This window comes from Carya illinoinensis, chromosome 2 (assembly GCF_018687715.1).
Source record: "Carya illinoinensis cultivar Pawnee chromosome 2, C.illinoinensisPawnee_v1, whole genome shotgun sequence".
In the NCBI taxonomy this organism is placed as follows: Eukaryota; Viridiplantae; Streptophyta; class Magnoliopsida; order Fagales; family Juglandaceae; genus Carya; species Carya illinoinensis.
In genome coordinates, this window is record NC_056753.1 from 12958638 (window position 1) to 13102816 (window position 144179).

Genomic DNA, 144179 nt, shown 5'->3' on the forward strand with positions numbered 1-144179 from the left:
CAATGCCTCATGACCCAAGGAAAAGCCGTGCTGCCATGCCTCGTCTCTAACCTACCACACCCACGATAATTTCAACTGTAGCTCCCTTCGTTCAGCCCTCACAGCCTTAAGGGATTTCCACCTCTTCGAAAAGGACTTTGAAAGTCACAGGAAAACCTCTCTACAGCAAATCGGTGGGATACGTCGATGAACTCATGCTTCCTGCTCAACTCCGAGTTGGTGGCCTGGAGACTCTTGAGTTTCTCTGACTGACGATCGAGCATATCCTAGAGGCTTTCCCTTACATCCACCTCGCATACATGGTCTTGGTAACACAAGGAGACCTCATCTTGGGACTTTTGCAAGTTAGAATCTAAGTTACATAGGTGTTGGCGCTAGTCGGCAAGGGAGCCCTCCAATGCCTCCTGAGCCCCCTATCGCCCTGAGGCCGCCCAAAGCTGCACAGACCATGGAACGGGACTCTTGGTTCTGAGACTCCCACCTCTCTTGACTCCCTAGGACCGCACAAGGAAATGGGCGATGCACCCAAGCTCGGTAGCATGTAAATCCCTCTTCCCTAGTAGAGGGTCGGGAAGGTCGTTGAGTAGATACCCCCACCGAAGATTGCCCGAAAGAGGGGAGGATGTTGTCATCAGAGTCTGACGCGACTAGCGAGCTCCATCGAGGTCCTTTTCCCTTCCCCTCCACTGGTGGACTATTAGAGCATCTGCGAGTTGGCACCTGATTGGCTTTAGCGGAATAGAGGTCCTCTAGCAGCGCAACACCGCATGGGCGGGAAGGTATCGCCATAGGCTATCGGTGCTCAACAGAGCATTCGACCAAGCTTTTTTAGAATGGCTGGTAACCCAGTCCTGTACAATCTCTATCCGACGGAGCTCTTCCGAGGTTGCTGGTGACCTTACGAACTCCCCCTAGTGCACAACCCCTCAATTTGCTCGAATCAGGAAGTTTTGCCCCGCAACTTGCCCCAAAGGATATTCTCACCCAATGCCAGAAACGAAGGAAAAAGTGTAGGGAACACCGGGCCCTGCTATCATATCTTTGTTCTAGGTGGGTGAACAGCTAAGAAGAACATAAATTGCAAGTATTTCCCCTCTTATTAAGGGCTCGGTGAGTAAGAAAGAACTCTCGATCAGTGAGATCAAGCCACACATCCCAAACCTCTTCCAACGCTCACCGCCAAATCACGCAGTACCCACAAGGGTTCTTTAGGCATTGGGGAGAAGTTAGGCCGGTGCCACGCCTCCCATGTCTAGCACATCTCAAACTGGGCAACAGAAAGGCAACCATAGACCGTTTGAAAACATGGAGGGAAACAGTATGACCTTGTAAGTAAACCCCTCAGGATCCATGGCCCCTTCGTCTGGTGGCAGGACCTTGAAAACAATGCGCTTAGTCACATTGTAGTCCTGCCTCAAGGTTTGCAGGTTCGAGGAAGTGACCAACGAATGCCACGAGGAACCTACGTACCCCTGGCCCTCGGGGGAACTTCTGAAGGTCCCCCCCGCGATAGGTGGGTTGGAAAGACTAGAAGACCCAATGGGCTCGGGGCCCTCCGAACCTTTCAAAGCAGCACAAAAGGATTTCTTAGGAGCCATTAGAGTGAAAGAAAATGGTAGTGAGCACCGGGAATAGGAAAAGCTTGGGTAACACATGAGGAGGCTAGATGTGGTGTAGCTGAACAAAGTATGTATCCCGTCCATCCTTACCCTCCTGTGTTTATATGCATGCCCGAGGGGTTCATTATTAACCAGATGACTAACACAAGAGGGGGTTGAATTGGATTGTATTTAAAAATTAAAAATTATAAATCAAATACACAATATAAAATATAAACAAAATACGAAGCATCAATAAATATAAAGAGTAAGGGTAAGAGAGAAGTAAACTTAGTATGTTAATGAGGTTCGGCCCCATTGCCTACGTCCTCGCTTCAAGCTACCCCTTGAGAATTTCCAAATTTACTATTCAACCTCCTTCTGGTGGAGATAGAAACCTATTACACTTTTAAGCAACACCACTACAAAGAATTCGTGTAGAACACCCTCTACACTTGCAATCACCTAACATGTGGTGATTCAACTATTTTCTTTATAGAATACCTTCTACACTCACAAGGGTTATACACACCCTTTTACTGATACAAGAGCTGATAGTGGGTAGGTTATCAAAGAACACTCCTCAATGAGTGAAATAAGAACAATATAGCACAAACTATATCTCTTAAAATGAACAAGGGTTGAGACTCAATGCTTATAGAAAAGAGAATGAAAGCTTTGAATAAATGTTGTATGCTCTTGTTGTTGTAAATTTGAAGCTTTCAATTGATCTATTTATAGTCATATGAGACTTCATATTCAAATTTAAAAAGATTCACATGTCAAAGATAACATCATTCACTTTTCAAAAAATTCAAATAAAAGTTTCACTCCTTTTACAATTGTCAAAGACAATGTCATCTCTTTTTCAAAATATTCAAACCTATTCTTTTACTTTTCGCATATGACAAAAGAAGCATGATTTTCTTTTCAAAATTTTCAAATAAAATCATCTACCTTTTGTATATGTCAAAAAGAGCATGAATCATTTTTCAAACTTTTCAAACCTACTCTTTTACTTTTCGCATATGACAATGAATATGATTTACTTTTCATATTTTTCAAACAAAATCATCTTCCTTTTGCATATGTCAAAAAGAGCATTAATTACTTTTAAAAATTTTCAAACAAAACATGCACATGTGAAATATGGCAGTCAATCATCTTTCAAATTTTTAAATTTAATTTTCAAAATATTCATACACGTGTGAAAATTGTATTTTAATGCTTTATGATAAAATATTAATTTTGAGCCTTAATCCTAATTTTGAATTTTTTAAGAGAAGTACAAAATTACTCTGTGAGCTTTAATGTGAACTTGTTCCCTTTCTTGCTCATGCTTAGTTCATTGATGTGCTTGGCTCCATTTGTGTAGAAAACTTGAAGTTGAGACTCCTTTATGCTTGAATTCATTTGTTATCATCAAAATCCATATGTAGACATATAATTACATGAAGCTTGAAACCTTGGGTTCAACATTCGTAATTAGGGATAATAGGAGCCCCCACGCCGCATTAACGCAGCGGGAGAAGGTGTGACAGGAACTACTCGAGGCTCTCAGCACAAGCTGAATAGAGTGGGCATCATTGAGTGAGCGAGAAAAAACCATCAAAATTTGCCATAACCAAAGGGAGGGGAACTGTCGAGCCACGTCCACAGAAACTCACTAGGGTAAAACACCATGAGTAACCACTACTTGGCACATTAACTGTAGTGAGAAGCAAGAGCAACTTCAATTGGTTCATCTATGGGACAGAGGAACAAGAATATGCAGAAATTTCCAAACCGTTTCGGTAGGAATTTGCAGGGTAACTGTTGGGGAGATTTTCTCGAGACCTTGGGCCCAGGAGCATAGGCCCAACTCAAGAGATAGAAACACTTCCTCCGAAACACAGACAGGCCCTGGAAGCCCAGCCCATCACTTTAAGGGTAGAACCTGTCTGACTTCCCAATGACCCACCTGAGAGCCCCTACCCCAGGCAGCACAGACATAGGTGTTGGGTCGGGGCGGACCACAAACAAGGGAGCATAGGGAACCTTTCAGACAGGGGAAAAAGAACATGCCCTCTCGATGGGACTCCCCACGTAGGCATCTCCAATAAGCCACGCCGCATTAATTGCTTCACTAGAGGACCATGCCACATTAAATGAGGTCTGCCAAGGGATGCTCCTCTGTAGAGCTGTAGGTCATGGGTCTCTGACCTCGGACGCAGGTATAAAAGAAGACATAAGGGATGAAAGAAGAAAAGAGCTCAGTAAGGCCCATGTAGAACTCGACTAACTAGGGATAGCAATGCCCAAAATGTTTTCAAAGGATAGGTGTAGGCGCCACATGGCAAGGAGGACCATTTGGTCTTTTCTAGAAAGAAACTTAGGGAAAAGGCAAGGTGTGGCACTTGTCCAGCATGCATGAGGTTTCAAAAGATATGAGTAGAGGATGATGTCACCCAAACTAGGCCTTACACGCCCACATGCAAAGGCCATTTCAAAAGATTAAGTTTTTCACGCATGTGAAGAGAAAGAGAATGAGACGTTTGGAGTTCCAAGGAGATCTTACTTGGGAAGGTATAAAGCTATGTTCTATACGAATGTTAAAAGACCAAGAGAGGAGAGAGGGGGTGACGGCAAGCATGGGGAAGGCTAAGGGATCATCTTAGGAAGATCAAGGATTACCAAGGGTAGAGCTAGGGTTTCCGGCCAACCCAAGAAACATCCACTTACTTGCTACATGGCAACCATGCACATGGGAAGGAGTCCCAAGAAGGATTTGAAATTGTGTTTTTACTTTTGAACCACCAAGTATATTCAATCTAGACTTGAAAGGAAGGGCATAAGGGGAAAGTGAGAAAAGAGAGGATTGGATGGAGAGGGCCACATGCCCCATGTAAGAAGCAACCTTTGGTTTTCCAAAGCAATCTCATCCTAGGGAAAAGAAAGAGACCCTTTTGTCTAACAAGCCAAGTGGCATCCATGCACAAGGCCCTTGGTGAGAAAGAAGAAAGGGGGGTGTATATAAGAAGGGGGAAACGGAATGTGAGGAGGCTTTTTGAATGAAATTCCAGATTTGTGTCTTAGCATCATTTGGCCATCACCATTACTCTCTCTATAGTTGTATTTTCTCAAACTTTCTCACTAACCAAACACCACCACTCTTACCTTCATTCTCAAAAATTATCAAAATTTCTTCTTCAATATTTCGAGTAAAAGCTTGGCATCCGAAGGTAAGAATCTCATCTCCATCTTTTGATAAACACGCACAACCAAGTGAAGAACCCATCTCTTCATTTTTTAGTTTTAGGGTTTTCTCACACGAACACAGTTGTCATGTTAGCAACTAAAGTTTTTTCTTTAAGGAATAAGAAACCTAAAATAATACCCTTCGTACTTCAAGCATAGAAACACAAGTTTTGGAAGGACATATGTTTCGGTTTCTACTCAAAAGAAAAACTAGGGTTCCAAAAGCTTCGGTTCTAGTGTTTTCAACATGAGAAAATGATTTCAAAAATCTTAAGACACTTACACTCACTCATATTTCAAAGAATAAGGTTTGTTGATGACTTCTAATTTGCTATGTTACATTTTCAGATTTCTTGTTAATATTATCGTGGATTTTTGTAAGTAAACTTCCAACTTTCTTTGGATAACTCTTGTATATGCCTTGTGAACTTTTGCTTGATATTTCATTGCTTGAATCTTGCTATATTATGGATTGTATATTTCGTTTTGATATGAATATGAGATGCCATGTTTGGATAATAGTTTGTTGAAGTGTATTTCGAACATGCCACGAATAGGGTTTCGGTTTTCACATGTAAATGTGCTATGTATGCTTCTTTTGATCTAAGAACATGTGAAGTCATGTGAATATAAGATGTGATGATGAAAATCCATGTTTGAGAGGCTTGGATGTTTTGGCCAAGGCCATATTGAGGGAATATGAATCTTTTTTGGATTGGAAAAAGTGTGATTTAAGTGTGTTTATATGTATTCATTATATGATTACATGTTCTAATATTCTCAAGCCATATTGTGAGATGTACATTGTGATTTGGATCATATATGTTTCGGGTTGCATATATTTGCATGCGTATGGTGAATTATTATGTCATCTTCCTTACATTGGATTCTATGTTTTATAAAATGAAGAGTTAAAGTATTTTTTATCACGACCCCAAATGCTAGGATGGGGAAATGCTCTAGTGGAACTCCATGTCCACTCTGGAGTGTCTAAAGTTGAGTGGAGACCCCTGGGTCGACAGGCCTCGAAAGGTTCCTTGAGAAAAGGATACCGAAGTGAGGTTGCACCAAAAGCTAGCCATACGGTGAAGGCGAAGTAAGCAAACTGCCATAGAAGAAAAGATTTATGATAAGATGTAGTCACCTTGATCCAGTGGATCAATGGTTGATGCGGTAACTAGCAGGGAACACACGGTACATAGGGGAGCCATGAGGTATCCATCCATGTGAATCATGAAATGAACAAGGAATTTGAGCTCTATGTTATGCTATGCTATGTGATGACATGCCATGAAATGATATGTTATGAAATGCCATGATAAGATATGTTATGTCATGATAAGTTATGATGTGATATGATCATGATATGAAAATGTTTATGAAAAGATAAGAATGGCATGTTATGTTATGACAAGTAAAGTACAAGGACCTGAGCTCAAATGATATGAACATGTGTTAAGAAATCTAAAAGATGAAAATATGTTTTATAAAAGGTCAGTGTTGCATATGTCAAAGTTTTTACGTCAAAATTCATGTCCATGCATTTATTTATGAATTGCGATTGTTTGTGGTTTGCTTATATATGCCTTTGTTATCTACTGTATGTTGACTGTTTATTTGCTGAGATTTCTTGAAATCTCACTGTGGTAGTTTCCACTACCATTCCCCAACCGGAATGGTAGAAGTTGTGATAGGCGTAGGTGACAAAGCTAAAGAGAACGACACTCCTTCCAAAGAGGATAGTGTCAAAAATGGAAGCTAGCTCTTTTGAGCCCTGAATCCAAGTGCAATTATAGACCATCAAAAAGACCATTACTGAAGTACTTCACCTTATTGATGAACTAAAGCGACTTAGGAACTGTGGCAAGGATCGGTTCCTTGGGAAGAGAGTTAAGCTGGAAAGGCCATAGTCTTTTGGAATCTTTTTTTTTTTAAATAGTATTTTGATGGTCCCTTTGTTTTTGGAAATGTTTCAAAACAATTAACTCTTTTGGAAAAACTTGGTCATGGAATTTTTCAACTTTTGGGATTTTACATTTAGTACCATGATTATTTATTGCCACTGTCCTTAAGTAGTTAAAGAATTTTCCACTGTGATTTACTACATACTACTAGATTATAGGTGCATTGCATCTTAACTGTCATGTACGAGGGGTATGTAACCTCATGTTGTATGTCCTGACGCTTCAGTCACCATCAAATCCCAAATGGGTGCTGGCGGCATCACATGGAGGCTCTATCAGGCCACCACCACAATCGCTGGATCTGGGAGTTGTCTCATGTTTGCAGGACCCAGGTCAAAAACCTGAGCTGCCGAGGGCCCGGCCCAAGAGTGTAGGAAACACACCATCAACAATGTGTTAAGAGTTTAAAAGATGAAAAGTCATTTTATGAAAGAGTCCATGTTGCACATGTCAAAGTTTTACATCAATATACATGCTCATGCATTCATTTGTGGTTTGCTTTTATATGCTTGTGATATCTGTGGCATGTTGACTGTTTACTTGCTGAGATTTCTCAAAATTTCACTGTGATAGTTTCCATTACCATTCCTCTCCCAAAATGATAGAAGTTGTGAAAGGTACAAGACACTAACGAATCAAGAATTTAGATGGCATAATGATAGAGGACAAGTTAATTATTTGAGGCAGTTAGAAGTGTCAAAATATGTTATAGTTTGCGCCACTAGACTCAGTTAAGTATTTAGGACTTTATGGCACAATAACCTATTTTAAATATTTTGTACGAAATGCCTATTTGAAACTATGAAATTATTTTTAGGGGCACTTCGGAGTTGAGCTTTGGTAAACAATTTTTACTGTCGGTTAATATGAATATTTAAGATTTTTCAGTACTAAGTTTATTACGCATTTTTTTGGAGTGAATAGTAACCTCGATAAGCGTACTAAGTGCAGTTTTTTCAAAATCACAGTGTGGAATGTCTAAATTAGGTTAGAGAAGTCTTATTTGGACACTTGGCAAGATCTTAGCTACACATAGTCAATAGTATTAGACATTTGGTACAAAGAGGAACCATTAGATGGATTTGTGAAGGAAATAAATGTGTGAGATCATAACACCTAAGCAAAACTTTTTTTTCATCTAATCAACCAAATTGAGCTAGATCAAAGAGGGTTTCAACCCTAGTGAAACCCTAAACGATTGGAATCCAATTGAAACCCCAAAGCTTGGTTGAAACCGAAACCCTAAACGGTTTCCCCAAACCCTAAAGTTGGCCTTCAAACCTAGCCTTGTTGATCTAATTTCTAGCATTGTGTTTAATAACTTGATTAAATCACTTCCACATGCTATTAATTTCTCAAATTCTTGTTATGAAATTATTATCCAACCTTTTAAACCTTGAAAATTTGATTGGGCAAAGAAAAATTGAATTTGGGCTTGATAGCATCTCAAAACCTAACCAAACCCCATTTAAACCCCAAATTGAAGTCCACTTGGTTGAGGCCCACGAATTTGGCAACCTTGGCAAAGCTTCTTGAAGAAGTTTCCTCGCCCACATGGCAGACCATCCACTGCCCTTGGCTGCACCCAATAGTGCCTTGATATGAAGGAGAATCCACTTCATCAACCACCATACCTCATAGCTTCTGCAGGCAGTCCTTTGCCCCTCACTATTCTCCACTTTATGTCACATAGCCACCTCTAATCAAGGGTCATTCAAGCCCTTATCTTCCCCCTCCAGAAGTCTAAAGTCGTGCAAGACACATTTCCTTCCCTTTCCAGTTAGTTTGGTGTTGATTATTAGCTTTTTCTAAATGGATGTTTTAAATATAGTTTTAAACTTAGGATAGGAAGATATTTGTTGCAAAATTTTGGTTTAAGCATGAGTTTTGAATCTGGAAGAAATTGCAACAAAAAACAAGAGAAATGGCCTACAGATGTTTCACTCATAGTGTGTTTTCCATAGTTGTGATTTGTTTTAAATTTTTTTGAGTTGATATTTGAGTTTAGGACAAAATTTTCATGAGGAATATAAATTTTGAAAATTTTTGGAGTTAGGATGTGAAATCTTCAAGTTAGGGGTAAAATTGTCATTTTCTCACATGTAGAGGGTAAAATGGTAATTTTATTCTAAGTTAACTTGTTTTCATGTTTCTAATTATTAGTAATTAAATTTATAACTTTTAGAATACCCTCTTACAATTTCTCGTGTTTCGCACTTTATTCTCGTAGAATGCTACGATCGAGATAAGTTAACTTCTAACTTACTATCAGTTTACTGCGTATGTATGATGGGTAAGGGTACTACAATTTATGTATGTATATTATCATATATGCCATGCCATGCCACGTCATTACATGTTTATCTGTTATGCATGATTTATTCTGTCACGAATGCTTATCTGTTACACAATCTATTCTGTCACGAATTGCTATATGTTACAAGTATGTTATATATGTTATGTCATCTATTACATGTATGCCATGTCACGTAATATTCACTATTACATGAATACCATATCACGTAATATTCACTGTTACATGTTATGCCATGTTATGAAATGTTGTATGTTATATGTTATGTCATACTACAAATTATTTCTATCTCAAGCAAGTCATGTCTCTCAAGTTATATTCAAGTCATGTTGATGGGAGTAGCCTTAAAGATCCTTTGCAAGTTATAGATGGGCCAATTACAAGATCAAGAGCTAAGAAGATCAAGGAAGCAATGCAAGGATTGGTGCAAACCACTTGGGATGAAACTAGGGAGAGCCCAACACTCAAGATGGGCTTGAAGGAAAGAGAACTAGTTTTGATCCACTTGATACAAGCTGTGGAAGACATGACTTAGAAATAGGGCCTATTGTTGTTAAGGCTTTCAATTTATTATTAGTTTAGAATAAGTGGGCTTGAGGATGCTTAGCCCACATACGTCATATTTCTAATGAGCTAGGGTTTTTGGGTAGGCCTTGTATTTTGGCCAATAGTATATTTAAAAAATTATTATTTTAAGTGAACTAGGGTTTGTTACTGGAGCGCAGTACTATTCACGCTACAGTACCTGCGGCACTATTCACTTAGAATTTTTGGGAATTGTTATTTAAACCACTTGTAGCCTCATTTGAGAAGGTGAGACAATATTTAATTTTCACTGTGAGATGAGTTTACTCCTCTTGTTCTTGATTGAACTTCTGAACTTATCAAAGGTAAATCACAACTTTTGTGGCGTTCTTCCTTGTAATCTGGGTTCTTGAAACGGTTTCTTCAACGGGTCTAGATTTTAACATAATCTAGGTTCTTGAAAGGAGATCTCAACGGGTCTAGATTCTCCATTCATAGACTTGAGTTTGGTTTTCTTGGGTTTGTTTTTTTCAATATTGTTGTTGGGTCTTAAAGCGAGTTGATTGGGGTTCACATCACATGTTATGTGACATCAGAACTTCTATTCTTTCATATTCTAGTCACGTTTTGTCTCGAATACAGTTGTGCATTTTAAGAACATTTAAGTTTCAGTTATCAATTAATTTGTGCTACGGTCAAGGATGATACGCGCTGCCTGGTATTGCAGTCAAGACTATGCGCTACCGAGTACTAAGGTGAAGGAGTATAATCTACGGTATTATAGATGGTTAAATCAGTTAAGTTATGTTACGATCAAGGTTAATACGCGCTGCCTGGTACTGCAGTCAAGGCTATGCACTGCCAAATACTACGATGAAAGAGTATAATCCACCATTATGTTAAATTATTCATGTCAATCACGACCCTAAGTGTTAGGATGGGGTAATATCCTAGTGGAACTCATTTGTTCATGCTGGAGTGTCTAAATAGGTGTAAAATTCCCTGGGTTAACGAAGTACAGTTAACAAGTTGCGAACCGGGCCTAACTAGCTGGTCACCAGAGTGCGCCAATCTCTAACCCCGATGGATCCATATTTTATTTTACGTGTGTTCACAGCAAGTGTGGCACAAACAGTTCATGGGGCCACAACAACTGTGGAGCATACACTACATGAGACACAGCAATTGTGACACGTAGAATATATGGGGCTATAACAACTGTGGAGTACGTATTAACGTTCTTACAGCTGGTGTAGATACCTATGTTGTGATGCGATAATTGGCAGAGACACACTGCTCAAGGGGACCTGTGTAGCACCCATATGGTCACTTTATTAATTAAGTCTATTGAAAAAAATTCCAAGTTCAATTCATGCTTCACGTTATATTATGTTCAAGTTTACGTTCATGTCAAGCTTCAAGTTCACGTCCATGTTATATTTCAAGTTTACGTCCATGTTATGTTTCAAGTTCACATCCATGTTATGTTCATGTTCACGTTAAGTTTCAAGTTCATATTCATATCATGTTATGTTCACATTTATGTTATGTTTAAGCTCACGCTCATGTTATGTTATGTTCATGTTCACGTTAAGTTTCAAGTTCATGTTCATATCATGTTATGTTCACGTTTATGTTATGTTCACGTTCACGTTCATGTTATGTTATGTTCATGGTCATGTTAAGTTTCAAGTTCATGTTCATATCATGTTATGTTCATGTTTATCTCACGTTCATGTTATGTTCATGTTCACATTAAGTTTCAAGTTCATGTTCATATCATGTTATGTTCACGTTTATGTTATGTTAAAGCTCACATTCATGTTGTGTTATGTTCATGTCCACGTTATGTTTCAAGTTCACATTCATGTCATGTTATGTTCAAGTTCATGTTAATGTTATGTTATGTTCACATTCACATTATGTCTCAAGTTCACGCTTATGTCATGTTATGTTCAAGTTTATGTTAAGTTCAAGTTCATGTTTATGTTATGTATGTTCACGTTCATGCTATGTTTCAATTCCATGTTATGTTTCAAGTTCACGTTCTTGTTATGTTGCTAGTCCATGTTATGTTTTAAGTTCAAGTTCATGTCATGTCAAGTCAAGTTCGGTTCACGTTTCAGTTCAGGTTATTTCAGTTATGACATGCTTTATGTCAAGTTATGTTATGCTTACTGACGACTTTAATTATGCATTCATGTTTTTACTGCCATGTATGCATCATTAACCTGTGTGAGAGTTTCTTGTTAACTTACTGAGATTTGTAATTAAATCTCACCGTGGTAGTCCCAACTACCATTCCCCCCGAATGGTAGGTGATGTGTCAGGATCAAAGCAAGGAGCAGACACTGGTAGACTGGAGGAGGTTGACTAGACGCTGTAGACACGATACGGAGCTTACAGCTTCCATAGTTAGTTTTTGGACAGTATTCTGACCTCGTTAGTCGAGTTACACGAGTTACTTGATGAACTTCCTCAATAGTGTATTTTAATAATGTAAATATGGAGTCTGGTCTCCCACGTTTTTGAGATTATAGTATTCTAAGACTCGTACTGAAATCGTGGATCTTTATTTTGTTTAGTATGGTTGGATTATGATTTAATTATTTGGGATAATATAAGTTTGGTGCATAGTATTGCTAAAAAAAAATTATCCGCTGAAAATATTGCATAATGCTAAATGCATGTTAGGAATATTGCATCTTATATGTCATGAACGGGGGTAGATAACCTTGTATTGTGTGGCCTGATGCTTCAAATGTCCGTTCGATCCCAAGCAAAATCTAGGGGTGTCACACACAATGAAAGGGAAACTCAAAAATTTCTCCTCGTGAGCCATTCTTACTCACAACTAGCTTTGTTCGTTTCAAGAGAACGACGAAGCCATGGTGCGGAATCGCCAAGATGATACTTCTCCAAGGTGTAGAGAGCAAGATGCTAGAAACCAACCATTGTGGTGGCTTTTCAAGTGAGGGAATGGTGCTTGGTTGGCTGCCAAGTGATCATGAAGTGGCAGCTCAAAGGGAAGAGGTGAAGGGAAGTGGGCTGCCGAGTGATAGTGGCTTGATGCCATATGCTTGGTGTCATTTTTTTGTGTGGGAAAAATTGGTCAAATGCTCATTATGACCATGAGAGTCTCTTAGGGATTGGCTGGTGATGGAGGTGGCATGTGGTGGTGGCTCAGCCATGGGCAAAAGTGGGGTTAAAATGCAACCAACCCATTTGCCATCCAACTAGTGCTTAGGGTGCAATCGGTTTGAGGTTTTGGTTTGGCTCTTGAAACCAAGTTCATCCAAGGATTGTTCTAGTTCTAAAGGGGTCATATGAGGTATTTAAAGACCATAGTGCCCTTGAGAAAAAGGCACAAAAAGAATGGGCTAGGGGTAATTCAGTCCATTGCATACAAGGACACACATGTGTGCCGATTGGTGTAGTTTTGGGGTTTTGATATGTCATTACTCTTAATTACATGTGTGGAGATTTATCTAAGGTTTTAATATGATCTAAGAATGATGCAATTGAATAATGAAACAAGAAAATTTTAGATCAAAAGGTCTAAAAATATTAAGAAAGAAAATTAAGCTCCAAAACATGGTTTAAAGATCATTAATTATGGGTAAGTTGATTAATGATCTTAACCCAATTTCAAAACCTAATTTGAGTTCAAAGAATCACTTAGGGTATAATATGGGCTTGAGGAAACCTATGGTATGGTGTATTGGGCTTAAAAAGGCCATGAGTGTGAGTTGATGGGACATGGGCTTTGGGTGTGGGTTGATGGGAGGCCTTAGTTCTAGATTTTGAGGAATTAAGAGAGGCCTCAAGATCCATAAAGATGGAGCTTGAAATGTTTGCCTTGACATATGTAACAGCCCGCTAGAAATTCAATGGTGAAATTTTTATAGGCTTTAGGAACCTTGTGAAAACTCTAAATGTTCTCACGAATCGACCAATCACATAGGTTTTCGTCTGTCAATATAGTCATTGTTATCACTAACTATGGTGTTAGAAATGCAATTTTTATTATTTGAGATAGTTAGAAGTGTTAGAATGCGTTATGATTTGTGGCATTACACTCGGTGGATTATTTAGGATTTTATACTGTAATAACCAATTTTCATATCTACAGATGAAACGCCTATTTGAAATAGTGAAATTATTTTTATGGGCACTTCGGTGTTGAGTTTCAGTAAACGATTTTCACTATAGGTTCATATGAGCATTTAGGATTTTTCAGTGCAATGAATAGTAACCTCGATAAGCGCACCAAGTGCAGTGTTTTCAAAATCACATTGTGGAATGTCTAAATTAGGTTAGAGAAGTTTTATTTAGACACTTGGAAAGTTCTTAGCGATAACTGATGAATAGTATTAGACACTTGGCACCATGAGGAATGTTTGATGGAATTGAAGGAATTAAGGTGTGAGATCATGCCACCTAAGCAAAAGAACCCTATTCCATCTAGCCATTTGAATTGTGCCAAACAAAAGAGGATTTACACTCTAGTAAAATCCTATGTGGTTAGAATCCAACTGAGAACCCAAAAGCATGGTTGAAAACGAAATCCTAAATAGTTTTATCCAAAATCCTAAAGTTGACCTCAAAATCCTAACTGAATTGGTTTCTAACATTGTGTTTAATCGCTTGATTAAATTACTTTCACATGAGATTAATTCTTAAAATTTATGTTAGTACATTATCATCTAACCTTTTTAACCTTGGATATTTGATTGGGCCAAGATAAATTGGATTTGGGCTTGATAGGAACCCAAATCCTCTTAAAACTTGAAATTGAGACCCATTCGGCTTAGGCCCATTAAGGCCCATGAACTTGGTCACCTTAGAATTGCTTCTTGACTAAACCATTTCATCCCCCACATGGCTGACCAGATTTGTTCAAGAAGGCCTAGAGAGTACTTGAAGTAAAAAGCTAAAGGGTCACCTCACTCTTTCAATTCTACACTCCACCATGAGGCAATATATTGGGTTGATTTTTGTGTATTGTATTGGGTAAGAAAGACTAACACTCAAGCTTCACTTCAGCATTATCCTCTTCCATAACTTGTGAAAAAATCCCTCCAGCCCACTTCCCATGAAAATCATCTCTCCTTTCCACTTTTCTTTGAAAGAACCCAAAAGACACTCTCGGGCAGTTTTTTGGAGCTCTTTTGCACGCCTTATTCGAAGCCTTTGTAAGTTTTCTCACAAAGTTTCCTCATGAAAGTTGTTCTTCATTGAGTCTAGTTTACACGGATATCTTATTTGTTCCATTTGAAGATTGTTGGTCGGTCAAATGTTGTTTAAACCTTAGAAAGATTATTTTGGGCAATAAACTGGAGAGTATGTTATATTTTGAAGTTTTTGACCAAATTAATGGATAGATCTTGGTCTGAAATTTTTATGGAGTATTATTAACATGTGTGTATGATTTTTGGTTTAGGATTTATTTCTTGACTAGATTGTGTTTGGGTAGTGAGGTGATATCAGATACTTTGTAAATAGTAGTGAAAAAGTAATGAAAAAGTATTGAATAGTAGTACAAAATAGTAAAAAGTAGGTAAAAAGTAATGATAAAATAATGAATAGTAATGAAGTACTATGAGAATACTTCACCACCCAAGCCAACCCTTTAAAGCTTTTGAGAAAAGATTTTATTAGATCTAAAAACTTAGAAACTGGAAGAGGAAAAATAGTTTTTGTTTTGAGAAAGTTTAAATCTTTTATGTTTTAATCTTATTCCAATGGCTTTGATATTTTTATTTGAGGATTCTAAGCCTCTTATATACATGTTAAGATATTATTTTGAAGATATTTAATGTTAGTTTCAAATATATGAATTTTTATGCAAGGAGATATTTAGATAGGCCAAAGTGTTGATGTTATTGGCTAAATTTATGTTTTGGTTGATTTTTAACCATGTGATCTTGAGTTTAAAGCTTAGATCCGGTTTAGAAAATCTTTTTAAACCATGTAATGTTTTGGTTTGAAGATCACATCTTTATAACTCATTGATCAAGAGGTTGATCAAAACAAGTTAGAAACAAAAATCTATTTTTGAACTTAGAAAGAAACCAAAAAGTTCACGTATGGTTTTAGTGATTTTGATGACTTTGGTTCATGATTCAAAACATGATTATTTTTAGGATTATGTTATGAATATTTCAGAACTAATATTTGGATTTTTTGAAGTTCTTGGAGATGTTTTGAAATAGATCAAACCATATGATTCATGGGTTTGCCCTTTTAGTTAAAAAGTTTGGATCCCTTTTTCTAAAATGCTTGATGTTGATGACTAGCATATTTTTAGCTTAGCGGATGTTTTAAGTATGTTTTTAAACTTAGGATTGGAAGATATTTATTGCAAAAATTTAGTTTGATCATGAGTTTTGAAATTGGAAGAATTGCACAAAAATCTAGGTAGAAAGCTTATGCATGTTTCGGCCCCTATGGAGTTTTCATAGTTGTGTTTAGTTTTAAATTTCTCTAATTTGATATTTGAATTTAGGACAAAATTTACATGAGGTATATAAATTTTGGTATTTTTGGAGTAAGAATGCAAAATACCTAAGTCAGGTAAAATGGTTATTTTTTCACATGTAGAGGGTAAAATGGTAATTTTACTCTAAGTTAGTATTTTTAATATTTCTAATTGTTAGTGATTCAGTTTTAACTTTTAGAAGTCTCTACTTTTAGTTCCTCGTGATCACACTTGAGGGTTTCATAAGAACAGGGAGAACGAGAGATAAGTTAGCTTTTTAACTTACTATCAATTTAATGTGTATGAGTGATAAGTGAAAGAACTATAGTGTATATATGTATGTTATCATATGTTCCATGCCAAGTCATTACATATCCATCTGTTATACAGAATTTATTCGCTCACAAATTATTCATCTATTACGCAAGATATTCTATCAAGTATTGTTATACATTGTAAGTATGTCATATTAAGTATGCCATCTATTACATGTGATGTGAACCCGTGGGATCGAAATTCCTTGAACCTACAATCAAATTGAAACTTATCCATGAAAGCCAAGAATCGAGTCAAGATGATTTAGACCGGCTGAAATCTTGTTTCAAGAACTTAGATTAGATGAGAATGTCCCCCTCTGTAGCTTATATCACATGGATTAAAGTTGGTTCTTCTTTTTTCAAACCCATCTTGAATGTTGTGGTCTTGCTCAATAGATTTACAAAGTCAGCTCAAGTGGATTGCACCAATTCTTATTACTTCCTTGATCTTCTTATCTCTTAATCTTATAATTGGCCCATCTAGAACATGCAAGGGATCTTTAAGACTCGGTCCACCGTGGTGCCCATCATTCTCGCTCTCCTTAAAAAGATTCGACCTCGAATCGTCACCTGCATCAAAGGTAGAAAGATCAGAAACATTGAAAGTAGTAGAGACATTATACTCACTAGGAAGATCCAGTTTATAAGCATTATCATTAATTTTCTTGATGATTTGGAAATATCCATCTCCTCGAGGATGCAATTTAGTCATTCTCTCGGCTGTGAATCTTTCGTTGTGCATTGAACCCAAACCCAATCTTCTGGTTCAAAGATGACACGCCTTCGCCCTTTATTGGCTTGAGAAGCCGTACCCTTTCATGAATTGACTTCACCAATTCGACCTTCCTGGCCCATCCAAACTACTCATTTCATCAATAGGCAAAGACATCAAATCTAAAGGAGTAAATGAATTAAAACTATAAACAATTTCAAAAAGAGAATAAGAAATAGTAGTATGCATGTTCTATTATATGCAAACTCTCTAAATGGCAAACAATACTCCCAAGTTTTTAAATTCCTTTGAATGACAGTGCGTAAGAGTTGAGTTAGAGTCCTTTTGACTCTTCAGTTTGTTCGTCAGTTTGTGGATGACAAGTAGTGGAAAATAAAAGTTTGGTACCTAATTTTCTCCACAAAACCTTCCAAAAGTAGCTTATCAAAAACAATACTCCTAAGTACACCATGGAATCGCACTATTTTCTTAAAAAACAAATCAACTATATTTTTGGCATCATCTGTTTATGGCATGGAATGAAATGTGCCATTTTACTAAAACTATCCACTACCACAAAAATAAAATCTCTACCCTTTTTTGTCCTAGGCAGCACTAAAACAAAGTCCATAGATATGTCTTCCCATGGCTCACTAGGAATGAGTAAGGGTGTATACAACCCATGTGGTAAAACCTTAGATTTGGCCTTTCTACATGTAATGCATCTACTACATATTCCAGTGATATCTCTTCTCATCCTAGGTGAAAAGAAATGTTCATGTAAAATTTTTAAGGTTTTCCTGACACCAAAGTGTCCTATTAATCCCTCACCATGTGCCTCACACACCAATAATTCACGCATTGAACAATTTGGCACACACAATTTTCTTTCTTTAAACAGATAACCATCATGCTTGTAAAACTTACCAAATGCCACTTTATCACATGCCATATGCACATAAGAAAAATCAGCATCATTGGCATACACGTCTTTCAGATATTCAAACCCAAGCATTTTAGCACTCATAGAAGTAAGAAATACATACCTCTGTGAAAAAGCATCAGCAACAATGTTCTCTTTACCTTGCTTGTAATAGATGACATAAGGAAAGGTCTCGATGTATTCTATCCATCTAGCATGTCTCTTATTTAATTTACCTTGTCCCTTGAGATGCTTCAATGATTCATAATTGGTGTGGATCAAAAATTCCTTAGGCCAAAAGTAGTGCTGCCACGTCTCTAGAGCACGAACAAGAGCATAAAGTTTTTTGTCACAAGTGGGGTAATTCAGGGCCACCCCACTTAGCTTCTCACTGAAGAAAGCTATGGGCCACCTATCCTGCATCAAAACAGCTCCAATTCCTATTTTTGAGGCATCACATTCAATCTCAAAATTTTTTTTAAAGTTAGGTAATATTAACACACGTGCAGAACAGAACCTTTCTTTAATGGTAGCAAATGCATTCACTTGACCAATCCCCCAATGAAATCCAACATTCTTTTTATTTATTTCAGTAAGTGATGTAGCAATGGTGCTAAAATCCTTAACAAAACAACTTTAAAAGCTAGCAAAACCATGAAAGCTTCTTACCTTTGTGATGCCTTTATGCATTGACCACTCCTTGATGGCCTTAACTTTCTCCTCATCCACCTCAATACCTTTTGTACTAACAATATACCCAAGAAAAATAACTTTTTCCATACAAAAGGTACATTTCTTAAAATTAGCATACACTTTCCACATCTCAACACATCTCAAATGCTCAATATGTTCATCTAAGCTCTTGTTGTACACTAGGATATCATCAAAGTACACGACTACAAATTTGTCTATGAACACACGTAATACATGGTTTATTAATCTCATGAAAGTGCTAGGTGCATTTGTAAGTCCAAATGGTATAACCAACCATTCATAAAGTCCATATTTAGTCTCAAAAAAAGTTTTCCATTCATCTCTCTCTTTCATTCTAATTTGTTAGTATCCACTTTTAAGATCTATTTTATTGAAAATACATGAGCCATGTAATTTATCAAGTATATCATATAATCTAGGAATGGAATGATGATACTTTACCGTAGTATTGTTGACCATTCTACAATCAACGCATATACTCCAAGTCCCATCCTTCTTTGGCACTAGTAGCACTGGTACTGCACATGGGCTCATGCTCTCTCTCACATGCCCTTTGCTCATCAAATCTTTAACTTACCTTTGAAGTTCCTTTGTCTCCTCCAGATTACTCCTATAGGCTGGTCGGTTTGGAATAATGGCTCCAGGTATGAAATCAATTTGATGCTCAATGCCTCTAATGGGCAGCAACCTACTTGGCATCTCTTCCGGAAATACATCCTCGAACTCTTGCAACAAAGAAACAACCAACCTAGGAAGAGATTGATTAGTTTTATCAAGATTAAGATAAGATTCTTTGTAAACATGAAAAATCATAGACTGATATATTAAGAATGCCCTCTTAACCTCACTCTCCTTTACATAAAAACTCATCTTTGTCTTTCATTTTCTCTTTCTTTTTTCTCTTGTGGCTCCACTCTCTTTCCTTTATTCTCAACCACCTCTCTATTTTTTTTTTCACTCTCTCTTTTTCTTGAGGTTTCGGCCTCACACTCATTTTTCTTTATTGTGTTTCGGCCTCACCCTTTCTTTTTTGCTCACTTTTCAATTTCAATTGTCCTCATACTGTTTTGGGCTTAAAGGAGCAAGCTTGATTATTTTTCCATCCTTTACAAAGTTGTACTTGTTCCTAAACCCGTCATGAATCACCCTCATATCATACTACCAAAGCACTTCATCACAAAGCACCTCATCACTATACCTCCCAACGGTAAAAGCCATAAAAACCTGCTTATTGACCTTGACCTCCCAACATTCATTCAACCATTGCAACTTATAAGGTCCATAAGGCTTCAGTAAAGGTAAACTCAACTTCTCAACTAGGGTGGTACTAGCTTCATTGGTGCAGCTTCCCCTGTCTATAATCATACTACACACCTTGTTGTTTACATAACATCTAGTATGAAATATGTTCTCTCTCTACTGCTCCATATCATCTACCTTAATTTACGTATTGAGAGTACGCCTGGAAAAAAGAGACTCACCTTCTATAGGGTATTCCACTCCATAATTATCACTAGTATCAACCAACTCAGGCATCTCATCACCATCATCCTCACTCTCAGTCATCACCTCCCCCATTGTCATGCATAACCATCACTCACTTGTTTGGACATTGAGATGTGATGTGCACTGAACCCAAACATTTAAAACATTTAATATCTCTATTCCTTGAAAGTTGGAAATCTACCTTGGGTTTGTTCTTGCTAGTTCCCTCATATTTTCCCTTAGGTGGTTTGGCCTCCCCTTTACTACAGCTTGATCATTTATATCCCACTTTGGTTTTCAAGGAGTGTTAGAAACTAAAGTATACCTTACTGCCCCATTTCTCTTTAACTGCCTCTTCACTTTCATAGCCATGTGCACCGTGTCTTTTACCTTCACATAATGCTGCAACTCAACTACATTGGCTATGTCCCTATTCAAACCACTTAAAAATCTGGCCATTGTGGCCTCTCGATCCTCCCCTACATTAGTCTAAATCATAGCCACCTCCATCTCCTTATGGTAATCCTCTACACTCCTCAATCCTTGTGTAAGGTTTTGTAATTTTTGGTAGAGGTCTCTATAGTAGTAGCTAGGTACAAATCTTCACCTCATGAGAGCTTTCAACTCACCCCATGTTTCTGTAGGTCTCTCATGATTTCTCCTCCTAATGGTTACTAATTAATCCCACCAAATAATTGCATAATCAATGAACTCAGCTTCACCTTCTTCTTCTCCTCTGAATAATTGTGACAAGCAAAAATCAACTCTAGTTTCTTCTTCCACTCTAAATAGACTTCAGGGTCATTTCTACCTTGGAAAGATGGTATTTTCATTTTGATGCTCCCAAGGTTCCTATCTATCCCATCTCGACCCCTTGGATTTCTCCTAGGTCCTCTTTCATGCCTACCTCCTCTAGGTCTGCCCATTCCACCCATTCCAACTTCAAATGCTATGTTTTTCTCATCTTCATCATATTCTTCTTTCTCATACTCGTTTTCAACGCTAGGCTCATGTCTCCTCCTATCTCACCCACATTGCAGATTTCTAATCACTCCCTCTTGCTGATCCATCCTATCCCTCACCTCCCCCAACACCAAATTCAACCGATCAAACTATTGTTGCATAGCCTGCAATATAAAGAATGAGTTATCCACCTCCTCCTTAGGTGTTGAGTCACTCTTATGAAATATTTTTAATGCGCTGCAAAAAAAGAATGTTAGTGGTAAAACCTCATACACTCCCTTAGGTGTTTACACTCAAATATTGTCACTGCCTCGTGTTTCACTCTTTTGGCCTTTTACAATATTATTCTCACCCGCTCTTACATTTTACCTCACCTGTCTTCCCTTTGGAGTTCTTTAAGAACTAGTTGAACTAAATCAAGACACAACCTTGTACTCTTCAAACCAGCAATAGATTCAAGAAATAAGAAAGGAATATAATGACACGGATCTCAAGGAATTTGTACGAGGAAAAGAGCAATTAGGAAACAAGATACTAAAGATGATATATTTGACCCCTTTGAAGATAAAGATCAATCAATACCAAATCACTTCAATCTTCAGATTGCAAAGTATATCAAACAGCCATTTCTAATTTTTTTTTTTTTTATATAACTATGCAGCAACCTTTGAATACATTGCCTTCTTTTTTTTATGTAACTATGCAGCAACCTTTGAATACGCTGCCTTCTTTTTTTCTTAATATAGATTCGGTCACAGCAGCAACAATAATTGCAATTTCTGAAAAAGATTGATCTAATTTGAACAACAAGAAATGGAAATAGACAACGGACAATCGAAAATGAAATGGAATCCAAATCTAGAAATTACAGATCTAGAAATTAAAGTAAAGATTTGTGTAATCAATTAAAGGATTCACAAATCTGAATTCTTGAATCAAGTACACGAGTAATCAATTGTGAAAATCACAGATCTGAATTCAAACACATGAAATTAACAAGAATGAAGAAGGAATCGCAGATCAAAATAGAGAACCCTAGAACACGCCTAAGACAAAACCCAAATGCAAGAATTAAAAATAAATAAATAAATAAAAGGAAAAAAAAAAGAAAGAAAAAAAAAAGGATAAATCAAACGTGATTTGGAACCTAAGTTCGAAATCCCTTGAACCCACAATCAAATTGAAACTTATCCAAGAAAGCCAAAAATCAAGTCAAGATGATCTAGACCCGTTGAAATCTTATTTCAAGAACCTAGATTCGGTGAGAACGCCCCCCTCTATAGCTTGTATCACATGGATTAAAACTGGTTCTTCTTCTTTCAAGCTCATCTTGAATGTTGGGGTCTTGCTCGATAGATTTGCAAACTCGGCCCAAGTGGATTGCACAAATCCTTACATTGTTTCCTTGATCTTCTTTGCTCTTGAGCTTGTTATTGGCTCATCTGAAACTTACAATGGATCTTTAAGACTTGGTCCACCATGGTGCCCATCAACATGTATTTTGTGTCATATAATATTCACTGTTGCAAATATTTCTTGTTAAGTATGTTGCATTATTAACCTGTGTGGAGGTTTTCTGTTAACTTGCTGAGATTTGTAATCAAATCTCACTGTAGTAGTCTCAACTTCAATTCCTCTTAAATGGTTGATCTTGTTATAGGACCCGAAGGAGAATTGGGATTCGACCAACTAGACATAGTCGACTGAGCAATGGTTCGACATCAATATTAATATAGAAGTTAATTTAAATTACTACTTATATTATGGAGTTGCATATCTAGTACTCTTTTGATCATAGTCATTTTGGACTTGTGTTGTGATCTTAGTTGTTTAATATGCCATTATATATGAAGTATGTTTTAAGTATTTTGGATATTTTCAATTTGTTGCACAATATTGCTAAAGGAAAAAAATTATCCATTGTGAATATTGCATAATACTAGATGCATGTTGATTACGCCCAAAGAATAACATAGTAGTTGTAGCACAGCTTTGGGGTGTCGATTCCACAGGGAGACAAATTAAAAGAATAGCAAAAGGAATAAAGAAACTAAAAAAAATATTAAATAAGTAATGGAGAACAAAGATTAATTTTAAATGTAAATTAAAGTGAAGCAAAGTGATTAACGGAAAAAGTATTCAAATTTGACGAACAGTAGAGCGTCGGGAATCCCTTGTACAAATCTGGTATTTTAATTATTCTTAATTCATTGGATAACTCAATTGGGAACTCAATTCTTGAAATTCTCAATCGGAAGGTATAGATTTATAAACCAAAATTAAATCAAATGTAACCATTTGAAAAATCATTCACCACTTTTAAAATATGTAAATTACTATCCCTATTGAAAAAATCCAACGACAACAACATACTCAGGGAGCAATATTGCAGCAAAAAACTAAATCAATACAAATAAATAATTAATCCAAATATAATCAAAGAACTAATTCATTCAATAGAAAAAACATGACTGAATCCATAAACAGAATAAATTCTATGATTATTCGGAGAAGAAAACATCAACGATAAATTGAGAATGATAAAACAAAAGAGTTTTAGTAATTGAAGATCAAATACATAAATTAAAAATACCATCTAATGTACAAGTTTATCCCTAGCCCTACTTGAGAATTTAGTTACCCATAAATATACTGGGCAACAAAAATTTCTAGAGAAAACTGAAGCGAACGTTGGTCATAGAAGTGATTTTCTCCTCTCCTAAAATATGCCTCTTGTGCCTCTCCTCCCTCCCTATTTCATGCTAATAATATGCTTATATAGGGTAGGAAAGAAACCCTAATGTCCTCTTAATTTTCGTATAAAAAAATCACTTAAATTTTATGACTCATCTTGACAGCCACATACGCCCTCCAGGAGTTCGAATTTGGAAATCCTTATTCGAGACAAAGTTATAGCCCTTTAAGATAGATTTCTAATTCATCAATAATCGCATCAATCTGATATGTGAGTAAAAAGTTACAATCAAAATACTAAAATATGTCCAGACTGTCTCTTAGCGAATTTCGGACTTGAACTTCTTGTGGTTTCATTTTGTGATTTTTTTTTCTTTTTCTTTTCTTCAAAATTGCTCTCAAACCCCATGAATGTCCTCCTTTGAATTTGACTATGCTTGACTTGCTCTTTTATCAACTCTGCAATTAAACATAAAAAACTGCTTAGGAGTATCACAACGTAAATAGAAACTCAATTTAAGAATACACATTAATTCCTATGATTTCTATTCACATTTTAGCATTTTAATCCAATAATAGGGTATTTAGAGTGCATTTTCGCACACTCATCACATGTTAGGAACATTGCTTAATAGAATCACTAATGGACTTGCTTCTTTGAACCTTCAAAGTTAATAATTAATGACACTGAGTGCCATAATCTAAATAAGTCTAACTATTTTCAAAACTAAAATATTATAATAATAAAAAAATATTTAAAGTAAAAAAGCATAAGCTTAAGCTAAGGGCATTTAAAGATTAATCCTGATGGTTAATGAAATGGGGTGTTACACTAAACCTTAAAGTGTAACGCCCGTCCCTGTGGTGAGTCATTTACAAAATGATTTTAATAAAAATCGACGGGAATTATAGTTTCTTTTAAAATTTCTTTTCCTTTCATGCCAGGATACAAAAGACTCCATGTTATAAATAAAATTCATTTTCTTAATTAAAAGATTACAGTGGAAAACATTAAATTTCATAATTAAAGTTACTCATACAAAATATCTTGCCTAGGCCTTCATGATCTTCCCCTTGGGCTGTGCTTATCCTGACCTGTCATGCTCATCTTGTCCCTGGGAGGGCACACATAAGAACTAAAATGAGTCGATGACTCGTAAGCATTACTTCATACAGTTAAAATATATTAACATAGATTTTCAATTATGCAATTATCATTCCATATATACATATCGTACTTATCATGCATACGTCTTTCAGTTCGTTTGAAAACGTTGCGAGGGGTTGGGTTTTTCTTTAAAAACATGCTTTCTTCTTTAAAATAGTTCCCCATGCATCGCTGCCTTCATTTCTTAAAGAATCTGTTCATGCATTTATCTTTTTACGTACATTTATGCATACATACAATCATGCATTCATCTTTCCTAACGTACATTCATGCATACAGTCCATACATACATACATGCATTCTTTCTTAACATACATACGTTCATTCTTATCACTTTCATTGGCTGTAGCACACTGTTACGCCCCATGTGCTGGGATTGGTGGTCTTTTGGACTTGATTCTGCCTGTGGCCACGAGTTGGGAATCCATTCTGTCAGGGTTCAGTACTGGGTGCACTACCAGTACTACTTACCTGGCATTGCAATCTACCCAGTCCAGTCCATTCATTTGGTACCATTTTCATTCCATTCATGTGGCCATTACGTATCTTCATACATCATCCATTCAGTCCATTCATTCCTTTTCAGTTCTTTTCTTTCCTTTACAGTCCATTCAGTCATTTACAGTTCGTACAGTCATTTCTTACAGTTCTTATGGTTCTTCAATTGATCAGTTCATAGAGCCATTTTAAAAGAAAATGGTTTTCTTTCCTTTTTGTAAAAGTCATTTTAAAAGAAGTTCCTTTAAAAGAAAATAGTTTTCTTTCTTTTCATAAAAGTTGTTTTAGAAAGAGTCATTTTCATAAAATTCTTTCTTTTCATTTTAAAAGTGTCTGTTCTTGCATCTTTTAAAGCTTCAGTTCATTTCCTTTCGTGAACATACATAAAATACGTACCACTTATAGCATCCATCCACATGCATACATATACATACTTTGGGTGCGTGAAAAGGGGCTACCAAGGAGGACCGCTACATACTTATACTTGAAAACTTAAGTTTCATTTTCTTTTTCGTAAAGTGTGTTTCCGTTGAGAAAAGTTTCATTTTCCTTTTTTTTGAGAAAAGCTTTTGTTTTCTTCTTCATTTATATAAGAAATACTCTAGAAGAGTATGAACCCAAATACTTACCTGGACTTCATGCCATACTCATTCCATGCAATCCATTTGTGCACGTGTCAAATGGAAACTTACATGCATACACGTAACTTTATGTCATTATCTATCTAATGCATAAGTAACTATTCTAAATAGAACTATGTCTCACTTGGAACACTCTCCATCCATCCCTGGGCCCTTATGTGCCATTTATTATGCTAAAACCTTCAGGGTTTTATTCCTTAAACTGAACCTCCGTGATTCACCTTAGGGTTAGGACACTAAGACCTCCGTCTCATTCTTCTATTTCCACATTCCTACGCATGATTCTTCTATTTCTTCATCATCATTTAAAACGATGAAGTATCATTAATTAATCAAAGATAATAAAATCATTTAAATTTAAGTTAGAGTTTTCAACGTAAAGTCAAATCTCTTAATATTCTAAAATAACTAAAATATTTAATTTTAAAATAATTATCCACAATTATAATATTTTTAGAGCTCATTAAAATATTATAAGTTTGTTACTTTAAAAACAAGTTTATCTAATAATACTGGAAATATCATCTAAAAATATTTCTAGAATATTTAAAATATCAGTAAGTTTTAAAATATCTATCTAACTTTGAAATCCGCTCGATAACTTTGAAAACACGCCATCGAGGTATGGCACGTAGAACGAGGCTCATAATTAAAGAATAAGAAAGAAGGAGCAGATATCACATAAAGACCTAGCTCGGACTAGGGTGTCACATTAATTTAGTGCCCATTGTCGCTTGTAGACTTTTTCATAAATGAGATGTGAATCTCGTATTCTGATTCCACACTATATAGGGGCTAAATCCCGAACTGCTTTAGCCAATACAAGGGTTGTCGTCAACCTTCGCTTTAGTTCCATAAACTCTGCTCACAAAACTCGGTCCAAATGAACTTGGCGTTCTTCGTTGTCAATGTTGTGGACTCAATAACTTGGAAAATCATTCCATGAATCTCCTATAAGAGCCAACTAGTCCCAAGAAACCCCCAACTTCCTGTAACGTTGTGGGACATTTCCAATCCAAGTTTGGCTCAATCTTTCTAGGATCCACTGCGACTCCTTCCCTAAATATCACTTGACTAAGGAACTTAATTGTGACACCCAAAGCCAAAGCGAGAACTTGGTAGTTACACTTATTAATCTTGGACTTCAATAGTTACATATGGAGGTGGAACTTAGGCCTAAGAAATCTAAGGTAACCTATTAAGTGGTCCAATTTTATCGAATGTTTCAAGGTACTTAGGAAAATGGTACTCCATCTGAGGTAGCCTATATCATTACTCTTTTATACAATATAGCATAAGAGTATTATTATTTTTAAAAAATATCCTATATTTAAATAAATTAAAAAAAGAATTACAGCTACACAACTCTTTCGTTGTTTTTAACATGAGAGGAAAAAAAAAAAAGTACTACAATTATAAAGAGATTCCACAAAAATAATTTCACAAATTGACATGACTTCATATGAATCTATGATACGTTATATCTACTTTACAATAAAATATCTTTATAATTTAACATATCAAATCAAATCCTGTCAACTTGTGAATCTACTTTTGTGAAATCTATTTATAATTAAAACATTTTAAAAACGAGTGCAACTAGGGATCGGACACTGTGGTTATCGCAAATTTATACCCTCCAATATATGTATGACACGTGTTTGTTAAGAAGTGTGTGTAGAAAATTAATTCCGTGTAGCTACTCCCTTCCCCATATCAATCTCTCTCTCCCCTCTTTGTCTCCATTGAACGTCAAATTTTCACGCCCGCGCCCTCTCTCTCTCTCTCCCCCTCCTCAAGCTGAAGGACAAAGCAGAGATCTCCATGTACCTTCCCTGATTTTAGCAGGATCTTGCAACTACTCTTTTTTTTTTCCATTACTTTTTTGTATAGTTCTGTAATGGCCAACTCACACACCAAGATGAATCTAAATCATGGCCTAGGCCCTCACCCATTACTTTTAGGAAGAGAAGATCTCATTTGGTTTCCTGTATCATGAAAGCATTTCCAGCATCAAGACCACAAAAAAAAAAAAAAAAAGACATAATGGGTGCATCAAGACCAGCCAAAAGGAGAGGCATGTGAATCAAGCGAATCTAGCTTTTTGAAAGGATTCCAAAGAAAGGGAGAGGTTTCAGAGAAAGGGAGGGAGTGTTCATCAGGAGGGGGAGAAAGGATAAGTGAGAGAGGAGCTTCAACAAAGAAATAATTCACTCAAACCTATACCTATAGTTGGTTTTATAAATTGCTTATGAAACAACGCTGTCGGAGAATTCATTTCCAAACGCACCTTTTTCTATATGAGTTTAGGAGTCCTTCTGTTGTGAGGTTTTTCTCTCTAGAAGAGAGTGAGTCCTACTAGTTGTTTTTGTCTAGTTTGAAGAGATGATCATGGACAAGGAACTAGCAAGGAAATGGGAAAGGCTTAGCCTTACCGAGAAGGAGAAGGAAAGAGTGGTCTTACCAACTTCTTCCATGCCTAACACGAGGCAACCAAGGTAGTTTTGCTTAATGGTGATGATAGTGGCAGAAAAGAGTGTTAATAAGGAAGCTTTTAAGAGAACTATGTCAAAGGTCTGGAGGTGCGAGAGCTGGATCTAGTTCTCTGAAGTTGGTTCCAATAAGTTCCTCATTGAGTTCAACAATGAAAAGGACATGATAAGGGTGGTGAAAGGTAGACCATGGTCTTTTGACCATTGGCTCTTGTGTCTTCAAACTTATGATGGTTCCATGTCCATTAATGAGGTGGCCTTTAACGAGGAGGAATTCTGGCTCCAAGCTTATGACCTTCCCTTCAACTGTATGAACCAAGAAATGGGATTTTAGATAGGCAGCAGCGTGGGGAAAGTTCTTAAGGTCCATGCAGATGAGAGGGGTATCAGCTGGGGGAGGTTTCTAAGAATCAGGGTTGAAGTGGACATCACTAAGGCCCTTAGAGGCACCTTCCTAACTGTGGAAGGGAAGAAGTTCTGGGTGCCCTTCAAGTATGAAAGACTGACTTCAGTTTGCTTCAAATGTGGAATAATCAAGCACAAGCAAGCTGGTTGCTTCAGTGCATCGAGTGGGGGTGGCAACTAACAATATGGTGTAACAGCCCACTAGAAATTTAATGGTGAAATTTCTATAGACTTTATGAACCTCGTGAAAACTCCGTAAGTTTTTACAAATAGACTAATCGCAAAAGTTTTAGTCTGTCAACATAGTCAGTGTTATCACTCATTATGGTTCCAGAAATGCATTTTTAATTGTTTGAGGTAGTTAGAAGTATCAGAATACGTTATGGTCTGTGCCACTAGACTCACTTGATTATTTAGGATTTTACAGTGCAATAACTCATTTTCATAATTTCGAATGAAATGCATATTCAAAACTATGAAATTATTTTTAGGGGCACTTCGGGGTTGAGTTTTGGTAAACGATTTTTACTGTTGGTTAATATGAATATTTAAAATTTTTCAGTACTAAATTTATTATGTAACATTTTTTGGAGTGAATAGTAACCTCGATAAGCGTACTAAGTGCAGTGTTTTCAAAATCACAGTGTGGAATGTCCAAATTAAGTTAGAGAAGTTTTATTTGGATACTTGGTAAGATCTTAACCACACATAGTGAATAGTATTAGACATTTGGCACAAAGAAGAACCATTAGGTGGATTTGTGAAGGAAATCAATGTGTGAGATCATGCCACCTAAGCAAAACTTTTTTTGCATCTGATCAACCAAATTTAGTCAGATCAAATAGGGTTTCAACCCTAGTGAAACCCTAAATAGTTGGAATCCAATTGAAACTCCAAAAGCTTGGTTGAAATCCAAACCCTAAACGGTTTCCCTAAACCCTAAAGTTGGCCTCCAAACTGCTTTTTATCCGATTTCTAGCATTGTGTTTAATCACTTGATTAAATCACTTTCACATGCTATTAATTCATCAAATCCTTGTTATGACATCATTATCCAACCTTTTAAATCTTGAAAATTTGATTGGGCCAAGAAAAATTGGATTTGGGCTTGATAGCATCTCAAACCCTAACCAAACCCCCTTTAAACCCCAAATTGAAGCCCACTTAGTTGAGGCACACCAAGGCCCACGAATTTGGCCACCTTGGCAAAGCTTCTTGAAGACGTTTCCTCCCCCACATGGTATACCATCCACTGCCCTTGGCTACACCCAATAGTGCCTTGATGTGAAGGAGAATCCACCTCATCAACCTTCATTCCTCACAACTTCTCACTATTCTCCACTATTCTCACTATCAAAGTAAAATAGATATTTTGAAGCTTATGAATATTTTAAATATTATGGAAACATCTATAGGAGATATTTCTAGTATTATTAGATAAGCTTGTTTTTAATGTAGCACAATTATAATATTTTAATGAGCTCTGAAAATATTATAATTGTGGATAAGTACTTAAATTAAATATTTTAGTTGTTTTAAAATATTAAGAGATTTAACTTACGTTAAAAACTCTTATTTAATTTAAATAGTTTTATCCTCTTTGAGTAATTAACGATATTTTATCAGGTCCAAAAGATCGCTAACCCCAACACACGAGGTGTAACAGTGTACAATGGCCAATGAAAGTGAAAAGAAAAAACGGATGCCTGTTAAGAATAAATGCATGTATGTATGGATGAACGGAATGCATGAATGTATGTAAGTAAGAAAAGATGAACGCATGAATGTATGTATGTATGCATGAATGTACGTAAAAAGATAAATGCATGAAAATACTCTTTAAGAAATGAAGGCAGCAATACGTGGGGAACCGTTTAAAAAGAAGAAAGCATGTTTTAAAGAAAAACCCCACCTCGCAAAGTTTTCAAACGAAAAGAAAGATGTATGCATGCTAAGTTCGATATGTATGTATGGAATGATAAATGCATGACTGAAAATCTATGTTATTATATTTTAATTGTATGAAGTAATGCTTACAAGTCATTGACTCATTTTAATTTTTTTGTGTGCCCTCCCAGGCACAAGATGAGCATGACAGGTCAGGACGGGCACAGCCTAAGGGGAAGAGCACGAAGGCCTAGGCAAGATCTTTTATACAAGAAACTTTAATTATGAAAGTTTAATGTTTTCCGATGTAATCTTTTAATTAAGAAAATGAATTTTATTTATAGCATGGAGTCTTTTGTAGCCTGGCATGAATGGAAAAGAAAATGAAAAGGAATTGTAATTCTCGTCGATTTTTATCAAAATCGATCTGAAAATGTCCCACCATAAGGACGGGTGTTACACAGGCGGGGAAGGGAATTTACATCAAGGTTGTGATTCAAGCTCTCCCTACCTACACCATGAGTGTTTTTAAGCTACCTCTTTCTGATTCGCCTTAAAAATTGTTTTAAGAGTTACCCCCAAGTATAAGAGTTGTCAAGTAATAGTAGGGAAGTTCCTAAGTCATTTCCTCAAGGAACGATTAGTTTAAAGTGCAAATTCATTCATATCGAAGATAAAATAAAATTATTAACTAAGGCTATCTACAAAGATATTCACAATGAGAATTGATTCTTGGATATTAGCAAAAATACCCTCATTTCCTTTTGCATAAGATAGTGAATGAGTGCTAAAAATATACAAGAAAAGTGAATAAAATGATGTGTTAAACACGAGTGGCGAATGAGAAATATTTAGCTAACATATAAGAAATTTCCGCTCTAATGCACCTTGACGCTACTTCAATCGCTTCCATACATTAAGTGGATTCGTGAACATGCATTGATTAAATTATGATTATCCTCACTTAAGAAGCTAAATCACATTCATCAATGTCATCTAATCCAATGTTTCCAAGCAATAAAAGGAAGTTCACGAAACTTACGTTCTAAGGGACATTTCATCAAACACTATGTGTGCAAATCAAAAAGCCACTATTTTCCATTCAATAAAGTTCAATCTAATCCCAAAAAAATTACACTACTTAGACTAATCATCACCAATGGAAATAATCCAATGCACATCCAAACAACCCCAAACAACCAACGTAAATCAAGCAAGAATATGCTTGAAGGTAACTGAAAATCACTGGAAGGAGAATTGCACACTATCGAAAATGACCCAAATACAATAACTGCTGAAAGTTTTCGGCTGAAACTGAAAGCAAACTAAGTGAAAACAATTTAAATGTAAGTGCAATGTAAACAAATGCTAGAATTAAACACAAGGCAAGGAACTGTAAAAGCTGAAAACGTAGAAAGGAAAATTGGGTCTTCGGAAGTCCTCGTGAACTCTCCAGCCAAAGCCAACTGATTTTCTCCCATCTCCTTCTATTTTCTCTCATCTTTGAGGTAACAAAAGAGTTTCCTTTCTATGCACACAAACCAAAAGCCCTCGAAATGGAGCAAGTGTATTTTTTTCTTCTGCTATGTAATCGTGAATTCCCTTTAGCAGCAACTATGTTTAGAGCCTTTTTACCTTCAGTAATCGTGTGTCCTGGAAAAGCAAAAATGTGCTCTGCTACAGCGTGGAGTGAAACACGTGAAGTGAAAAGCATGGCTGGATTGTGGAGTGCTTTCCGTAAACTTTGAAAGTGCAGCCTTAACCTAAATGAACTGTGAGGTGCAGCGTGATTTCTATTATTGCTCTTTACGCAGGCATGGAGTAGGAGTTTCCGAAATGAAGATGATGCAGGAGACTTCTGTTTGAGTTGAAGAGTCAAGGTCGTAGGGTCCACTTTAAGATAAGCCAGCTTGTAGAGTCAAAATGCATCCTCCCTTTTCTGTGTGATTTACAAGTTGTGCTTTAAGTTGAAGAAGAGTCAAGGCGGGTCCACTTTGAAGATAAGCATGCGTCCCTTTTCAAGCAAGAAGTTGTGTTGCGAGCCACATCCAAAGCTTTCCACGTAGAAAGCTTGTTGTCCGCATGTTTGAGAGAATTGGTGTTTGGTCAATGGCTCTTTACCCATTCAAAAAGCTTGTTGTCCTAAGCTGTCCACACCTCGTCCAGAATGAAGAGATATGCTGCGGGGTCCACGTTCAAAAAGTCGAATTCTCAATTAATGTTTTTTCTGTATCTACGTTGAAGAATGAGTTTTCCATAAATTGACTAAGGCGTGAGTGGTGTGATTAAATTCCGTATGGAGCAGATGGACATTTCGTAAGTGTGCTTTTTAGTAAATGCCTTTCCCTTTCCGTAAGTGCCTTCCATACATTGTTGTTCTATGAAATATCTCAAACCACGTGGTGTGAAATGGATGATTTTCAAGCAAGCAATCCTCTTCTCCGTAAGTTGACGCAGGGGTCGTATGGTGGGGTGCATGCCGGGTCCACCTTCATGAAGCTTTTGAAATTTGCAGTGTGAGCTTTGAAATTTTTGCATGGCCACCTACATATATGCACAACAATTAACTTCCTCAATTTCATGTAATAAATTAAAGATTAAGATCATAAAATTATATTGTTATTAGTTGAGTTAAAATTGATTTATCGAGGCCCACCTCAATCAATTACTAGTAAGAAAAGTGTGATTAACTCGAATTTAAGTGCAAAATAATCACAATATTATATAGCTCAATCACTTTCACACCTCAATGATATCAGCAAAGTTGCACACAACTTTTGGTGGGAGCAGCAAGACAAAGAGCATAGGATCCATTGGTTGTCTTGGAAATGGATGGGAAAATCTAAACTAGAATGGGGCATGGGGTTTAGGGACCTCGAGGCATTTAACAAGGCTATGCTAGCCAAACAATGCTAGAGACTTATTCAGTACCCCAATTCTCTTACAGCCAAAGTAATGAAAGTCAAATACTACTCAAGCTCCACTTTTCAGCAAACCAAATTGGGATCAAAGCCCTCCTTTATTTAGAGGAGCTTCTTATCAGTAAGACACCTAGTGGAGGCTAGCTCATATTGGCGGATAGGTGATACTGTTGATACCTCCATATGGAAGGACAAATGGATTGCTCACCCTACTCTAAGCAAACCCCTAAGCCTTGTCAGGGTCTTGGATAGTAATGCTTCTGTCTCGAACTTAATTGATCTTGCCTCTAAGCAGTGGATTATTGTCACAACCCCGCCCTATCATGGGTGAGGCCGTAACCCCGGACCTGCTCTTTCCCTATTATATCTGTATATTATTATTTTATGCATATTTTTTTTATAAAGTAAAATAATACGTGACGAGCTCAAACGCATCACGCATGTACTCTAAATTTCTAAGCTAATAAAAGAGGAACACTTGATAGGGATTCAATTTAACATTCATTCATCTAACATAACCAATTTTAAGTAAAAAGGGACTCAGTCCCTATAATTCATACAAAAAGGAAGTTAAGTTAAAGTATGAGGGGTTACCATCACCCTATCATAAAATTTACATTGTACCCGAAGGTACATTGTTTAAAGGTTAACTCAAATAAACGTCCCCACATGGGACCCATCCTCAAAACATATAAATCATAAGCCATCACCAAAAGAACCAAACCAACAAGGGACTACTAAGCATCGGCCCCTCCCTCCTAAGTAGTGCCCGGCTCCTCAACCTCTCCATCAATACCTAAACGTTTAAAAAATAAACAGAAAGTGAGTCTAATACTCAGTAAGCAGTACACCATGCTGTTAACTTACTAAGTGTCTAATATTTTCTTTTGAAAACATGCATACATAAACATTTATTGATTTTGACGATGCTTTTATGTATAAACAGTTTAATAAATAAGTCATACTTTCATGCATAAACTTTTAAGCAATATGCATAATATTTACTTTCATGTTTCATTTTCCTTTGGCCAGCATACTATTACATCCTGTGTGTTGGGATTAGCGGTCCTTTGGACCTGGACTCCACTCGTGGCCACAAGTTAGGAATTCCTTTCAGTCAAGGGGCAGCACTGGATGCACTACAAGTACTACTTACCCGGCATTGCAATCTGCCCAGTCCTTTAGTACCCGTTCCGTTCATATGACCGTTACGTATTTTCATACATTAACCTTCATTTCATTTCATTTCATTTCTTTCTTTGCAGTCAAACATTTTCATTATCTTTCTTAGTTCGATGCATAAGCATTTATTTTGGAAAAAGGGCATTTCATGTCATGCTTACATATAAGTAAGGCATTAGTTATATGAGAGAGCATGTATGAAATCTCATGACCTAGAATCTACGTGCATGCATTACCATATACACATACACACAATTATATAGGGTGCTTAACATGGGCTACCGAGAAAGGCTTGTACATAATATAAATTCATTTACCCTTCTTTAAAAGAACATTTGAGAGAGAGAGAGAGAGAGAGAGAGAGAGAGAGAGAGACATTCTTTCATGAGAGAACTTTGTGTAAAAGCATGGTCATAGTTACTTACTTCGATACGCCTCAGTACTTCCAACATCAATAGGTTCTATTCTAATAAATAATAAGCATGTTAATACTCATCCAATATCCTTTAGGCCTCCCTTTTAAAAGAGAAAGTCACGAAGTTATAACCTAATGCTCTTTCTACCCTTAGCGTTAACCCAATGACCACTCCTCACCTCAACTTACAAGAACAATAAATTAAACATTAAGACATGCTAGCTGTCTATGGAAGGCTATTTTAAAAAGCTTACATGAAGAATAGTGAAGAATTCATAGGCTTTCAGGCAAGGTCTCTTTGGTTCAAGCTCACTTGGGTTATGGACATTAAAAGATAAAAATCTGAAAATTTCTCAACAATGGCTAAAAATAGATTTAGGCATCTCAAGTAGGCTAAACAAACTTAGCAATCATGCCCCTTTTAAATCAACTCGTGGTCCCTCGTTATAAAAAAGTTAGCTTATCAATATTTTAGACTCTTGGGTCAGGTAGAATTTAACCAAAAACGGGGAACAATGTAAATGAGTTGTTTTTACATCAAAACCTGGCATGGCATGGACTTAGGGGCACTTGGACAGCTTTGCATATCATGATATATCATGCACAATTAACCTCCTAAACTCAAACCAGCCATGCTATAATTTAGTCACACAAGCCATATTTAAATAGCTTAGATACATAACCCATTAAACTTAGAGTAGCTTAAAGTATATCAAAATTATCCATTAAGCAACATTAAAACCTTTAAACACTCAAGCTTATGCTTTATAAACTCAAACCAGCCATGCTATAATTTAGTCACACAAGCCATATTTAAATAGCTTAGATACATAACCCATTAAACTTAGAGCAGCTTAAAGTATATCAAAATTATCCATTAAGCAACATTAAAACCTTTAAACGCTCAAGCTTATGCTTTACCCATTTAACACCTTTTAAAAGCAAGATTAAAACCCAAGCAAAGCCTCTAACCGAACCTCTAACATCCCTAAAAACAGATTACTAATCATCCTCTTGCAACACACATAGCACCAACATATGTAAACTAGCCTCACTTATCATCACCTATGATTAAACCAAGTTTAATAGCAACATAGCATTTTTGAATATAGGAAAATACATAGCGTGACTACTTTAATAATTTTAGTTTAGGCAAAAACAGAGCATATATAATTATTTGCAACATAGGGATTTATCTACAAGTAAGATACAAGTTAAAAACAGTTTAGTTGGCCTCCAAAATTAAACTAGAACCAAATGGGTCGCGCTAGGGTTTTTACCTTTGGTGAATTCTTCCCAAAGCATGAAAATGATGAAGAGGAGAGGTGTGTTCAGCTTAGGAGACTAGAGAGAACACTAACCCTTGGCTGGAAACCCAAAACTGAAACATCCATGTAAGATAAATAATGAAATTCGAAACTCAAATGTAAATTATACTAGGGAATGAATCAAGAGCATCTTACCTTCAAGATTTCATCTTTTAGAAGATGAAAATAAGCTTTGGATTCCAAGCTATGAGCAAACCCAAAAATGGGTATGGAAGAAGGGGTATGGCATGGCTTGAGGAGGAAGGAAACTGTTCCTTTCTTTCCTTGGGGTCACACGGTTTGGAGAGGAAAAAGGAAAAGCCTTGGTTTCTTGAGCTTGAAGATGAAAGGAAGAAGAAGAGAAATGGAGAAATGGGTATCGGCCTGGAGAAGAAGGAAGATGACTTGTTCTTTTCTTTTGGCTAGGTGACTGACGGATTGAAGGGAGATAAGGGATTAAATCACTTTTAGTCAAAGCTTGCTTTGGAAGCCAACGGATTCAAGGGATAAGGACTACATCACTTTTTGGTCAAAGTCTTGTTTCACAAGTTTAGAAAGTAACCAACTGTTCAAAGAAATAGGGGATTAAATCACTTATAGTCAAAGCTTGTCTCATAAGCTAGGAAAATGAATGCTGGAGATTAAATATAGGGAGATATTTCCTTTACCTACTCATCCTATGTTATGGGAAGCTTGGGCCATTTATTGAATAATTAAAATTAGAGGGCTTAAGAGAAAAATATTGTAAAGTCTTAAAATCATGTCTTTAATTTCTTTTAATAACCCACATAAAAATAAAAACACACCCATCTTAAAATAAAATAATAAAATAATAAAAATATTTATCTTAAAAATATTTAACTTAAAGAATAATAAAATGACGTAAGGGCTCGCATAGTAGGACTCAGGTATTACAATTACCAACCTGGTCAATGATATTTTTGAACCAACAAAAGCTGTTATCATACTCAAGACCCCTCTCAGCCTTCTTAACAGCAGGGACAAACTCATTTGGAAAGGCTCCAATGATGGCAACTTTTCTGTCAAAAGTGCCTACCACTTGGAAAATGAAAGGATCTGGTCAGAGAAGGGACAAGCATCAACCAGTAACTCCTACAACGAAGTGTGGCAACAGCTTTGGTAGCTCAAAGTTCCTCCTGGGGACAAGGTTTTCTTATGGAGAACTTGCTTAGAGTCCCTCCCAACTCAACACAATCTCTACAAAAAGAAAATAGTGGAGCATGCCTTCTGTCCTATCTACAAGGTGGAAGTAGAAGACAATACATGCTTTTATGGAGGTGTGAGGCTACTAGAGAAGTGTGGAGTGCTTGCTTAAAAAGACTACAAAAATGCTACCTCCCTCAACTATCAATGCTACAGTTATTTGAAGCCATACAAAGGACTATGAATTCTCAGACAATCCAAGAATTTGTGATTGTTGCCAGCAAAATATGGTGGAGGAATTGTTTTATCTTTAAAGAGGAGTTTGCTCACCTCTCAGTGCTGGTCAGGGAAGCTCAAAGCATGCTAGAAATGCTAGCTGAAGAGGCACCAAGCAAAGCTCTTAGCTCCAGCAAATCTTGCATCTCAGTAAATACTTGGCAGGCCCCCCTTGAACGGGTACAAGCTGAATTGGGATGGGGCATTAGACAATATTCAAGGCAAGATTGGACTAGGAGTGGTGGTTAGGGACAATGTAGGCCAGATTATGGCCACTATGAGAAGAAACAAAGAAATGTTCCCAACCCGCTACTTGCTGAGGCCTATGAGCACTACAAGCAGTCACGTTTGGCATCGAACTTGGCCTACATCAAGTCATACTTGAAGGTGATTATCTACAAGTTACTAAGGCCCTTACAAGTGATAGAGAAGGATATACCAGTGCTAGCATGTTTATTTGTAAAACTAAGCAGCTAAGTAAAAGTTTTGCTAAGTAGGAGGTTTCTCATATTAGCAGAAATGGCTAACTTATGGTTCACTTAATAACAAAAAATTCTCTTACTATTCCACAATTGATTGTAACAATAGAGGATACTCCTTAGTGTATTTCCCATCTATTAAAATGCAATGGTTTAAGAGTTTCCCTTTCAAACAAAAATATATATATATATATATATAAATTGCTTACGTGTCAAATTTTTTCAGTGGAACACATAAAAACACGACGTCCGTATTGAAGATAAACTCTTGAAAACAAATGAACAAAAATCTCCCATTCGTAGGGAGGATCAGCATCGTAAGACATATTCCTTATCCTAAAATTCTACTTCCAGAACAAACGTGACACCTTCCCAACCCCAACCGTTAGTTCTCTTCACTGGTAAGGTTGGTTTCCTATATTTTGGACATTCGACATCGTACGTAGCCCGAGCACAACTGGTTGGGAGACTGCGAGTCACGCCACTCTGAACATTCCTCTTCCTATTTTTGAATTTCAGTTGGAGTTCGCTTCTGATGTCTGTTCCTTGGCGAGCTTTCAGCAGCCTCGGCGCTCTCTCAATGCCACACCGTTCTTTCGCGGCGCCTTACTCCGAATTTAGATTTCGTTGTTCTTCTATGGCTGGATATCAAGAAACGTCCACGGAGCCCTTCGATATGGAGCCCAGAAGTGAGATGATCAAACCTAAACGAAGAAAGATGAAGATGGAAAAACCGAACGATTTTGTTCCGAGAAAGGACGAGCAAGAACAAAATAAAAAACAAGGAGAAGAAGAAGAGGAACGAATTTCTATTTCAAAATTACAAGTGCCAAGGCAAAAGTACATCCCCGTTTCAAAGGCCGAGCTGTTAGACGCCATCGTTTCGATGATGTTCGAGTCGCAGAAAGATGGAGATGATTCTCATGAGTTTCTTCTTCTCTCATCGTAAGGCCCTATATATTTGTAGCAGTATTGAGCCATTCATATATATTGGTTTTGCTTGTTTACACAGGTTTTTGAGTTGTCGAGAAAATCCCTAGTTCCCTGATTGTTGGGCATGATTTATCTATCCAAAAAAGGAGATATTAATAATATATGTATGTATGTGTGTATAGGAATACTCGCAGTCCACTTTCTAACTGATAGAATGTGTATACATGCATGGCCACTCACACAAGAATGATAACCAAAAGGAATGCATAGATTATCTCTGTTTTTACATAGCACACTATTTTTTTGTGCCTTCCTTTTTCTGTTTTGGGATTTGTTGGGAGGAATTGGGTATTGAACCGAAAAGAACCAAACGAGGGGAAGATCATCTAAAATCAAATTGATCCCTGTACGTCAGATATAAGAATCCGCTGTTCATGAGAGCTAAGCTCCATAAACTCTCCGTTATCTTCATACGTAATCACACGAAGAGTTGCAACAATTAAATGCATGTTTGATGCGTAAAAGAATCAATAAATAAAGTTGTCGTCCTATTTTTTTAACAATATACTTCTTGTTCTTCGTGGTGTCTTATTCAGGCTTTTCTGAAGACAAGCAATATTGTTGGAGTTTGCCGTAGTGATAATAGTCCTGATCTCTGTCTTGGTCTCGGTCTCGGTCTCGGTCTCGGTCTCGGTCTCTCATTGTCACTCTCAGCCCTGTTTTCTCACTTATAATTCAAGAAACAAAGCCGAGTTAACATTAGTAACAAAAGCAAACAGCGTTCCTCCAATTGCATTTTTGAGACTGCCGCCAAAACCACCCTTCTTGTTGCTAAGAAGACCATTTTTTCAAATCTGCCAGCCCTCTTTAGGTTCCTTTCCCATATAGAAACAATCTCAACCAATTCTTAAATTCAGCTTCACATGCTCTACATCTCAATGAAGGTCTTGTTACTTGGTTGTTGTGAACTAATACTGCTCAAATAAGATTTAACCCCAGCTAATTGGGATAAGGCATGTTGATCATCCTCTGCCTGCTAGCCCTATCTACGATGACATTTCAGGTGTAGTCTTGAACTAATTCTTCTGAACTAAGCTTGAGCTTTATCTAATGAGGGAAAGGTGTGTGTATCCTCTAATTGCTATTTAGCCTAATCTAAAGTCACATTCAATCTTCTTCAACCTCAAGCGTATTATAAAGCATCATTTCATGTATCCTCAATCACTTTCCTAGGGAATGCCTTGTGAATGCTTTTCGTTCCTCATCATTAAATAATTATAAGTTGGGGTGTAAGTTGCCTTCGGCACATTGCAAGCCACATTATCATCATGATAGTGATCTATCGGCAAATAAAATTCCTATTACTAGCTTCTACCTGTCTTTGCATGGAGCTTTTCTTCAATTGTTGTATACATAGCCAATGGTGTCATTTTAAGAAAGACATTATTTCACCCACACAACTCATGCATTGAGTACTTGCTGTACTCAATTCAACTTCTTATTGAAGTCAAGCCTTGATAGATGTTGTTAGGGAGCACAAAATGCATGCACGTTAATCCATATTGATCAGTTTTGACACAAATACACTTTTGGGGACTCGGGTCAAGATATTGTTTGGCTCTACTTGTGTAATACTCTGGATTGTATATTGGAAGGTGGTGAATGACATTCCATGTTGCTTGGGTCTAAGAAGTTCAAACCTATATAATGATTTCAAGAAACGTCAATTATATCCTTGACTAGTTCTTTTGGAGTATGGGCCTAGATGTGGCTTTAGCCTTTCTTGGGTTGTTACAAATAATATCAAAGCCAATCCCAGCTTAAAATGTGGGAATGATCGGTACCACCTATGATGGAAATGGAATGACCCCATGAAGACATCGAGAATTTAAGGGAGGGACATTGTAATACCTTGAATTGTGTATAGGAAGATTGTGGATAAGATCACACATTACTTGAGTGGGAGAAGTTCAAGCCTTTATATAATGATTTCAAAGAGCTCCAATTGTATAATTGACTAGTCATTTTGATGTATAGGTCTAGATGTGTTTTGGGCTTTCCTTGGTCGTTACTTTAAATCCAACCTTTACATCCTATATAGCATCTCCATACATCACTCTTGTTAATGGTTCCCATGATAAGCTTAGAAGCTCGGTATCCACCAAACTTAGTGATTATTTGCCTTTATCACCAAACTTAGTGATTATTTGCCTTTATCATCTATTGTATATGTTCCTACTTTTCCTTGTAGTTTGGTGTTTATTGGAAAACTTACTAAACCCCTTCAATGCTTTGGGTTTTTGTCATTCTATATATATAGTGTACTTAGTTCAGGATGTTAAGACGTTGATGGAGTCATGGAGATTGGAACTGGGCATGAATCGGTTGTCTATCTGTCTTGACTTTGAGCCTTTATCTCTCCAAGCCCTCCAATCTTAACATCACCCTTTTAGTGGCATTGTTTTCTTGGCCATCTTGCCCTTCCTATTTGGAAAGGCCAGGTTATAAGTCTTGAACATGTGTCCTCTTTAGCTTGTGAAGCGTGTTAACATAGAAGACACAATTTTGTTGAGTTGATAGTCATCATTCAAGTTCTTTTAAATTGATGATCACTCGTTATGACATTATTGTTTTTGATAAATGAAATCAAAAGCCTTTTTGGATGCAAATTTCTTTCCACTTTTACTGTCATAGAACATGAATATGCTTCCTTTGTGTGTAACATTCCCTTCCCCTAGGGTCGGGGATGTTACTAAATTGTTTGTTATCACCATATAAGAGATACAACATAAAGCTTTAACACATTTTTATTCAATGAAAAATTAAGTGGAACATGAAAACACCTCATTTTTATTCATTGAAGCCTCCTCCTTTCATATTTTCAATCTAGGAACTTTCTAGCTTGTGTAAATTTCACGAGTTTTCTTGGGATTTCTAGCAAGCTTCCTTTGATGGTTTCCAGTAAGGCAAGAATTATTGATCTAATGAGGGTTATCTGGCTGAAAATGTAGGGCTTCTGCAGTCCAAAAAACCTGGTATAGGTTCTAATTAAGGCAGGTTCCTATTCCTAAAATCTGGTAAAATCAACTCCTTTATGGAAAGTTTTTTTGCTTGCCTATTATAACTGCTCAACACGTTATACAACCAATTAGAACTATAAATCAGTCAAAAAACAGCTGAAACTAGATATATGATGCATATTTTGAAGTTCTTAAAAAAAGGGTGATTTAAGCCTTAGGAACTCGGGTGTATGTTATACCCCATATGATAAGGATAAGGGTAGATGGTGTATGGAATCCCACATTGCTTGGGAAGGAAAAGTTTTCGCTCTTTATAATGTTCAAATGGGGCTCAAATTGTATCATTGACTAGTCCTTTTGGAGTATAGACCATGTGGCTTAGGCCTTCATTGGGGCGTTACAAATGGTATTAGAGTCTATCCCAAGCAGAATTGTGGGACTTGAGCTGTGCCATCTGTAATGGACTAGCCCGACGAAGACGTTGAGAATTTAAGGAGGTAGATTGTGATACCCTATATGATAAGGATAATGGTAGGTGGTGTATGGAATCCCACATTGTTTTGGAAGGAGAAGTTCTTACTCTTTATAATATTCCAATGGAGCTCCAATTATATCATTGACTTTTAGAGTATAAGCCATGTGGATTGGTCCTTCCATTGGGGCAATACAGTGTGACATTTTGTTACTTACCTGAGTACATACTGGATTGTCTATCAATCCTCATCTGCTTTTGCAGCATTAAGAACCAGCATGGCTGAATGCATAAATTAGGATTTGGTGAAGGAACTTGGGCTCGTTTGGATATTGAGATGAGATGAGATAAGAAATCTGTGAGTGGTACTGATATGGTTTGTGAATAGTGGTAAAATGGTCTGAGTTAAAATGTTTGATTGGGTTTTGGGAAAGGAGAGAAAAAGTTGAATAAAATAAAAATATTGTTAAAATATAATTTTTATATGGGATTTGAAATGTGTTTGAGTGATGTTTGGGAATGAAATGAGATGAGATGAGATGATATGAGATGGTTTGAGATAGCTATCCAAATGAGATGGGAAAATATAAACTACAATTGACAACAAAAGAAGGAAAGAAAAAGGTCATACCCTAGGTTGAGTATAGGAAGGTAGTGAATGGGATCCCGTGTTGCTTGGGAGGGAGAAGTTAATGACCTTTATAATGATTTCAAGGTGCTCCAATTAAACATTTACTAATCTTTTTGGATTATAGACTAGGATGTGACCTTGACTTTCCTTTGGTCACTATAAATGGTATAAAGCCAATTCCATTCAGAAGTGTGGAACTTGAACTATGTCACCTATGATGGAATGGCCTAATGAGGACATTAACAATTTAAGGAGGGAGATTGCAATACCCTAGATTGAGTATAAGGACTATGGTGAATGAAATCTTACATTACATTGGAGGGAGAAGCTCTTGTCTTTTATAATGATTCCAATAGATTTCAAGGGTAAACTTGACTAGTTCTTTCAGAGTATGGGCCCATTTGCGGCTTGGTCTTTACGTAGGTCATACAAAAAATCAAATCTCTATTATCGAATGCGCATAATGATTCAATCTTTTCTCACTTCTCCTATTTATACTACATAATACCACTAAAACTTTCCATACAAGGTGCATTATTCTAGGGAAATAATTGGCCTACAAATAGAACTTACAAAATGAAGTTTATAAACTGATGTGGCTCGATATAATACATTAGATTATAAAATTATTTTTTATTGTAAAGTAGATTTGACATATTAGATTAAGTCATGTCAGTTTGTAAACTTCATTTTAAGAGATCTCTTTGTAGATGCAATAATTCTCTTATTCTATGTAGTCTAAGCACATTCATAAGACATCTTATTGAAGACAATACAATGTACACTAAACATACATGAACATCACCAACTAGGTCTCTCAGATTGCCTCGATTTGGAAGATTGTTCCAATATGCTTATGGTGGTGTATTTGGAGGGAGAGGAACAAAAGAAGTTTTGAAGATCAAGCGCAGTCAACGGAGGAGCTTAGAAGTCTATTTTTCAATACTTTAGTCCATTGGTTGATTGTAATTGATTTTCATGGCTTGTCATTTCATGATTTCCTTGTAGCTCTAAATTAAGCATGCATAGGCGTTGCTTTTGTATATGTCCCATACACTTGGGCTTTTGCCTATTCTTTTGATCAATAAAATCTTGTTTACTGATAAAAAAAGACAATAGATGTTATGGAGCCTATTTTACAGGCCTATCTTTCTCCCACTTTAGGCCTGAGAATTTGGGGCCCCAAAAGAATAGATCACTCCTTGGTTCAAAATGTTTTTATGCGAAGACATTTAAATTGTTCATATTAGCGCATGTTGTTTTGCTTCAATGGAGAATGTGGAAAGCTTATTTAACAGCTAACTCAAAAGTGCTTTCATATAGCCGAAATCATGATTTGTGTCATACACCCCCTTCCAATGAGTGATTTTATCAGACCGATTCCTTTCAAACTGATTACTGATCAATGTCTGATACTATTAGTGTTCTAAATTATTCTTATAAAAAATTAGTGCTCTAAATCAATATAGCTTGACCAGCCACTAGTGGCTCAACATGGACTTGTTTACACCCCTTGGCATGACTGTATGTAAATCCAATCAAGTTATACCCATGGGTTTTTAGAAGTATACATATTGAATTAGCAAAATGGTAGGATTGAGATTCCCCGCATTTATCTTCCTTCTGTATTTCTTCTATCCAAAACCTTATTTAAAATCCAGAACTTTCCAAGTTCAACATCTTGACAGACAATCAAATCAAAAGAGGTTGTTCTTGAACTTAATTTTTATGGTTACTGTTTTTGTCTCTATAAAACCAACTTTTCTTAAATTTTTCCGTAAATAATTGCAGGTGCTTGGACTCCATTGTTCATGCTGAACACAAAATAATTCTAGAAGAAATGCGTACTGATTATTTCTTTGCTCATTCAACGGGGAAAGAAGAAACATTTAATGAGGGTTCAGATAGTTCAGACAGACAATCTGTTACCAATGAGGAGGAGTTGGACAATGCTGGAGATGGCATTAATGGAGTTGGTAGCTTGGAGGGATATGAGAATGAAGATATTGAACTTGACACACCTATATCATTCATTCATGGTCTGGACTTGAGAAATCTGTTGGGCTCTTTGGACAAAAATGTAAAGAAATATTCTGATAGTGGATCCAGGTTCGTCACTAATTATCTTCAAGCAATTAGACTGTTTTCTAGTTATTGTGAAGTTAAATTCATTTATGAATTGAGCTTTGAAAGTACAAGTTGTATACTGTTGTGTGAACACTGCATAAACAATTCTGCTAGGCTCAGTCAATCTCGCGCACCCTTTGTGCACACTGATGATGTCAACAATTGTTTTATTTAAAAATAATAATTAAAAAATACGAAGACCATTGCCCCCAAATCTCTACCATTTTCACACTCGACAGAAGCTTGACGGACTACCAAATCTCCTCCACTGCTCTCAGATCAAACAGGTTGTTTAAAACCATGTAAGTTTAATTTTATGGCATTTTTAGCTGTGAACCAAGTCTTTCTATTTTTGCTGTGAACCAAGTCTTTCTATTTTTGCTGTTTGGGCGGAGGTAAGTGGGTCCGCATAATCCACTTCATCCACAGAATTGAAAAAACAAAGAAGTTATCAAGAAACTTCTCCTTTCTTCCATTCTCTGCAGATTCCATCTCTTCTTTCAACCCATGTTTATGAACTTTTGGCACAGTCAACTCCATAGATTAATGATTACGACAAGTAAGTTCCTCCAACGATTTTGGGTTTGTGATTCTTATTATTTTTCTCCGAAATTCCATAGTTTTCCCCCAATGATTTTGGCCGAGTTTACCTCCATTTTCTGATCAGTGGAGTGTTAAATAAGCAATGGCCACAGCAATGGCTTTGGCTACGGTTCACACAGATGCAGGAGAAGAAAAGAGAAAGAGAAGGGAATGGCTCACACCATTTCGTAAGGCGTAAGCTTCCCACAACGCGTCGTTTCATTTGTTACCTTGGCCTGTCAGATCGTTTTTGTGCGCAAGGTGTGCACGAAAACGACTGTCTTTAGGGTTTTCCCTGCATAAATGATGGCGGTTTGTTTTGTAACAGAAAAATGAAGATAAACTGAAAACAATAGATATCAGGGTAAGTTGTGACAGGGGCGTTAAAAACCTTTTCATGGCATATATCCTTGGTGCTTCCGGTTGTGGAATTTAAGATGCTGCACAATAGGCCTGGTTGGTGATGTTGAGTGGTAAAATAGGTTCAAAGCTACATAAAAGAGCCAATAATTAACTGCTTGTCTTCCTGGCAATGAATGTAAGTACATAAGGTCAATAAAAAAGGGAAACTATAAGGTAACCGAAATGCTATGTGTGTGTTTGCTCAAGCTCATTTGTGAAATAAACAAGAAAAAATAATTTTTAATTCATAGATAATTGGCATAAAAGAGTTTCTTAAGCTTTTTCAGTGCTAAATGATCAATTTTAAAGTGATATAAAAGGAATATTCCTTGAGGAAACCAGACAAAAATACTTATAAAAAACAATATTCATTGAGGAAAGTGCTATTTATGATAATTCTGATGAGATTCAATAAGGGCCTATATTTGAGATGGCTGTTGTACACTTCCTGAAAATACGAAAAGTTCCCAAATGTTAGTGATACTAGCACTATTTCTTACATTTTTTGATTTATTAATGGTGTTTCAGCTTCATGCTTTGGATGTTTAACTCATTATGCAAAATTTTTCTCAGATTTGCCGTTTCCACTCATTATAAATTTTAGTGCTACACTAATTCTTAGTTTTTATTCATTTATTTGATATTTTAATTGCTGTTCAGCTTCATTCTTGGGGTATATTTTAAGCTATTGTGCAAAATTGTTCACAGAGTTGCGATTGCCACTCGTTTCCAGCGTAATTTCATGCAACTTCTTTATGATGCCCAGTTTGAAGAGCTATCAGCCAGGGATCTGATGTTGACATCTGCCCTCAACACAGATTATCTCCTTACTTTACCAATATATGTTGATTGGAAGAAAGCATCTGAATCCAACGCAATAATATTCAGGTAATCTAGTATTTTTTGGATGTGTTTCGTCTTCATATTTCCCTAAAAAAGAAATTTTAGCAAGCCAAATGATGAAATTATTTAAGAAACAGCGGGTTTGAAGCATATGAGTTTATAGTTTTAGTTTCTGTATGAGAACTGTATTAAGGAAGCACCGACACAAACTCTAGATTTTATCTATAAATACAAATGCAACCACACATACTCACACCTAATATATATTGCTATATACACCTGGATATATTGTTATACATGAATATATGTCCATATAAACATAAAATATATAAATATATATGCATGCATGCGTTTTTAGTCCTATGGTCTCTAAAAGCTTCAAGAAGCCATGATATCTTGATATACAGAATCACTGACAGTTTAACTTGTATATTGAAAAATACATAGGGTACTTCTGCTATGTAATTGACTTATGGTTGCCTAGGGTACGTCCTTTACAAGGAATTTGCTTATTGTAACTTAGCAAATCAAATCCAGCTTTTACTTGACCAAATTAGCCGTATTTTAAAACTCTTTAGCTAACTATTTAGCTCAGAAGTACATTTGCATTAATCATAGTTAAGCATATTACATCTATTAAGGATTAGATGAATAAACTTTAGCCCAAATAGAATCTCCTTTGCTTGTGGAGGGTGAGATCATTGGTATAACACCCACTGATATATGTATAATTAGCCAACAAAAAAATGTGTATGATTGACAATATGCAATTGGATTGGGGTAAGATGGATGCTCAAATTACAAAATGCTAGGCATTCAAATATATATGGTAAAGTGAAGCTGATTAGTGTGATTTCATGATATAGAAAGTATAAAATTTAATGCTGGCCTAAGGTGCACTTGCGGAACTCTTTTCTTGGCAGCTCAAGTGGTAAAGGTCTTGGCCCTGGTGGTATGCTCCCTCTAGGTCTAAGGTTCGAATCCTCTTGGGTGCAAACAATTTCTAGGGGTCATTGGACTAGGAGAACTTCCCCTTGAATTACCCAAGGTATACTTGCGAGAAACTCTTTGCTGAGGGTTTGTGCACCCCTGGAATTAGTCGGGACTTTGTTCTCGGACACCAGGTGCCAATAAATAAAACAAAATAAAATAATGCTGGCCAGCAAAAAGGAGTAAACAGAGAAAAAAAGGTGAAGATCAAATATTTTGTGCAATAGCTTTCTATATAAAATGGCCAAGTCAATTCACTTTTTCCGCAATGGTCTTAATATTGGCAAGACGTTCTAGTGTGCAAAACTTCAGGTCATTAACATATCATCACTTTTTCGATGCAGGCGGGGATATGCAACTGAGAGGCAGAAGGGCCTCCTTATTGTGGAAAAACTTGATTACATACAGTCAAAACTTCTGCGAGGACTTTTCTTCATAATATCCAAGCCGTTAGGGAAACTTGGCAGCTGGATAGATGAGGTCATTCTGGAACTTATGTTTAAGTAGAAGGTGGAATGTATAAAGTGTAGAACAAGCTTGTATGCATACTACACAGGCACTGATGCCTTCATAATCATTTCTTTCTGTTGTCATCTTTATAGGGAATGGGCTCATATGGTGTTCACTACCACTTTATTACTTGCTAAATACTGTCAAGAGAGTTATGTGTACTACAGACAATCAAATCTTTGATAGTTGTACAAGCAGGTCTCTTTAAATGAAGCCACTAACAAAAGACAGGAAATCTTAAAATGTGTCAAGGAAATATGGTAAATTATGAACTTTGTTGTGTTGATAGGAGCAAATTAGCAATGAATAGAAAAATGAAAGGAATGCCTCTCATCATTCAATTTAATGCAATAAATGGTTATCAAATGTGAATAGTATTCTTTTAATCATCAGAAATGTCAATTGACTAGTATTTTGTTAGGGGCATGAACTGACTGTCATATGATATGCCTGCATTCAACTACTAGGGTAGGATTTAGTGGGGCGGCCACTCCCAGTTATGTAGCCCAGTAGACCAGTGTCAAAAAATAAAAGAGAGAAAATAACATTGTGAGTTGATGATTCAGCATATTTTTAATATAGAAAGACCACAAAAGGTAAGTTCAAAACTTTTCTGATTGTTAAGCATTCTTTTCACTTGTTGTATGTAAATTTTGCATGTGATTTTGGGCCTCACCCTTGTGTATGTAGTAAAAATTGCTCCATTTTCCTGCAATCACAATCTGGAATATAAACACCAATCACGGATAGAAACTAGGGAAACAGAAATCACATTGACTACTATGTGTGGATGGAGGAAGTAGAGAGGAAAACACTGGCCTCTTGGCTAGTCTGGTTGAACATTGAATTGTGTAATTTCCATAGATTTGGAATAAATGTGTTGTTCCACTGCACATGTACTGGGTCTTTGATCATTTCTATTGACCTGACTTAGAAACCCTTATCATTTAACATCTAAATGCATCAAATAGGTGTGGCTGCATAATAAACGTTGTAGCCTTTTTCTTAACCAAACATTGTAGCTTGTTGGTAGCTTTAAACAAGGGTAGCAATAAGATTTTCATGTCTGAAACTAATTGTTATGCAGTCAGAAAAGTCTTCTGGTCTTGTATATTGAAAAGGGACAATAGATTTTTTATTTTATTTTATTTTATGTGTTTTCATTGATGGGATTTTGAGGATTAGTTTCATGAAATTTTACATTGAGTTGTGTTCCTTTTCTCAATTTCAGACTATATCTTTTTAATGGGTTCCACTTATATTGCTCTGCACAGGCACTCAAAGTTGCCATCCAGACACAAGAAGTACAAGAGTGGACAAAGAGAATGAAGCTTTGGCTTGAAGAACTTTCAGTCTTTCCGCAATTATTACGTTATAGTCAAAATGCTTCTGATGATCTGCCTGGAGTACAGCAATTATCAGACAGGGACCTTCCTATTTGGCTAGCAGCACAGAGGGCAGTAAGTCGTTACGAAGGGATTTTGTCACCAGTTGGTCCCCGTGGAAGACTCCTGAGAAAATTGCTTTCATGGATTGGAGTAATCCCGGCTACACCTGAAGTGCCATATGAGAGTGATAGTGATAGTAATGCTTCCGAACCTTACAAGAGGTTTGCACCAATCACCAATTAAATTCCATTCTTCTAAAGTGGATGCTGTAGTAGTCTTTGTTTATTTAAGATATGAATGGATAAACTATCATAGGCTGCCCATTTTTACATATTTTGGTTGACCATTTGTTTCACCTACAAACTATATAGGTAGAGATCTTTTAGATATGAATTGTTAGAGCCGAATGAATACTATTTGTTGGATATCTTCAAAATTACTGTTAGCACCTTAGTCCTTCAATGGGAAAAAGAATAACCCGCATAGAATGGGTAAGTTATAATACTTATCACAACCCCTTTATGGTCCCAGCACACATTAGTCTTTGTGTGTAAGTTTGTGCATCGATCCTACAGCCTATGGCTACAGGGGTGACCGGTAAACTCATTACATATCTTTGGTGGACCACACCTTCATATAAACGTCCTTCAGTGTAATTGGCACACTCGCCCATCTCCAACACATAAATAGAGTGCACAAGGAATACGCAAAAGTGACTATAGGTAGCAAAACTCTTTTGTTTTTGGATAAATTCCGGGTGACCGATACTGGGCTTGGACAGTTTTTTTCTAAAATCGTCTTGGTTGTTCCTATGCCCTAGTGGGTTAGAAGATTACCAGTTTTTTTTTTCAGAGTTTCAGCAGCCCTCATATTGTGTAATCTTTAGGGTCTCATGCTTTTTTGAGCAGCTGTACAGCTCTGCATCTAGAAGATTTCTAGAGTTAAAGGTTTCCTGTTTTACACCAAAGTTCTTGGCAGCTTTTAATGGTGATTTTTCCTGATTAATACATCCCTAATTCTAGGTGATTTCCTATAAAATCTCCTGCCCCTAAAGCAGAAAACTTTCCTTTAAAGGAAGATCTTTCCTAGTTGATGTGAACCCCAATCGACTCGCTTTGAGACCTAACAATAATATTGGAAAAACAAACCCAAGAAAGCCAAAATCAAGTCTATGGATGGAGAATCTAGACCCGTTGAGAACTCGTTTCAAGAACCTAGATTAGATTAAAATCTAGACCCGTTGAAGAACCCGTCTCAAGAACCCAAATTACAAAGGAGGAACATTACAAAGGTTGTGATTTACTTTCGATAAGTTCAAACGTTCAATCAAGAACAAGAGGAGATAAACTCAACTCACAATGAATAAATTCATCAATTTCAATAATGTCTTACCTTCTCAAATGAGGCTACAAGTCGTTTAAATAAACAATCCTCCAAAACCCTAAGTGAGCCGCTGGTACTGTAGCGTGAACAGTGCCGCGATACAGTAACTTCTAAAACCCTAATCCACATAAAATAATAACTTTCCAAATAAGCCCTTGGCCAAAATACAAGACATTCCCAAAAACCATAGTTCATTAGAAATAAGACATATGTGTGGGTTGACATTCTCAAGCCCACTTATTCTAAACTAATAAAATAAACTCTTTTAATGAAATAAATAAGTTCAAGCCCTTCAATAACAATAGGCCCAAGTCGTGTCTTCCGTAGCGTATCACATGGATGAAAACTGAATCTTCTTCTCTTAAGCCCATCTTGAATATTGGGCTCTTGCAAGACTCGACCTAAGTGGATTGCACCAATCCTTACATTGCTTCCTTGCTCTTCTTAATTCTTGATTTTGTAATTGATCCTTAAGACTTGTTAAACACGTCTCAAGTGGATTGCACCTTCATCCATGCATAGCTTCCTTGATCTTTCTAGCTCTTGATCTTGTAATTGTCCCATCTGAAACTTGCAAAGGATCTTTACGACTTGGTCCACCTTGGAGCCCATCACTAGTTTGCTCCTAGGTGTTGACAGGTGCAGTCTTGAGGGTTTTGCCTAGGGTTTGACATTAAATCAAGCTATATCAGAATGGGACTTGAGACCATTTTTTAGATAGCTTTAAACAGAAATACTGAATCTATCAACTTTAAACAAAGGAATTCACTCAATATCTACATATAAGAAATATTCAACACAAAACATTTATGCAGGAAATAACTGGCCCATGGGCCTAAAGTTCGATGTTTGCCCCAAACCCAAAACCTAGAGATTCTATGGGCTCCAGTGTGACAAAGGTCATGGTGCTAGGTATCACATTGGCTACTTAATATAAGTGATTATTGGGAAGTTTCAAATTCACTGATCTTTTTGGAGTTATAGCACAGATGTGGCTAGTGTTTTGCTCGGGTCCTTACTTATGGTATTTGAGTCACCTTATAACGCAAGTCATGTGATACTCGAGCGCTGCATGGCATGGCCCTAACGTAGACATGACAAACTTAAGACGGGTTTGTAACACCCAATTCCACATTGGGAAAAGGAATGACTAAAATAGAGTGGGGATAAGTTATGAAGGTAGTCATGGGCACTACGTCTCACATTCGCATGTAGGTTAGGAAGTACGCCTTCTATGTTTTGTGAAGAAGCATTACATTTCATGTTTTTCACATTCTATGTTTTATATAGGTCCTCCTTAACCTATTGAAAAGTTTACATCGCAATGAAAATTGACCATTATCTACAAAATAGGTGATGCCATGATGGGCAGTACTCTTGCATAGTTTAACCTGAAAAGAAATCTATTTGTGTCTCATTTGTTACTTTCTTCCTTGAAAGGAGAAAATCATATCCAATATGTTAAAACCGACAATGAATTGATGTAACTGGATGAAACTTACAAGGTAGAGTACCGTCCCTTTTTGTACTTGTTTTCTTCTCGCGGAATCATAAATTATGATATATAGAGGAAAAATCAAGTGCTTACAAACAAAAAAGATATTCTATTTTGATTTGTAGTGGTTACCTCTCTAAGGAGATTCCATATTCAACTCTTTGTTAATGCAGCCATTGTTGGTGTAGTCGATAAACAAGAGAGAGAGAGAGAATACTTTGTTCTGATATTATTGATGAATATCCAACGATACATATACACAGAGTAGTGACCATTATACCCTCATACTATACATTTAATTACAACTATGTATTCCAACACTCCCCCTCAAGCTGGGGCATATATATCATATAAACTTAGTTCGGAATAAATAAACTTTAGCCGACTATGACAAAGTAGTTTGGTAAACAATCTGCAAGTTGATCAGCAGACTTCACAAAGGGTGTAGAAATGTCACCACTGAATATCTTATCTCAAATGAAGTGACAATCAATCTCAATGTGTTTAGTCCTCTCATGGAACATAGAATTAGACGCAATATGTACTGTAGCTTTGATTATCACAAAATAACTGAAGGGGGACAAGAGCTGGAAACCCAATCTCATAAAGAAAGTGTTGCAACCATGTCAGCTCACTAGCAGTGTGAGCCATTGCTTTGTATTCGGCCTTTGCGCTAGATCGAGCTACTACTGTTTGCTTCTTACTCTTCCATGTAACCAAGTTACTTCCTACAAAGGTACAATATCCAGTAATTGATCTTCCATCTGAAGGAGATCCTGCCTAATCAGCATCTGAAAAAGTTTCAATTCTAAGATGTCCATTTGGTTTATACAACAACCCAAGGCCAGAAGCTCACTTAAGATACCGAACAATATGGATTATAGCATCCCAATGTAAGACCCTAGACATTTGTAGAAATTGGCTCAATACACTTACTGCATAAGAAATATCAGGTCTAGTGATAGTCAGATAATTTAATTTTCCAACAAGTCTTTGATACCGACCTGGATCTCCAAACAACTCATCTTCCTCTTTCAAGAGTTTACGATTTGGATCCATAGGAGTGTCAATAGGCCGTGCACCCAACATGCCAGTTTCTTCCAAAAGATCAAGCACATATTTTCTCTGAGATAGGTTGGTACCCCTTTTAGATCTACTAACTTCGATTCCAAGAAAGTATCTAAGTTTACCCAAGTCTTTTGTTTAAAACTGCTCATGTAAAAATTGTTTCAGCCTGGCGATTCCAGCTGAACCACTCCCAGTAATTACAATATCATCTACATATACAATCAATAAGATATGACCTGCATCACTATGCAGATGAAATATCGAGTGGTCTGTTTGGCATCTATGAAGACTGAATGCCAATACACTATTAGAGAACCTCCCAAACCATGCTCGAGGAGATTGGTTCAAACCATATAATGCATTTTTTAACTTACAAATTGTACCTCGACACTCCCCCTGAGCAACAAAACCAGGTGGTTGCTCCATATACACTTCCTCATTTAAGTCACCATGTAGGAATGCATTTTTAACATCCAACTGAAATAAGGGCCAATCCAAAGTAGCAGCAAGAGAGATCAATACCCGAACAGATGAAATTTTGGCAACGGGGGAAAAAGTCTCGTCGTAATCAATGCCATAAATTTGAGTGTAGCCCTTAGCTACCAAGCGAGCTTTCAGACGTTCTACAAAGCCAGTAGGATAGAATTTGACTGTGTATACCCATCTACAACCAACAGATTGTTTTCCCGGCAGCAGAGGAACAAGATCCCATGTCCCATTATGGTGAAGAGCATCCATTTCATTTTCTATGGTTGTCCTCCATCTCGGATTAGATAAAGCATCCTGAACTGTCTTAGGAATAGAAACTTTTGACAGTTGAGAAGTAAAAGATGAAAAAGATGGAGACAAGGCATGACAAGAGACATATTGGCTAATCGAATGATGAGTAACACAAGAACGAGTACCTTTTCGGAGAGCAATAGGTGGAGATTCTGAAGCACTGAGTAACTCAGGGTCTGAAGACGAAGACAAAGTTGGTGGAGGCAGGGGAGTCGGGGTCCGTGAGCGACGCGAGTACACATGTAGAGGGACAAGAGAAGGCACTGAAGGGGGTTGGGTAATAGTGGGTGATTGTGGAGGAGAAAGGGTTAAAGTAGGTAATGATAGAGGATCACACTCAACAATCGAAAACATGTCTGAGAAATAGGGTATGGACTCAAAAAATGTGACATAAGCACTTGTGAAGTAGCGTCTAAGAGTAGGACTATAGCAGCGATATCCTTTTTGAGTTCAAGAATAACCAACAAAGAAACACTTGGTAGCACGTGGATCAAGTTTATCAAAGCCTTGGCCAAGATTATGAACATAGCAAATAGACCCAAAGATTTTGGGTGGAAGAGAAAATGATGGCAATGAGGGAAACAAGATGGAGAAGGGAGAGGAGCCATCGAGGACAAATGAAGACATATGATTGGTAAAGTGACACGCAGTAAGAATACCGTCACTCCAGAAACGTTTAGGAACATGCATGTGCAGTAAAAGTGCTCGGGTTACATCTAACAAATGACGATTTTTGCGTTCAGCCACCCCATTTTGTTGGGGTGTGTAAGAACATGAAGTTTGATGAACAATTCCCTTATTGCTTAAGTAAGCAGCAAAGGCATTAGAGTGATATTCTTTAGCATTGTCAGAACGCAAAACTTGAATTTTGTCTAAATTGAGTTTTAATTTCTTTTCGAAAGACTTTGAATATGGAAAGGAGTTCAGATTGTGCTTTCATCAGAAATAACCATGTCATACGAGAATAGTCATCAACAAATGTAACAAAATATTGAAACTTGTTTGATATAATGTTGAATGGTCCCCATATATCAGAGTGAACCAATGCAAAAGAACAAGATGCTCGATTATCAACTTGAGGTACAAAAGACACACGGTGGTGTTTACTAAGTTGACATGCTTCACAAGGAAAGGGAGGCACATTTCCAAGATCCCTAACTTGACGTTTCAGAAGAGAAATGGATGGGTGTCCAAGGCGGCAATGCCATTCAAAAGCGGAGGAGGAAGTGAGGGCTCGAGTGGGTGATTGCTCGACGTCGAGGTAATACAGACCACCAGTTTCATGCCCCGTGCCAATCTTCTTCCCCGTCTTGAGATCTTGAAAGATACATACAGAAGGAAAAAAGGTCACAGAACATTGAAGATTTTGAGTAATTTTACTAATGGACAGCAAGCTAAAGGGAAAACTAGGAGCATATAGAATAGATGACAGGGATATAGAATCAGTGAGTTTGGTGGATCCAATGCCTGTAACTTTAGCAAGAGAACCATTAGCAAGAGTAACCTTCTTGGGAAATGACATAGTACCTAACTCAAATAAGGAATGGGACAAACCGGTTAGATGTTCATTAGCTCCTGAGTCGATGATTCATGGATTTTGGGTAGATAAGACAAGACATGTGGATGCTGTACCTGGTTGGGTGAGAGTAGCTCTACAAGATGAAGCCGCTCGTGTGACTAAAAACTGATCATACTCATCCTTCAATATGTTGACCATCTCTGGAAGCAAGTTGGAACTCGTTGTCTGTGATGTAGAGTCTTGGCAAATGGCTTGATTAGCGGACCCAGATGGTCTACCATGTAGATCCCAACAATAGTCCACCGAGTGGTTAGTTTAACCACAATGGGTGCACTTACAAGATTCGCGACCTCGAGTGCGATTACCTCTGGCATCACGTCCCCCATGTGCACCTCTACCACCCTAGCCTCCATGCCCACCAGGAGCAACATAGGAGGCAACTAAAGTGGATTTCTCATTACTCTGGTCAGAAGACAACTAAGATCTAGGTCCAGATAATGTGGCTGGCTGAAGTCGACAGAACACATCAAGAAATGAGGGGAGCTATGGGCTTGCCAAAATTTGAGAGCGCACCGACTCATACTCAGGTTTTAGGCCAACTAGAAACCGAACAACATTGAACTCTTCACGTTGTTTTAGCATAATTGAAACATTAGAAGTGAAAGGTTGATAAATTTTGAGTTTCTCACATATGCTCATCACCTGAGAATAATACTCTTCCCGGCCCAAAGCACCCTGTTCCAACCCAAAAAATTGTTGACACAACTCATAAATACGAGTTGTGTTTCCAACACCCGAGTACATCTGTTTGAGATGTCTCCATATCTCTTGAGCAGTGTCAAAGAGTACTAAACTAGCACAAATATTAGGCTTAATACTAGTCAACATCAAGGAGCAGATTTGAGCATCTTCTTGCTCCCATTGAGCAAAGGTAGAACTAGTTGAATCAGGCATTGAATCAACCAAGCGGGTACGACAAAGACCCTTACCTTTCAAAAACATTTCAACAGATTTTGACCACAATATGTAGTTTTTTCCATTCAATTTCACCGTAGCCATAGGCATATTAACGTTTGGTGCAATAGATAATGACTCAAACTTAGCCTCCATGGAGAAAAATACGAGAATATGGATCAAAAAACAAACAAATACACGCTGGAAAAATAGAAACCAGCTCAACAAACCAAATCTTGGATCTGTACGGCTGAAAAACAGTCTATACCGGTCAAAACATCGAATTTTAGGGCCTATTTCGGCTTGTATTGGGTCTGAACCGGTTCTATATCGGGCTGAACCAGCTTGTATCGGCCCTGTTTTGGCCTGTACCGGCCGGTACCAGATTCGGGCGTATCGGATCCAAGAATATAATCAAAACCGCAAATAAGCTATTCCTAGCCAGGAATAGGGAAAGCAGAATTACTGTATACCTATTGCCAAACAGGTGCTATTCCAGATAGGAATAGGTTCTTATTCCAGATTGGGGGCATGCACAACCACGCATAAGATAGTGGGAACTTGCAACCAAACGCCCTGAGACTCCTTCTTCGGCCGGCAATACACCGTCCTTCCTGCAGCTGATGGAGACGAAAACTCACCGGAGTGGACAGACCACGCTGGCGACCTCGATTCCAATGTCCATTACCGGAGATAACCCCTTATGTCACTGGAAAAACACTTGGGAAGGAGCTGCCGGCCGAAACTTCAGCCGAAACTTCACAGCACCACCAACGACCAACGGCAACCACCAGCACCCACCGGAAAACACCACTGACTCTGTCACACAACCACCACCGACTACTCACCGCTCTGATACCATGTAGTCGATAAACAAGAGAGAGAGAGAGAGAGAATACTTTGTTCTGATATTATTGATGAATATCCAACTATACATATACATAGAGTAGTGACCATTATACCCTCATACTAAACATTTAATTACAACTATGTATTCCAACAACTGGAAAGTTTCCAAAATCTGCCTAGTCAACTCTGCCGTATTCTATGAGATATTGGCTGTAAATGTGTGAATATTCTAGGAGATTTAGTTTCCTTAGAAGTTAGCATTTAATTTATTCTTTCCTTTTTTTTCTTCTATTGTAATCTATATATACTGTCTTGTTCCTATGTGACGAATTCAATGAGAATCATTCCTACCAATTACTCTCTCATTCTAGATGGTATCAAGAGCAAGGTTCCTTTTCTGATTCATCTAAAAACCCTATTCCCTCTGGCGGCTCAAATCAGCCATTGCAGTAGTACTTCACAATTTTTTCAATCTTATTACCCTTGTCCTGGTAAGAAAAAAGTCAGAATTGCAGATGGAAGTTTCTCGTCCATTGCAAGAACAGGTTCTGTCCAAATCTCTTAGAAAATTGAACTAAAATCTGTCCTTCATGTTCCTAAACTTGTTGGTAATTTGTTGCCTGTTAGTAAACTCTCACGGGATTCTAACTGTCGTGTCATATTCTATGATTCCCATTGTGAATTTCAAGACCAACTTTCAGGGAGGATGATTGGCCAGGCTAGAATGATTGATGGACTCTATTATTTTGATGAGTCCCTATTCAACATTAAACAAGCTAAGGGTTTGAATAGTTGTAGTACTCGTTCAGTGCCTCTACGAGAACAAATTATGCTTTGGCATCTTAGACTTGGACATCCTAGTTTTCTCTATCTAAACATTTGTTTCCCAGCTTATTTAAAATTGTTGATTGCAACTCTCTTCATTGTGAAACTTGTCATTTATCCAAGAGTCATCGGAACACTTATCAATCAAAATGTTATCGTGCTTCAAAACCTTTTTATTTAATTTATAGTGATGTTTGAGGTCCCTAAAAAATCACTACTGCATCTGGAAAAAAATGGTTTGTGATGTTTATTGACGATTATACACGGTTGTGTTGGGTGTATTTGATGAGTGATAAATCTGAAGTTGAAAAACTATTCAAGGTTTTTTATCATATGGTTGAAAATCAGTTCCAAACACAAACAAGTATTCTTAGAACTAATAATAATACTAAATACTTAAACAAATGTTTAGGAATTTTTTTTGTCAGAAAAAGGTGTTCAACATCAATCTACTAGTCATGACACCCCACAACAAAATAGTATTGTGGAGAGAAAAAATCGTCATTTATTAGAAGTTGCATGTGCCCTAATGTTTTCTATGCATGTTTCTAAATATTTATGGGGTGATGCTATTTTGACTGCTTGTTATCTCATTAATAGGATGCCTACAAGTGTTTTGAAATATGACACTCCTTTAGCCTGCCTAAAGGAGCTTTTCCCTACTTGTCGAGTAACATCAGATTTACAACTAAAAGTTTTTTAGTGCGCTGTTTTTGTTCATATACCAGCCCATCTTCAGTCCAAACTTGACCCTAGGGCAGAAAAATGTATTTACCTCATATATGCTCCTAATAAGAGAGGGTACAAATGTTTAACCCTATTATAAAGAAAACTCACATTAGTATGGATGTATTTTTCCTTGAAAAACAGCCTTACTTTAGCCATAACCATCTTCAGGGGTAGAAAGAGGAATGAAGATGAGTTTTGGCAAACGTCTAATCTTTTTCCTAATGTTTTCATTGACACTGACATGAACATCCACACTCATTCTTTAGAAGGTCAGGAAACAGAAAATTTATCTAGTGAAAATAATGGAAATCCGAGTCTACCTGTACAAGGCAAAAGTGATTCACAACCAGAGGGAGAAATACTACCAGAGATTATCTCATCTGAACTTTGTGTTTATACTAGAAGAAGAGATCGTCAGAATAATAGAAATCCTTCGTCCAATCCGAAGCAAAGTCAATCATCATCACCTCTACAAGTTGGTCCTTCCAATACACCAAGTAACTCTTCCACTCCTACTCCTTTTGTTGACAATTCCGCTGATCTAGATTTACCTATAGCCCTTAGGAAAGGAGTTAGAACCTGCACCACACATCCTATTGCCAAACATCTATCCTATCAATGACTCTCTGATACTCATAAGGCCTTTACATCCAATATTTCTCTTCTTTTTATTCCAAGAACCATTCAGGAAGCCTTGGATCACCCGGAACAGAGATTGACTGTTCAAGAAGAGATGAATGCACTAATTGCTAATGGCACTTGGGAAATTGATGATCTACCAGAGGGAAAGAAGACTGTGGGCTATAAATGGGTATTTACAGTCAAATTTAAGGTTGATGGTAGTTTAGAAAGGTACAAAGCAAGACTTGTGGCAAAGGGGTTCACTCAAACCTATGGAATTGACTACTAGGAAACTTTTGCTCCCATAGCCAAGATGAACTCAATCCGTGTGTTACTATCCCTAGCAATCCATTCCAACTGGCCCTTGTATCAATTAGATGTGAATAATGCTTTCTTAAATGGGGACTTAGAGGAGGAAGTTTTATAGATCAACCACTAGGATTTGAAGGCAAAGAAGGCAAGGGGAAGGTGTGCAGATTGAGGAAGTCTTTGTATGGACTCAAGCAATCTCCTAGAGCTTGGTTTGAATGCTTTGGAAAGGTGATAAAGAGTCACGACTATTGCTAAGGTCAAGCTGACCACACTATGTTCTATAGACACATTGGTGGAGGTAAAGTAGATATATACTTATTGTCTATGCTGATGATTTTATTTTAACAGGGGATGATAGCAATGAAATTGAGAGATTAAAGAAGATTCTTGCTAAGGAGTTTGAAATCAAAGACTTTGGGTAACTTGAAATTTTTTCATGGCATGGAGTTTGCAAGGTCAAAGAAAGGTATATTTGTTTCCCAACAAAAATATGTTCTTGATTTACTTGGAGAAACATGTTTATTAGGGTGTAAAGCTGCAAAAACACCTATAGAGCCGAATCTAAGACTCCAACCAGCTAAACTTGAAGAAGTAATCAATAGAGAACAATACCAAAGATTGGTAGGGAAACTCCTGTATCTCTCTCACACACGGCTTGATATAGCCTTTGCAACAAGTGTGGTAAGCCAGTTTATGCACTCACCAGAACCTGAACATTTTGATGTTGTATACAAAATCCTAAGGTACCTAAAGGGGACTCCAGGTAAAGGCTTATTGTTTGGAGGTCATGGGAGTTTACAAGTGGAAATACACATTGATGCAGATTGGGCTAGAACTGTCACTGATAGGAGATCAACTTTTGGCTATTGCACATTTGTTGGAGGAAATTTAGTAACATGGCGCAGCAAGAAATAGAATGTGGTGGCAAGGAGTAGTGTAAAGGCTGAGTTTAGGGTTGTTACTCGTGGAATTTGTGAAGCACTGTGGATTAAAAGATTGCTAGAAGAGTTGAAAGTTACTAGTTCATCACCAATGAAATTGTATTGTGATAATAAAGCTGCAATAGCTATTGCTCACGATCAAGTTCTTCATGATAGAACCAAACATGAGGAGGTGGACAAGCATTTTATCAAGGAGAAAATAGATAGTGGGGTAATCTGTTTGCCCTGTATTTCTACAGCTGAGCAAGTAGTAGATGTACTTACAAAGGGACTTCCAAAGAAACAGTTTGAAAACTTAATCAGCAAGCTGGCAATGGAAGACATCTTTAAACCAGCTTGAGGGGGAGTGTTAGAAAGTTTTCAAAATCTGCCTAGTCAACTCTGCCGTATTCTAGGAGATATTAGCTGTAAATGTATGAATATTCTAGGAGATGTAGTTTCCTTAGAAATTAGCATTTAATTTATTCTTTCCTTTTTTTCTTCTGCTGTAATCTATATATACTACCTTGTACCTATGTTACAAATTCAATGAGAATCATTCCTACCAATTACTCTCTCATTCTAGGGCCATACATAGACCATGGTATAGAACTCTCTCAGGATTTAGTAAAGAAAATGATTTCTTTCGCTGATTATGCTGTGTAAGTTCTCTTTATTGGATTTATGTGAGAAATTAAACTACAAGTAAGAATATTAACTGATGCATAGTACATATATGGGTGCGCACTTTGCAAGTAAACATTTATATGCCAGGATGGAGAGATAGAAGGTTATGAATTTTGCTTGCCAATAAATAATTCGGAAGTAAATGTCTACTATTATTTTAGCATTTTTTTTCTATTTTCTGTTTAATTATATGTCATTTAAGGATACACTCATTCTCTGTAATGACCAAATTGTAGAACTCACACAGGCCTATTTTTTTGTCAAGGATATCACTTAGTGATATCTGGAGACCAGCTAAAAGGAAATACTGTGGCAACAATTTCTGGAAGATGTTTCAAACTTCCATTTCTATTCTTTTCTCACAGTCAATTCTCCAGGTATTTTTCATGTATATGCTGCTCTGCTTCTATTCAGAAGGTTGTTTTTAGGTGTTCGCTATGCAAAATCAACTTAAGATAGCAAGATTAGCTTTTACCCATTTCTTGGTTGTCAAACTTCTGTGTATGATTTGAGAAATTAACTAGTGACCTAAACTTTCATGGATTGAAAATGTCAATTTCCAGTCCATGTTCTAAAATTGTGTTGACAAATCAGGAGCCAGCATTCCAAGAATTGATTTTACTTTATACCAAAGAAGATAGCAAGGGCGATCCTGAAATTAGAGATGAGGTTTCATCATTGCAGTTAAAGATCTATGAAAGAATTCCAATCCCGGATTTACCAGTAAATACATCTCATGCGATTTATGGTTCTTTACCATCTGCCACATTTGTTTTTGTAATTTTGACAGTGATGAATCTGTCCATTTTTTGTCAATTTTCTTTGTAGGTCGTCTTCCCCCACAAAAAGCTCTCTTTCCGTATCATTGACACGGTATGAGTTGTTTAGATTGTTGACATGTTTGAAAGTTTCTACAATTGACTTCTGTGAATAATTTGCGTTGAAGAATGTAAAGCTGCTTGCAGTACTTGTAATGCTTTTCATCGAGTACATAGCATATCGGTATCAATCTTTTAAAAGGCTATGCTTATATCAAGTAAGAACACAGAGTATGACTTCCAAGAAGTCATACCAAGTGGAACACACTCCAACAGTTTCATATTAACAGGAATATGATGCTGTCCTGGGAATGGCATCAGGTGTATTATGCAACATGCCAACTATTTTATCATTCATGGCATCACTTAAGTATGTTTACGAGTCATGGATGAGTGCCTATCAATTTTGTGATTCATAAGTGAATGCTTTGGGTCATATCGCAGGCTGTTTGAATTTGTAAATGCATGCACTTGTAAATAGAGCACTGAGCATTGTACAACTATATGCTAAGATTTTGGCACAAAACATTATTCCTAGACTCCATTTCATGTTATACATCCATGTATGCACATATTTCATGTCTTTGGCATTTAAAGAGTACATGTAATTCACAAAGCGGTAGCCGATTGACCATTGTGGGGTTGCCGCCCATGATGCATTGCAAACTTTATGAGCTTTTAGAGTAAAATTAACGCTTTCGTGATTAAAACTAGACCTCTAGGGTCATTGAGGGTTGTTAACAGAAAACCTTAAAACTTTAGTGAGGTTTTGACAAATGTTTCAAAGAATTATTCCCATGTTTAAAGAATGCACATGGTTCAAACTTTCTCTTTTTGATGATATGAATGCCGTATGACAATAACTAAATGAAGTCCAATTAGTCTAATATGCTTGTCAAGATTAGGGTAGAGAAAATGAAGGGCAAACCAAAAACATTTCCTACCCTCTCGCTATTGCATTAGGTATACCTCAGCTTAAATTTTACATTTATACTGCTCATTGGGTATTATGCCCTCTAACACTCCCTCAAGCTGGAGCATACATGGAACAAATTGGGTTTGAGTGTTGAGAAGTGTTGAGGTATGTTGTGAATAGTAGTGAAAAAGTAGGTGAAAAGTAATAATAAAATATTGAATAGTAGTAAAAAGTAGGTAAAAAGTAATAATAAAGTAACGAATAGGAGTAGAGTATGTTGAGAAGTGTTGAGGTATTCTCAATACCCAAACACAGGATGTTGAGTAATAATCTTAGCCAACTATGGCATAAGGACTTGGGGGATGTTTGGAAATAATTTCCATCTCATCCCATCCTATCTCATCTTATCCCTTCTATTTCTAAACATCATTTAAAGACAGACACGTTCAAACTAATCATAACTTTTCAAAATTAATTATTATAGCTTTCCCAAACTTTCAAGCAAAATGAAAAAAACAATTTGACTTTTTCAAATTCCAAAAACAAAACTTATATTAAAAAATTATATTCTAACAATATTTTATCTTATAATATTTTTTATTCAATTTTTTCTCTCCACTTTCCTGAAACCCAATAAATATTTAATTCAAAATATCTCACTACTATTCACAAACAATCTTGCTACTATTTACAAATTTTCATTTCATCTCATTTCATTTCCCAAGCATCTCCCTAGTAAATACATCTGCAAGGTTTTCTACAGACTTCACAAAAGGTATAGTGTAGACACTTATGGAGGGAAAATAGATCACATTAATTATTCACTGATGTACAACAACATATATATACCACATGCAATTGACTATTATACCCTCACAATTTATACTTATGACAATCATGTCCTCTAACACTCCTCCTCAGCTGGGGTATATATATCATATAAACCCAGCTTGAAACAAATAAGCTTTAACCAACTCCAACACAAGGACTTGGTAAACATATCTACAAGTTAATTAGCAGACTTCACAAAAGGTGTAGAAATGTCACCACTTAGTACATTATCTTGAATAAAGTGACAATCAATCTATATGTGTTTAGTCCTCTCATGGAACACACGATTAGAGGCAATGTGCACGGTAGCTTGATTATCACAAAATAACTGAAGAGGGATAGGAGCTTGAAACCCAATCTCTTGAAGGAAGTGTTGCAACCATGTCTACTACCAGTGAGTTGTTGCCCTGCATCCAGCTTTTGCACTAGACCGAGCTACTACTGCTTGTTTCTTACTCTTCCATGTAACCAAGTTACCTCCCACAAGGGTACAATATCTAGTAGTAGATTCTGAAGGGGATCTTGCACAATTAGCATCTAAAAAGGTTTCAACCCTAATATGTTTATTTGGTCGATACAACAATGGCCAAGGACTTGCTTAAGATAACGAAGAATATGAATTACAACATCCCAATGTGAGACCCTAGGCATTTGTATAAATTGACTCGGTACACTCACTGCATAAGAGATGTCCGGTCTAGTTATAGTGAGATAATTCAATTTTTCAACAAGTCTTTGATACCTACCTGAATCCCCTTCCCCTTTCAAGAATTTATGATTTGGGTCCATAGGGGCGTGAATAGGTCGTGCACCCAACATGTTGGTTTCTTTCAGAAGGTCAAGTACATATTTCCTCTTAGATAGGTTGATACCCATTTTAGATCTAATGACTTCAATTCCAAGGAAATATCTAAGCTTGACCAAGTCTTTTGTCTAAAACTAATAATGTAAAAACTGTTTCAGTCTAGCAACTTCAGTAGAGTCACTCCCAATAATTACGATGTCATTCACATATACAACCAATAAATGTGACCTGCATCACTATATAGGTGAAATACCGAATGGTCTGTTTGGCATCTATGAAAACCAAATGCCAATGCAGCATCAGAAAACTTCCCAAACCATGCTTGAGGAGATTGTTTCAAACAATATAATGCCTTTTTTAACTTGTATACAATACCTCTATTCTCCCCCTGAGCAACAAACCCAGGTGGTTGCTTGATATAAACTTGTATACAATACCTTGATTCTCACTGACTTTATTTCATGAAAGTATCTTCATAATCAATGCCATATGTTTGAGTGTAATCCTTAGCAACCAAGCAAGTTGTCAGACGTTACACTGAACCATCGGGATGAAATTTGATTGTATATACCCATTTATACCCAACAGGTTGCTTACCAGGTGGTAGTGGAACAAGATCCCATGTCCCATTATGGTGAAGGGAATCCTTTTCATTTTTCATAGCTATCCTTCATCCCAGATCAGATAAGGATCCTGAACTGTCTTGGGAACATAAAGTTTTGAAAGTTGAGAAGTAAAACATGAGAATGAATGAGAGATAAGGCATGATATGAGACAAATTGACTAATCGGATGTTGAGTAATACTAGATTGAGTACCTTTGCGGATAGCAATAGTTGGAGAGTTTTAAGTACTAGGTAACTCAAAATCTGAAGATGGAGACACGATTGGTGGAAGCATGGGAGTCGGCGGCCGCAAGTAACGAGAGTAAACCTATAAAGGAACTGGGGGAGGCATTGAGGAGGTTGGGTAAGGTTGGGTGAGTGTGAAGAAGAAAATGTAAGAGTAGCTAATGGTAGAGGATCACACTCAACACTCAAAGGTGTGTTCAAGAAATAGGGTATGGACTCTGTAGTCGATAAACAAGAGAGAGAGAGAAAACTGTATTGTGTTTTATTAATGAGTAATCAACTATACATATACAAGTAGTGACCATTATACCCTCACACTATACATTTAATTACAATATGTATTCCAACACTCCCCCTCAAGCTGGGGCATATATATCATACAAACCTAGCTTGGAACAAATAAACTTTAGCCGACTATGACAAAGTGGTTTGGTAAACACATCTGCAAGTTGATCAGCAGACTTCACAAAGGGTGTAGAGATGTCACCACTGAATATCTTATCTCGAATGAAGTGACAATCAATCTCAATGTGTTTAGTCCTCTCATGGAATACAGGATTAGACGCAATATGTACTGCAGCTTGATTATCACAAAATAACTGAAGGGGGACAGGAGCTGGAAACCCAATCTCATGAAGAAAGTGTTGTAACCATGTCAGCTCACTAGCAGTGTGAGCCATTGCTCTGTATTCGGCCTCTGCACTAGATCGAGCTACTACTGTTTGCTTCTTACTCTTCCATGTAACCAAATTACCTCCTACAAAGGTACAATATCCAGTAGTCGATCTTCTATCTGAAGGAGATCCTGCCCAATCAGCATCTGAAAAAGCTTCAATTCTAAGATGCCCATTTGGTCTATACAACACCCCAAGGCCAGGAGCTCGCTTAAGATACCGAAGAATATGGATTACAGCATCCCAATGTGAGACCCTAGGCGTTTGTAGAAATTGGCTCAGTACACTTACTGCATAAGAAATATCAGGTCTAGTGATAGTCAGATAATTTAATTTTCCAACAAGTCTTTGATACCGACCTGGATCTCCAAACAACTCACCTTCCTCTTTCAAGAGTTTACGATTTGGATCCATAGGAGTGTCAATAGGCCGTGCACCCAACATGCCAGTTTCTTCCAAAAGATCAAGCACATATTTTCTCTGAGATAGATTGATACCCTTTTTAGATCTACTAACTTCGATTCCAAGAAAGTATCTAAGTTTAACCAAGTCTTTTGTCTGAAATTGATCATGTAAAAATTGTTTCAGCCTGACGATTCCAGCTGAATCATTCCCAGTAATTACAATATCATCTACATATACAATCAATAAGATATGACCTGCATCACTATGCAGATGAAATACCGAGTGGTCTGTTTGGCATCTATGAAGACCAAATGCCATTACACTATCAGAGAACCTCCCAAACCATGCTCGAGGAGATTGTTTCAAACCATATAATGCCTTTTTTAACTTGCAAACTGTACCTCGACACTCCCCCTGAGCAACAAAACCAGGTGGTTGCTCCATATACACTTCCTCATTTAAGTCACCATGTAGGAATACATTTTTAACATCCAACTGAAATAAGGGCCAATCCAAATTAGCAGCAAGAGAGATCAATACCCGAACAGATGAAATTTTGGCAACGGGAGAAAAAGTCTCGTCGTAATCAATGCCATAAATTTGAGTGTAACCCTTAGCTACCAAGCGAGCTTTCAGACGTTCCACAGCGCCAGTAGGATGGAATTTGACTATGTATACCCATCTACAGCCAACAGATTGTTTTCCCGGCGGCAGAGGAACAAGATCCCATGTCCCATTATGGTGAAGAGCATCCATTTCATTTTCCATGGCTGTCCTCCATCCCGGATCAGATAAAGCATCCTGAACTGTCTTAGGAACAGAAACTTTTGACAATTGAGAAGTAAAAGATGAAAAAGATGGAGACAATGCATGACAGGAGACATATTGGCTAATCGGATGTTGAGTAACACAAGAACGAGTACCTTTTCGGAGAGCAATAGGTAGAGATTCTGAAGCACTGAGTAACTCAGGGTCTGAAGACGGAGACAAAGTTGGTGGAGGCAATGGAGCTGGGGTCCGTGAGCGACGCGAGTACACCTGTAGAGGGACAAGAGAAGGCACTGAAGGAGGTTGGGTAATAGTGGGTGACTGTGGAGGAGAAAGGGTTAGAGTAGGTAATGGTAGAGGATCACACTCAACAACCGAAGATGTGTCTGAGAAATAGGGTATGGACTCAAAAAAAGTGACATCAGCACTTGTGAAGTAGCGTCGAAGAGCAGGACTATAGTAGCGATATCCTTTTTGTGTTCGGGAATAACCAACAAAGAAACACTTGGTAGCACGTGGATCAAGTTTATCAAAGCTTGGGCCAAGATTATGAACATAGCAAACACACCCAAAGATTTTGGGTGGAAGAGCAAAGGTTGGCAATGAGGGAAACAAAATGGAGAAGGGAGATGAGCCATCGAGGACAGATGAAGGCATACGATTGATAAGGTGACACGCAGTAAGAATACCATCACTCCAAAAACGTTTAGGAACATGCATGTGCAATAAAAGAGCTCGAGTTACATCTAACAAATGACGATTTTTACGTTCAGCCACCCCATTTTGTTGGGGTGTGTAAGAACATGAAGTTTGATGAACAATTCCCTTATTGCTTAAGTAAGCAGCAAAGGCATTAGATTGATATTCTTTAGCATTGTCAGAACGCAAAACTTGAACTTTTTGTCCAAATTGAGTTTTAATTTCCTTTCGAAAGACTTTGAATATGGAAAGGAGTTCAGATCTTGCTTTCATCAGAAATAACCATGTCATACGAGAATAGTCATCAACAAATGTAACAAAATATTGAAACTTGTTTGATACAATGTTGAATGGTCCCCATATATCAGAATGAACCAATGCAAAAGAAGAAGATGCTCGATTATCAACTCGAGGTACAAAAGACACACGGTGGTGTTTACTAGGTTGACATGCTTCACAAGGAAAGGGAGACACATTTCCAAGATCCCTAACTTGACGTTTCAAAAGAGAAAGGGATGGGTGTCCAAGACGGCAATGCCATTCAAAAGCGGAGGAGGAAGTGAGGGCTCGAGTGGGTGACTGCTCGACGTCGAGGTAATACAGACCACCAGTTTCATGCCCCGTACCAATCTTCTTCCCCGTCTTGAGATCCTGAAAAATACATACAGAAGGAAAAAATGTCACAGAACATTGAAGATTTTGAGTGATTTTACTAATGGACAGCAAGCTAAAGGGAAAACTAGGAGCATATAGAACGGATGACAGGGATATAGACTCAGTGAGCTTGGTGGATCCAATGCCTGTAACTTTAGCAAGAGAACCATTAGCAAGAGTAACACTCTTGGGAAATGACATAGTACCTAACTCAGATAAGGAATGAGACAAACCAGTTAGAGGTTCATTAGCTCCTGAATCGATGATCCATGGATTTTGGGTAGACGAGACAAGACATGTAGATGCTGTACCTGGTTGGGTAAGAGTAGCTCTGGAAGATGAAGCCGCTCGTGTAACTAAAAACTGATCATACTCATCCTTCGATATGCTGATCATCTCTGGAGGCAAGTTGGAACTCGTTGCATGTGATGTTGAGTCTTGGCAAATGGCCTGATTAGCGGACCCAGATGGTCTCCCGTGTAGATCCCAACAATAGTCCACCGAGTGGTTAGTGCGACCACAATGGGTGCACTTACGAGATCCACGACCTTGAGTACAGTTACCTCTGGCATCACGTCCCCCACGTGCACCTCTACCACCCCAGCCTCCATGCCCACCAGGAGCAATATAAGAGGCAACTAAAGCAGATCTCTCATTACTCTGGTCAGAAGATAACTGAGATCCAGATCCAGATAATGTGGCTCGCTGGAGTCGGGAGAACACATCAGGAAAGGATGGGAGTTGTGGGCTTGCCAGAATTTGCGAGCGAACCGACTCATACTCAGGTTTTAGGCCAACTAGAAACCGAACAACGTTGAACTCTTCACGTTGTTTTAGCATAATTGAAACATCAGAAGTGATAGGTTGATAAATTTTGAGTTCTTCACATATACCCATCACTTTAGAGTAATACTCTTCTAGACCCAAAGCACCCTGTTCCAATCCAAAAAATTGTTGACACAACTCATAAATACGAGTTGTGTTTCCAACACCCGAGTACATTTGTTTGAGATGCCTCCATATCTCCTGAGCAGTGTCAAAGTGTACTAAACTAGCACAAATATTAGGCTCAATATTGGTCAACATCAAGGAGCAGATTTGAGCATCTTCTTGCTCCCATTGAGCAAAGGTAGAACTAGTTGTGTCAAGACCGTAGTCATAGGCATGTTAACGTTTGGTGCAATAGATAATGACTCAAACTTAGCTTCCATGGAGGAAAATACGAGAATATGGATCAAAAAACGAACAAATACACGCTGGAAAAATAGAAACCAGCTTAACAACGCAAATCTCGGATCTGTACGGGTCAAAAACAGTCTGGAAAAGTAGAATTAGGACCTGAACCGGCCTGTTTCGGGTCTGAACCGTCCTGTATCGGCCCTGTTTCGGTCTGTTTCGGCCCTGTATCGGTCTGAACCGGCCTGTATCGGCCCTGTACCGGATTCGGGCGTATCGGATTCAAGAATGAATCAGAAAACGCGAATAAGTTATTCCGAACCCGGAATAAGTTATTCCTAACCCTGATGCCAAACAAGTGCTATTCCAAATAGGAATAGGTTCTTATTCCAGATTGGGGGCATGCACAACCACGGATAAGATAGCAAAACACACCAGGAATAGCCAAAAACTTGCAGCCAAACATACCTGGACTGTTCCTTCGGCCGGCGATGCACAGTCCTTTCGGCAGCCGATGGAGACGAAAATTCACCGGAGTGGACAGAGGACGCCGGCGACCTCGATTCCGGTGTCCATTACCGGAGATAACCCCTTATGTCACCGGAAAAGCACTTCGAAAGGGGCTGCCGGCTGAAACTTCAGCCAAAAATTTCACAGCACCACCAACAACCAACTACAACCACCAGCACCCGCCGGAAAAACACCACTAACCCGTTGTACAACCACAACCGACCACTCACCTCTCTGATACCATGTAGTCGATAAACAAGAGAGAGAGAAAAAACTGTATTGTGTTTTATTAATGAGTAATCAACTATACATATACAAGTGGTGACCATTATACCCTCACACTATACATTTAATTACAATATGTATTCCAACAGACTCAAAGAAGGTAACATCAGCACTCGTGAAGTAGCATCTAAGAACAGGACTATAATAACGATATCCTTTTTGAGTTCAAGAATAACCAACAAAAAAACACTTGGTAGAACATAGATTAAGCTTATCAAAACCTAGGCCAAGGTTATGAACATGGCAAACACACCCAAGATTTTTGGAGGAAAGGAAAATGGTGGAGATGAAGGAAACAAGATGGAGAAGAGAGATGAACCATTGAGAATTGATGAAGGCATACGGTTAATAAGGTGACAAGCAGTAAGAACACATTCACTCCAAAATCATTTAGGAACATGCATGTGCAGTAAAAGTGCTTGGATTACATCTAACAAATGACGATTTTTTGCATTTAGCCACCCCATTCTATTGGAGTGTATAAGAACATAAAATTTGATGAACAATTCCTTTATTACTAAAGTGAGTAGTAAAGGCATTAGATTGATATTCTCTAGCATTATCAAAACACAAAACTTGAACCCTTTTGTTAAATTGGGTTTTATTTCTTTCCAAAACACTTTGGATATGAAAAGAGGTTCAAATCTTGCATTCATCATAAACACCCATGTCACACGAGAGTAGTCATCAATAAATGTGACAAAACATTGAAACTTAATTGATTCAATGTTGATTGATCCACATATATCAGAGTGAACCAATTCAAAAGGACTCGATGCTCGTTTATTGACTCGAGGTACAAAAGACGTGATGGTGTTTACTAAGTTGACATGCTTCACAAGAAAAGGAAGACACATTTTCTAGATTCCTAACCTAATGCTTCAAAAGGGAAAGAGGGGGATGACCAAGGCGACAATGCCATTCATAAGCATATGATGAGGAGGATGTAAAGGCTCAAGTACATCAAGATAATATAGACCACCAGCTTCATGCCCCGTATCAATCTTGTTTCCCGTCTTGAGATCCTGAAAGACACATGAAGAGGGATAAAAGGTCACTGAACATTCAAGACTTTGAGTAATCTTACTAATGGACATCAAACTAAAGGAAAAACTAGGAGTATATAGAACAAATGACAAGGATATGAAATCAATGAGCTTAGTGGATCCAATGCCTATAACTTTAGCTAGAGAACCATTAGCAAGAGTAACACTTTTTAGAGATGTCACAATATCTAACTTAAATAAGACAGAGGACAAACCAGTCAAATATTCATTAGCTCTTGAATCAATGATCCATGGATTTTGAGTGGATGAGACAAGACATGCGGACGCTGTACCTGAGTGGGCAAGAGTAGTTGTGAAAGATGAAACCCGTGTGCGACCCAAAAGCTTATCATACTCATCCTTTGATATACTAATCATATCTTGGCAAATGACTTGATTGGCAGATCCAGATGGTCTACCATGTAGATCCCAACAATACTCCACCGAGTGGTAAGTGCAACCACAGTAATGAGATTCTCAACCTCGAGTACGATTACCTTTGGCATCACATCACCCACGTGGACCTCTAACACCCTGGCCTCCATGCCCACCAAGAGAAACATAGGAGGCAACCACATCATGTAAGTGTGACTCAAATTTAGTTGTCATGGATGCAGAAGAAAATATCATAATTGAACTTGGAGACAAAAAGTCCACACAAGATATGAGAAAAACTACAATTCAACCTGAAAATCCAAGAAATATAATATCGAAATGTAGAAACTCAGTCCAAGTGTCTAAATAACAAAATTTCGGGCCTATATCAGTCAGAATTTCGCTATATCGGCTTTGAATTGCACTGTTTCAACCTATATCGACCATGAACCGGCCGGTATCGGCTCGGAACCGACCTGTATTGCATCTGTATTGGCTTGGAACCTGCCAGTATCAGTCTGTATCGGCCGAAACCAACTTCAACCTAAACATAAAACCAAATTAGGTTATCCTAAACAAGAATAAGTGGTCTGGGAATGACCTCATCCTCGTTATCAAATAGGTGTTATTCTGGATTAGGAACAAGCTCTTATTCTAGGTTGGGGTTATCCGCACTTGAGGATGCGATTGCTTATCCTTGCAACCAAACACTCTGTCCCTTCAATGTTGCCGGTGATAGGCAGCACTTTCGGCAATCACTAACGAGGAGGAACATGTCGGGATGCACAGACTAATGGCAAACTCACCCCTTGTGTCCACTATTGGAGACGACGCCGGAAAATCAACGAAAACACCTTGAACCTCCTACCGGCCGCCGACGATGAAAGGAGAAGCTGCCAGGATGCTCCAAAAAACAACGATGACCCCAGATCCAGCAGCAGAAGCCACTATTGAGCTTAGATTTGACGACAAAATTGAGATCGAACACCAAAAATTACTCTAAACAAACATACTCCGATCGAACAACACAAACTACTCTAGCGAGCTTAGACGATGGTGTCTTTGATACTATGTAGACACTTGTGGAGGGAAAATACTTCACATTACTTATTCAATGATGTACAACAGCATATATATACTACATTAAATTGACAATTATACCCTCACAAGTTACACTTATTACAACCATGTCCTCTAACAGAATGTCACCACTAAAGTATCTGATCTCAAATGAAATGACAATCAATCTCTATATGCTTAGTCCTTACATAGAGACAAAATTAAAGGCAATCTGTAATGCAGCGTGATTATCACTAAACAACAAGAGTAGGAGTAGGAGTTGGGAAGTCAATCTATTGAAGAAAGTGTTGTAACCACGTCAAATCACTAGTAGCTTGAGCCATTGGCCTGTATTTAGCTTCTACACTAGAACGAACTACTACTGTTAGTTTCTTACTCTAACCAAATTACCTCTAAAAAATGTACCAACATCTTCTATCTGAAGGAGAACCTGCCCAATTAGCATCTGTAGAAGCTTTTAGGCGACGTTGTCCATTTGCATTATATAGCAATCAAAGACTTGAAGCTCGCTTAAGATGGCGAAGAATATGGGTTACAACATCCCAATGTGAGACCCATGGCACTTCCAAGAATCGACTCACTAGACTCACTGCATAAGATATGTCAAGTCTAGTGATAGTAAAATAATCCAACTTTCCAACAAGTCGATGATACTTGCTTGGATCTTTAAATAATTCTCCCTTGTCCTTAATGAACTTACAATTTGGATTTATTTGAGTATCAATAGGCTGGGCATCCAATAAACCATTTTCTTCAAATATGTCAAGTACATACTTCCTCTTAGATAGACTATTACCCTTCTTAAACCTACCAACTTCAATCCCAAAAAAGTATCTAAGTTTTCCTAAATCTTTGGCATAAAACCGATCCTACAAAAACTTTTTCAACCTATCAACCTCCCCGGTATATGGGGTCTAGGACTAAAAGACCAACCTTGTTAGCACTTACCTGATTAAGCCAGTCACGTTAAGCTGGTTGTCCTTTAAATGCATAGTTTGATAAATGATTTTGGAAAATAGTAATGGCCTGATGGGTCAATTTAATTTGTTTAGTTTCTGAACTTACAGGTACGCTTGGATGCTGCCACAGTAGTGGGACTTTTGGCATTCTTCATAAACTACAAGTTTGAGGACGTCTTATCTTCCCCGTATGTATTTCTTACTTCTCATGAAATAGCTCTTGGAATTTAGTAACATCGCATGAAATTGCTCTTGCTAAAAAGGGAAATAAATCCTGACAGCAAATTTTTTCTCAAATACTCATGAATTCTGATGGTGTCAGTCATCACTAAATCTTATGTTGAAAGTTCACTTTTTTAAACACCTAAAAAAGCTAAAAGTTCACTTTTTTAAAAGCACCAAATTGAAGCTTATGTTGAAAAGCTCCTGCAGATAATGTAAAAACCATCATAACTAACTTTAAAACCGGTTTAGGCATATGTTCACTATATAGTAAACAACATTTTAATAGTAGAACTTTTTAACAAAATTTCACGAGCCATGACCTAGCAGGAGCTTCGGGAAAGCTGTCTCTGTGAAGTAACATGGCTTCTACAGTTGGCCTCAAAAGGAAGAGCACTCATGATGTCCACCTTTGAGGAGCTCTTTGCTCTTGTCTTGATTGTTCTCGAGTGGTGGTCCTATCCTTTGAGCAAACTTTTCTTGTTAGGACTGATCAACAAAGTCTCAAATACCTACATGATCATAAGGTAGGTATTCCCATGCAGCAAAAGTGGATCATTAAACTCCTCGACTATAAGAAGGGAACTGAGAACAGAGTAGCTGATGCTTTGTCTAGAAGACAAAATGAAGATGAATGCCTAGTATCCTTAACTGCTTTCCCTATAATAAGCTGGATGGATGATCTTATGGCAGCATGTGGCTGATGACCACTTGCAGGCACTTATGTCCCTTTTCCAAGAGGGCCAGCTGTCACCACAATGATGGCTACTCCTATACAAGAATCGGCTCTCCATACCCCATCATGAATTTAACAATAGACTACTGAAATTGATGCACAACAACCCTTGGGTTGGGCATTCAGGATATGATAAGTCGATACATAGAGGGAGTAGAAATTCTTTTGGCCAAGACTTAAGAAGGATATGAAACAATTTATTAGAAATTGCGACTTATGCCAAAGAGTCAAGGTTGACAATACCCTCCCTAGTAGTCTGCTACAGCCATTACTAGTCCCAACTCGGCGTTGGACTCACATAACAATAGACTTCATTGAGGAGCTGCCTAATTCCCATGGCTACAATAGACTCACCAGGTACAACCATTTCACCCCCACTAACCCACCCCTATACAACTAAGACTATGGTTGAAATCTTCCTTAAACATATCTTTAAACTCCATGGTCTACCTATTTCAATCAACTCTGATTGAGACAGCACCTACACTAGCCATTTTTGGTAGGAATTCTATACTCTCCAAGAGGTCCAAATGGCAATGAGTACTGCATACCACCCCTAAACCGATGGGCAAACAGAGGCATTCAATAAAACCTTAGAAAATGAACTACAGTGCTTCATTGGAGATCAACCAAAAGACTGGTCCTCATGGGTTTCAATGGCAGAATGGTGTTATGATACTACCCCCACATGTCCTCCAAGCTTACCCCATTCGAGGTTCTTTACGAGTACCCACCTCCTAGGCTCCTCAACTATGTACTAGGTTCTTCCTGAATGTATAATTTGAAGACCACACATTTGTCTGAAACAATATGCAGACTTGATTTGAAGAAGTAGCAATTTGATGTTGGGGAATTGGTATACCTTCGTCCCCAATCATGCTGGCAGCTCTAGGTGTCTCACAAGAGTTATCTTAAGCTAGTTGCTCGTTTCTTTGGCCCCTTGCGGATTTTGCAAAAGGTAGGAATCGTCACCTACAAACTTGATCTCTCTTTCACATCCCAAATACCACTTTCCATGTTTCCCAACTCAAAAAGTAGTTAAGCTCTAAGATCATGGAATTACCAGTACTACCACCATTCAATTCCATGGGGATCCTTAAACCAGGACCCAAACAAGCCTTGGGCCACCAGGTGAAAAAATCCTCAAACCACCCACAAGTGGATCTCTTGATTCGTTGGCAAGGCTAGGGTATTGACAACGCCACATGGGAAACATACATCATCTCAAGGAAGCCTGCCCACACCTTGTGGCAAGGTGTTTTAATGGGGATGGTCCATGACCTAGTAGGAAGTCATACCCTGGGTGAGAAATCAATGAATACAACCTCCTAGATTCCCAGACACTGAACCAATACTAGAAGTAGGAAAATAACAACATAAGATTCAATACTCAGATTATGGACCTGAGAGGCCCACTGGACTTAACTAAGGTAAAGTAAACAACGGTCCAACCCAAAGAATTACCCTTACTGGGTTGCCCTTTCATGAATCGACCAATACAATTGAAGACTTGGCTTGACTGGCCCAATAGACTCCAAGCTAAAGATATCAAGGTTGGTCTGAATCCCCTTTCCATTGGTTTCCTTCATTTATATATAGAAGAGAGTTACAATAGAGCGACGAGTTTTCAGTGTAATATCATGAAATATTTTCAGCAACTCTACCGAAATTTGTGCTTTTTTCCAATCATCACTAGTGGGGTTCGCGAATTCATTATCCACGTACATATAATAGTGTTCAAAGGCTTGTTTGTGTTTTTCAGCAGTACTCAACATCAAATATGTGGAGTTCCATCTAGTAGAAACACCCAAGCAAATCATCCTCCCACTAATATTTTTCTTTACCACACAAGCCTTGAATTTGACAAACCTTGACGATGAAGACTTCACATATCTGACGGCATCTCTAATCCTTATTACAAACTCATAAACATCTCTCAAACCCTCCATAACAATCAAATTCAATATATGGGCAGCACACTACATATGAAGAAACTCACCAACCAATAAACTATCATTTATCCTCCTCATGTAATCAATAGCAATATCATTAGAGGAGGTATTATCAACTGTGATGGTCAAAATCTTATTAATCTTCTAGTCATGCAACCCCAAGTCTAACACCCTTCCAATAGTTTTGCCCCTATGGTTGGGAATTTGGCAAAACATCATTATTATTATTTTTTTGCAATCAATAAAATGTGCGGTAATGCACATATAGTTTATATGATGTCCACGGATCAATGGTTAGATAGATTCTTTGACCGTCCAACAATTTTTTTATATGCGTCTTCTCATCATTATATAGTTTAATACAATTTATTTTCAAAGTGATTCGGGATGGCAAAGTAAATCGAGACTCTAAGGCCCGGGTTTGGATGTTGAGCTGAGTTGAGATGAGTTGAATTCTTTATGAATAATAGTAAGTTGATATGGTGAATTAAGTTTTGTAGGGCCCACCTAAGATCAGTTTAGATGTTAAGATGAGTTTATATGTACTTATGGGAAGTTGAAAAAGGTTATGGGTCCCGCGTGTAAAGAGGTGTTGAGTTGAAAAAGGTTGTAGGTCCCATGTGTAAAGAGGTTTTGAATTGAGATAAGTTTAGTGATTTTAGAGTGTGTTTGGATGTTAGACTCAGTTTAAAATTAGACTGAACTAAGATCTCAGTCCAACTTCCAAACGGGGCCTAAATTAGCCACAAACTCAACAAACTCTTCGTGCTCCACTAGTCAAAAAGGCAATTCACACCTAATAAAAAACTTAGCGGTTGACACCCTAAGTTTTTCTGCATCATACTTTACTAGACCTTGTAGGCTACACACTCTTCCCTCCTTATCCCTCTTAATACTTGAGGATTGACTTTTTCCTACTCCTTTAAGAGTGGAAGTTTCACATGCATTCTGGATGTGGTGTATCATAAATGAAGTGTCATTCTTGTTGTGGCAACTGTATAGCTTGGCGCAATAATTGCATTGAGTTTTTGAGTTATCGTGGTCAATAGGTTGCACTTTAGTAAAGTGTTCCCCAAACCACCAATTGGTTACTAGGTGTTTTCGTTTAGCATATATATTTGCTCGAACTTGACTCGAGCTCAAAAAATATTGAGAATTTCTGATGGAGCTCGACTCATCTAACTTAAATTATGATCGAACTCGACTCGAACTCGAGTACAAAAATACTCGAGTTGATACGACGAGCTCGGTTTAAATCTGATCCACAAATTTTTATTTTTTTTCCTTTTTTGGTTGGCTGAAGTACAAATGAGATTATTTCTTTATTTTTTTAATAAATAAATAAGATTATTTCTCTTAATCAATTTTAAGTAGAATTATGATTATATATATTAAATTGAGCTCTTAATGCTTATAGATATAAATCAATGACTCATCACTGACCACAATATAATTACAACTTACAAATAGGTAAAATAATAATTCTAACATCTAAGATATCATATCACAATAAATTACAATTTCAAATGATAGATCACTAATTACAATTACAATTTCCAGAAAACTTAAAAAATAATAAAAATAATAAATTATAATTTCAAATGGTAAATCACTAATTACAATTACAATTTCCAGCAAACTTATAAAAAGAATAAACTTTATTTTTATAAACATTTTATATTTGACTCAATAATTCTTTTATGAACTTAATACATTATTATTGTAAAATAATAAAACATGTTACTTTTACATAAACTTAAAATAACAACATATATTACTTATACAAAGTATCAAAAATGATATATATAGCATATAAAATATATATAATAAAAGAATATATGTAAGTATATATGTAAATATATATATATAAATATTACGAATATTGTGACGAGCTCAAAATGAGTCGAAACGAGTTTATACAAATATTGTTCACGAGTCTAAACCGAATAAAGTCAAGATTATACGAGTTTTGCTCATTTAATATTCGAACCAATATTAGTGTTCATGAACAACTCATTTATTAAATGAACCGAGTCCGAGTTGAGTTTATACAAGTCGATCTCGAATTGTTCACGAGTGGCTCTGTTCGTTTGCAGCCCTAGGCGTAAGGGTTTGGGTGTAACAACCCAGTATCGTGTTTTGATACTAGGTTTCATTATGCGTCCACGCCGGATCTCGTAACCATAACTCAGTTATCTTGGTTTGGACCGGGCCAGGAAAAAACCCAACCTGGATGAACAGTGCTACCCGGCACATAAGCAAACACAAGCAAAAGCCAAGGGGGATGGTATGTTGTGAAAACGATGATAGACAAGCAAAAGCAAACACAAGGGAATCAATCACACGACACAAAATTAACGTGGTTCGGCAACGTGCCTACGTCCATAGAACTACAGAGGATTTTTTTCTACTTAGGAATCACAAAATACACTTTGGGGCCAAAATTTTACTATTCAGAACCCTCAGAACAACTATTCTATTCATTAATTACATATTTATAGTGTCACACGGCAGAAATCCTAATTTTCACTTTTTTTTATCATTCACTCGAGCGGAGTGTCGAGCGAACTCTCTTCCTAAGCTTCGCTCAAGCTACCTGTCGTGTGAATATCGAGCAAACTTTCTGTCTGGCGCTTCCCGAGTCAAAAACAGTGTCAATTAGCCAACTTTCTGTTTGGCAAACTTTTGGCTTGGGTCGATAGCCTCATTGAAAATCTACCAAAAAACCATAATGCATCATTGTCGAGTCGAAAACTGAGTCAACACACCAACAAACCAGGCTCCACAAACCCAACATGGTAGCCGTATAAGGCTTCAAAAGATGTGGTCCGAGCGGAGAACTATTGAGTGGTGTTGTACCTCCATTCAGCTAAGGGTACCCACTGGGCACAATCCTTAGGCCTATCACAAACGAAACACCTTAGAAAATTTTCCATGCATTTGTTAACTGCCTTGGATTGTCCTCTGGATTATGGGTGGTAAAAGGTACTGAAAGCGAGCTGAACTTCTTGTATCTATCTTAAAAAACTCTTTCCACAAGTGACTAGTGAAGGTACTATATCTATTTGAGACAAAGGATTTTTGCTTTCCATGCATCTTTAGGATGTTGAACAACAATTAAGCCATTGTCTTAGCAAAACAGGGGCAGTCAAAGGTCTAAAGTGCCCATACTTCTGTCAACCACAACTCATATACTTTTGAGCCCTTGTGAGAAGGGTAGTCTGTAACACCTTGTCACCCTAGGGTTAAGAATAATGCCATTTTTAGAAATCTAGGGGACTCGGAATGTTACCAACCTTTAAAATCATTAATGTAGAAGCCCAATAAAAAATATTTTCATAATTTAAAATAAAGCATACTCCATTAAAATTTAAAAGGGTCTATGGATGCACATATTGAAAATCATTCAAGTCTCATATGCTTAACAAAATAACTTATTAATAATTGAAAACATAACTAAATATCCTCTTGATCTGTCTAGGTCTCTGCCTCATCTCCTGAAGCCAAGTCTCGTCCTGCAGCATTACTCTCACATTGAGAATAACCTGGGGTGGTTAAAACATTTAAAATATGAAAAAAAATAATTAGTTGAATACTCGATAAGCTATCACATAGTAAAAATAATATGAACATAGGGTTTCCTTGAAAAAGGTGAATATACAAAATTGGCTGTTGAGGCAGTTGTTTGGCTGTAGACCTTGGGGTGGCTTGGAGTAGTTCGTTGCATGTGCTGTGTGTACGTGACTGGGCAGCCAGCAAGCTTGTGGAACTGTGAGGTGGATGGAGGGGCAGGAGTTTGAGAGGTCTCACGGGGGCTGACTTGCTGGTAAGGGGGGCTACCTTTTTTTTTTTTTTTTTAAAGGGAAACTGCATTCATTGATCAACATGTAACAAAATGTGATACATCACTTAAAACAGAATCTAAGACCACCATGGGTCCACCTTCTATCCATACTCTCTCACTAGATTCCTTAATGGCTACCTTTGCTGCACTATGAGCAGCACCATTAGTTGACCTGTAAACAAAAGACAATCTCCATACCGGGTGAAGCTTCATCAACTGTTGTAAATCATCTGTCTCTTGACCACACCACGAATTATCTTCTTCCTTAGAATTAACTGCCTCAATGACTGCCTTTGCATCCCCTTCGAAAACTACTTGGTTCATGCCCATGTCTAAGCACATATCCATGGCTCTTTGTAGGGCTGCTCTTTCTGCTTGGGCAGCTGAGAAGACCTGATCTTTTGATGCTGTTAAACATGCTTGTAATCTTCCTTCACTGTCTCTCATAACAATGCCTACCCCCACTCTATTTGAATTCTTGTCATATGCTGCATCGAAGTTGACTTTAAAAAAAGGCCACTCAGGTGGCTGCCAAGGCTGATTTACCATAGCTGTTGATGTTCTCTCTTCTGGTCTGCTGCTAGTCTGTAGTTTTATCTCCCTTAGCATGGCAACTTCAGCTTGAGCCATTGCTGTGATGGTTTCAGGACTCTTGAACTGGTCTTGGAAGATAAATGCATTTCTCCTACCCCACAGAAGGTAACATAGTACTGCAGCCATCTGTAGGTCCTCTTTAATTAGTCTTGTTGACATTTCTTCCCACAATTGCTGGAAGTTACAATAAGAACTGTTCCACTTCTTGAGCTTGCTACTGTCACCTCTCCACACATCTCTTGCTGCTAGACTGGCTCATAGGGTATGTAGTACAGTTTCAGCCTCTCTTACACAGAGTGGACAAAGGTTACTCTCCGCAATGTTCTTTCTATACAATCTGTCTTTTGTTGGAAGGATGTTAGAGAGGCTCCTCCATATAAACATTCTAATCTTCCCTGGGATCTCTAACTGCCATAGATCCTTCCATAACCCTTTATTTCCCCCTCCTGAAGAAGACTCACCCCTGCTTCTGTTTGAAAGTTTAGTGTCCATGTAGTATGCACTTTTAACTGTGAAATTGCCCTTTGAAGACCCTGCCCATATCCTTTTGTCTCTTACCCCCCTCTTGCTTATGGGAATTGAACAAATCAAATTTGCTTCCTCTTCGTTGAAAATGGCCTTGACTAAGTTCCCCTTCCATGAGTTAGTGTCTGCATTAATTAATGTAACCACCTTACAATTTGAATCTAAAGTATTGATGGGAGTCTGTACTTGGAATGTTATTGGTCTAGGTAGCCATTTTTCCTTCCATATTTGTATATCTCTTCCATTTCCAATCCTCCATACTAACCCTTCCTTCATTAGGTTCCTACTTGACCATATGCTTCTCCATATGTACGAGGGAGATCCCTTTAGCTCAGCCTCCATCACATCACAGTTTTGGAAGTATTTCTGTTTGAATACCCTTGAGACTAAGGACATTGGCTCTTTTATCATTCTCCATAGTTGCTTTGCTAAGAGGGCTCTGTTGAAGCTATTGAGGTCCCTGAAACCTAAACCTCCTTGGTTTTTGACTGCCCCCATATGATTCCATGATTTCCAATGGATGCCCTTCCTTGCCTCTTTTTGGTTCCACCAAAACCTAGCTATAATGGCTTCAATTTCTTTTAGTAGCTTTCCAGGCATCTTGAACACACTCATAGCATAGGCTAGAATGGCTTGTAATACACTCTCAATGAGAATTTCCTTTCCTACTGAGGATAGGAACTTGTATTTCCAGTTGTTTACTCTTTTCCATACCTTTTCCTTAAGACTTTTGAAGGTGTTGTATTTTGATCTACCCATAATTGTAGGGAGCCCGAGATATCTGTTATAATTGTTACACCTTGAGCCATTTACCTGTTGCAAAATAAAATCCTTTGTTTCCACCTTTGTATTGGAGCTGAAAAACACACTTGTCTTTTCTTTATTCAAGGTTTGAACTGAAGCTTCCTCATACACAGTTAATAGTCCCTTGATCTGGTACCATTCAATCAACTTTGCTCTACAGAATATTGCACAGTCATCAGCAAAAAGAAGGTGATTTATTCTTAGACCATTCCTTGACATTGCTACCCCCTTGATGAGACTTCTCTGTTCAGCACTACTCAAAAGGGAACTAAGGGTTTCAGCACACAGCAGGAACAAATAAGGTGATAAGGGGTCGCCTTGTCTCAGAGCTCTTGTAGGTGTAATTATCTCTCCTGGGACCCCATTTATGATGGTGGAATAAGTGACTGATCTAACACAACTCATCAGTAGTTTAGTCCATTTCAAGCCAAATCCCATCTTAATCAACATAGCCTCTAAAAAATTCCACTCCACCCTATCATAGGCTTTTGACATATCTAACTTAATGGCCATTGAACCCTTCCTTCCTTTCTTTTTTGAATGCATGGAGTGTAACAATTCGTATGCTACTATTATGTTGTCTGTAATAAGTCTGTTAGGTAGAAATGCACTTTGGTTCCAAGAAATAACCTTCTCCAAAACACCTATCATTCTATTTGCTAAGACTTTGGAAATTAGCTTATAGGCAACATTGCATAATGATATAGGTCTGAAATCATGAACTGAAGTTGGATGGTTTACCTTGGGTATTAAGACTAGATGGGTATGGTTCAAACTCCATGGCATCTTACCCGAATTTAGAAACTCCATTATTGCAACAGACACATCTTGCCCCACAATCTTCCAATGTTCTTGATAGAAGCCTACACTATAACCATCGGGTCCAGGTGATTTGTGAGGGGACATTTGCTTTAGAGCCAATTCTATCTCCTTAACAGTGAAGCCCCTTTCCAGCTTGGTTTTCATCTCATCTGTTACCCTTTGTTCTATTCCTTGCAGACACAGATTGATACATTCATAATCAGGCTGAGTGGACTGATAAACTAACTTGAAATAGGCTTTGAACCCCTCTGCTATAGCTTCTCTCTCCACCAGTTCAGTATCATTCACATCTCTCACCCTTCTGATGGCATTTTTCTTTTTCCTTTGGTTTACACACGCATGATAGAACTTGGTGTTTCTGTCTCCTTCTACCAACCAATGCCTTTTGGCTCTTTGTTTCCACTTTATGTCTTCTTGATTTAACAAGTGATTAAGCTCAAGTTGAAGCTGTTTTTGCTCTTTTACATTTCCAGACCCTGCACACCTTTGTAACATATTCAGTTGGTGAGTCTTCACTCTGATGGCCTCTAATCTCTCTCTATTCAAATTCCTACTCCACTGATTGAGCTTCCCCTAAGTGACTTCTAATTTACTCATCAACCTTTCCATCCTACTCCCCCCTCCCATCTATTTGCTCCATGCTTCTGCTATAGTCTCACTGCAACCCTCCTCATTGTTCCAGCTGGCCTCATACTTGAAAAATGATGCCATCTCTGAATTGAGCACCTCTCAATACTACAGTATAACAATATTGGGCTGTGATCAGAACAGATGGTTGGAAGTGTCTCAACTGTATGCACCGGGTATTGAGTTTTCCACTTAGCATTTGCTATTGCTCTATCAAGTCTCTCTCTTGTGAAAGAATCATCTTCATGGCAGTTGCTCCAGTTGAATTTGTTTCCCATCCACCCCAAATCATACAAGCTCCCTTCCTCCAAAACCTCCCTGAACAATCTCATAAGACTCTCACTCCTAGGATTCCCTCCCTCTTTTTCATCACTGTAAAGAACTTCATTGAAGTCCCCTATAACTCCCCACCCACCAACCTCAGGCTTGAATGATGTTAATAAGTCCCATGTCTTGCTTCTCAAGTTTGAAACAGGTTGACCATAGAAGCAAGACAGCAGCCACCTGTTATTGCCTGGTTCATCACTTACTCGTACATTAATGTGATGCTGGGAATAATTGATAAGTTCTAAAAGACTCTCCTCCTTCCACATAAGCATAAGCCCCCCACTTCTTCCTATTGCATCTACAACTACGCAACCTTGAAAGCTGAACCTCTTATCTATCCTGTTTGCTTTTGTATACGACGGTTTGGTCTCCATTAAAAAGACCACTTCGGGCTTCTTTTCCTTAACCAATAGGCCAAGGTTTTGGACTGTTCGGGGGTTTCCAAGCCCTCGACAGTTCCAGCTTAGGATCCTCATAATCCCTGGTGGGGCTGCCTCGCAGCCTCCACCATTTCCACTGAAAGGGCATCCTCTCCTAGTTTGCCACTCAACACACTTTTCTTATGCTTTTTCAGGGGGCTAGAGTTTGCCAAACTTACCTTGGCTAGCCGTTTTTCCCCTTGGGAACGGGTAACGACTGTTGAGGGAGATGGTTGCTTCAAATCTCTTGCTAGCCTCTTCCATCTTCGACCAATTCTTTGGCTATGTGTATCCTGTATAGAGCAGACAACTCTGTCGACCCCTTCAGCAAGTGAACTAGCCATTGAAGTTGAAAGCATATGGCCCATGGGCTTTAGGGCCGAGAAGTTTTGAATTGGATCCCCTTGAGGCCCATGCTTATAACCCGGCCTACTGTCCTTTATCTCAAATAGTTTGTCCTCCCACCCATTTCTTTCCCGTTGTTGTCCATCTTTCACTGTATCCCCCATACCAGGTTGGTGCACATCAACCAACGTTGCCATACCTTCCTCTGACACCGCTGAGCTTCGTACTGTTTCCCTCTCAACTGTTCTTCTTCCGTTTTTGACGGTCATTGGACACTGTATGTGGGAAGAGGTTGATGACGAGTGCATGTTTCTTCCACTGACTTGCCGTCCTTCTTCACCGCTTCCTTCGCCGCCTTCCCCCTCAGCCTGACCACTATTTCCTCTTGTAAGATGCCCCTCCCTTCCTCTGTCAAGTCTATAAGAACTTGAGTTGCGCTTTGAAAAGCTCTCTGCCCTTAGACAGGACCCGAACTGGGGCTCTATTTCTCCCTCATCTACTTGGCCATCGAGCTTAGCCAGACAACCCATCTCCCCATGAATAATCCACCCGCATTTGAGACAAATTTTGGGTAGTTTTTCATAACGGAAATGAACCCAATGCTTTGTTTGCTCTACATTGATGAAACGACCCCTCGGTATAGCCTTTTTCAAAGCTAATTCTAGTTTTACCCTTAGGCATTTTCCCCAACTAGTGCCATCTTCTTCTATGTCTACCTCAATGACCCTTCCCACTGATTTCCCTATCTGTTTTCCCCATTCCATAGACATGCATCCCAGTGGCAAGTTATGGATTTGCAACCAAAAGGTGTCCGTGTCAAAAGCTATATTTCCTGGGCATATCTTCCCATTGTATGGAACCAGAACGAACAGAGATGAGTCAAAAGACCAAGGCTTCCCTTCAAGGATTCTGTACATGTTTGCATGAGTTTCAAAAGAGATTACGAACGTATTCCTTTCCACTTCTTGGAAGATTGCCCTTTTGCTGATTCTCCATGTTTTTGCCATGGTGTTACTAATCAACGTCTTGCTCACTGAACGATCTGAACAAAATTTTCCTATTAGACTCTTTTCTCCCTTACATTCAATCTCTTCGTTTCCATTTCGCGCTACTTCCACTACCTCTTCTTCCTCCTCAGTTAGTTTGAACTTTCTCTACTGATCCACTACCCCTTCCGTCCTGCTTCATTCTCTGCTCGACATGATTTATCCAGCGGGACTGTAACTCACCACCTCGAGAGCTTGTCGAAACTCGCTCTAGAGAGGAGACTCTTCTTTCCTGAATTTGTAAGGGGGGCTACCTTGAATCTCCATATGTCTTCAGTATATGCATATATGTGGCACCTAGGGCATAGGAAGGAGAACCATTGGGATTCTTTTTTTTAAACATGGGCTGAGTCTCACATTTGGGCTTAAGTCTTGGAAGGGTATTGGGACTTCCACATGGGTTTTGGGTCTTGGGTTCATCCATGGGTCACTAGGGGACTTAATAAATGAGTTGGGCCATTTAGTAGGCCTAATCAAATTTCAGGGTTTGTCTATAATCTCATAGGCTAAGTCACTTAACAAACCCTAATGGACTGATCTTAAATTCCAAATGTCAACGGACAGCTGTGCTGTCCACACTTCTTTCCTTATTTTAGCCCACAATTGTTTCCTTATTTCTCCATTCATTATTCTATACAGTTAGCATACATTATTTGACAGATAGTTTACATGTATAGGGCTAGAATCATGCGGGAACTTATTTGCTTTCCATGTATAGCATCCTTGTAAAGTCTATAGATAATATACATAACTCAAGGCCATTTAATTTGGCCATTATCACAAACTTGACATGGTATCAGAGCCGTCGACTAACAACTCAAGCATCCTTCGAATTTTTTTTTTTCCTCTCTCTCGGCTTTGGTGCCTCTGTGCAGTTTCAACGTGCACTTCTTCTTAGTGGCTTCTGTGCTGGTTCCGACGTGAACCTTCTCTGTTTCAGTGGTCTCTGTGTTGTTTTTGGGTGTCTCCTACGTCATCTTCTCTGTCTTTCGGTGCAACTCTTTTGGTGGTCTCTCTTTCTTGTTTCGGTGGTCTCTGTCGGTGGTCTGCAGCCAAGGTGGCTGTCGGTGTAGTCTTTTCTAGTCTCTTTCGGCATCTCTGTGGCTGAGTGGCTGTCGGAACAGCCTTCTGGTGGTATTTCCGGCATCTCTGTGGCTGAGTGGCTCTCAGAACAGTCCTTTATGGCTATTAGCAGGTGCTGTGCGACGCATCTTGCAGGTTTTGCTGCTTCCATTATTTTTCAGTGCTCTTGCTTTTGATGTTTACAATTTTTTTTTTTGGTGCTCTTGCTTCTCGGAACCATTAATATTGGGTGCTATTTGCTTCTCGGCTTTTGGTTCCTTTTTTTTTTTTTTTTGGTTATTTCGGCCTTCGTTATTTTTTGGCTTTTGTCTCGACTTTCATTTATTTACAATGGATTCTGCACCCGTGTTGATGTGAACCCCAATAGACTTGCTTTGAGACCCAACAACAATATTGGAAAAATAACCCCAAGAAAGCCAAACTCAGGTATATGGATGGAGAATCTAGACCCGATGAGAACTCGTTCAAAGAACCTAGATTATATCAAAATCTAGACCCATTGAAGAACCCGTCTCAAGATCCTAGATTACAAAGGAAGAACGCCACAAAGGTTTTGATTTACCTTTGATAAGTTCTGAAGTTCAAGAAGAACAAGAGGAGATAACTCAACTCTCAATCACAATTCCATATAGTCTGCCTCTCAAATGAGGTTACAAGTGGTTTAAATAGACAATCCCCAAAATCCTAAGTAAACAATGCGTCGGGGTACTGTAGCGTGAACAGTGCCATACGCCGCGCTAAAGTTACTTCTGAAACCCTAGTAAGACATAAAATTATAACTTTCCAAATAAACCCTTGGCCAAAAATACAAGGCCTTCCCAAAAATAACCCTAGTCCATTAGAAATAAGACATACGTGGGCCAAGCATCCTCAAGCCCACTTCTTCTAAACTAATAATAAAATACCGTTAAACAAATTGAAAGCCTTAACAACAATAGGCCCAATCTTTAAGTCATGTCTTCCATAGCTTGTATCAAGTGGATCAAAACTGGTTCTTTTTCCTTTAAGCCCATCTTGAGTGTTGGGCTCTTCCTAGCTTCATTCCAAGTGGATTGCACCAATCCTTGCATTGCTTCCTTGATCTTCTTGGCTCTTGATCTTGTAATTGGCCCATCTGGAATTTGCAAGGGATCTTTAAGGATAGCTCTACCTTGGTTCCCATCACGTGTGCATCAAGTTTACGGGAAAAAATTACTCTACTTGGGCTTTTCAATTTGAACTTTTCCTCAAAGGAAAAGATCTTTGGGGCCATATTGATGGCACGGATTGCGCACTTAATCCTGATAAATCCAAGGATCCAGTTTCTTCTCCTTCATGACTTGTGCTTGATGCTCGGATTATGTCTTGGCTTCTTGGCTCGGTCGAGCCACATATTGTCACCAACTTGCGGCCCCATCGCACCGCACAATCCATGTGGACTTACTTAAAGAGGGTTTATCATCAAGATAATATTGCTCGTTGTTTTTAGTTAGAGCATGCGATTGCCACGTTTCAACATGACACTCTTTTCATCCAAGATTACTATTTGGGTTTTCTGACCCTGCAGGTTGACTGTACAAGCAACTCAATTTATTAGGTTCCATTGAAAACCTGCACAGCACAAAAGTTTGTTGTCCTCTTTTCACATGGAAGGGAGGGCATTGATTTGGTTCCAATACCTTGAGGGGACGGGAACCTTTGTTAATTCCCAGCCTTTGTTAAGGCTTTGTTGTTGTGAGTTGGACTAAATGCTTATGATGATCCAATGGAAACTTTAATAAAGTTATATCAAACTGGTTCAGCGGAGTATAAAAGCCAGTTTGAGGTGCAATCTAACAGGCTCAAAGGCCTCTCAGAAAATTACAAATTGAGCTGTTTTTTAACTGGACTTAAGGCAGAGATACATCTTCCAGCAATCTGAGATATCATTGAATGTTATTACAGTTTCAGTGAGTTCGAGAACCATAAGGTTAATTGAAAGGTTGGGAAATCAATCTGTGGTAATTTTAGTAGATACACGAAGTAGTCATAATTTCCTTGATCCCTCCATTGTTAAGCAGTTACATTCTCTAGATGGTAGGTGTGTGGGTGCTAAACTGAATGTCCAAGGGGTGACCTCCTTCACAGACCTATTTGTATTGGTCTTGGCCGGATGTGATATCGTTTTGGGAATACAGTGGCTCAGCACCCTAGGCATATTAATTGGAACCTAAAAGAGCTTACTATAGCTGTAGAGGCCTAGACCCTTTACAAAGATTTTTAATATGTGATTTTTCTAATTAGCACAATACTTTGAACAATGTTTTATAAGCACTACCTGTGACTTGTTTTTATTTTAATAAAGTTTGGTCTTTCTATGTCTCATGGGATCTTTTATATCTAGCTCATTTAAAATTATTTTAGATGAACGGGGGTGTTAAATCTCTATTGAATTTACTTCAATCAACAATCAAGGAAGGTTGAATTCAAACAACTCCACAATCATATTATAAATAGAATAAAAAGAAAGAACACAATTAACCAATTAATAAAATTTTGCGGCACATCGCATGACTGCACTATTAGTTCCTGCAGAAGTAGGAATAATGGCATCATAGCAAACTGGTCTTTAAAAGTTACCTGCACATGATCTTATCACTATACTGGATTTCGTCTGTAGCGGCCTAGGAAAAAATGCTACAAGGATGAATTAATCTATATTTTATTTATTTATCCAAAAATATCTGCTGCAGAACAGAGTTCTTGAAGAGGATATTGTTTCCCTTCTTCTTTGCAGTTATTTTTAATTGACCAGTGAGGTTCATTTATGGATTGGGGAATTTATATATGTTGAACTGCCTCTTTTCTGCTTACTTTGACTTGTTTTATTTTATAGTAGCAGTCTAATAACATATTTTTGTATTCAACTTTCTCCGTGAAAATTGCTGGTTAACAATATGTTGTTTTTTAATTTTCGTGTCAGATCAGCAATACTTCTTGATGCTGTTGCTATCAGTGCTCTTATAATTTATGTGACTCGTGTGGCTCTAGGATACAAGCAGACATGGGATAGGTACCAAGTGAGTCAATTCAACTAAGTTTATGCAGTCTTGGACCCTGATGTAAATATATACTTTTATTACTAAGCATTTTAAGCTACACAGACGATGTTCTAAAAACCTCCCTTTTGTTACAGTTACTGGTGAACAAGACACTTTACGAGAAAACCTTGGCCAGTGGCTTTGGCTCAGTGCATTTTCTTTTGGATGCTTCTGAACAGCAGCAAGTGAGAATTCTTTTGGTTATTATAATCACTGTTATTAATACTTACTATTGATGTGACATAAGGACTGTAAAGCTTATTTTTTAATCCATAATACCATTGTTTTTAACTAATGGAATGCAGGACACCTATCCTCCTGGTAGATAACATTTTTTTTTTTTTTTTTTGTTTTAAATCAGCCAAAGTTTTTAGGATTGATTGTCTTTTCTCTTGGTTTGCAATGACAGTATTACTCTTTATTAAACCAAGATATGTCATTCCCAGAGCCTTACTAAGCCACTTGTTATACTTTTCTAAACCCTTCATTTGGTTATTGAGCTTCAACTTCTCTTTAGCCAGGGCACTTAATTAGGTATGATGCCATGTTAGCATAATGATAATTAGGACCGCATAAGTTATTAATCCTGTTGAGTCATTTGAAAGATGCTTGTTTTCTCCAATATTGTAATGCAAGTGGATGAAAACTTGAACAGAAACTAATTGAATATATTACATGTTGACAATATCAACTGGCTTTATTTGTTCTATGTTAGAAGTTGAGCAATGTGACTTTAAATTTAACCCAACTCTTCTTAACTCATCTCATCTAATCATTACAATTTTCCCAAATTCCCACACAAAATAAAATATACAATTCAACTTTTTCAAATCCCAAATAAAAATAATATTAAAAAAATATATTCTAATAATCTTTTATTCAACTTTTATCTCAACTTATCTCATCTCATCTCATCTCATCTGCGAAAATAAATGAGGCAACAATTTTAAATAATCTTTAAAGAAGCTTGGGTGCTTGACACAAAGTTGCTGGATGCTAGCAAACTGCTTGGCTTGATGGGAATAATATAAAAAGTTTCTGATGAAGACAGGATGGGTGCAGGCAAAGTTTAGCTTCTTTTTTCTTGAGTGCTTTTTCTGATGATTATGCCAACATATAACATTCTCTGTATACCCTCATTTATATGCAGTACAAGGAAGCCATTTTGGCCTATGCAATCCTTCTCAGAGCAGAGAAAGGCCAGGTTTGCTTTTCCCATCTCATTTTGATGTTTCTACACTTTTGACGCTTTACAAAGAAGCTAGTGTGCTTTCTACAGAAGCTTTTCCCATCTCGTCAAGAAATTTGCTTCGTGCAGGTCCCTTGTTGCCGAAGCATTGGAGACAAATGTGAAAGATTCATGTATGATGCTTTTAAAGTAAAGGTATCAAGATGAGTGTAATATCTAGTATTGGCCGTTTCATTACTTTCTTTAAGAAGAGAGACTCCTTGCGCTGTTGATAAGTAGGTTTTTGCAGGTCGAAATGCCAATTGACGAGGCTATTGATACCTTGATGAGGCTTGGCCTTGTAACTGAAACTTCTATCGATGGAAGTAACAGACTGCAGGCTGTTCCCTGTCCTAAGGCATACGAGGGCCTTAAAGAACGATGGAATGGTTTGCTCAGATAGTTCGATTGTTAATATCTAGGGTCAATTTTCACACTAGCTTCTACGTATGAAATTTTTGTAAAATATATTAGAAATGATGGTCTGCTTCTTCTTTTTCTTTTTTTATTATTTCATTAAAGGTATTTGAATTTTGAAGTTTGTTTTATAGGAGAACCAGAAGTAAATTTCTCAGTGGGTATCCTATGAGGCACGGGTACTACATACCATATGATATTGTGGTACTATTGAAAGCTCCGGAGTCAAAAATTTCGACCTCCGTTAGTTTGCCACTTTGCTCTCAATAGGTTTGCGACTTTGGAAAAGCATTCAGCTCAGATTGGGGCGCACACACCATGAAACCATGATGGTAACCAGCAGAAGCCCCCAAGTGAAAAAATCCATTCTCATAGGTTTTCAACTTTGCTCTCAAAAGGTTTGAAACATTGAAAATTTGTGACCAACTCAACTCAAGGGATGGGGAGAACATACCACGAGATTATGGACTGGTGAAACCTTCGGACTCAAAAAGTGCAACCTTGCGTGCTAGCAACTTTGCTCTGACTAGGTTCGAATCTTTGGAAAAGCAAAGTTCCACAATTGTGACGACTATACTGTAACACCTAGACCCCCCTAGAGTAACAGTAAAATGTGGATTTCAAAAAGAATAATGTTAGTCTGCCCTTCTATTTTGTTCACTTATTTTGACTGCTCATGTATTTAATTTTTTTTCTTTTATTTATTGATTAAAGAAGTGATTATTAACGTATTAGTATTTTTTTATATTTTTTAAAAATATAATTAAAAAATTGAGGTAAAAATTGTACTTTACTTCAATTGAGGTAAAATTAGTACTTTACTTCAATTAGAAGCAGCACTCTAGCAACATTTTCAAAAAATTGAGGTAAAAATAATTTTTACTTCTTAAGCACCAGGTATAAAATATTCATTTTCATAAAATAACACATACTTTATAAAATTGAAAGAGAGTATGTGGATTATTTCTCAACTCTTTTTCTTTTAAAAGAATAAAATAAAGCGAGATGATATTTGCAGTCGTGGTTGTGCAAGTGCTATGTAGTCTTTTTGAAAAAAGTGAATTAATACGAGACCCATATGAAAAAAAAATTAATTTTTTTATTCGTGGACTCTACTTTTTTTCGAAGCGATTGCGCGGCGTTTGTAAACTCCACGACTGTATGTAGCATTACTCTAAAATAAAACCTCTTTACATGATCTGGGCTTCTGCGTCTTCACTTTGAACCAAGTCATGTCTTGTTGCCTCAAACCTCACTTTAAGCTTCACCTAGCACAGTCACGCATTTAAAACAAAAACGAGTGGAATACTCTGAAAGAACTACTACATATTATAAACTTATGAGAACATATTACGGAGTTCTTCAATTACCTCAGCCAAGGGTTGGCAATTATCTTCAACCAAGGGTCGGAATTCATTACTATCTTTTGATCATTTTACAGCTTCTACCATTTTGGGAGGAATGACAGTTTGAACTACTATAGTGAGATTCTTTGAAATTTGAATAAGTTAACAACTAATATACATAGAGATAATATGAACATGATAGATAATAAGCATGCAATGCTTGTATGTGATACAAAATAATAATAATAATAATAATAAATGTATTTGTCTCTCATCTACATTTTTCACAATTGATGAGTGTATAAAAGTGCACTCTAAATATCTTATTATTGGACTAAAATGTAAAATTGTAAATAGAAATCATATAAATTAATGTGTATTCTTGAATTGAGTTTCTATTTACTTTGGGATACTTCTAAGTAAATTTTTATATTTAATTTCAGAGTCTATAAAAAAGAAAGTCAAAGTTCAGTCAAATTCAAATGAGGACTTTTAAGTGTGCAACATGTTGGAACAACCTAAGAACTTTCAAAGAGTGTAGGGCTCTTCAAATAAGGATAATAATGGGGTTTGAGAGCAATTTGGATTAAGCAAAAAAAAAATCACAAAAGAAAATTGTAAGAAGTCCAAGTTCATAATTCGCTAAGAGATAATTTGGATATATTTTAATATTTTGATCGTAACTTTTTACTCACATATTGGATTGATGCGATTTTTGATACGTTGGAAAGCTATCTTAAAGGACTATAATTTTGTTTCCAATAAGTATTTCTAAATTCTGACTCATGAAGCACATACAGGGTTGCCAAATTAAAATCAAGAAAACATTAGGATTTTTTTTTTCTATCCTATATAAGCATAGTATTGGCATGAAATTGGGGAGGAGAGGCACAAGAGGTGGATCTGAAGAGAAAAAAAATACTATTTTTCATTTGTACTTTTTGAGTTCTCCCATGGAGAACTAAATATTGGATAAAGCCAAGGGCGGAAATTGATTAGTGAAAATACTTGTACTTTACTTCAATTCATAAATTAAGATTTATTGGTTAAGATTCTAGGATTCAATTCTCTATTTGTTTTGGATATTATAAGTTTAAGACAATTATATTAAATCTTTATATGGTTTAATTTGGTTGAGTTACAGGATTAAGAATATATAGCTGTGACTTAAAAATGTTTTTCATGCCTTTGATGTTATCTTTTACTGCACTATTGTTTGTGAACATAGGGTTGTCTTTAGATTTGATTTTTCTTTATATACATGAAAATAGTGGTTTGTTAAGAGAGAATAGATTCTATAATTAAATTTGAGAAAATATATGCATATAATGTTATATCTTTTGATTAGGAATTTGGTGGTACAATTCTTAATTGTGCATATAGTTTGGATTGAAAAAGTCAAAGTATTGGATCCAATTGATGGAAGCTTGAAGCTTTACTTGCTTTTTTATCTGTGCCCTAATCTCATTTTAATTACGTGCTTTAGGTAAAATTTTCATATTCTCGTCATATTGTCATTTAATCTTTTCTCTTAAGTTTGCATTGTGACATCCCCTTTTTACGTGTATTTTCACTGAATGAGTATTTTAATTTAATTAAAATATTAGTTCTTTTATTTTAAATTATTGTATTTTAATTGGATTTATTTAGTTGTAATATTTGTTTTGTGGAGCTTTCTTAATATTAATTATCGTTTTGATTTTAAATTGCTGTATAATTTATTTTAGTTTTTTTTTAATTTAAAATTATGTTGTTGTTTTTATTAGTTATTTATTATATTTTAGCTTGATGTGGTGTTTAAATTATTTTAATCGTTTTATAGCTTTTAAAATTATTTTCGTTGGATCAGTTTCTTGACTCAAGATGTGAGAACTGGATCTCACTTTCTTTTTTTCCTTTTTCTTTTCTCCTCTTTTTCTTTTCTCCTTATTCTTTTTTTTTTCTTCTTCTTTCTTTTTTCTTCTTTTTCCTCCCCTGCTTACCCCCCCAGCCCGTGCGACCCAGCCCCCCCCCTCTCCCTCCGTCCGGTTTCCTTTAGCCCGCCTAACCGGCGCCACCTCCAATCGCCATGACCCACCTCCACCTCCGGCATGTCCCTCCTACACCTGTGAGCTCTACTGCACCGGTGGTGTGCTACACCGGCCACCCAATCTCTCTCTTTTCTCCTCCAAACAAATGGGTCTTCAAGCCTTTTTCTCCTCTTTGAGCCACCATACACGGCCAAATCAGCCACCAAGCACCACCAATGGATTCACCACATCAAGGGCTTCCTCCCCATGTCTTTCTTTTCCCCTAACTCTCTCTTTTTCTCTGATGGGTCTCCATAGCTAGAGTTTCGGTTGCACCACCGTACGCCGCCGTACACGGCCACCCATGGTGTTTCACCACCACCATCTTGTTTCTCTCATTACCATGACCTTCCCCAAGAAATTTCATGGCCAACGGAGTTGTGTATAGCTCTCACTCTCCCTCGGCCTCTTTTCCTCAAAGTTGGCCGATCTCCACCGTGCGCCGCCACCCACGGCCAACTCTCATTTCCATTAGCTTCATAAACATCTCTAGACCATTCCCTATCAATTTCAAGTCTTGGTTTGTCCCCATTCGAAAGTGGGTATTTTACAACCCATGGCCACAGTGTATTTTACACTGTTACGTTGTTTTTTCTCCGTCGTTTGCAACGTCGTGATCTTTCAAAAATTATCTGTTGAACCCAAGGTTTCAAGTTTTTGTGTAATTATATATCTACACATGAATTTTGATGATAACAAATGAATTAAAGAATAAAGAAGTCTCAAGCTCAAGTTGTCTACACAATGGAGTCAAGCACATCAAGGAAACAAGCATGAGCAAGAAGGGAACAAGTTCACATTAAAGTTATAGAGTAATGTTGTAAATCTCTTCAAAATTCGAAATTAGGATTAATGCTCAAAATTAATATTTTATCATAAAGCATTAAAATACATTTTCCACATGTGCATGAATATTTTGAAAATTATATTTGAAAATTTTGAAAGATGATTGATTGTCATCTTTCACATGTGCATACCTTGATTAAAGGGTTGAACTTTGAAAATATTAAAGATGATTGATTGTCATCTTTCACATGTGTATGTTTTATTTGAATATTTTCAAAAGTGATTGATACTTTTTTAGACTTATACAAAAGGTAGATGATTTTGTTTGAAAATTTTGAAAAATAAAGTGTGCTCCTTTTGTCATATGCAAAAAGTAAAAGATTAGGTTTGAATTTTTGAAAAAGGAAAGTGTGCTCCTTTTGTCATATGCCAAAAGTAAAAGATTAGGTTTGAAGTTTTTGAAAAATGAATGATGTTGTCTTTGACAATTGAAAATGAAGAACCTTTTATTTGAATTTTTTGAAAAAGTGAATGATGTTGTCTTTGACATGTGAATCTTTTTAAATTTGAATATGAAGTCTCATTTGCCTATAAATAGATCATTTGAGAGCTTCACATTTACAACACCAAGAGCATACAACATTCATTCAAAAGCTTTCATTCTCTCTTCTCTAAGCATTGAGCCTTAATCCTTATTCATTTTGAGAGATATAGTTTGTGCTGTATTGTTCTTATTTCACTCATTGAGGAGTGTTTTCTGATAACCTACCCACTATCAACTCTTGTATCAGTAAAATGGTGTGTATAATCCTTGAGCGTGTAGAAAGTGTTCTACACAGGGAATAGTTGAATCACCACGTGTAAGGTGATTGCAAGTGTAGAGGGTATTCTACACAGATCCTTTGTAGCGGTGTTGTTCAAAGGTGTAATAGGTTTCTATCTTCACCTGAAGGAGATTGAATAGTGAATTCGGGAATCCTCAAGGGGTAGTTTGAGGCGAGGACGTAGGCAGTGGGGCCGAACCTCGTTAACATACTGAGTTTGCTTCTCTCTTACCCTTACTCTTTATATTTATTGCTATTTCATATTTTGTTTATATTTTATATATTTGATTTATAATTGTTATTTTTTTAATACAACTCAATTCACCCCCCCTCTTGTGTTAGTCATCTGGGCAACAATTGGTATCAGAGCTAAGAGATCTATTATAAGATTAACTATCTTTTGAGTTAAGATCTTATGGCTAACATTTCAGCTTCATTTGGTGAAGGTCAATCTAGCAGTCGGCCTCTACTCTTTTGTGGAGATAATTACTCATTCTGGAAAGTTAGAATGAGAATATTCCTTCAGGCTCAAGGTCGAGAAATCTAGAAATGCATTGTAAATGGACCTTATATTCCAACAAAAGTGGTTGATGGAGTAAAGGTCAAAAAGGAAGAAGAAGAGTTTGATTGTGAAGACGATAGACTTTATACTTTGAATTTAACTGCTATGAATTTGTTATTTAATGTTCGCAATGGAAATGAGTTTAATAGAATAATAACTTGTGCTACGGCAAAAGAAATTTGGGATAACTTGGAAGTTACTTATGAAGGAACTTCGCAAGTCAAAGAATCAAAAATTTATATTCTTACTCATGAATATGAAATGTTCAAGATGAATGATGATGAATCTATTTCTAGTATGCACACTCGTTTTACTAACATCATAAACAGCTTGACAGCTCTTGGCAAAGTTTATTCCAAGGTGGAGATAGTAAAAAAAATTCTCAACTCTCTACCAAACGTTGGGAATCAAAAGTGACAGCGATTCTTGAAGCTAGAGACCTCAAGAAGCTCGAAGTGAATGAACTCATCGGGTCACTTATCACCCATGAGTACACATTGAAAAGAGGAGAAGAAGAAGGAAAGCCAAAGAAGAGCTTGGCACTTAAAGCTGTTCCTCATGAAAGTGAAAGCGATGACGATGAAGAAAATGAAGACAAAGATGAAGAAGTTGCGATGATAACAAGAAGAATTCAGAGGTTCTTAAAGAAAAATAAAACTCCTCCGAGGAAATCCTTCAAAAAGTTTTCCAAGAAAGATTCAGGTAAAAATGACACTTTAATTTGTTATAAATGCAATAAGCCTGGTCATATCAAGCCAGATTGTCCTCTGCTAAACAAAGATCGAAACAAGGGCAAGAAAACAATGAAAGCTACATGGGATGATGATTCAAGTAGCTCAGATAGTGAAGCAAGTAATGGAGAATCAGCAAATCTTTGTCTTATGGCTAAAGATGACTGAGGTAACAAATCTTGATAATATTGAAGATCCTTCATATGAAGAATTACAAAATATTTTAGAAGAGGTTTATAAGGAATTTGAAAAATTGGGTATCAAATATACTGCTTTGAAAAAGAAAAATTCTTCTTGAAAAAACGAAATTGATATTTTAAGAAAAGAAAGTATCATTTTGAAAGATGAAAATCTTGAGTTGAATAAGAAGAAAACCGATTTAGAAAATATTGTTGAAAACTTTACGAATGGAAAGAGAAATTTTGAAAAACTTCTTGGTAGTCAAAGATGTGTTTTTGACAAGGCATGTTTGGGATATATGCCAAAACAAAAATACAAACCTTATAAAAATTTCTTTGATAATCCTTCTACATCAAAGACCAATATTCAAAATTCTTTTCATAAAAATAATTTTATCAAAAAAAGATATTATTATAATCATTCAAGTTCTTCATATATGTCACATGCTATTTGCAATTTCTGTAATAGAAATGGTCATAATTATCATACTTGTCCTATTAGAAGAAATCATACAATGACTATTAGGGCCATATGGGTACCTAAAAATCTTGTTTCTTCTAATACTAATAAATAAATGACCCAAAGAACTTGGGTACCAAGAAAAATCATTTTAATTGTTTTTATAGGTATGCATGAAGTCATCCATAAGCAAAAACAAGTGGTTTTTAGATAGTGGATGTTCAAGACGCATGATGGGAGAACTTACATTCTTTCTCGGATTGCAAATTAAGCAAGCAAAAAGTGGGACATTCATCAATCAATCAAAATATATTAAGGAATTACTGAAAAAGTTTGGGATAGAAAATGCTAAAGAAATTGGAACACCAATAAGTCCATCAACTAAACTTGATAAAGATGAATCCGGTAAGCCAGTTGACTCGAAAATATATCGAGGTATGATTGGTAGCTTATTATATTTAACAGCCAGTAGACCAGATATTATGTTTAGTGTGTGCTTATGTGCACGCTTTCAATCATCTCCAAAAGAATCACATTTAATTGCAGTTAAGCGCATTCTTATATATCTTAGTGGTACAATTAACCTAGGGTTATGGTACCCTAAGCACACATCTTTCAATCTAATCAGCTACACAGATGCAGATTATGCTGGCTGTAAAATAGATCGAAAAAGCACTAGTGAAGTATGTCATTTCTTAGGTCATGCACTAGTTTGCTGGTTTAGTAAAAAACAAAATTCTGTTGCACTATCTACTGCTGAGGCAGAATATGTTGCTGCGGGTAGTTGTTGTGCTCAAGTTCTCTACATGAAGCAACAACTTGAAGATTTTAAACTCATGTATAATCGCATTCCAATCAAATGTGATAATACAAGTGCTATAAATCTTTCAAAGAACCCAATACAACATTCTAGAACTAAGCATATTGAAATAATGTATCATTTTCTTCGAGATCATGTGCAGAAAGGCGATATAATATTAGAGTTCACAAACACACACGATCAGTTAGCAGATATTTTCACAAAACCTTTACCAGAAGATAGATTATGTATGATTAGAAGAGAAATAGGTATGATGCATGTTATGAATATCTCTTAAAAGGTAGACCAGAGTTCATAAAAATATAGAGATATTTTTTTAAATACTTTTACATAAACTTGAGGTTCTTAGCCTCATGTTTGAGACGCTCATTCTCTTCATACAATATCATGTCATCCCTATTCATGGGAACTGGCAAGCGGAATGAAGAATCTAATAGAGATTTCAACTGTTTATTCTTCTGCCAAATGATTCCTTCCCTTGTGTGAGACTCTTGAACAATTCGTTGAAGTACAACAATTTGTTCTTTAAGCCTTTCAACCTCATGGTTTTTGGCTTGTACCCGCTGGGAAAAAGCAACAATAGAGGATGAGTAGCGAGTCCCAAGACTCACCAAGTCGTAGATAGCATCGGAGTCTGACTTATTAGCCAAACTATTATTCTCTTGCTGCAACATGGCACCAATGGTAGCTGTAGAAAGGACAGGAGGTTGAGATGCAGAATGCCTCATGGATGGATCTAGAGAAATGTTAGAAGAATGAGCCATTGAGAAAAGAATAGAAGGCTTAAAACGAGAATGTTGAAAGAATGCAGATGAGTTATAAAGATGAGAAGAGAACTTGATGCGGATTGGATGAATTTCAGGACTGATTTTATAGAGATAGCATAAAGAATAAGACAAACTATTGTCTCTTCAAATCTTATTTAGTCAAAAGAAATACAAGATATGCTGGACACACATTGTCAAAAGTTTTCTTACTAAGCCAGCGAGATTAACAGTAGATTGTCCCTATTTTTCTAGTAAACGATGAACCTCTGCTGATATCTGCCGATGTTGACCTTGTATCTGAACCCTTTCTCGTTCCAGCTCCTCTATTCGTGGTTGCAGATCATGAGCATACAAATCTGTAAATTTTTTCAACTCTTGGTTTTCTTGCTTTAGCCTTTTATTTTCACTATCCTTATTAGCAAGCTTCTGTCGTAACTCAGATATTTGCATGTTAAGATGATCAATCTCACTCACCCTCGCCATTAACCTCCGAGACATGATCGTAACAGAGGCAGCATATTCACTACTGAGCATTCTTGATTCTGCAATAATCTCAGAATCAGCCTTACTAGAAAAACGGTTCTCTACTCCTATCATGGTATTGACGGCCTTAGGAGAGAAGATTGATGATTGATGCGTCAAGGGTTCCTGATTCAAGTCTTGAACATTAGTGAAAGAGAATTGCTTAACCATTCTATCGTTGTGGAAAAACATAACTCAGGTCAAGAAGCGATGTATTTTTGTTTGGCATCTGATAGATGAAAATGATCATTTTTTTTATAGAAACTTAGAGCCTTCAATCCCGTTTGTCAACAACATCAGGTGATTGTTTAAATTTTCAGCCGTACTAAATTCATAGAGTTAGGCCTCGAGGCTTTGCAGCACTTGTCGGGTCACGGACGGCTTCTTTTTTCAACTATCTACAGTGTCTATTAACGCACCATTTTCTTCAGTCTATTTACTTGCTGCCGATCCTTTTTAATAATGCCAAAAGGGGGAGAAGTGTTAGACTAGAACATTAATATTGTTTGAATTGCCAAACTTGTTATATATGCTTGGAATTATATTTATACTTTTACTTGAGAAACTAACGCACATTCAAAGGAGGAGCTTAAGTATCAATACAGACTTCAGGTTCTATCAAGTATTTGTCATCATCAAAAAGGGGGAGATTGTTGAACCCAAGGTTTCAAGTTTTTGTGTAATTATATATCTACACATGAATTTTGATGATAACAAATGAATTCAAAGAATAAAGAAGTCTCAAGCTCAAGTTGTCTACACAATGGAGTCAAGCACATCAAGGAAACAAGCATGAGTAAGAAGGGAACAAGTTCACATTAAAGTTATAGAGTAATGTTGTAAATCTCTTCAAAATTCGAAATTAGGATTAATGTTCAAAATTAATATTTTATCATAAAGCATTAAAATACATTTTCCACATGTGCATTAATATTTTGAAAATTATATTTGAAAATTTTGAAAGATGATTGATTGTCATCTTTCACATGTGCATACCTTGATTAAAGGGTTGAACTTTGAAAATATTAAAGATGATTGATTGTCATCTTTCACATGTGAATGTTTTATTTGAATATTTTCAAAAGTGATTGATGCTTTTTTAGACTTATACAAAAGGTAGATGATTTTGTTTGAAAATTTTGAAAAGTAAAGTGTGCTCCTTTTGTCATATGCAAAAAGTAAAAGATTAGGTTTGAATTTTTGAAAAAGGAAAGTGTGCTCCTTTTGTCTATGCCAAAAGTAAAAGATTAGGTTTGAAGTTTTTGAAAAATGAATGATGTTGTCTTTGACAATTGAAAATGAAGAACCTTTTATTTGAATTTTTTGAAAAAGTGAACGATGTTGTCTTTGACATGTGAATCTTTTTAAATTTGAATATGAAGTCTCATTTGCCTATAAATAGATCATTTGAGAGCTTCACTTTTACAACACCAAGAGCATACAACATTCATTCAAAAGCTTTCATTCTCTCTTCTCTAAGCATTGAGCCTTAGTCCTTATTCATTTTGAGAAATATAGTTTGTGCTGTATTGTTCTTATTTCACTCATTGAGGAGTGTTTTCTGATAACCTACCCACTATCAACTCTTGTATCAGTAAAAGGGTGTGTATAACCCTTGTGCGTGTAGAAAGTGTTCTACACAGGGAATAGTTGAATTACCACGTGTAAGGTGATTGCAAGTGTAGACGGTGTTCTACACAGATCCTTTGTAGCGGTGTTGTTCAAAGGTGTAATAGGTTTCTATCTCCACCTGAAGGAGATTGAATAGTGAATTCGGGAATCCTCAAGCGGTAGCTTGAGGCGAGGACGTAGGCAGTGGGGCCGAATCTCGTTAACATACTGAGTTTGCTTCTCTCTTACCCTTACTCTTTATATTTATTGCTATTTCATATTTTGTTTATATTTTATATATTTGATTTATAATTGTTATTTTTTTAATACAACTCAATTCACCCCCCCTCTTGTGTTAGTCATCTGGGCAACATTATCTTATAGCGCTGTAAGTAATTTCCAAACTCTATTTTAGATTTAAATATATTATTGCTTTTTCAATAAATTTATTGACTGGTTGGTTAATTCCGGACTGAGTCCGAGGAGTCGGGGGTCGGATGGATTGAAGACGGAATTGTTTGGTTTTGTTGATATTGTGTTGGTTGGATAATTTGTATCTTGAAGTGTGCATAGCATGATGCATTCATGTGCATTTATTTAATTGAGAAAAACCGGTGTTATTTGTGTAAACGGATTTTCGGGTGCGTGTGTATCACGACCCCAAGCCGAGATGGGGTATTATCTCGGTGGAGCTCCTTTGGTCACTCGGGAGCGTAATATACTGAGTGACGTCCCCTGAGTTTTTGCTAGGCGACAACGGGAGCAGGCGGGATGGTAACGCTCTCATACCGACTCCGTGGCCCTTTGCTAGCGAGGGCTAGAGGATGCTTAGTTACGTACGCGTGGGGCGCGGAACTGGGCATCGGTCGTTACGAAGTCACATGCATGGTCGTTACCCGTAGTGTGACGATGGGAGCCAGGGTGTGCGGATGACCCATAGGGGAGGTCATGGTGCATTCAGATTAATTGGTTATTGAATTGAGTTGGATTTGGGCCAAATGAGACTTTTGGCGTGAGTTGGAAAGTAATATGTTTTTTGGGCCAAATGGGATTTTTGGCGTGCGTGGGAAAAATGTGGATTTATAGAATATGTACATTTAGCATTCTTTCATGCATATTGTTGAGTATAATATGTTTTTATCTTGTGGCGTTTGGATCTTTACTTACCTGCGGCACCATTTTGGTACCGTAGATTTTGATGCAGATGTCGAGGAGAAGGAGGAGGCTGAGCTCGAGGAGGCGGCTCCGCCGGAGTATTGATTTGGAGTTTATGCTTTGTAGTTTGGTGTTGAAACAATATTTGTGGCTTGTAATATTTTATTATGTATGTTTTAATCGCGTTTGTATTAAACAAAAAATTCTGGTACTTAGTTATAAGACTTTTGTTATCCGCTGCGTGTTTTTATTTGCACACTCGTTGCATGTACACACACTTGGCACTTGGCACTTGGCGATAGGGTGGTGACCCATGTTGTCATCATCCCGACGTCTCGATTTCCACTTGTCCGTACGTGGGATTTGGGGGCTTCACAGGTAGTATCAGAGCGGTTCGGCTCTGGGTAAAACCACATGTCCCATGGGTGGAGTACCAGAAAGTTTTAAAAGCTTGAGTTGATATTATCTTGTTTATTTAATTTGAATTGTTTTTATTTAACTTGATTCGATTTTATTTGATTTAATTTCATTTGTTTTGGTTTGGTTTGGTTTGATCTTATTGGAAGTATGCTGTTTTATTTGTTTTATATATTTTGACTTGTTTTGTTTGGAGTTGAAATTGGGGTTAAGGGTTACGCTATGGCAGGAAGACGGTATAATTGAGGATACTATTATTAGGCATGAACATTTAGTGTAGTAGGTTTGAATTTTTAGCGATGTGGTTTGCTTGTATGATGTTGAGGTCTGAAGGGAATGTCATGGTTTAGGCAATCTTTGTAAGGTGGGAACTCACGTAGCAATGAGGAGAGAAATTAGCTTTAAGTCGCTTAAGATGATTGAGGTCAAGGTTTTGTAGAATTTATGTAACGAGGCTATAGGATAGGAGAGTGTAGGTTCAGCGAACTTTAAGGATATGTTTAAGGGAATTTTATTTAAGGTTTGGGGCCTTATAGATTTTAGGAAAATAAGTTTATAATAATTAAGGTGTTAGGTTTGACAAGCTTTGGGGGAAATAATTAAATTTCAAGTTTTAGATTTCGTTGATTCGGATGAGTAATTTGGTGGCAATTGGGGCTTTAGATTTTACAAGCTTTTAAGGTGAATGTTTTGGATTAAAGCCACCAATCTTGAGAATTTTAGAAAATGATTTATTATCCATTAATGTTTTAGAATTTGAAAGATTTGGGAGTCGATTTTTCTATTATGGAATGTAAGTTCATTGATCTTAGAAGTTCCGAAAGATGATTCTTATTTGATTTAAGGTTTTAGAATTGCAGAGTAGAAGGACTGATTTATAATAGGAATTGAGTTCTTAGTTTTATAGACTTAGTGCTGTAGCTTGATCTACTCTAGTGAGTGTGATCGGTGCAAAACTGCAAGTGCACAGTATCGTAGTTTTATAATAAAGTGATAAGAAGAGTATCGTCCTCAGGGATTGGCACCTTACTTTTACCAAATACCAAAATTATACTAATCTCGATTTTATCTAGAGGAATCACTAAGATTTTTGTAGTTGCAAATTAAACTAAGATCAACTCAAAGAGAAATATGCAAAGGAAATAAAACTGACGTTCGAAGATCAAATTAATGGGAAAGAAAACTTCTAGGAAATCGATTTCACCTAATTCTTCACTATGCTTTTCTCATCCAGCTAATTTAATTTAATTCTTTTTGTTCATTAGCAAATCTCTAATTCATCCAACAGCCTCTTTCGATAGTCAATTGGAAATTATTCTTGTTCATCAATTCACAAAAGAATATGCAAATTAATAAAACAAGAAAGTAATAAGACCAATGATTTAAATACTATATAGGTTCATACAAGTCTTTCGATCTCTATACTTACCTATGCTGAAATATTCAAGATCTACCCTATGATTCCCTCTTTCGATAGCAAATCACAAGATTAAATATCATCTAATCAATGGTCAGTTAATTAGAAGCAATAAACTTAGAATAAATCAGATAAACAAAGAAAGAATTGCCTTAAATTAGCATAGATAATCAAGCATAGTTCAGAACTAGGTTACATCGTTTTCCTAGAATAAATAAAATTTAGCTCATACTAGAAATGGAATTCAATATAAACGAATTCACCATAATTGTTCTGAGAATATTGGAAGAAAATAAATGCTGAAAAATACTCCTCGCAGCCGCAACTCGTCTTAAAAAACTCAAGGAAATGATTCAATGCTTTTCTCCCGTCTGTGCTCGTGTATGATTCCAACTTACGTGCAATATATGGAATTCCCTCTCCAAAACAGATGAATTGAATCCTTCTAACTATGTTTTTCTGTGCCAAAAAGTGTTCTCCAGTCAAAAAGTATGGCCATAGAGTGAAAAATCACTTTTATATGGTGTGACGGCGGAAGACCCTAGATCTATCAAAATACGATGTTCGCTCGAGCGGGGTGTCGAGCGCACATCGAGCGTTTGACTCTGCCTGATTTTGCTCGAGCGTCCTATCGAGCGTACATCGAGCGTTCGACTCTGCCTGATTTCGCTCGAGCGGCCAATGTCTCCGCTCGAGTGATCTTTGTTTTCCCCAACCTGCTCGAGCTCACTGTTCGAGCGGCAGTCGAGTGTTTGAATCTGCCTGAATTCGCTCGAGCGGCCAAAAGCCTCCGCTCGAGCGATCTTGTAAATTCTGCAATATGAAATTTTGCAAGTCATCAGAGTGATTAGTTTGTAACCATTAAAATGGGGTTGATTAGAGTTGAGTTATTGATATGAAAATTTTTCTAGAGTAGATTTCTTTGAGGATTGGAGGTAATAATTTAGTTCGTGTAATTCTTTGAGGATTGAAGATATCGAGCTAGTTTAGAAAATAATTATTGTTAACTCGAGGTTGTAGTAGCAGATTTTAGGAAATGATTTTATCGATTCGAAAGATATAGGTCCATCAGGGTGTTGGAAATTGTGATGACCCGTTTTTACGTGTATTTTCACTGAAGGGTTGTTTTTAATTTAATTAATATATTGGGTTATTTATTTTAAATTATTGCATTTTAAATTGGTTTTAATTTATTTGTTGTTGTGTTTTATTTATTTAGTCGTTTTACGGTTTTTAAAATCGTTTTCGGCGGATCTGTTTTTGGTTTCCGGAGTGAGGACTGGACCTCATTTCTTTTCCCTTATTTTTTCTTTTCTTTTCTCTTTTTCCTTTCTCTTTCTTTTTCCTTCTTTTTCTTTCTTTTCTTCTTCTTTCTTCCCTGTTTCCTCTCTCCCGCGCGCTGCCCCTTCTTTTTCCCCTTACCGTCGCTGCCACTTCGGCCGCCCATTGCGTCGCCTTCCGGCGGCTGTGTTGTACACCACCCCCACCATTCCCTTCCCCTTCCACCAGAGATCATTCCCACCAATTTTCAGAGCCATCGGACCAGCCGTTAGCCGCCACGAGGCCCTGGAAGTCACGGCACCTGTCCTGTTTTTCTCCCCTGTCGCCGGTTGCTTTCGCAGCCCAGAACCGCCGCTCGCCGGCGGCGTGGCCTATACCACCCACCCAGTTTTTTTCCCCTCTCACCGGTGAACATCCCCACCAAGTTTCACCTCCATTCGAGCCACCGTTAACCACCACGAGTTCCTCCAAGCCACACGGTTTTAGCCCCGATCTGCCGCCGTCGCTCCATCTCCGGCCACCACCTCTTCACCACTTCATCACCGACTCCTTGCCGTCCTAACCCACCCATTTCCGGCCTCTAACCGTCGCCGGAACAGCTCCCACGAGCTAGCTTTCCGATTTGGGTATTTTGGCCTTCCTCCGCCGTTTTCGCTGCCACCCACGGCCAAACTCTACTTCCCTTAGTTTCATAAACATCCTTTGACCTTTCCCTATCAATCCCAAGCTTTGGTTTGTCCCCGTTCCAAAATGGGTAATTTATTACCCACGAACACAGTGTAAATTACACTGTTGCATTGCTTTTCTTCTGTCGTTTGCAACGCCGTGAGCTTTCGAAAAATACCGTATAGCGCTGTAAGTATTTTCCAAACTCTACTTTTAGATTTAAATATATTTTGCTCATACAATAAATATTTGCTGTTGATTGGCTGATTCCGGACTGAGTCCGAGGAGTTTGGGGGTCAGATGGATGAGGACGGAGTTGCTTGGATTGTTGTTTTGTTCATTGTGGTTGCTTTTACATGGTGCATGCACGTGCATTTTATTTATTTGAGAAAATCATGTTTTGTTGGCGTAAATGGAATTTCGGGTGCGTGTGTCTCACGAGCCCAAGCTGGGATGGGTTATTATCTCGGTGGAGCTCCTCTGGTCACTCGGGAGCATAATAAACTAAGTGACGTCCCCTGAGTTGTCGCTGGGCGACGACGGGAGCGGGGCTAGAGGATGGCCTGGCCAGGTACGCGCTGGGCGCCAGTCTGGGCATCGCTCTACTCACCGACTCCGTGGCCCTTCGCTGGCGAGGGCTAGAGGATGACCTGGCCAGGTACGCGCTGGGCGCGAGCCTGGCCATCGCTCGTTTAGGTGTCACACGCGTAGTCGTTACCTGCAGTGTGACACAGAGCCAGGGTGTGCGGATGATCCCTAGGGGAGATCATGGTGCATGCATAATTGGATCATTTTTATGGATTTCGGATTTGGGCCATTATCTGGGATAATGGCGAGGCTTGGTTTTAAGGTTATGTTTTTGGGCCAAATGGAATTTTAGCGTGCGTGGAAAAATATGTTTTTATGGGACATGTGTATTGCATCCTGTCATGCATATTGTTTGAGTTTTATATGTTTTTATCTAGTGGTGTTTGGATTTTACTTACCTGCGACACCATTTTTGGTTCCGTAGATTTTGGTGCAGGGTTCGAGAAAGAGGAGGCTGAGCCCGAGGATGTGGCTCCGCCGGAGATCTGAGTTTGAAGTTAATATCTTGTTGTTGCTTTAATTAATATTTGTATCTTGTAATATTTTAATATATAAGTTTTGAACAGCTTTGTATTTAAACAAGAAAAATTTCTGGTACTTAGTTATATAACTTTCGCTATTCGCTGCGTGTTTCTTCGTGCACATTTGTTGCTATTGCACACACTTGGCACACGTCGTTAGGGTGGTGACCCGTGATGTTATCATCCGGACGTCTCAATTTCCCCGTGTCCGTGCGTGGGGATTTGGGGGCGTCACAGAAATAGTAGATTTTGTGTTGGTATTGAATACGATTGAATTTGAGACTATATGATCCGTAGACTTTTGGGAATGGATTCTTAGCAGGTTTAAGGTCATTCTCGGTACCAAACTTCAAGCAATGGCTAGTTGCTGATTTAAGGATATTAGTTGAGTAGATTCAGGAATGATTCTTGTTGAGTTGAGGATATAAGTCTAGATGATGGAAGTGTGGTAATGGATCACTTGTACGTTTGAATGATTTTTGGTGTTGGCTAAGAGTGCATGAGATCGATGAGTAGTAATGGTAAGTGTGTATGGATTTCGGGGAGTGCTGGTCCTAGTCTCATCTATTTTTGGCTTGGTAGGAGTTGAGGAGGAATCTGTGTGATAATATTAAATTCAAGAGATTTTGGCTTTGAGTTGTTTGGTAAGTTGAACGAAATGTGCAGTCGAAGCGGGTTACCCATTGGGATGATGGTTTGAAACAACTGTTGTGTTTATCTTGAGAATTAATTGCGACTTGAAGTCATAGGAATTTAAATTTGTGAGGCTATACTTTTCTTTGGAGATCAAGTATTGACTCACTCAAAAATGAGTAGCACTAAAGCTATCCCAAGTGCAGGAGGATGTCGTGTAATAATTAGGAATAAATTCCTAGATCGTCTCCTCAGGAAAAGTTACTTAAAAATCAAACTCGTTGAAAAGGGTGAAAAAACTTCACAAAGAGAAAATAAAATGATGGTATGTGTAATGGATGGAAAAGGGTACTAGTCATGGACTAGATTCATGTTTTTAGATTTTGATTGTCGGATTGGAATGTAAAGGACTAATAGATTAAACTCAGAAATTAATAAAACTAAATTAAGAATTAAACTAAATTAGGAAGTAATTGACAAAACATGCACTAAAAATTGAAAATCCCCAAAATCAATGTTCTAGGGTTCATCATTGTATTCAAATCACAAATTCTCAAATTAAATCGCCGTAATTGTAATCACTATTAAAATAAAAGCTTAGCGAAACGATAAAAATAAATAACATGAATTAAATGAATAACAAATAAATTACTCAAACATCTAAATCAAAATTCTCCAAAATAATTCAGAAACTTAAAACTGAAATGAAATAGCAAGTAGGGAATTGAAAAGATCAAGCCAATTGAATGGAGATGAAGATTTGAAGCGGTGGAGGAGACTGAGCTGCAGTGGCAATTAGACCCCTCAAGGAGTTCTTCAATCTGCTGCAGTGTGAGTGAATGATCCAGTGGAAATTGTGTAGCTGCGTGAATGATCGATTGTATGAATCCTCCTCTCTGAATCTGAACGAAAATCAAAGGAAAAATAAATTCTAAGTGTTTCTCTAATCAAAACAGAGTTTTCCAGGTCAACCATAAGATGTAAAAAATCATATATATACTCTGACGGTGGAATAAATCCTAATTTGTAAAATACGATATTCGCTCGAGCGGAGTGTCAAGCGAATATCGAGCATTCGACTCTGCCTAAATTCGCTCGAGAGGAGGGTCAAGCGAATATCGAGCGTTTGAATCTGCCTGAATTCGCTCGAGCGGCCAAAAGCCACCGCTCGAGCGATATGTACCATAATCCATAGTAATCAATAGTTGATAAAATTAAAGCAGAAATTCATGCTTTTATTCAATTAAAATTACAACTTTGATTTATTCATTTTTCCATATAAAACTAATGATAAAGTAATGAAAGAATTAATATATATTGGTTCCAAAAGCATTAAAAATGCAATAATTCAGCTTAATCACACCCCCAACTAGCATTTTGCTAATCCTTAAGCAAAATAGTGAAAATTAATTGAGATGAATATTGCATAAAGATTGAAATTCAAACAAAAACAATCAAACACAATTCTGAATTCTCACAAAAGTGACACGTTACTACTCAACCCTCAAGGGTTATACCCACCAAGACTATCTCAACAATCTTTCACATAGAATTAAGGCAAATGTCTCAGAACTCAAATGTGTGTGTGGAGCTAGACCGGTTGTGTGTTCCTCATTACTAGCCATGATTTGCCATAGGATTTTTCAACATTAAGATTAATCATTGCTGATTCTAACTACCTCAAAACCCAAGGGACTAGCAGTTTTCACGCCAGCTCTGTTTTTAAAGGTTGGACACTCAACCCCCAAGGTTTTGGGTAACTGTTTCTAGCCCTTTTTACTTAGGAAAGTTCACTAAGTCGCCTTTATTCATTTTCTCTCTCTCTCTCTCTCTCTCTCTCTCTCTCTCTTTTTCTCTTTTTTTTTTTTTTCTTTTCTTCTTTCTTTTCATTCTCATCTTTTCAAATCCTTTTCCTTTTTTTTTTTCTTTTTCTTTTTGGCATGGCTCGGTAGTCCTGCAGTTTACTTCTCCAGTGTTAAATCAATGAATGGTAAATAAGGAACTCTACAAGCGTAAGCATGTGCAAAATTTCCTTCAAAATTTGCCTTTCGTTCTACAAAAATTTTATCAAGTTTCATCTCAATAAGCATAACATCCCAGTGTTTCAAGCCACATATCAACAAAATATGATGCATCAAAAATCATGCTCTATGTTTAAGCTTGAAAATAAATCTTCACAAATGATCCCTCTCAACTACTCCACCAAGATGCTCAAATTTCACAAATCTTATTTTTTTATTTTTTTTATTTTTTTATTTTATATTTTTTTACTATGCACACATGCTACCCCCAACTAGTGAGAGACATAGTCCTCAATGAGTCGAACGAAAGAAAACAAAGTGCACAGAAAAAAACAAGCAAAACAAACAAATAACATGAAATATAAAATCAAAGCAAAAGAACAAATAAAAACAAAGCAAGTAAAGAAAACTGTAAAGAAGGAGAAGCAAATCAAAACACTTCCTTGGGGTCTTGCACAAGCAAGATCTCTTCATGTGGGTCAAAGACCTTCAGAAATGACTTTAGACGTTGTCCGTTGACAGTGAAGTTATTACCATTTTTCGGATTGACAATGTCTACCACACCATGAGGATGAACGGTCTTTACAATGTACGGCCCACTCCAGCGGGATTTCAACTTTCCAGGAAAAATATGCAAACGAGAATTGTAAAGGAGGACTTCCTGGCCAAGTGTGAATTGCTTTGGATGAATTTTCTGATCATGCAGAATTTTCATGCGTTCCTTTGCAAGCTGAGCGTTGTCATAAGCATTCCGATGAGCTTCATCCAATTCATTGATCTGCAATTTTCTCAACCCTGAAGCTTCATCAAGTGACATGTTAACATGTTTTATGGCCCAAAGAGCTCGATGCTGAATATCAACAGGTAAATGACAAGCTTTACCATAAACTAATCGATAAGGAGACATCCCTAGATTTGTTTTAAAAGTTGTCCTATAAGCCCACAAAGCATCAAGAAGTTTAACCGACCAATCTTTCTTATTAGGCTTGATGGTTTTCTCTAAAATAATTTTTATCTCTCTGTTTGCCAATTCAGCTTGCCCATTTGTTTGAGGGTGATAAGGGGTAGAAACTCTGTGTGTGATACCATATTTCTTCACAAGTGTAGAAAATGGTTTATTACAAAAATGAGAACCCCCATCACTTATAATAACTTTTGGCATGCCAAAACAAGCAAACAAATATTGCAAAAATTTCAGGACAACATGATGGTCATTTGTTTTGCAAGCAATGGCCTCCACCCATTTTGAAACATAATCCACAGCCAATAGAATATATGTGTTTTCAAAAGAAACTGGAAAAGGTCCCATGAAGTCTATTCCCCAACAATCAAAAATTTCTAAAGTAAGAATAGGGGAAAGAGGCATCATGTCTCTTTTGCTAATGGATCCCAATTTTTGACAAGGCTCACAAGCCTTGTAAAAATTATAAGCATCTTGAAACATGGAAGGCCAGTAAAAACCGCTTTGCAAAATTTTTGAAACTGTTTTCTTTGCTGAAAAATGACCACCACATGCACCCATATGACAAAATCTCAAAACCGAAGAAAACTCATCATCAGGAATGCATCTTCGAATCAATTGGTCCGAACAATATTTAAAAAGATATGGATCATCAAAATAAAAGTGTCGTACCTCAGAGAGAAACCGACGCTTATCTTGGGTGGACCATTCAAAAGGCATTCGCTCAGTCACCAGATAATTGACTATGTCAGCATACCAGGGAGCTCTATCAACCACAAATAGCTGCTCATCCGGGAAACTATCATCAAGAGGAAGGCTGACGTTTGAAGAATGAGATGATGACAATCTAGAGAGGTGGTCAGTTACCACGTTTTCAACTCCTTTCTTATCCTTAATGTTGATGTTGAACTCTTGAAGTAATAGAATCCAGCGAATCAAGCGTGGTTTTGCATCTTTCTTAGCCAATAAATATTTAAGAGCAGAGTGGTCAGTGAAAATAGTAACAGGAGAACCAAGAATATAAGTCCGAAATTTATCAAGTGCAAAAACCACTGCAAGCAATTCCTTTTCAGTAGTGGTATAATTTTTCTGGGCATCATTCAAGGTTCTACTAGTATAATAAATCACAAATGGCCTATTATCCACCCGTTGCCCCAAAACAGCTCCTAAGGCATAATCACTAGCATCTGTCATAATCTCAAAGGGAAGGTCCCACTGCGGAGGTTGCACAATAGGGGCAGTGGTAAGCGATTTTTTCAGGATATCAAAAGCTTTTTGGCACTCATCAGTCCAAAAAAATTCAATATCATTTTGTAAAAGAGTGCACAAAGGTTTTGCAATAGAACTAAACCCTTGAATAAACCGCCTATAAAAGCCAGCATGACCAAAAAAAGAACGAATATCCTTAACTGTCCTAGGGATAGGAAGTTTAGATATTAATTCAATTTTTGCCTTGTCAACCTTTATACCCTCAGAAGAAACAATATGCCCCAATACAATGCCCTGAGTAACCATAAATTGACATTTCTCCCAATTAAGTAAAAGATTTTTTTCCTCACATCTCTAGAGAATACGTGCCAAATTATGCAAACAACTCTCAAAGGATTTTCCAAAAACAGAGAAATCATCCATGAATATTTCACAAATATCATCAATCATGTCAGAAAAAATACTCATCATGCATCTCTTAAAAGTAGCTGGAGCATTACACAAACCAAAAGGCATTCTAGTAAAAGCAAAAGTGCCAAAAGGACAGGTGAAAGTGGTTTTCTCCTGATCCTCAGGCGCTACAGCAATTTGATAATAACCAGAGTAGCCATTTAAGAAACAATAATATGCATTACCAGCTACTCTTTCCAAAATTTGATCCAAGAATGGTAAAGGAAAATGATCCTTCCTACGGGCTGAATTAAGTTTTCTATAATCAATGCAGATTCTCCAGCCAGTAACCATTCTAGTTGGAATCAACTCATTTTTATCATTTTTTTGACAGTCAAACCAGATTGTTTTGGTACCACTTGAGTTGGACTTACCCACTTACTGTCTGAGATAGGGTAAATGATACCTACTGCGAGTAGCTTAAGCACTTCCTCTTTCACAACTTCCTTCATGGTAGGATTGAGCCTACGTTGAGCATCACGAACCGGTCTAGCATCATCTTCAAGATGGATTCTGTGGGTACATACAGTGGCATCAATGCCTTTGATGTCGGCTATTGTCCAACCAATTGTGCCTCGATGCTTCCTTAATACTTCAATCAACTAGGCTTCATCCTTCTGATTTAGCTTTGAGGAAATCACCACCGGAAAAGTGCATTCTTCAGGACCAAGAAACACATACTTTAAATCTTGAGGAAGTGGTTTCAGCTCCAACTGGGGAACTTCTTCCTCTGAAGATTTAAGCATGTCTGGTGGTGGTAGAACTTCAAACTGGGGTTTCCATCTTGCTCCCACAAATTGTACTTCAAGTGGTAAAGAAGAATCTGCAAAACAATCAAAAAAATCAAAGTCATCTTCATTGATATGATCAATTTTCTCATCAAGTAAAAATTCAGGTGTCTGAAAAATATAATCATCATCAGATAAGGGAGAAGTTGAGCAAATAAAATCTGTTGGTGTCAAACTCTCCACAGCATTCAAATCACTTGTGTCATCAAAATGTGCTGGCATCTTGCAAGCATTGAAAACGTTCAACTCAAGTGCCATGTTTCCAAAGGTAAGCTTCAAAACTCCACTTCTGCAATTGATCAATGCATTTGATGTAGCTAGAAATGGTTTTCCTAGGATGACAGGAGCTTGGTAAATAGTGGAGACCGGCTGCTGCATGTTAAGAACCACAAAATCCACTAGGTAGTAGAATTTGTCCACCTGGACCAACACGTCCTCTACAATATCCCTCGGTACCTTAACTGATCTGTCAGCCAACTGTAGCATGATGGAGGTCTTTTTCAGCTCACTCAATCCCAACTGCTCATATACTGAGAACGGTAGCAAGTTCACACTACTCCCCAAATCAAGTAAAGCTCTCCCAATGTGTGATTCACCAATCATAATGGAAATGTTGGGAGAGCCGGGATCTCCAAACTTCTGAGGAGTCTCGCTCAATATCAATGCACTAACTTGCTCCGTTAGGAAAGCTTTCTTCTTCACATTCAGCTTCTTCTTCACTGTGCACAAGTCCTTCAAAAATTTTGCATATGAAGGCACTTGTTGTATGGCATCCAAGAGTGGAATATTGATCTTCACTTGCTTAAAAATCTCTTGAATCTCCGTGTGATACTTGTTCTTTTGGCCAACTGCCAATCTCTGAGAATAGGGAACCACAGGTTGGTATCCCTTACTAGTCTCAACATTTGCACTCACAGGCTTCTTCAGCTCTGGTCTCACTACCTCTGATTCTTTCTCAACTTTATCAGTCTCTGTTACATCTTCAGGTGTAGGAGCAACTACCTGTGTGTCTATAGGCATCTCTGGTTGGGGGACTTCCTTCCCATTTCTCAAAGTAAGAACTGCCTTCGCTGTCTCAATAACATCCCCTGAGACATTATGTACTTGCTGTTGTTGCTGCCTGTATACTTGAGGATTAGGAGTTCTCGACAATCAATGCACATTCTGAGAGTACCATCTTTCTTCTTAACAAACAGCACTGGTGCACCCCACGACGAGGTACTTGGTTGAATAAACCCCTTATCTACCAATTCTTGCAACTGAACCTTCAACTCTTTTAATTCAGTTGGTGCCATACGGTAAGGGGCTTTATGTACAGGAGCCGCTCCAGGTTCCAAGTCAATAACAAACTCCAACTCACGAACAGGGGGTAACCCAGGCAAATCATCCACAAACACGTCAGGAAATTCTTCCACAACTGGGATATCTACTAAAGACTTCTTCTCGGACGGCGTAGACACCATTTGGACTAAGAAGGCATCTGCTCCACAAGCAATCTCTCTTTTCGCTTGAATTGCCGATATGACTACCGGCCTTTCCTTTAGTTTACTTCCTGCAAATTCCAAATAATCACCATCCGGGAGTTGAAAGCTAATTACTCGACTTCTACAATTAATACTCGCAGAATATTGATATAGCCAATCCATCCCAAGGATAATATCAAAATCCTAGAAGCTTGAATACAACCAAATCTGCATCAAGAAACCTTCCACCAAAATTCAAAGGACAGCCCAATGCAACTTTGGAGCACCACACCACTTCACCATTTGGGAGAGTCACTACTAATGATTTTGGCAAGGGTCCCATAACCAAATTACATATCCGTGCGAAAGTAGAAGATACAAACGACTGAGATGCACCCGAATCAAACAAAGTGCAAGCATAAAATTCATACAAATGGACTTTTCCTGAACCAATCACATTTACCAATGAAATCCAAAACAAAGAAGAAACCAAATCACACTAAATATCAAATCCAAAATTAAATTAGATCCATACCTGTAATCACTCCAGCATCGTGGGTCGCTGTTGCCTCATTATCAACCTCTCCAAGTGTAACAGCATATACCCGAGCCTGCACTACTTGCCTCTGATTAGTTCTTCCACCACGTCGACCTCCACGGCTTCCTGGAACTGGACTAGGACACTCACGAGCAAAGTGTCCTTGCTGGCCACAAGCAGCCTCGAGAGTGCGTATGGGAGAAGCGGTACAGTTTTTGCGGAAAGGTGTACTTCCGCAAACTGGTACCCGTCCTCCCATACGCACTCTCGAGGCTGCTTGTGGTCGAGTCCCAGTCCGTTGAACAAACTTCTGAGGCGAACCAGAACTACTTCCTTCGCCAGCAAAACTCCGCCTCTTTTGTCCTGGAGGGGAGCCCACGCTCAAATTAATCTCTCGCTCTGCAAGAGTGGCCAAATCAACTAAATCCTGAAAAGTTGTAATCCGGTGGCAGACTAACATTCTGCATATATCAGGTCGCAGACCATCCTGGAAACGCTCGGCCTGCATCTCCTCCGTGGCGATGAGATGAGTAGCAAATTGCCCAAGCTCTATAAATATCCGGGCGTACTGTTCCACGGTCATACTTCCTTGGACCAAGCTTGTAAATTCTTTTCCTTTTTGCCGCCTCACAGAAGCTGGAAAGAAACGATCATTAAATTCTTTCTTGAAGTGCTGCCAGGCCACAGCGGCAAAAGACCCCAATTCGGACTCTAACATTTCTCTTTTTGTCTCCCACCATTCAGAAGCAGTACCTTGTAATAAATAACTGGCATAAAGCACTTGTTGCGCCTCGGTGCAACCACAGACTTCAAATGTCTTTTCTAAATCCCTAATCCACTTTCCAGCCCGAAGTGGATCATCTTCTCCCGTGAAAGATGGGGTTCTATGTGCTAGAAAGCACTCATAGGTGCATCCAGCTTGCACCGCTCTAGTAGGCTCTCCTTGTTGTGGCCTAAAATTTTGCTGCAGAAATTCAGTCATTTGTCTTAACGCTTGAGCTATGGCATCGTCTCTCGGCAAATCATCCCGAGGCTCTTGAGTAGGCCTTCTTGGTCTTACCATCTTCCTGACATAACACAACCTTTGACCCCATTTAAATATCAGATAAAAAAAAAAACATAAAACCAAAACCAAATAACAAGAAAATAAAATATACTAGCATACAATAACATAACTAAATAAATAAATTACAAACAAGCTAACTCAAATAAGTTCAAATTAAATAAAACAAATCAAATAACAACTTTAAATAAAATAAATTTCAAATCACCACTTTAAAAACTTTCTGGTAGTGCACCTACGGGACATGTGGTTTTACCGAGAGCCAAACCACTCTGATACCACCTGTGACGCCCCCAACTCCCACGTACGGACACGTGGAAATCGAAGCGTCGAGATGATGACAACATGTGGTCACACATCCTATCGCCAAGTGCCAAGTGTGTGTGTACTTGCAACAAGTGTACAATAAAATCACGCAGCGGATAATAAAAGTTTTATAACTAAGTATCAGAATTTTTGTTTAATACAAACTCGTTTAAACCACACATAATAAAATATTACAAGTCTCAAATATTGTTTCAAAACCAAAATACAAGGCATAAAAACTAGTAGAGATATTTTTGACATAAGTAACTCCAAATCAAAACTCTGGCGAAGCCGCCTCCTCGGGCTCAGCCTCCTCCTCCTCCTCAACATTTGCATCAAAATCTACAGTACCAAAATGGTGCCTCAGGTAAGTAATAATCCAAACGCCACAAGATAAAAATATATTAAACTCAACAATATGCATGAAAGGATGCCAAATTCACATATCCCATAAATCCACATTTTTTCCATGCACGCCAAAAATCTCATTTTGGCCCAAAACATATCCCTTAAAACTAGTCCTTGCCATTATTTCAGATAATGGCCCAAACCAAGGAAACCACCATTTTTCCAGAAAATGGATCACAATAACCTCAAACAAAACCTCACCATTTTCCCAGAAAATGGCCCGTATCCAATATCCAAAACCCGTTCCAATTTATTGCATGCACATGATCTCCCCTAGGGATCATCCGCACACTCTGGCTCCTGTGCCACACCGCAGGTAATGACTACGCATGTGACACCTAAACGAGCGATACCTAGTCTCGCGCCCAGCACGTACCTGGACCAGGCCATCCTCTAGTCCCCGCCAGCCTAGGGACCACGAAGTTGACACGACAGTATTACCGTATCGTGCGATCCGATCGTCGCCCAGCGACAACCCAGGGGATGTCACTCAGTATTATCCACTCCTGAGTGACCAGAGGAGCTCCACCGAGATAATACCCCATCTCGACTTGGGGTCGTGATACACACGCACCTGAAAATCTATTTACGCTGATAAAACCAGTTTTTCTCAATTTAATACATACACATAAATGCACCATGCAATGCACACCTCAAGATACAATTTATCAAACAAAACTCAACATCAACAATAACCAAACTACTCCGTCCTCAATCCATCCGACCCCCGACTCATCGGATTCAGTCCGGAATAACCAACCAATCAGTGAATTTATTGTAAAAGCAATAATATATTTAAATCTAAAATAGAGTTTGAAAAATATTTACAGTGCTATATAATAATTTTTGAAGAATCAAGGAACTGCAAATGACGGAGAAAAAGCAACGTAACAGTGTAAAATATATTGTGGCCGTGGGTTGTAAAATACCCACTTTTGAATGGGGACGAACCAAGACTTAGGATTGATAGGGAATGACCTAGAGGTATTTATGAAGCTAGTGGAACTGAGAATGGGCCGTGGGTGGCGGAGGAAATGGTGGTGGAAGTAACAAAACGGCTGAAATGAAGATGAACTCGTGGGGGTTGCGCCGGCAACGGATCAGAGCTGGAAATAGGTGGTTTAGGACGGCAAGAGGTCGGTGATGAAGTGATGAAGAGGTGGTGGCCGGAGGTGGAACGACGGCGGCGAAATGAGAGAAAAACCGTGCGGCTTGGAGGAGCTCGTGGCGGCTAACGGTGGCTCGGATGAAGGTGAAACTTGGTGGGGAGGTACGCCGGCCGAAGGGGAAGATTTCTGGGTGGGTGGTGTTGTACACGTCACTGGTGAGCGGCGGCAATGGGCGGAGCAACGAAAACAGCAAAAATGAAGGGAAAAAGAGAGACACACGCGGGAGAGGTTCGGAGGAGAAAGAAGAAGAAAAAGAAAGAAAAAGAGAAAGAAAAAGAAAAGAGAAAAAGAAAAAGAGAAAAAGAAATGATGGGGAAAAGAAATGAGGTCCAGTCCTCATCTCTGGAGTTCAGAAACTGATCCGACGAAAATAACTTTAAAAACTATAAAACGAATAAATAATTTAAACACCACATCAAGCTAAAATATAATAAATAACTAGTAAAATCTAACAATATAATTTTAAATAAAAAAACAAACTAAAATAAATTACATAACAATTTAAACTCAAAACGATAATTTAAAATAAAAGAACTAATATTTTACTTAAATTAAAATACTCTTTCAATAAAAATATACGTAAAAATGGAATATCACATAAGCTCAAGGAAGTCCTTGATATAGGACAATGGATGGACTATGTAATTGCCTACTTAAGACAAGCTCGGGAGTACACAACCGAAGCCCAAAGGGCCAGTCAGACTTCGGGGCTTCTGCTAGAAGGACCTCTTGTTCCATTGGGAAATGGAGTCTTTTTTTTTTGCGTGAAGGAATGTGGCCAACTAGAAATTCTTCGATTTATAGCTTGAAACCCCTTTGTATTTTGGGAACTTGAACAATGATACTATCTTGGAATCTTAGTTTTATGGTACCGTGATTTTAGAAAAAATTGCTCTTAATTTGATTTTAGTTTTATATAAATCTCCACTGCGATTTATTGCATACTGTTAGAAATACATTAGGTGCATTGCATCTTAATTATTATGGATATGTAGTCTTGAATTATATGTCTCGACGCTCCAGTCACCATCCAATCTCAAGCGGGGGCTAGGAGCATCATAGTTACAGTATGTTTTTGGGATGAGCTATATATATATATATATACACACACATATATGTAATTTGTAATTTGTGTGTACACATATATACAGAAGAAATGAAGATTTATTAAATGAATATACGTTGAAAACATTAAAAAAACAAAGATATTGGTGTTTAAATAAAATATTAAAAAAAATAAAAAAACTTGAGTTGAGCTAGAAAAATAAAAAAGGTCAAGAAATTATTAACAATAATGAGATTTTAAAAAGAAAATGATACACATACCACTCTTTTAACAAACATTTACATGAAGGGCATTTTTACAAAATAAGTTATAAAAATAATATCGTCAATTTAAAATATGGTTTTATAAAAGGTTGTAAAAATTATTATACTTGTATCATTACTTTTCTTTTTATTAATCTTCATTTACTAAGCATACAACTCTAAAATAAAAAATTGAGTAATACCAAGTACAAGTTCCAAATATACGAGGTTTTTGTAAGAATGTGGGTCCCATCAAGAAAAAAAAGAAGAAGAGCTTTTCACACTTTTCTATGGTGAGATTTACTTTTTTTTTTTTTTCTTTTTGTTATTTAAGTTTGCGCGAAACTTATACATTTGAGATTTGTATATATATCATTTATCTAAAAACTTATATAGATACCACCATTTTTCATAACTAATTACACAACTCTATTAGTCTCTCTCTCTAACCGTTTTCTCTGAAAACGAGGGAGGGGAGTTTGTTAGTCCGTTTCAACTCTACGGTGGTTGCTGCTGCTGTAGACGAAGGCGGGAGTGTCTCTGTGTGCTGAGGCAGGCAGAGGTTTGATTATGGAGGAAATGGCAAGGATTTGGGAGCGACTGAAGTTGAGTGACGAGGAGAACACGCCGGTGGGAGTGCAGTGTATTTCTATGGAGAAAGCTCGAGATAAGGGAGAGAGGAGTGTAGTGGGGAAGATATGCTCAGAAAGGAAGATAGGGAGGGAGGTGGTTAGATCTACAATGGAGAAAATATGGAAGGTGGAGAAACAAATGGAATTTCAGGAAATTGGGAATAACAGTTTCATTATTACCTTTGTATCGAAGAAGGATAAGGTGAAAGTTATGGGAGGCTGTCCCTGGTTGTTTGACAACTACTTGTTTGTGCTAAAGGACTACGATGGTGATACACAACCACATCTAATAAGCTTCGATAAGGTTAGCTTCTGGATTCATATGCTTAATTTACCATTGAGTTGCATGACAATTGAGATGGGGAAGCAGATAGGTGATTCTGTAGGGTTGGTTAGAGAGATTGATGTTCAGGAGGATGGTGTAGCTTGGGGTAGAGTGCTGAGGGTAAGAATTGAATGTGATTTGAAGCAGCCTTTGGCCAGGGGTCGAACTATTGATGTGGATGGGAAGAGAATGTGGATTCCTTTCCAGTATGAAAAATTACCAAAATTCTGTTATTATTGTGGTAGAATTGCACATGGTAAGGGGGGCTGTGGGGAAGAACAGAAGGGAAGGCAAGGGTCGAAGGGAGGGGATTTGCAATATGGTGTTTGGATGAGAGCTATCCCAGGGAATCGTAGATGGATGGATAGGAAGAGAGAATCTGTATCTACTGAGTCTGGTAGTGATGATACTCAAGGATCTTTCACAGGCTCAAAAGATGTGGGGGTTTCTATGGATGGACAGGAGGGGGAGAAGGAGGATGAAGGGAGCAATGTGGAAGGAAAAGGGGTGGAAGGGAGTGTGGGAGAAAGAGGGAAAAATAACATAATGATTCATGAGGTAGTTAAAGAGGTTGAGAGAGAGGTGGGGAAGTCTAGTCAGAATGAGGAGCAGGACAATCAACTGATCCTAGTCAACTTAGCTGTGCAAGGTGAAGAAGAAGAAAGAAGGGAGGAGATGGTGGTGGAGGCAGTTCAAGGGAGTAAGGAGACTATGCATGAAGGGAAGAAGGCTAGTTGGAAGAGAAGGGCAAGAGGTAGACCACCCTCAGGTAAGATGAAATTCTCAAATGCTTTAAAGAAAAGAGGGTCAGATTGGGTAGAAAGGGAGGAGAGTTCAGAAGATGTCAAGAAACTTAGGTTGGATGGGATGCAGGTTCCTGAAAAGGAAAGGTTGGGGGCGGTGGCTGCTGAGCAGCCCCGCCTAGCATTATGAATATTATCAGCTGGAACTGCCGAGGGATTGGCAACCCTCGGACAGTTCAAGACCTTTGTCTGTTGACAAGGGAGAATAAGGCCAACATGGTGTTTTTGGTTGAAACCATGAGTAAAGCAAGTAAACTAGAAAGATTGAAAAGAAGACTTGGTATGGAAGGATGTTTTGTTGTAAATTCAGTGGGGAAGAAAGGGGGATTGGCTTTGTATTGGAGAAATAGTGAGGAAGTGGAAATTATGAGCTATTCTACTTGGCATATTAATGCTGAGGTTAAAGAGGAGGGACAAGACACAAAGTGGTTATTCACTGGGTTCTATGGTCATCCTGAGACAGGGAAGAGGATGTTTTCTTGGGATCTACTGAGGAGGTTAAAACCTAGAGAACAGGAACCATGGTGTGTGGTAGGAGATTTTAATGAGATTATTGTTCAAACTGAAAAGGTAGGGGGTCGACAAAGAGCTGAACTTCAAATGAATCAATTTAGAAAAGCTTTGGAGGATACTATGCTGTATGACCTGGGATGCAGAAATGGTTTTTATACATGGAGTAACAGGCATAATGACCACTCTTTTACAAAGGAGAGGTTAGATAGATGTGTTGCAAACAATAAATCGAGGGACATGTTCAGGAATGCTAGTGTACAGGGCTTGCCAGCTAGGAGCTCAGACCATCTACCTCTATTGGTTTTGACAAAAGGAAATGAGGTTAGACAGAGAAGGGGGCATTTTCCTTTCAGATTTGAGGCAAGCTGGGTGAAAGAAGAAGATTGTGAAGAGAAAATAAAACAAGAATGGGTCAGGGGACAGCAGTCAATTGATTCTGTCAAGAAGGTGCAGACAAGGTTGAAATTCTGCAGTGGAATGTTAATTAGAAGTTTCAGAAGAAAAGAAAAAGAGAGAACAAGGGAAATAGACCAGATTACAAGCAAAATAAAAGAAGTTCAAGAAGATCTGGGGCATCATAACATAGAAGAGTTGAAGAGCCTACAGAAGCAAGTAGGAGGTTTGTTGGAGTAGGAGGATATCAAATGGAGGCAGAGAGCAAAAAGAAACTGGTATAGCCTTGGTGATAAGAATACAAGGTTTTTTCATGAGTGTGCAAACCAGAGAAGAAGAAGGAACAGGATCTGTACAGTGGTTGATAGTAGAGGCTTCTTGAAAGAAGGGGAAGAAGAGATTGAGAAAGCTTTTCATGAACATTTTACAGCTGTGTATAAGAGTGTTAAGCCAAAGGAAGATATGATCAGTAAATGCACAATTACAGTTGAGGAAAATGTTACTTGTGAGATGAATGATTTTCTAGAAAAAGCTTTCAAAAGAGAGGAGGTGGAAGATGCTTTGAAAATGATGGGACCTCTTAAATCCCCAGGACCAGATGGGTTTGGAGCCTGTTTCTTTCAATCCTTTTGGCACATTGTTGGTGATGATGTATGTAATGCTGTGCTTCAGTTTCTTAATGGAGGAGAGATGAATCTTGCTCTTAACTATACTTATATAGCCCTTGTACCCAAAGTAAGTGAGCCAAAAACTGTCCATGATTTTCGACCAATAAGCTTGTGCAATGTATTGTATAAGCTTATAGCAAAGACCCTTGCCAACAGATTAAAGAAAGTTATGGATGCTATTATCTCAAGGAGCCAAAGTGCCTTCATACCAGGGAGGTTAATCTCAGATACTGTGATTGCAGCCTATGAGGTGCTTCATTCTATGAATTCAAGGCAAAGATGTAAGGGTGGGAGTATGGCTTTAAAACTGGATATTTCTAAGGCCTATGACAGGGTAGAATGGGGCTATCTTGAGGCAATAATGAGGAAAATGGGTTTCGGTGAAAGGTGGATTGGGTGGATAATGAAGTGCATATCATCTGTCACATATGCTGTTTTAGTTAATGGCAAGCCAGGGGAGACTATTGTGCCTTCAAGAGGATTAAGACAAGGAGATCCATTATCTCCTTACTTGTTCCTTTTGTGTGCTGAAGGTCTAAGTGCTTTGCTTAACAAGGCTGAAAATGGTTCAGAACTAAAAGGTGTGGCAGTGGCTAGAGGAGGCTTAAGGGTTACCCATCTGTTATTTGCAGATGATTGCATCATTTTTGGTAAGGCTAGTTGGGTGGAATGGAGGAAGATAATGGACATTCTTGGGACTTATGAAGCAGCTTCAGGTCAGAGCCTCAACAAACAGAAAACCATTGTGTTTTTTAGTCCCAAAGTCAAAGCTTCTGTGAAGGAAGGTATTATAAGAGAGATGGGGGCTAGACAGCAGAGTTGTTGTGAAAAATATTTGGGTCTGCCAATCACAGTTGGTAGATCGAAGTATAACTCTTTTAGAGTCATCAAGGACAAAGTGTGGAAGAAGCTTCAAAACTGGAAAAATCAATTTTTGTCTCCCTCAGGGAAGGAAGTATTGTTAAAGGCAGTTATACAATCCATTCCCACTTATTACATGAGTGTGTTTAAACTTCCAAAGAAGTTATGTAAGGAGATAGCAGCACAGATGGCAAAGTTTTGGTGGGGCTATAAGAAAGAGGATAATAAAATACAATGGAGAAGCTGGTCTAAGATGGGGGTCTGGAAACATGGTGGTGGTTTGGGATTCCGAGAGCTTGAGAGTTTCAATAAGGCTCTCTTGGCCAAACAATGCTGGAGAGTGCTAGTGAATCCACAATCTTTGGCTGCAAGGATACTGAGAGAGAAGTATTTCAGGCATGGGAAACTACTAGATGCAAGTTTGGGTTACAGGCCTTCAACTTTGTGGAGAAGCTTATGGGGTTCCTTGGATTTATTAAAGGAAGGATTGGTGTGGAGAGTTGGTGATGGGGAAAATATCAATATATGGGGTGATAGGTGGATACCTAAGCTGTCTACTTTCAAAATTCAATCTCCCAGGCACTCTTTACCAGCTGATGCAAAGGTTAAAGTTCTAATTGATGGGGTTACTAAGACATGGAGAGAGGAGATGATAAAGATTCTTGATGAAGATGAGGCAAAATTAGTCTGCAGTCTACCAATTAGTCCCTCTGGTAAACCAGATAAGTTAATATGGGCCCCCACAAAAAATGGACAGTTTAATGTAAAAAGTGCATACCACTTAGAGATGAGTAGAAAGCATAGAGGAAAGGGGGAAGCATCGAATGGTGTAACAGTCATCTGGAAGAATGTATGGAAATTGAACATTCCTGGAGTAGTGAAGATGTTTGTTTGGAAAGCACTGAATAATTGCTTACCAACAAAGTGGAATCTGGCTTGCAGGAAGGTGGTTAGGGATTCTTTCTGTCCAATATGCAAATTACAAAAGGAAACAGTTACACATGCTCTATGGAGCTGTGGTGGGGCTATGGATGTATGGGCAGACAAAGCAAGCCCAGTGCAGAAGTGGGCATCTACTGAAAGAGATATGCAAGAGTTATGGGCAGACTGGTGTGAAAAGTTGCAGGAAGAGGAATTGGAGCTTATGGCTGTAGTGTTGAGGAGGATTTGGTTAAGGCGAAATTTCTTTGTTTTTGAGAATAAATTTGAAGGGCCTGATGTGATATTCAGCCAAGCTATAGCCAGCCTATCTGAGTTTCAACAAGCTCAGAAACAAAATGAAAGGTGCCAAATGGGTGGAACAAGGCAGAGAGGTCTGTGTCGATGGACAGCTCCTGCAACTGGCAAAATAAAAGCAAATTGGGATGCAGCATTAAAACTAGAAGAAGGGAGAATGGGAGCAGGTGTAGTGATAAGAAATGAAAATGGGGATCTAATGGTATCTGTGTGCTCTCAAAAGCAGAATGTATGCAGCCCTTTGGTAGCTGAGCTTCAAGCACTATGGTGTGCCTTGCGGATTTGTGCAGATTTAAACTTGACAGAGGTAGTTTTTGAAGGAGATGCATTGAACATAGTTAAGGCTGTTAATAATCCTGAGACTAATTGGGAATGGCATGGTCAGCTGGTTGAAGATGTTAAGGATATACTGAGGAACAGGCCAATGTGGAAGGTTATACACACATATAGAGAATGTAACAGAGTAGCTCATTTTCTTGCAAAATTTTCCTTAACTGTAAATGGGGAACAAATATGGATAGAGGAGGGTCCTGCAGGTATTCAATACTTTGTAATGAAGGACAAAATTGTAATGAATACAGATGAATGAATATAAGATACAGAGGTATGTTCTTTCAAAAAAAAAAAAAAATTACACAACTCTATTTATATTTTTGTAAAATAATTTATGAAAATTATATCATTTCCAGAAATATCTTCAAGTTAAAACATAATTATATAAAAAATTATAAAAATGATTGTAATTATATCCTTGATCTAAACAAAATAAGAAGGAAAATGATAATGTGGTTTCCAAATATCCCAACCAAATGTGTCCCCTTATATATTTTAATTTTTTTAATAATTAAATAAATGACTATTAGTAAAATTATAATTTTTTTCTTAATAATTAAAATATTTAAAAGAAAAAAAGCCATTTACATTCCTGTACACGTTTAGAACCCAATCATTGTCCAAATAAAAATAAGAAAAGGGAAAATGCTACATGTCTCGTGAATTTGTCTCTTTATTTTGACTACTTATATATTTAATTTTTTTTAGTATATTGATGTATTTTTTTTAGTGTATTAATGTGTTTTTTTTTTTAATTTTTTAAAATATTTAAATATGTTTAAAAAATAATAATAATAAAAAAGAGGTTGCTGGGAAGGCTGGTCATCGGTCGGTCGATCGATCGAGAGAATAAAAAATGGAGCCGAGTCGTGGAGTGCTGGCTTTCGCTCCTCGCCAGCTCTGCTTCCTCACACACGATCATTCAAAATTCTGATTTTCTTTTCTCCTCGGATCTAATATCTTGGCCCTTTGAATTTCGCTGTTGGAGTTCCGGTTCGGTACTCTTGTAAATCGAGGTGAGAGTGAGAATTCTGTACTTATTATGGCTACGGCGAAGACAGCTCGGTCCAGGGGCTCGACGGTGATGGTGAAGGAGAACGGCGTGAAACTCGAGGAGGGTCTCGGTGTCTTCAAGTCCGATAAATTTGACGCCGATGCCTTCGTCCAGTCCCGCTGCTCTCTCAATGAGAAGGTTCGTTTCCTTCGTTCTTTTGTTGCTTTCTGTTTGATTGCGGGGAAATCGTAGGGACTATGACAAAGGACTTAAGATGGAAATGTAATTGACTTCGTTTTTCCAGAAACAAAAATATAAGTATGATCGTAAATATGTGAACCGCCGTATTTTAATTAGTTCATCTTTGGAGTAGAAAATTTGTTTTCTTTTTATACTAACAATTTTGAGAGCAATATGTTTAGAAAATTAAGAGTCTCTTTTGAATAGTATGTGAACTCTGCTGATTGGGACTCGTCGTTAGGAGGATGTTCTGGCCTTGGTTCGGGAGATTGTACCATTGGACTGGGAGGAATTAAAGAACCGTCAAAGGGAGGACAGTTCTCTGTTAGAAGTAATACGGAAGATAGACTCAGAAGGGCCCTGTACTATAAAGACTGGAGAGTAATCCCAGCAGACCCGGAATTAAGAGAGAATTTTAAGGGAGGCTCATCATACCCGTTATACAGCTCATCCGGGGAACATGAAGATGTATCAAGACTTAAAGCGGCACTTCTGGTGGGAAGGGATGAAAAGAGATGTAGCGGAGTTCTTAAACAGGTGTTCGATGTGTATAGTGGTCAAAGCACAAAATCAGATGCCAGCAGGTGTATTACAACCACTACCAGTCCTAGAATGGAAGTGGGAAGATGTTTTGATTTCATAGTGGGATTCCTAAGAACAGCGGCTGAAAATAATGCTATTTGGGTGATAGTTGACCGTTCGACTAAGAACGCCCACTTCATACTCATCAAGAACACTGACTCTTTGGAAAGTTTGGACAGGATTTAGGTGTTAGAAATATTCTGGCTGCACGGAGTGCCAGGAATGATTGTGTCAGATAGAGATCCTCATTTTACAACCCGGATTTGGCAAAGTCTGCACAGCTTGGTGGGCACCAGTTTGAAGATCAGTAGTGCCTACCATCATCAAACGGACGGACAAAACGAGCGTACTATAAAGACCTTGGAGGACATGCTTAGGGTTTGTGTTCTGGATCATGAATGAGATTGGGACAAGCAACTACCTCTAGTAGAGTTCGCTTATAATAACTACTTTTAGGCTACCATTCAAATGGTGACCTATGAAGCCTTGTACTGAAGGAAGTGCAGATCCCCACTATATTGGGATGAAGTTGGGGGAGAGCAAGATAATTGGGCTGGAGGTTTTGCAGGAGATAAAGAACCAAGTTTTGGTAATCAGGGAAAGAATGAGAGCAACACAAAGTCGGCAGAAGAGTTATGTTGACAATAGGAGGAGAAATCTACATTTTGAAGTTGGCGACTGGGTCTATCTGAAGATATCCCCAATGAGGTGAGTGACTAGATTTGGCAAGAAAGGGGAATTGAGTTCAAGATACATGGGACCATATGAGATATTAGAGAAAGTAGGAGGTACGCATGTTTGAACCTACCAACTGAGTTCCATGGAATTCACAATGTGTTCCACATTTCAAGAAGAATTTTGGGGACAAGACCCGAGCAATTATTAACCTAGAGAGTATACCTTAGCAACCCAACCTGACCTATGAGGAAAGACCAGCACAAATTATTGATTGGAAGGAGGAGTTAAGGAACCGCAAGATTCCATTGGTAAAAGTATTGTGGTAGAGTCATAACGTTCTGGAAGCAACTTGGGAAAAAGAAAGCGACATAAAAGCCAAGCACCCTCACTTGTTTGGGTTGTGATGTAATTTTTGTGTTTGCCTGTGAAACTAGCTTAGTTGAGATTGTATTATTTGTTTGTAAACCGTGCAAGATTGCACACATCAGACAATCTTTTGTACTTGATTTATGAATATCAAAGGAATTTTATCTCAAATAGAATTGGCTTAGTTGCATGGATTGTTAAGCTTGGATTTGGTTACTTTGTTGTTGAACTTACTATTTTGTAGCATTATATGGCATGTTAGCGAGTCATGGCATGGAAATCCAGACTCTCAACCGAGTGAGTCTGCCAAATGCAGGAAAGTCGATGTAGGAGACGCTTGATAGAGTTTGACAGAGAGGTCGCAGCCTATTGGCAAGACATGGAGAAGTGGGAACATCATAGGACCCATGTCATGGATATAGATAGCCGAGGGGTATGCTACGAGCGGAGAGCCCTACCACACAAGGAGCGTTTCCTACCATGTCACCGCACTTCTTGGAAGGATGGGACCCGGTTTTGGGCACGAAGACCATGAAGGGAGTCAGAGTCTAGTCGTGCTATAGAGGAGTGTGTTGCTACACTGATGATCAAGACTTCTGGGTCATTGATGTCATCCACTCATTGATACTGCTTTCTCGAGGTGGAACAGTCTTCCAAAGATGATGACAAGGTCACACCAGTAGTTAACCCTACTTTGCTTGTCAACATGTACTACGATTCTAAGGATGGCGCATTGTACAATCTTTCTCAAGACACCACATTGCCCGAGTCAGAGATACCACCTCCCTTAGCCACCGACTCCACGGCTAGTGATGGACGTTAGTATGTGAGTATTTTTCTTGTAGTTTTACCTGCAGAATTTGTTGTGTTGTACGTACCTTAGATTTTGAGGACAAAATCTTTATTTAAGAGGGGGAGGATGTAACGCCCCGAAAGAAATTCAATGGAAAGAATTTCTTTTAGTTAGATTGCTTTTAGTTAGATTGTTAATAGGCCATGAAAACTTAGGAGAAATTTCATGGATAGAAGGCTAGTTAAATTTCAATTCATTAGCGTAGTCAGATTTTAATCCGCTAATGGAATGAAATGCTGTTTGGATTTTTTTGAGGCACTTAGAATCAAAATTAGACGAAATGGATAGCACCATTAAGGCCCATATGAAGTTTTAGGATTTTATGGTACAATAAAAATTTTCGTAATTTTCGGGCACCAAATGGACCAATTGGAGAGTGCCATGTCGTCAACCAGCTGCCACATCATCATTTAGGATGTCCAAATCAGCCTAGGACCATAGGAAACCTCTTGGACACATGGCACAATCACCACCCTCCATTTGGATCCTCACTTTACACATGTCAAGCTTAGTACATGTGTAAGGAGGTTGAGTGTAAAACTAGCAAAACTCATGCCCCTTTTACATGCTGTTACACCTCTTACACCACCATAACCTTGCACACATCTTGGCTCCCTTTGTTGCACCATAGGTAATGAATGTGCGTACATCTAGTAAATCATAGTGAGGTATTATGCATGCAGAAAAATATCAAAGAATGGGGACGAAATCATAGTAGATCGTAACACGGCATTCTCATAGTCATGAATCAACATTCCTAGAGTTGTCGTGGAGAAGAACCTACCTCAACAGTGAGCTTTAACTAAATGGCTTGTTGATGATCTAGCCACCCCAAGTTCGATGTAGGTCCTGGCGCCTGAAAGCATGAGTACGAGCTCACCCTATGGAGTTAAGGCTTTTTGCCTTCTCTTGAGGATTAGAGTAGACGAGGGAGGGAGGGAGGGAGGGAGGGAGGCTTTTATGTGGAGTACGATCTGCCTCACATGAGCGGGAGGGAGGGAGGGAGGGAGGGAGGCTTTTATGTGGAGTACGATCTGCCTCACATGAGCGGGAGGGAGGGAGGCTTTTATGTGGAGTACAATCTGCCTCACATGAGCCTCATAGTTCTCGACGTAGGTTGGCTAGTAAATTGGTGAGTCCTCCATTGTCCAGGTGTACGTCGAATGGAAGGGGTGGCAGATACAGAAGGGAGATGCTCTGCGCATTTCAAAGATTCGGCCAAGGAGATGGAAAGCTCAATCTATCGCTTGTGAATGTTGCCCACGTGGTGGAATGCTCCTGCGCATGGTTGGGCATATTCGAGTCCATGGTCCTTTCTCACATTGCCGTTTGATTTTGATCTTTTGTGAGGTTATCCGCTACTCTCTTAGCACTCCTATGTTGTTTTTTGAGTATTCTAGTTTTCTTGGCTCCCTACTGATCTAGCACCACGTTGTTTGTTGCTCGCCTTGAAATGCATTCGAGCTACACGTTGCTTGCCCATTGCATTCCTATTGCCCTTAGCATATTGTTCTCGTTTATCTTTGTTCGCCTGCGTCATTGCTCACATGAAACGCCATATCAACTATCTATCCTTTACTCGCTTGCTGTTAATCTTGCAGGCCTTTGGTCGCCCAAATGATGCTTCCTCCATTCATTAGCTACTCTTTTCCTAAACCTTTGCTTGCCTGAGCCGTCCTTGCCTGACTGAGTATTGCTCACCTGAGCCTTTTTCCTGCCCGGACCTTCGCCGGACCTTCGGATGAATTTTTCCCCTTTGCGCTTGAGATGACGAACCTTTCACATAGTCTTGTTTCGCCCGTACGTGGGGAGTTCCTACCTTCGAAGGGCATAGTTCTCACACTAACTAGTTATTTTTGAGTATGGGCCCAAGATGTAGTTTGGGCATTACATGGGTCGTTACATTACTGCAAGTTTTGCCTTATTCATTCAGATAATTATACTGGGCATACACACGAGTGAGATGCACTGCAAATTTTGCTCCATTGCCATCAAGACTCTTCTATCAACCTAATTCCTCATAAAAAGAAACTAGATTTTTGTGTTTAAAATGATATTTAAAACATCTTATGATGATATCTGCTGCTATTTATAGGATCTACAGAAATTATGTTCATACCTTTTGGATCTGAAAAAAGCTTCTGCTGAGGAAATGCGCAGAAGCGTCTATGCTAACTATGCTGCCTTCATACGGTGAGTTATTGTTTGGCTGTGCTAAAAAATGGTCAATATCACATTGAGTGATTTATTAAATGTGTCCTCTGAGATTTGTTGATTAACAATAGCAGCTTGGTCTTCACATGTTGATGCGCTTCTTTAATTAACAACTCTATGGGCATTGGCTTTTCTGCTTGTTATATTGTTCGTCATGTTCCATCCAACATAAGCAATGCTTTTTTTCCTTTGGAGTTGACATAACCATGTTGGATGAAAAAAATTATTGAATTATGCTAATAACTCAAAAGTAAAGATTTGATTTTTGTCAAATATGTCGAGACTCTTGCTTACATATACTTCATTTGACTCAATAATTCTTCATCCTCCTCCACCTTTTAAAATTTAATGCTACTTGCCAATCTCGCCTACTAATGACAACATTCTTTTGCGTAATAGCTTGCTGGAAATATCTGTTTTTCTCTGCTTTATTTTAGCATGTATATAAAACTATTAAGATTGTGTGGAAAATAAACAATAAACCGTGAGAATTTTATGAGTATTGCTCTCCCCAGTTGAAGACCTTTCTCATGGTAGAGGTCATTTATGTTAAATTGTCCAATACAATCTTATGAACATCTTTGAAACAAATACGCACTCCTTTATTTAACTTCATTTACTTACCTGGTGGTGGTCATTGAACATCTTTGAATTTTCATTCCTTACATTCTTCCAATGCTAAATATTAAATGAATAAAAGTAAGATTAGAAAACTAAAATCTTTAACTGGTCCATCCATAAGAAATGCTCATGCCTTGAAAGTAGCTGTTGGGGGCTTTTTTTACTTGCATTTTTTTTTTTCCTCCTCTTTTTTCAGTTTCTTTAAGTTCCAGTTTTGATGAAAGTTAGCATTCTGCTGGTTGAAAATCTAACTCCCACTGCCTTCCAAATTCAGTTTTGGCATTACAGATATTGTAACTATCTTAACCTTATAGTATGCTTTATATTTTTCTTGTATGCTTTATATTTTTCTTTGGTTACCTCTATCTCATTACTTGTCTTATTGTCAGTTAAGGTCTAAATCTTAAATCAATGGTTAGTAATTGATATATTGGTTTATTGTATGTGTCATTGAAATAATATGCATTTATTACAGCACATCAAAAGAGATATCAGATTTAGAGGGGGAACTTTTTTCCATCAGAAACCTGCTATCTACTCAGGCTGCTTTAATTCATGGTTTATCTGAGGGAGTCCACATTGATTCCATATCTATCTCTGTTTCAGAAGGTTCTGCAGTTAATAATTTATTGATTTCAGAAGACAGAGAACCTTCAGAACTGGAGAAATGGTTAATAGAATTCTCTGATATCTTAAATGTTCTGTTAGCTGAGAGGAGAGTGGATGAAGCTTTGGCTGCCCTTGATGAAGGAGAGTGTGTAGCTTCTGAAGCAAAACAAATGAAAACGCTGACCCCGGCTATGCAAATGCATTTACAGACGTCTATTATTGAACTCAGGCAAAAGTTAGCTGATCAGCTGGCTGAAGCTGCTTGCCAGCCTTCTACACGTGGTGGTGAACTTCGTGCCGCCATATCAGCTCTGAAAAAGCTTGGGGATGGTCCTCGTGCTCACAGTTTGCTACTTAATGCACATTTACAAAGATATCAGTATAATATGCAAAGCCTTCGACCATCAAGCACCTCATATGGAGGAGCATATACTGCTGCTCTCTCACAGCTTGTGTTCTCCGCTATTGCTCAAGCTGCAAGCGACTCGTTTGCCATTTTTGGTAAGGAACCAGCTTATACTTCTGAGCTTGTGATGTGGGCTACAAAGCAAACAGAGGCTTTTGCTCTTCTTGTTAAAAGACACGCATTAGCTTCGTCAGCAGCAGCTGGAGGTTTAAGAGCTGCTGCTGAGTGTGTTCAAATAGCATTAGGTCATTGTTCATTGTTGGAAGCTCGTGGTTTGGCTCTTTGTCCTGTACTCTTGAAGCTCTTTAGGTCCAGCGTTGAACAAGCACTAGATGCTAATTTAAAAAGAATTCAAGAGAGCACTGCTGCTCTGGCTGCTGCTGATGATTGGATACTCACTCACCCTCCAACAGCTACACGTCAATCTGGCAGGTCTTCAAGTACATCCCTTGGTAATGCAATGGCATTTCAACATAAACTTACAACCAGTGCCCATCGGTTCAATTTGATGGTCCAGGTGAACTATAAATGTATTTCTCCTAAGTTTCCAGTAACTAATATGTCACCTCTCTCTCTCTCTCTCTCTCTCTCTCTCTCTCTCTATGCTTGTGTCTTTGACATTCAGTTATGCATGCGATTGAGTAATCGGTTATGTTTTCCCTTTTAGTCACTTCCTCATCTTATGGTCTTGAATAAGTTTCTGTGAAATTGATCTCTCTGGGTAAGTGTGAACTTGGGTTGTACTCTCTTGTCTGTGATTTCCTTCAAGTTAGTAATTTGTATGTTATTTTACATATCATACTGCAACCAGAGTGCAAATATTGTTTACATTTTATATGCCCCTCCTGGTCTTGCACTTTACATTGACTTCAACTATTCTTGCATTATTTGTTATTTTGTTTAGTTTTAAACAATATGTCGAGCAGCCTTCCTCTCGCATTGAAATTCAATTATGAGTTTTTATCGCCTGGGCAGACAAAATGATACATCTATGTGAAATTACCGATTCGAGTGCATCCTGTCTTTTAATGAACTTCATCTGAGTAGAATTTGTTACCTTAACATCCCATTCATATATGTGAGCACTTGTTTCTCTTGAGTCTTGGCTGTTGGGGAGCCTGATTGATCTTATGCTTGATGTCTTTTCTTTCCCATTGCGTGGATGGGGTTGAGGATTCCATTTCAGAGTTTTAATCCCTCCATTCATCTTTCTAGCTATATCTTCCACTTTCTTATACAGGATTTCTTCGAGGATGTGGGACCACTGCTAAGTATGCAATTAGGAGGTCAAACACTGGAAGGTTTGTTTGAAGTATTTAACTCATATGTGAGCATGCTCATGAAGGCATTACCAGGTTCAATGGAGGAAGAGGCAAGCTTTGAAGGTTCTGGAAATAAAATTGTCCAAATGGCAGAGACTGAAGCTCAGCAGATTGCATTGCTAGCAAATGCATCATTATTAGCAGATGACCTACTTCCACGTGCAGCCATGAAACTGTCTCCTGCCAATCAGTCTACTTATAATGGTGATACTCGTAGAGAAAGGCAGAACCGTCATCCTGAGCAAAGAGAATGGAAAAAGCGACTTGTGAGTTCGGTTGACAGATTAAAGGATACATTTTGTCGACAGCATGCTTTAGACCTCATTTTTACTGAAGAAGGTGAAAGCCATCTTACTGCCGACATGTACATGAATATGGATGGAAATATGGATGAATTTGAGTGGTTTCCCTCACCAATATTCCAGGTATTCTTTTACTTATCAAAACAATATTCTAGGTACCCTTTTCATTTGACTAATACTCATGCAATGATATGTTTATCCATCTTAATGTGTTGTGTAACCTCCTATTGTTTCTGGTGAACTGAAACCACACTGTCTCACACTCACACATGCATATATTCTACTGCCATTCAAGCATCTAGAAAGTAAAACACCTGCAGTCTGCCTAAATGATGAGCTGTTTCACTTGTTAAGAGTCCAGCTAACACCTGCAAACTACCACCCATTCTCAAGCACGCCTGAAATCTTAATTGAATAGCAGTTTTTTCATTTAATTGTAAATGAGGGTTAATAGTGTCATTTTACTGCAAGGTAATGAAAACCATCCAATTCAAAGCCCCAATGAGACAATTGAAAATTTTATTGGTTTTAAGTGATTCTAGGGAAGCTTCAAATTGACTAATCTTTATGGGTTATATTGCAAATGTGGATAGTGCTTTCCTGGGGTTTTTTAACATATGGCATTAGAGTCGAGTAGTAAGGCTAGCCATCTGATACTAGAGCACTCCATGACCCTGACAAGGATGTCAGAGATTTAAGAGGGGGAATTAATAATACCCCCGTCTCACATTGGGAATATGAGAATAACCCAAAATGGGTATGTTATAAAGGTAGTCATAGGTGTTAAGTCACATATTGATTACCTGCTACGTGAAACTAGGCTTTATGAGTGATTCAAGAGAAACTTCAAATTGGCTAGTCTATTTTTGGGATTATAGCATAGATGTGGCTAGCATTTTCTTGACTCATTAAAGTTATACCAGGCATCTTCATGCATTGATAATTGGGATGGATTCCAGCATACTGTGCATTGCAATGGATCTCAGTATGCTGCATTAATAGAACAAATGTTTATGGTGCCTTCTCCTTCAAAAAAGGCTCCTGACTGCTAATAATTACTGATGCTAAAGGAGGATCAACGTTTTTTGATAGTCCTAATTTAAGATTCTGCTTTCTTGGTTTATGTAAATTAAGTTGCTTATGCTCTCCACTTTTGTTTTAGTAGGAGTTTTCTGAGTCTGAAATATCTGATGTTGCTACCTTGTTATGACCAGGAACTATTTGTAAAACTGAATAGAATGGCTAGTATAGCAGCAGAGATGTTTGTTGGCAGAGAAAGATTTGCCACGTTGCTATTGATGAGACTTACAGAAACTGTCATCTTGTGGCTGTCAGATGACCAGAGCTTTTGGGATGATATTGAGGAAGGCCCTAAGCTGTTAGGATCTCTTGGTCTACAACAGGTATGCAGTCTCATATTGATTGACTCAGACTGCGGTATCATTATACCTTCTATATTTGCTTAGGGGGCTAATGCGCTCTAGTTCAAATGACGTCTCCTCCCCTATAACAAAGATGGAAGGTGATATTTGAATACAAAAATATTTGAGTGGGGGATACAACCTAAGTGCTAAAAACCTACAAGTCATTGCATCATGAGAAGTGTGTAGGGGCAGAGTCTTCATAGTTTCTTTGGGGGCCTTGCAGGCCCCTCTCGATTTTATTCATAGTTGATAAGGAGGAAGGAGTCTAGTTCAATGTAAATGGTTCTACCTTCTTGCCCATTCCTGTTCTTGAGGAAGAGAGAGAATGTCTAAATGCCTCTCCCTTTGCAGCTTGTCCTTTTTACCTGCTTCCCAATATGAGTTTTTCATCCTTCTGTTATATTGACTCCACTCGTTCTTTGTTTTCTTCAAAAGTCAATTTCCAGCCTAGTGTTGCTTAGAATATTGCAAAATTATCAAATTATAATAATTTGCTGACATGAGAAACTTAACCTTGATATTTTGCAGAATTTATGTTATACAAAATGAAAAGGTGAAAATACTGAAAATGACCACCTAAAACTTCAATAAGTAATGATCTCAAACCAGTCTTTTCTGTGGTCTTATGTAGACGTACGTATGTCCTGTTGTCTCATTTTTGGAGATTTCTCATTTATTTTGGGTTGTTTTATATGCAGTTTTATTTGGACATGAAGTTTGTCATATGTTTTGCTTCCCAAGGTCGCTACTTGTCTAGGAATTTGCATCGAGTTGTCAATGAGATCATATCAAAAGCCATGGCAGCATTTGCTGCAACAGGGAAGGATTCTTATAGGTAGGCTTTCTTTCTCTCCCTTCTGGGTTATCAATAAGCTTTACATTTTGTGTCAGTGTACTCATAGGCTGCTCAACAAATACTCAAAGACACATTTTATATACGGACAGTTTAATTATTAACAGAAGTGGACTAAGATATGATCTCCAAATTTTTTAAACTAGTTTATTTTTGTGTATGTTATCTGTATGTCCCATGTAGATAACCATTGCCCAGTATATATGTGTGCGCGTGTGGGAGTCTTTAAAGGTCTGACTAGTTTGAGAAGGCAGTGCAAAAATAACTCCTTTTAGAGCATTCTCAGAAAACCATTTCTATCAGATTATGCAAAGGTAACCAACCCAAATGTAGATTGACACTATTCGATGCATAATTTTTTAATATATATAAATTTCTCTCCCCCGCTCTTTCTTTATTCTCTCTCTCTCTTCTTCCTTTCAAGTATCTATTTCTCTATCATTTATGAGGCTCTTTCTTTTCATTTGTTTATTGCTTTAACGAAATACGGATAAAATTTGGATGAGCTGTTGGATGGTATTCTTAAAAGTGGCCAGTTAAAAATAGAAAAAAGAGGTTTTGGTTTGCTATTTTAGATAGAGATATACATTTTTGGTATCCAAACATAAATGTAGGAATGCCATATTATAAACATCCATCATATTCCTAGTCATTCCCAAACAAGAGTTAAAGTCACATTCTCAAGAACTTTTACGGGATCACTTTTCTAGGAATGTTGATGTATCTTGGAAGAGTTAAGTCACATTTTAGATTTCCGAGAATTAAACGCCTCGAAACACCAATTTAGGGTGGTTGTATCTTTGGAGTCAAAGATGATTGTATGGTTATTATGATTACATCATATTAGGTTTTACCATGACTTCATCTATGTTTATTTTCTAACCAGTAGAACACTATGTAGTGATGTTGGCTAGTTTTTTAAAGATTTCAATAACAAAGTCAGCCATCATTTTAAACCCAAGTCGAGAAGAAACCAGGATTTCTGCACCAATAAATTTGAAGACCGTTGTGCTTAATCTATTCCGAATTTGCTATTGGGCAAAGGTCATAATTTGTAGGAACATTCTATGGTGCTTGTTCAGTGCTTAAGATAAGGATTAAGAAAACAAAGGAAGAGAGAAAAGAAGGGGGTGGGTGGTGGGGGCGAGGAGAAATGGATGCTGAACATCTACTTGTTTAGAGAAAACGAAGAAAACTTCCATGTATTTGTGTGTTTGTGTGGCCTCATTGTACGTGTGCTTGTTCCTGATGGGTGATTATTTTTTGCTGTCAGCGTACTACCGGAAGATGACTGGTTTAATGACATTTGTCAAGAAGCAATTGAAAGATTGAGTGGAAAACCAAAAGCCATCAATGGAGATCGAGAACTCAACAGCCCAACTGCATCTATTTCAGCACAGTCAATATCATCTGTGAGATCTCATGGGAGCTCTTGATGCACAGTTGCATCCTTATTAAACTAGACTGCAGAAGAATCTGTTTGTAGATGTGTTAATGGGGGTCGTTCTAGTGGTTGTAAGCTCTTTTTTCTCTCTATTTTTATTTTCGTGCCTAATTTTTGTTCATCTACCTCATATTTTCTAGATTTTTATAAGCTGATGTGCATGGTTGTGTGGTGCCAACTTCCTGGAGTCGATGCTAAGAAGAGAAAAATACAGAATCTCTCTATAAAGTTGGAATCTTTCTAAGAAAATAAATTAACAGGTTTATGGCGTCTCACTAGACTAGTCTCATCTCAGGATTAAACATGTAATTTTATTAATCATTCAAAAGTGCCTTTAATTGTACATCCTTGATCGTTAAATAGCCAACAAAATAGAATACTAATCTAACTAAGAAATAACAATTGCAGATAGAATAAAACTAGGAATTACTAATCTAACTAGGAAAGCAATAAATTAGGAAAAGATAATAATCAATTAAAATAGCTTCGCTAATTATGGAGCATCCTCTTAATTTGCATTAATTGCTAGCTCTCATAAAGAACTTGACTTTGGCAAGTTTTGACGAGTGTAAGCAGCAAATAGATGTGGATGTAAATGATTGACTTTCGATGCTTGCAATCAAACTGATTCTAAATTTGGACGATTTTTTCACTGCACAAAAAGCTTGTAATATCCTCCCTGACGGGTTGTGACAAATTGGTGATCAAGTATTGAGGTAATCTCGTCTCGAATAGTTGTATTTGCTGGGACACGAAGAGTTGATGTCTGTGATACCTCTGGAGTTGATAATGTGGAAAAATCATTTTCATCATCTTTAAATTTAGTGAGATATTCTGTGTTAAAAATTGGGCTAATACAAAAATTAGAGGGCAAATCAATGATATACGAGTTGGTGTCCAATTTCTTGGCGACTTTAAAAGGACCTGCTCATTGTGCATGAAGCTTGGTAAAACTCTATGGAGAAAATCACTTCGATCTTAAATGAATAAGAACCATATCACCCACACTGAATTGCCTATCTTTGCATTTTGCATTTACAAAAGTTGCATAAAAATCTGTATGAAAGGTAAGGTGCCGTTTGCATTCTTCATGAACGTTTCTCATATAGCTAGAAAAATCTAGTGCAGCTTCGCTTGGTCTGGGGGGCAATGATAAGGAGTTGTTATTGATTGGAGTGATGGGTCAAAAACCATAAACCACTTCGAATGGGGTGCACCCTCTTAATATGTTAACAGAATTATTGAAAGCAAATTCTGTTTGTAGAAGTATTATATCCCAACTGGTGACAAGATCTGCAACGAGGCAATGTAATAAATTTTCCAAACTCCTATTGGTTACTTTAGTTTGGCCATATGTTTGAGGATGGAATGCACTTGAAAACATCAGCTTCATCCCCATCTTTGTTCACAATGTCTTTCAGAATAAAAAGTCTATTTACACCCAGCAGGGGAAACCACCGCATACCCATCCCTCCACATGTACAAAAAAAACGCTATGTTTCATATGCACCAAAATCACTTAGTCTTTTGACTCTTTGCTGTTCCTTCCCTTCCCTTCCCTTCATTGAAGACTGCTTCTCCCTTCGTCTACCCATGAAAACAGAGTTGTAGCGCCCTTCATCTACCCACAAAAACATGTTCGTCTTCTCCTCTTCTTCTCGACTTCGTCTTCTCATCTTCTTGAGAAAAGCGTTTATGTAGGAGAGAAGAAAAGGCTTGAGAAAAGCAGACAAATCATCAACCTGTCATTCCCCTCCAGCGCTTCTTCCCAGTCTTGGAGTCACTTCCCTGTGCTTTCGACGAAGTTGGTGACTTCCCCTTAGTACTTATAGGCACCTTTGCAGAATCAGTAGAACGTTAGAAATTTAATTACTAACAATTAAAAATGTGTAAAAGAGACAACTTAGAGTAAAATTATCATTTTACCCTCTACATGTGGGAAAATGACCATTTTACCCATAACTTAAGGATTTCACATCCTAACTCTAAAAATTTCCAAAATTTACATTCCTCATGTAAATTTTGTCCTAAACTCAAATATCAACTCAGAAAAATTTAAAACAAATCACAACTATGGAAAACACACTATGGCCAAAACATCCATAGGTCATTTCTCTTGATTTTTGTTGCAATTCCTTCTAATTTCAAAACTCATGCTTAAACCAAAATTTTACAACAAAGATCTTCTTGTTTTTTTTTTTTTTGATAGGAAAACATGCTTCATTAATCCAAAAACTTACAAAGTACTTGAATCACTCCAAAGAATATTAGAAATTACATCGGGGTATGCTCCCCACCATAGACTAATATTCTGCACACTTAAACCAAACTTGGCAAGTGGATGTGCTGCTGTATTGCAGCTTCTAATAACATGTTGCACTTTGACAGGTACCAAATCTTGCCATCAATTCTTTAGCCTCTCTAACAACATTGCCAAAAGTAGCCTGTGAAGATCCTTGCATATTGAACTCTTTAACCACCAGCAATGAGTCACTTTCAATCACAAGATTATGAATTCCAAGGTGAATGCAGAACTGTAATCCTCGAAGAATAGCTAAAGCCTCCACTTCAACAGTAGTCATAACAGAAAATTCTTTCTTTGCAGCAGACATAATTACCTCTCCCTTTGAATCACGGACAATAGCTCCTATTCCAGCCACTGAACCATTAGAAGAAAGAATTATCTTCTTAAATAATCAACACCAAACTTTTTTGTAAAAAGATCCAAACACTTGAATCACAAGCTTTGTCCCTAAATCAAAACAT

General features: G+C 37.8%; 2 protein-coding genes and 1 long non-coding RNA gene across 26 annotated transcripts; 2 read left to right on the top strand and 1 right to left on the bottom strand.

Annotated features, from left to right (window-relative positions):
• Nucleotides 1-34444: 34444 nt before the first annotated feature.
• On the bottom strand, nt 34445-37251 carry LOC122295612. Its single transcript, XR_006238185.1, has 3 exons — nt 36999-37251; nt 36816-36916; nt 34445-34734 (listed from the first exon to the last, which is right to left on the bottom strand). It is a non-coding gene; the product is annotated as an uncharacterized LOC122295612 (long non-coding RNA).
• A 1782-nt stretch (nt 37252-39033) lies between these two features.
• Nucleotides 39034-94429, top strand: LOC122300135. Of its 22 annotated transcripts, none has more exons than XM_043110563.1 (18): nt 39034-39167; nt 39281-39706; nt 45609-45926; nt 46430-46503; nt 46628-46721; nt 47637-47816; nt 49106-49241; nt 50546-50880; nt 63038-63178; nt 63365-63524; nt 63630-63674; nt 75746-75840; nt 91940-92036; nt 92153-92242; nt 93208-93261; nt 93376-93441; nt 93536-93674; nt 93825-94429. In XM_043110563.1, exons 2-18 carry the CDS (start codon nt 39297-39299, stop codon nt 93872-93874), a joined length of 2484 nt encoding a protein of 827 aa, XP_042966497.1. In that variant the 5' UTR covers nt 39034-39167; nt 39281-39296; the 3' UTR covers nt 93875-94429. The 22 variants fall into 22 exon arrangements, 16 of the variants coding, with proteins under 16 accessions (XP_042966497.1, XP_042966498.1, XP_042966503.1 ...); XM_043110564.1 differs by having other exon boundaries at nt 39034-39162; XR_006239918.1 differs by having other exon boundaries at nt 39040-39706; nt 93526-93674.
• Nucleotides 94430-129309: 34880 nt separating this feature from the next.
• LOC122300137 (exocyst complex component EXO84B-like) lies at nt 129310-141591 on the top strand. Of its 3 annotated transcripts, XR_006239923.1 has the most exons (8): nt 129311-129697; nt 134314-134411; nt 135529-136585; nt 137309-137815; nt 138907-139095; nt 139815-139951; nt 140153-140283; nt 141243-141381. XR_006239923.1 is itself a non-coding variant. In XM_043110581.1 (7 exons), exons 1-6 carry the CDS (start codon nt 129548-129550, stop codon nt 139663-139665), a joined length of 2022 nt encoding a protein of 673 aa, XP_042966515.1. In that variant the 5' UTR covers nt 129310-129547; the 3' UTR covers nt 139666-139707; nt 139815-139951. The 3 variants fall into 3 exon arrangements, 2 of the variants coding, with proteins under 2 accessions (XP_042966515.1, XP_042966514.1); XM_043110581.1 differs by lacking the exons at nt 140153-140283; nt 141243-141381 and adding an exon at nt 139645-139707 and having other exon boundaries at nt 129310-129697; XM_043110580.1 differs by lacking the exon at nt 140153-140283 and having other exon boundaries at nt 129312-129697; nt 141243-141591.
• The last annotated feature ends 2588 nt before the right edge of the window (nt 141592-144179 follow it).

What these genes read in the sequence shown, in the direction of transcription:
- LOC122300137 (XM_043110580.1), top strand. Translation starts at nt 129,548, where the DNA reads ATGGCTACGGCGAAGACAGCTCGGTCCAGGGGCTCGACGGTGATGGTG. An exon ending in AACTATGCTGCCTTCATACG is followed by an intron (nt 134,412 to 135,528) that starts GTGAGTTATTGT and finishes CATTTATTACAG; the next exon opens with CACATCAAAAGAGATATCAG. An exon ending in TTCCCTCACCAATATTCCAG is followed by an intron (nt 137,816 to 138,906) that starts GTATTCTTTTAC and finishes TGTTATGACCAG; the next exon opens with GAACTATTTGTAAAACTGAA.
- LOC122300135 (XM_043110563.1), top strand. Translation starts at nt 39,297, where the DNA reads ATGTCTGTTCCTTGGCGAGCTTTCAGCAGCCTCGGCGCTCTCTCAATG. An exon ending in TATTCTGATAGTGGATCCAG is followed by an intron (nt 45,927 to 46,429) that starts GTTCGTCACTAA and finishes CATTCTCTGCAG; the next exon opens with ATTCCATCTCTTCTTTCAAC. An exon ending in CTTTCCGTATCATTGACACG is followed by an intron (nt 63,675 to 75,745) that starts GTATGAGTTGTT and finishes TAATTTGTTTAG; the next exon opens with TTTCTGAACTTACAGGTACG.